At 50.1% G+C, this 141,090-nt stretch overlaps 1 protein-coding gene and 1 long non-coding RNA gene across 5 annotated transcripts; one reads left to right on the top strand and one right to left on the bottom strand.

Moving 5' to 3' along the window:
* The first annotated feature begins 25,336 nt into the window (after window positions 1-25,336).
* On the top strand, window positions 25,337-76,022 carry TBX5 (T-box transcription factor 5). Of its 4 annotated transcripts, none has more exons than XM_058851744.1 (9): window positions 25,337-25,361; window positions 38,853-39,028; window positions 40,702-40,796; window positions 43,460-43,579; window positions 44,312-44,459; window positions 46,477-46,629; window positions 54,931-55,022; window positions 65,274-65,500; window positions 73,998-76,022. In XM_058851744.1, the coding sequence occupies exons 2-9, from the start codon at window positions 38,882-38,884 to the stop codon at window positions 74,573-74,575; spliced, it is 1,560 nt and encodes a 519-aa protein (XP_058707727.1). In that variant the 5' UTR covers window positions 25,337-25,361; window positions 38,853-38,881; the 3' UTR covers window positions 74,576-76,022. The 4 variants fall into 4 exon arrangements, with proteins under 4 accessions (XP_058707727.1, XP_058707726.1, XP_058707724.1 ...); XM_058851743.1 differs by lacking the exon at window positions 25,337-25,361 and adding an exon at window positions 31,008-31,355; XM_058851741.1 differs by lacking the exon at window positions 25,337-25,361 and adding an exon at window positions 36,169-36,479.
* Window positions 27,435-34,891, bottom strand: LOC131585506 (uncharacterized). The gene is made up of 3 exons (XR_009278969.1): window positions 34,750-34,891; window positions 32,622-32,712; window positions 27,435-28,257 (listed from the first exon to the last, which is right to left on the bottom strand). It is a non-coding gene; the product is annotated as an uncharacterized LOC131585506 (long non-coding RNA).
* Window positions 76,023-141,090: the final 65,068 nt, after the last annotated feature.

Raw genomic sequence — 141,090 nt, forward strand, 5'->3', positions numbered from 1 at the left:
ATGAAATTCTGCCTTCTCCACGGGCTTTATTTCAGCGAAAGGCAGCAGCTGCTCGGGGTGGAGGTGTCTGGTGGGGGCCACACAGGCACAGGTGCCTGGCTTGGCACAGCCAGGATTCCCGGTTATCCCGTGCCAGTGGGGGCTGAGGGCTCCTGCAGCTCCATGTGGGATGCTGGCAGCGCTGCCCAGGCGGGCTGGAGGATCCCTGGGGTCACGGCAAGGTGAAAGTTGTTTATTCCGTGCTGGAGGATCTAATCGAAGCTGGAGCACAGGGACAACCCCTTGCTGACTGATCTCCCTCTAGGGGCACTTTTCCTTTTCTTGATGTGATACTAAGTGGATTTTGTCTCCTGGCTGATACAAGAGGGGTTTTTCCCGCCCCCCCCCCTCTGTGAACAGTCGTGGTGTTCCTTTTGCAGAAGGGAAAGACGAGGCTCAGAAAAGGGGTTTTAAGAGCCAGCCTGGCCCTGAGGCTGAGCAGTCGATGTCCCTGTGCACCACCTGAGTGTGAAACCAAGGCACAGCTCAGGGATGATGCTCACACTCCTGGTCCTTCCTCCTACCCACATAGGGCTTCCCAGCCATGAGGTTTGGGTGAAATCAAGCAGAGGCGTGCTGTCCTCAAAAATCCAAGGATTTACGAGACCATCCAGCTCCTTCCAGCTGTGGGACCTGACTTAGCCCGACCCAGCAGCTCAATTGTAACTCAGTCACACATCTCTCTCTTCTCTTTCCTGCTCTGGGATTTTACAAGGGGGATTTAGGAGAGACTCTGTGTGTGTGGAAAGAAGGGATGAGGTGCATGCAGGGAGTTTTACAGTGTGGTGGATCTCACCTGGGATCGGCACAGCCACACTGAGCATTTTCAGTGCTGCAGGACAAAAGAATTCCCAGCTGTGCCAGAGGCTGGGCTGCCTGTGCCATGGGAAAAGGGAGGAGAAGGAGCTGGTGAAGAATCTCCCTGGGCTTGCCTTGCTGCTGGCATGCAGGGACAGTTCCTTGACTGTGAGGCTGCCAAGGCACCTGCTGGGTTGTGTGCCAGCCCTCTGCAGTGACCTGAAGTTTCTGCACCTTCTTCCCACTCTTGGCCATCAGTCCAAGAGCATTCCCTGCCCCACTGGTGAGATCTCAGCTCCCAGTGCCCCCGTGGCTCTGTGGTGCTGTGTAAATGTTATTATTCCCTGTTCCTGGAGAACAGCTTTGCCCTGTGGTCCCTCCTGGCTGCTCTCAGCACGGGCAGGGGTGGAGCAGCCTTTCCACAGAGTGAGCCCCCTCTCCTTTTCAACCTCCTCTGCCACAGCACGCCTTAAAGGGATGTTTGGAAAGGACAAAGGAGTGGCGAAACTGAAGAAATTTGGCTGTAAAATTCACACTTGAGAAGGATTTTCTGGTGTCTAGTCCGGAGTTTGTTGCTGTGTGTGCAGCTTTTCTGATGATGCTCAGTGTCTCAGTGAGGGCACTGACTTCTTCTCAGTCCATGTGGCACAGGAACTTTTGTTTCTAGGAGTGACAGCAGGCTGCTAAACATGATGGAAATGGGACCAGACACCCCAGAACTGAGAATGGAGATGAGAGATAAATCAGTTGCTGGAGGCAGGTCCAGGCATGCAGGAATAATCCCCTTCCCTTAGGGAAACAGGCTGAGCACCAAGTTGGCACCTTTGGGAATAAGCCCAAATTTATGATCTCCACCCTGTAACACTGAGCACATCCCAAAAACAGAGTGATTTTCACCTACCAAATAGATTCAAGAAGGGTTTATTTAGTTCCTTATTCCCCAAGTTTGCTCCAGGGTGGACCCCTTCACCACAGCTTTGGGCAGTTTTTTTTTGGGCAGAGCACTGCCCAAACCATGTTGCAGCTGTTTCTGCTGGCTTGAGTCGCTGTTGGGGTCTCTGGAGGATATCACTGGGGCTCTGGGCAATTTCTGGACCCAGATTTTAGGGATCTTATGGATATTCTTCTGGCAGCTCCCCAGACTGGACTCTTTCACCCCGCTGTCTCCAGGCTCTCCTTCCCTTCTCTCCACTGGCTCCAGGCTCTCGCTGCTCTCCCCTTTGACAGCACTGGGACAAGTTAATGAATAATTCCAGGGATTCCCTGGGGTGGACTTGCTGCCACCCAGGGTGACCCTCCCTGCTGCTGACTGGCAGGTGACCCCCCCAGAACACAGGAACCATGTCTGGGAGAGCTTGTCCCCCACCTGGGAGCCAGGTGCAGGACCCTGGTGACAAGGGCACTGCTTACAGGAGAGGGCAAACTTCGGGGTTTTCACACTGGGATTTGGGAATGTTTCTCCCACCCTGTTCCTCCTGAGTAGTTGGTCAGAAGTGTTTATCAAGGGCTAGAAAGGAAACCTGTGTGTATAATACCCCAGACCAGAAAAATCTCCCTGAAACCACAGGGTCAGCCTGGCAGATTTGCAGCATTAATTTATTGCTGGCTTAAACAAATAGAGGCTGATTTGCACTCCTGCCTCCTCCTCTGCCACCCCACACTCCAGAGAGCAGCCAGGACAGGAGCCAGCTCTGCTCTCGGACTCCCAGGGCTCTGCCCAGGTTTCCCTGGCTGGTCCTTCATGTGGGTGCTGCTGTGGATCAATGATTCCAGCTGGAATCCCCCTCCCTTTGAGGGGAAAGGAGGCTGAGGAGTCTCCTCATCAAACTGCTGAGTTAATTGTCCCCATCCACGCTCTGAGCCTGCGGTGGATGCGGGGAAATGCCGCTTACCTCTGACCCCGCTTCCTTTCTGGTGATGTTAATTCGCCTGACCCTGTGCCTGCTGCTCTCCTGCTCCCTTGCAGCTGACAGGGAGTGAGGGAGGCGGGCAGGAGGCTCGGGAAACTCCCTGATCCCACTGTCTTGCGGCTTGCTGAGCCCATGGGAAATCAGTGCTGCGCTCTGGAGCCGGAGCAGCAACCCAGGGATCCATGCTGAGGGATATGTTATTCAAAATTTCATTTCAAAATGAGGAATTCTGATCCTGGATCCTGTGTGGAGATGCTGTGACTCCTGGGAATTCACATTTGAGCCTCACCTCTGGGTCTGACAGGGGCAGAGGCATCCTGCTGCTGTTGTATAGGCGGGAGCAGCTTAATATTTAACTCAAATTTATATGAATGCTCCTAAAATCTTCCTCACTGAGAGCCATTCTGCCGCTTCAGGATCATAGAACGTGGTCCTTCATGTTTCCTTGGGCCTCACTTCTATATCTACTCTCTCCAATTGTGTGGTCCAAAGACGGGTATGAGAAGAGGCTCAGATATTTAAATGTATGATGAGAGGGGGTGAAGGGTTCGGATCAGGGGCCAGCTCTGGGCTGTGGCAGGAAGGGTCTGTGGTGGTCAGAACTTCAGATCCATGTTTTGGGTCTGCCTTTAGGGAGGGATGCTGTGGCTCTGTCAAGTCTGTCACTCAAATTAGGATGTTTAGGATATTTTCCTTTGGAAAGGCAGCGTTTGTGGGCACAGCTCCGTGGGAGCGGATGTGTGTTACACACCGTGGGATGCTCTGGAAATGGTTCCTGAGGAGCAGGAGCAGAGAGCAGCATTTCCACTGCTTCCAAAGGCAAGAGTTGACAGCCTGGGATATCTTGGGAAGCTCCTCTGTGTGTGTCAGCACTGGCCTCTGCGAGAAGCTGACTTTGGTGTGTGGGTGCCTCCTCCAGGTTATTTGTCTTTGCAGGAATTACAGGTCTGGCCCAGTTTGCCCCCCCCCCCCCAGAAATGGAGTTTTGGCCCAAGGAGGAAAATCTGGGCTTTAGAGCAGAAAAGAGGAGCATTTTTTGTTCTCCTTTTGTCTTTAAATCCTTTTCTCATCTCTTTAAGTACAGCCCTTCCCTCCCTGGAAGGTGCTGTCACTAGCCTCACTTTTCCAATTCCAAATCCCAACACTGGGATAAACCTCAGTCGAGTTTTCCAAAGGGCTGGAGGTGGTGTCAGGGCCATCTGCTCTCCAGGCCATTAGAAGAATTTGCAGGGTAAAGCTTTGCCATGTGTTCCCTGCAGATTACACACACCTTTGGCTGTGCTCTTGTTGTTAGCTGCTCATTATTGGGGGGTTTGAAAAGCTTTCCTTATAAATGCCCTGGGTCCCAACCACACGTGTTGTATCAGTGGTTTTATAATGACCCATTTGGAATTATTTAGCCAGGGGACCTTGGAGTTTTTTCCTTTCAATGTGTCCTTGTAAGATGCCCAACTTCTACAGTTAGTCTATGAATGTACCCACACTATTAGATCCACTTGTTTATAATAGCAACCAAATGTCTTCAAATATTCAAGCCTCCTTTTATTTTTTACAGCACTGGCAATAAGCCTTTACATGTTAACTCTTGGCCTCTCTGGGTAACCTCTTATTTAAAAGCAACTTAATTGACTTTACCAGGCCTGGGCTATTTTTCATTTCTTCCTAGAGGACTCATTACTGGAGATGGATGTTTATAAACTGGATCTGGATCCTTCTCTCTCTCTCCCTCTCTCTCTTTCTCTCTCTCTCACACACACAAAACCAACCTATTTTACCCCTTCCTGCCTGTTTACATTAGCAGGCCATAATCATATTCATGGCTTCACATAATTTGGCCAAGATTCTTGTAGTGGTGACCCAGTGGAAAGCAAAAAAAGCAAATAGGTGAACAGCAAGTGCTGAAAGAAAAGAGAAAATGCTGGAATACTCAGGATTTTAGGGATTCATGTCTAAATGAAATGGGCAGGAGTAGAATAGAGGTTTGATTCTTCGGAGCAGGTAGGTTTGTGATGTCAAACAGGTGTAATGCAGTGGTAAACTGGTGCCAGTGCTGGGGGTTTCATTCCTTCTTTCTCTTTGGGAGTAGTGGTATCATAATTATTTAGGGAAAAGGGTGACAATTCAGGTCAAGCTACAATCCTTAGCATGACAGATCCTTCAAAATTCTGCCCAATAACCTGCAAAAGCTTTAGGCATGAGAATTTTATCTGTGTAAAACTGCTAAGGACACACGCTCAGATCCACAGCCTTGGACTATTTAATGCATCAAACCCTCAGCCCAGCCTGTGTTGTAAGAATTTTCCTGGTGCCATTGGATCCACTCTGATTTCCATCAGTGGAACATCTGGTGCTTTGTGGTCATGTCCCTGGCTCAGTTTAAATCCCCAGGCCTGTTCTGGCAGAGGGGCTCCCAAACCCTCTGTGTTTGTTCAGTGTCTGAGCTGCTCCACTGGAAAGGCCACACTGCTCTTCTGTACCTCCTGAAATTCCTATGGGCTGTGAGGGAGGTAGAAACACCTATTCTTCATCCTCTTTTTCCCCTATTTCCACTTTACACCTGATCAGTTAGGGGATTTTTCTGAATCTCTGGTCAGCAGAGAATTGCAGCACCTTCCACCCTTCTCAGGCCAGCAGAATTCCTGGGGAGGATTTTCCTGCTTATTGTTTAATTTGCCCACATTTTGTTGTGTCTTGTCCTCTGTCCTGGGCCAGGTCCCTGTTCACCCAGCAGGTCCCCACGAGCTGCCACTGCTCTGGAGAAGGACCCAGGGGATTCAGCTGTGGGATCCCAGATTTCTGATGAGGTGCTTTTCCTCTGCCTGCAGCCCCCCACAGACCCCACATGGCTGATGTTATTTTCAGAGCTCCACAAGATGCCCCTGGAAGAGCTGAGGGAGAAGAGTGGGCCATCAGGTTCCAAGATTATCAGATTTATCTTATTTACTGTGATCTGAAGTTTCCTGCATCACTCTCCCAAACTTTAACTGATTCAGGTTGATTTGATGACACCTGCCAGAAGCACAGGGAACCCCAAAACATGTGGGGGCTTCCCTGCACTGGCTGTTGAACCCTACCTTCAAAATTAAAGGTTTCTCCTACCCTTTTCAGAACCAGCAGTTCTTTTTGTTGTTTTCCAGTCTTCCTCTGGGTTTTTTCTGGCACTGCTCAGCAGGAGGGTGCACGTCCCTATATCCCACCTCTGTGTGTGAGCAGTGCTCCCACTGTGGTCCCTGCCCTCCTGCCACCCCTCCCCACAAGCTCCAGCCTCACCTTCTGCCCCATCTCTCTCTGGGACTAACAATTTATTTTTACTGGATTGTGGATAAAACCACAATTAAAGAATCTGGATTTTGAATAATCCTCCAGCCACCTTTCCCTGAATTTCATCGTCACAAACAAGTTTGGGCTCTTTCTCTGTGCTTTCTTCCTGCTTTTCTTTGCCATTTTCCCTTCCTTTTTTAATCTTCTCTTGCCTTTCATGAGCTCCCTTAACTGGGTAGCATCTGCCAATTTTATTAATGGGCTGTGTAATCCATTTACTGGGTCATTAATGAAAATATTAAATAAGGCCAGACCTAACAAAAGATCCTTGGAGTACTCTGCAAGATACCTCCCACAAGTGTAACACTTGGCTTGGTGCCTTTCTGGCAGGTCTGAATCCACAAGGCAACGTTCTTATTATTGTTATTATTATTGTTATTATTACTGGCACGAGGTGACAACCAGAAACCCCAGCCAAAGGCTGGGCTTTTGTGGCCATAGGCATGGAGCACACATGCTCTGGTTATTTATTACAAAACAGCAGAGTGGCTCTGGGAGGGAGGGGCTGGCTCGGTCCAAGAGCTGCATGAAGAAGAGGCAGTCCCAGGGTGGCTACAGCATGAAAAAAGGGACCTAAATGAAGGATGGGAAAGGTGACAACAGGATCAAGGACACTGCCAAAGGTCTGCCCTCTGACAGTGGCCCTCAGGCAGAAATCACTTGTCTCCATCTGCTTGATTTTAGCTTTTCAAAGTGTGTCAGCACTGGGTGCTTCATTACCAGTCCCAAAGTTACCCTTTTTGTAAAGCAGTAAACCCCAGGATCTTAAGGGGCATGGAAAACAAGGAAATATAAACACCATTCTGTGTCTGCTGCTGCTGCTCACTGGACAAGCCCAGTGCCTGGAAGGAGACACGAGCAGAGGGGATCAGGCTGATTTGTAAGAATCCCGAGTAGATCCCAATGCTGATGAGGTGAGCTCAGAGCTCAGCAGGTGGTGGCACAAAGCCACAGCAACCTGGACAGGGAGCCGAGGGGGAATAGAGTAAAATGCCCAGTAAAAGAAATTCTGATGGGTGCTTTTTGGTGGAAAATGTGAATTTCCAGAGCTGCTGGAGCACTGGAATACTCATCTCCCAGTCGAAGTCCCACTGTTCAGGCTTTTAAGATCTCAAGTTAATTAAGATCAATGCCTGGATATGTAAATTTTGTGCATCAGGTGTTTAAAGAAATATTTGTATGCACACACACAGATGTTTTCTGACAATTATTTTCATATCAGCACATTTATCAAATCTTCTAGATGCTGCAGGTTTAAGGCCTTCAGTTGCATTTTGGGAAACCTGTTCCAGTGCACGTGGATAAAATATTTTTATATATTCTCTTTTCCAGGTTCATTTTCCACAATCTCTGTGTGTATACCAGGACCCCTCCGTGGCTATATGGGGCAAACAAAGTCTTTTTTGTAACTTTGCAGCTCAATTTGAGCAGCTTTCAGGACTTCCCAGAGCTCTTTGCAGACCCTGAAGTCCAGGCAAAAAAACAAACAGGAAGGGTTAGGGCTTGGGGTGAGGGGGAGAAGGAGAGGTTTCTTCGGAAAAGAAGAAATTTCTGACCACGTTCATTTTATTGGCCTGGAGGAACCCTCGAGATTAACAACCACCAACTCCCCCCTTCCCTGCCAGCCACCCCCCTGCAACCCCGAGACCTTAAACAATCCGGTAGAAGGTGTGACTTCAAACTCGGTGGTAGGGATAAAGAGAAAGGAAGCCGGAATGTAAGCACTTGTGTGATGTGATTATTCCCAGAAATGCCTCGACATCTCCCCGCTGGCCCAGGCTGGCCGGGGAGCTCGCAGTGAGGTGCTGCCCGCGGCTCTGTGATATCTTATCGGGCCGGGCAGTGTCCCCTCGCTCCGAGCGGAAACAGGGCCGGGAGCCAGCCCAGCCCTCTGCCAGGGCTCTGGGCATCCATGAGAGCTCTGCAGAGCCCCCGCCAAGGTAAAGCGGCTCCCCTGCTCCCCCCGGCCCGCCCTGCCTGCCGACACTGCCGCCTCACCCCGGGGCTGGCAGCCGCGACAGCTGAGAGGGGACAGTGGGGTGGCAGTGAGGGGACAGTGAGGGGACAGTGGGGTGGGCAGTGAGGGGACAGTGGGGTGGGCAGTGAGGGGACAGTGAGGGGACAGTGGGGTGGGCAGTGAGGGGACAGTGGGGTGGGCAGTGAGGGGACAGTGGGGTGGCAGTGAGGGGACAGTGAGGGGACAGTGGGGTGGCAGAGAGGGGACAGTGAGGGGACAGTGGGGTGGCAGTGAGGGGACAGTGAGGGGACAGTGGGGTGGCAGTGAGGGGACAGTGAGGGGACAGTGGGGTGGCAGTGAGGGGACAGTGGGGGGACAGTGGGGTGGCAGAGAGGGGACAGTGGGGGGAGCAGTGAGGGGACAGTGGGGTGGCAGTGAGGGGACAGTGGGGGGACAGTGGGGTGGACAGTGAGGGGACAGTGGGGGGACAGTGGGGTGGCAGTGAGGGGACAGTGGGGGGACAGTGGGGTGGGCAGTGAGGGGACAGTGGGGGGACAGTGGGGTGGCAGTGAGGGGACAGTGGGGGGACAGTGGGGTGGGCAGTGAGGGGACAGTGGGGGGACAGTGAGGGGTACCCAGGGTGGGCAGTGAGGGGACAGTGAGGGGACAGTGGGGTGGGCAGTAGGGGGTACTGTGGGCACAGCCTGACATCCCACAGCAGGGGGGTGCTGGGGCCCACCCGTGGGTGCAGGGAGGTTTTAGGGCCCCACCTGTGGCTGCAGGAAAATGAGGGAGCACGGACTGGGAGTGTTTGACCGCTGCTTCTGGGCTTGCTGTCCATCCCCACCAGAGGAGCCTGGGGGGGAGATTTTGGGGTAGGTTTGGGTGTCAAGTTTTGGGTGCGAATGTGCCTAAAGATGCTCTGGTAGAAATCACCATGTTGCTTTTTCAAGGCTTGATTATTAATGCATTCATCTGAAGTGATACCCGGTTTGCCAGCTCTGATCCCGTATGTCAGGAGAGAAAAACACTATGCCTATTCTCTCTCATATATATGTTTTCATTATTTAAATAATTTCATTTACAGGGGAGGTGGAAGCAAGAGAGGGCTAATGTAGAACAGGTGTTTTGTTTTCACATTCCTCTTTGAAAAGCAAATTTTGCCATTTGGAGCTCTTATTCACCCTTGGTTGCTGAAAAAATTAATAATAGGGATTGTTTAGGAATTCATCAAAGAAAACCCCATCCCCTTTCTCCGCCTCCCCTTGGCTGAGCTGAGTGGGATCCAGCAGCCCCTCATTGGAGATGGCACAAAGCTTTGGTGTTTGATTTTTTTTTTTTTTGCCAATTATTATTTATTTATTATTTTTGGGGGTTGGTTTTGTTTTCCAATGCTCTGTTTGGTGCTGTGAGTTAGGAACTTGGCACGGAATAAGAGGGGCTGGCTCTTCCCCAGCCGTGGGCTGTGAGGGATGGGGGGAGCAGGGAGATCCAGCCCGGGTGTGGAGGGGCGGCGGCTTTCCTGATCCATCCCCGCTCCATTCCCGCTCCAATCCCCGCTCCAATCCCCGCTCCAATCCCGCTCCAATCCCGCTCCAATCCCGCTCCAATCCCGCTCCAATCCCGCTCCAATCCCCGCTCCATCCCAGCTCCATCTCCGCTCCAATCCCGCTCCAATCCCGCTCCAATCCCCGCTCCATCCCTGTTCTATCCCCGCTCCATCCCCGCTCCATCCCCGCTCCATCCCCGCTCCATCCCCGCTCCAACCTCGTTCCATCCCCGCTCCATCCCTGTTCTATCCCCGCTCCATCCCCGCTCCAATCCCCGCTCCATCCCCGCTCCATCCCCGCTCCAATCCCGCTCCATCCCCGCTCCATCCCTGTTCTATCCCAGCTCCAATCCCGCTCCATCCCCGCTCACATCCCCGCTCCAATCCCCACTCCATCCCCGCTCTATCCCCGCTCTATCCCCGCTCCATCCCTGTTCTATCCCCGCTCCATTCCCGCTCCAATCCCGCTCCAATCCCGCTCCAATCCCGCTCCAATCCCGCTCCATTCCCGCTCCAATCCCGCTCCAATCCCGCTCCAATCCCGCTCCAATCCCCGCTCCATCCCCGTTCTATCCCCGCTCCATCCCCGTTCCATTCCCTCTCCATCCCCGTTCCATCCCCGCTCCATCCCCTCTGGAAACCGGGATGGGAACACACGTGGCTTGGGAGAGCTGCCCCCGAACCCCGTCCGGCCCTTCCGGGGATCTGCCCCGCATCGCCACCGCTGCTCGTGCCCAAGAAGTAGCTCAGTATAAATATATTTTTATATAAATGTTTAAATAAATATAAATATATATATATATATAAATATATAAATATTTCTTAGCTATTTCTGCTTCTCTCCTAGCCCCTGCATAATAAAAACCACAGAACCACACCCGGGGGCTCCGTGTGTCCATTGGGTGACACAAAATCTTGTGAGGGTGCCAGGGGCAGGGGTCCATTCATCCCCAACCCTCAGAAACGATTCGGGGACACGGGGAAGAACGAAATATTTGGGTTCGTTTGGGCAGTTGTTTTCTTTTATTCTTTTTTTTTTTCCCCAATTTGTTAATTATCGTCCATCATTAAAAAAAAAAAAAAAAAAAAAGTATTTTGATGATATTCCCGTTGCCCGAGAGCTTCAAGGTTCCTTCCAGCTCATCTCCCGGGGTTCACAAAATGAAAAGCAGTGGTAGGAACGAGGTAAATTGTTACACCGGGAAAAAAAAAAGGATGTTTGCACTGGTGTGATTTGGAGCAAGACAGGGACTGGAGAATCAACATCGAGTTTGTAAAGTGAGGTTAACATGTGCCACGCCGTTTTGGGGGAGGACTGGTTTTAGGACGGGGTTTTAAATAAACCTAAAACCTGAGTAACTTCTGGCTTATATTCGCCAGTGTGAGGATAAAATGAATTTAGGATCCTGAATGGTGTTTGCGCCTAAACTCAACCAAATTAACCAAATATTTGGCAGTTCAAGAGCCCCGTTTCGCTCTCGATTTCAGGGCTTGGGCTGCTGCTGTGGGAAAGCCACGGGTGAATGCATGTCTCGGAAATTCGTTTTCTCCTGCACGATCCCGCTGTAGGTGCTTGTGCCCAAGCAAATTCCTGCCTGCCGCTGCTGCCTGCCCCGAGAAAATAGATTTTCCTGCAGCCCAGGGCAATTTTCTCCATCCTTGTCTTTGCGAGGCTGCTCCGTCCTGCAGCAATCCCAGCCAATTTCCCCCGTTAATATTCGCCACGAAGCCGGAGGGATGAGCTGGCCCGTTCCTCCCTTGGCTTTACAGGTTGCTTCAAAACTTTGATTTGAGCTCTGGGCGGTTGCAGGGCGCTGCCCGCACCCCCTTTTGAAAAGCCAAGGGGGAAATCAGAAATGAAACATCTCCGGGATGGAGAAAATCGTGTGGAAACTCCAGAATTTCAATCTCAGAGCTCTCCCTGGCTGAAAGCACCGCTGGGTTTGTCCCAGCAAGTGCATGGAGAGAGAAATCCGTGACTTAAATTAGGTAGAGAGAAAAAGAGAAATGTTTTCTGGGTAGAAAACAGGGAATTCGCTTCCTTTTCCAAAGGGGAGGTAAAAAGAAAAGGTTGTGGGTTTGGGTTTTGTTCTCTTGTGATTTCTCTCACGAGCGGCTCTATTTTGGTAGCGATCGCTGGTTTTTAATCCCGAGCCTAACAGGAGCCGGGTTTTGCCCGAGGCCAGGCAGCTCCTTCCTCTCGCAACACTCTTCTTCCAAGATCAGGGATACCTTGCTCAAATTCCCTACAAACCGCTTTATTCCCCCTCAAAAAATCCTGAAACTTTCAACGATTCTCTCCAATATCCCCAAAATATCTCATTAAAACCAACCCAGCCCCACCACTAAACCCGGATTTACGGGGAGTCACTTCGGACGCAGTTTGGGAGAATTTTTATTTTTTTTTTTACCCCATCTTTTCAGAGTAAATCTTTTTCTGTCCCGTTAGAACACTCCCGAATTTCTCTCTCCTCCCGCTTTTGGCTGGGGGGAGCGGTGTAATTTAAATCCTCCCTTCAGCCCGAACAATAGGGGCCGTAAACCCAGACTCTAAGAAAGTTGTCGGCAGGGACGGAGGAACCGCAAACACATTTTTTCCCCCCAACCATACAATGTGGAAACTCTTAAAGGGCGCTATCTGTAGACATCTTGCAATCACTGGTCTTCCTTGTCATCTGAAGGAGAAAGGGGAAAATATATTAAGTGAAGACACACTTTAAAATTACTTATACATTTTAAACATGCTGGCAAAGGGAACTGCCTGATAAACTCTTGCCCAGATTTCCTTTTTTTCGGGTAAATTATTTCAAGTTGTTATACAAATATCTCCCGCCTCTCTCCTTTCCCCCACCCCGCTCCTTCTCCGGATTTAATTCGAACGAAAACAAATTCCTGCAGCCCCAAAACCATCTCGGACGTGGGGCAACGACAGGGCCGGTCCTGCAGCCCCGCGTGGGTGCGAACACCCACCTCGGCTGGGCTTGGAAGAGGGGAAAAAACCGACAACAATCATTTAAATAGCTTAAAACGCTTCGTAACAAGCCGGCACAGCGCCTGGTGTAGCAGCCAGGTGGGAGCTGAGCTATGCTTGCTTTCCCCTGAGCCAAAATTCCCCCAAAAGCAGTCGGGACAGGGAATTATTTCTGTGCTGACGAATTTGCGAGCCCGGCTGGTTGTGCCTGCAGCCCAGCCAAGCGCACGCTGCCGCCTGTAAAGCAGCCAGCTCCAAGGGCGGAGGTTTGGCCCTGGAATAAACTGAATACACTGAATAAACTGAATAAACTGAATAAACTGAGCCACTTTCCCACCGTGCGGCCGCGCTCCTTGGCTTTGCAAACGGGATGGATCCGGACGGGAGAGCGCTGTGAAAAGGAAGCGAGGCTCTGGCAATTTGGGGTTTTTTTCTTCTTTTCTTTCTTTTTATTTTTTTTTTCTCGTTTCTCTGGGGTAACATTGAATTTTTTTTTTTTTTATTTTCTTTCTCGCTTTTTAATAAATATGAGGAAAGTCCCAGAATTCGGTAGGGGATACGCTGCCTGCTCAGGGGTGTCCCGTGGTGAGGAGGGGAAAATGGGGTAGTTGGGGATGGAGGAAGGATCCGGCCCCGATCCGGGGCAGCTGCGGGGGTGGGGGGTGACCCAAAGGAAGGGCTGGGGAACGGAGGGGCTGCGTGGGTGAAGACTCGGGTCTGCTCCGGGTCTAAACCCATGAGGCAGGATCGGGTCCTTCTCCTCCAGCGGGATCTCCAAGCTCCCTCTCTCACCCTCCCGCACTTCCAGCATCTTCAAACAGCGTCCGTCGCAAAACCTGAGGGTAACGGGGCGGGGGGAGGGGGCTTTCTTCTTCTTCTTCTTTTTTTTTTTCCCCGTTAAGTCTCTTTCAAGCTGAATTTATGTTTGTGTGATGAAATGCCCCTCTGTGTTTAACATTCCCAAAGATCATTTGTTTCCTTAGCTCCATTACTCCTTTATGAGAGCGCCTTTCGCCCGGGCATGTTTAATCATAACCGCTTACGCAATATTTTCTTTGGGATAGATTCACTCAGCCTTATTACATATCAATTATTTCCTTACAACTTCGTTCCACACCAGCTGCTTTGTTATCTGGGCCTGCCACCCCTTCACCCCCTCCCTCGGCGTGTGGTGGGAAGGGAGGGAGACGTTTGTTTTTCCTAGGATAAAATACTGCTAATAATAATGCGGATTGAGTGGAAGGAGAAGGGGGAAGCGGGGGGAGAAGCCGGCCCGGGGATGCTCCGCGGGGCTGCGTGTCCCTATCCCCGGCGTCTCCTTTCCCCTTCCCCCCGCAGAGCTTCTCCCAGTTTCTCCACGCTTTTGCTCCTCATTTTGGAGCTGCTCCGCTGTGTTTGCGCCTCCCAGGCTTCGCGCTGGCTCAGAGCGGAGATTTTTGCTTCACAATCCCCGGGGGAGCTTTCCCCACCCAGCCTCCCGCCGGCTCCTCCGGCAGCCACCCATCTGGAAAGGACATTTCCAATCGATTCGAGCTCCTCCCGCCCGGACCCGAGCTCGAAATCATTTCACTGCGAGTTTTATCGGAATTTTACATCGTAAACACGCTGCCAGATCTGGCTCCTCTTTCCGATGCCGGTTTTCCTGGGCCGGCCCGGGATGGGCTCCGCTCCTGCCCGGGCGCTGCCGGCCCCCGCGGTGGGCTGGGGGGAGCTTTTCTCCTCGTCCAGCTGGCAAAGACAGGAGGGAACAATCCCGACAGGAAGGAACCATCCCTCACAGGCAGGGAGAGCCGGGCCCGTGAGATCCCGCCGTGCTCTCTTCTCACCCTCTGCTTTTTACCCTTCCAGCCCCAAGACTCGAGTGACAGAGTTTCATTTCCCGTTTGGGGAGCGCGGCACAGCGAAGATTTCTTTTATTTTTTACCTTTTTCCTTCTTTTTTTTTTTTTTTTTCTTTAATTTTTTTTTCTGCCTGATGCCGACGAACCCGAGATCCTTTGGTTAAGTCGTGTCTTTATAGGGGAAATATATATATCCATTTATGTGGGCTATAAAGCTGCGCTGGGGAAGGGAGAGTGACCTGCTGCAGTCCTGGGTCCTGCTGGGACGGGGACTCTGAACCGGGACACCCAGATCTGGAGGGTGTCAGGAATCCCGAAAAGATACACTTGGGAACTGGGGGGGTTAATGCCGAATTTCCTGGCTCTGGCGAGCTGTTCTCTCCATCATTTTTACGCGCACACACGGATATGTGAACAGATGACTTGGCACCGGCGAAAAACACTTAAAATAATGCCTCTGCCTCTGGCCAGGCCTGTGTAAATATCTCACTCTCCCACATGCCCGCCTGGCTTTTCCTGATGCTGCGTTACTTGATCACAAATACATAATTTGCACGAGTGTGTGTATACACGGAGCCGCTTTGATCTCGGCGCAGAAATGCCCCCCCTTCGCCTTCGCAGGGGCTGCAGCCCCGAGAACAAAAGCGGAGAATAAAAATGCTCAAATAACACATTTTCAAATGGGAAGCGTGTGTCGGCTTCCTTGAGTGGTTCTGGCACTTGGAAAAGGGTGGCGGGGGGGGAAAGGGGACTTTATTGAACATATAAATTTAAACTTAGTTACTGCTAACCGTTGCCTTATAAAAGGGGTCCATATAACCCACATCCATTTTTTTCCTGGAGTCCTCAGGCGCGTTTCCCAGCGCAGCCGATCTCTTGGCAGCGCCAGGCTGCGAGGAGCGGGGCTGGCTGCGGGCGTTCGCAGGGGGAGATGTTTATTTTTCAGTCATTGTTGGCTCCCTCCCCTGGATTATTTTACTGCTGCAGATTTAAGCCCTTCTACTTATTTCTTGATTCTCTGGCAGCGCTCTCTGCAAGCTGCTCCCAGCTCTGCGCTTTCTCCCTTCGCTGCGTCTCGGGGTGGTGAAATTACAGGGTACGAGGGAAATGTGTAAATTATAGGGTTTATTAAAATGTAGGCGAGCGTGGCTCTCTAGGCGAAACAGATGCAGGATGGCTTGAAGTCAGGCAGCCTGACAAACTGCAGAGCAGCGGGGCAGGGGAATCATTAGAGGGACATTTCCCGCAGGGAGAGAGGAAGCGGCCCCGGGGTGCCGGGGGAGGCTCTCCCTCCCTCCAGGAGCCCCCGAAACCAGCACAGATTCCCCCGGGGAACAGCGAGGATGTTGATCCCAGTAAAGTGGATGAAGCCTCTGAGTGTTCAAAATGCCGAATTCCTTCTGTCCCAGTCTCGGGAAGTCAGAGGGGTTTCCCCCCTTTCTCTCCCCACCCAGCCACAGACCGGCCTCGGAGGCGATGATTTATTTAGGCTAAAGCGTAATTCTCAGTTTATAGTTTGGCTTCTCCAATATTAACCTCAACTGCTTTTATGTGAATCTCAGGGATGATGAAGGGACTTTCTGCGGCAGGAGAGAGTTCTCAGAAGGACCTTGAGGTTTGGGCACTGAAACTCCCTTTCCCCTCTTTCCCTCACTACAGGGAAGAGCACAGTGGCAAGAAACGGGGCTGGGATGTCGATGCAGAGTGGGGAGTGAAGAAAAAAGCCCGGGATGAGGTGGGCTTGGTGCTGCCCCGGCCCACAGCCTGCAGCAGGGCTCATCCTGGGAGATGGAGGTGCATAAAGCAGGCTGAGATCACACCAGGAGGGTGAGGGCTCCTGGCAGGAGCCTGTCCAGCTTTCCCTGAGCTCAGCTGGAGGATGGACGTGTTCTCCTGGGCAGGGCAGAGATACATCCTGCATCTCTCAGGAGCTGTTGGCACCAGAGGAAGGACAAATCTCCAGCGGTCCCTTCTGCTGTCACTGTGGGAGCTGCTGGGAAGAGATCCCGTAAAGGGAATCCTGAGGGTGTTCTCTCACCGCTCTTGTTTCGACACCTCGTGGAGCTAATGAAGCCTTTATTTACTCCTGTGGTTTCTGTTTGTTTTGGAGAGTGTCGGAGCAGCGAAAAGTAGAGAGGTTAACAAAGGAAAGCGTTATTTACTAATCCTCTCGCAGCCTCCGTTCCAGCTAACCAAAACACCACCATAAAAGGAGTAATTAGGAGGGTACTGAAGTATTCATTCAACTCTTGTCTTCAAGAAATTGGTTTGGGGATCTCAACCAGCCCGGCTGTTTTACCGCAAAGTGGCCCCATGTCCCCTCCTGCTTCTGGAGCTGTGAAACGGGGAGGAAGGCTGCCCACACCTCCCCCCCTGTAAAACCAGATTTTACAGTGCTGCTTATCAGTCCTGCCTCTCGATTTATGTCCTGCAAACTCATCTGTAAGCTCAGCTGTCATTTTTCCTCCCTCCCTTCCCTTTTTTTAATTTTTTTTTTTGTTTGTTTCTAGCCACTGCATTAATTTAAAAGGAACACATGGGGTAGGAAATGGTCCTTAGGCAGCTTTGGAAGCAGCACTGTGAGGGGAAGCTGAGACAGGTCTGGGTAGGAGAGACTGGAAGAGCAGCTGGATTTTACATAAGGATGTGGGAGAGCTCAGACTGAATAGTGGGAACGGGGAAAGAGGCGATGTCAGCAGGGAACAGGAGGAGAAACCTCAGTGAGCTCCATTCCTCCTCTAGGGAAGTCCTTGCTCTGGACAGATGCAGCGATTGCTGAGGGGTTTCTTCTCTCATTCAGAGAAGTTTTGTAGCCGAAATGCCTTTGAAAGACAAACAGATTTGCAACTAAAGGACTGTCAAAAATCAGCTCTTCAGTTCAGCATTCCATCCTCTTGACACAGGGATGGGAGTCGAAGGAGGCTGGTTGCTGAATGGAAAAGTGCCTGATGTGATGTGGGGAGAGCTTATGCACTCAAGAGTTGTATTCCAGTGCAAAGAGGGGGCTTTGCTTGATGTTTCAGCAAAAGCTGAAGAGGAAATGAAGCAAACCCGTCTGCATTTCCAAAGGGAATTCCGCAGTGTGCAGGCTGGAAATATCTCCCTGTTTTCCCTTGGACTCCGTGGCTATTTTTATGTTACTTTAGATCATGATCCTGGGTTCTTGGACTGCTTCTTCTGGGGTGCTAGTCTTTCTAAAAATAGAAAGGAAACTCTATTCCTAGTAGTATTTTCTTTCTATTTTTGACTGTTGGCTTCTTATTTTTAATGAGGTTTTTTTTAGGGTTTTTTTTTTTTTGAGCCAATGAGGTCACCTTTTCTCCTTTGCTGGGGGGAAGGAGACCTTTGCATAAATGCCTATACTTTGTCTCCATGCTTATCTCAACCACACATAGCTCTCCCAGCGCTCCATGATCTGTGAGCCGCTCATTCCTCGGCGGGGAGGACCAGGTCCACGTGTTTGGAAACACCAGGACAGCCGGGCAGGCAGGAGCTATCAAGTGTGAGGGTGATTAACTGGATGGAGGCCTCCAGGCTGGAGCAGCGCGAGTACAGGGCTGTGAGGATGGAGGAAGACAAGTGTCAAGTGCTGGCTCTCAGCTGTGCACGGAGCTCGTGTTATTCCATGATCTAATGCCCGCTCACCCCCTCGTGCTCGGCTTAGATGTGCCCCAGCTAACGAACTAAACAAAGCCAAGGTGCCAGATGAAGCCTCCAGTTAAAATTGTCCTGCTAGAGCCTCAGCTGGACTCGTGTGGGGAACCTTCCTGACTGATGGGAAGAGTGCAAAAGGCGGGTTGTGTACGGGAGGCAGCAATAAAACAGGATTTATCCAGAGGGAGGGAGCTCCTGCCTTGCTACCGAGCAGCTCTGAGCTGCTGCTGCTGCTGAACTCGAGTGCCTTGGACTGTTGCCTGTGCTCTCTGCTTCCCTGGGCTGCTCCTTGTGCTGCAGATGGACCCATCAGGCTCTGACTATTCCCACTCCTGGCCCATCCACGTCACGGTCCAGAAGAAGAAAAAGGTCCCATAACTCAGGGATGGTTTCTCTCTTCTGTCATCTGCCCTTGAAGTTGCTGCATCGCGATCACAGGGCTCACTTTTGCTGCGATGCTTGGCGGGCTCAGGGGGTCTCAGCCCCAGATGTGTTGTCACAACAGTTTTTTGCTTCCATGGTTCCTGCCTAGTCGAGGTGGGCCTGGAGGAATGTGAGGTTTGCCATCCCAGAGCAAAACCAGTGTGCCCACTGACACAAGCCGAGGGCTGCAAATACAAATTTGTGTACACCAGTATGGGTACTCACCACATATTTCATCCCTAAAAAAGCCTGTTGTAATGATCCTGATCTCTGTGGAAATGAGCAATGCATCTCATTCCTGTCTGCTGCTGTGCCTCCAGTTCCTCTCACAGCCACTTGGGACCCGACGTCCATTCCAGACCCAAAGACAGAAAAGACTGAAAGGTTTTATGGTGTGATACATGAAGGACGGATTGAGAATTCCCAGCCAAGGACTGGCAGAGGTGAAAATGAAGCAAAACCGAAGCAGAGGAGGGATTGATACTGGTGGGATATCAGTGACAGTGGAACTGGCTTTTCCATCTGAAAGGAAGAGCAAGGATGTGGGAAGGGAAGAGGTCTCCGAGTCCACTGTGGGAGAGCAGAGGCTGAAAGGAGGCCCCAGCACGAATTCTTCCCTTCCCACTAAGTTGGAGCATTTTCTCTATTCTGTACAGAACGTGATACTCTCTCAGGAGTGACCCTCCTGACCTCCCGCCTCCTGATAGGATGGCGAGTAAGTGAGTGCAAAATAAATGGCACCAAATAGACCTTTTCAAAGAGAACGAGAGAAATAAATCAGGTTATTCTGGTGCAGCATTGACAGCATGTCAAAACAACTCCCCAAAGCGTGAAACTTGGCTGGGGAATGGTAATTCCACTGCCATGATCCTCACATGCCAGATGTATGGCTTATCATCATGTCTGTCTGTCTGTCTACCTGGCTGCCTACCTGCTGCTCCTGCAGGATCCAGTTTTGGAGCATGAATGAGCTTTTCATGAGCTGGTCTCCCATTCTGGAGCAGAAAATGGGATCTAAATGGGTGAGGATTACTCAGGGAGGAAAGTCTGTTAGAATGTAATAGCTGGGGACTCAGTGTGGCCAAATGATCTGCTGGGCAATGCCATGTCAGATGGGTGGTTACATTTTATTTATATTTTATTTACAGAAGCCCTGTTGTCTTGCTGAGACCCATCGGGCAGGTGGGTGATAGCAAACCCTGATGGGTGCTGCACTCTCAGCCTGGTGAATTGATGCATTATCCAGGCTTCTGTTACCCAGAGCACCTTCCCAGCTTCCCAAAGAGCAGTGACAAACAGATCTAAAGCTCACCCTGCCAAGAGAGTCCCACATTGCATTGTGTTCTGTGGAGACCCAGCCTTCAGGGTGCACACAGAAAATCACTGCTTGCTAATTCCACCAGGAAACTGGGACACGAAATCCGAGCGTGAGGAACCCCTGGCAGGCTCTCAGAGTTGATCTGCGCTGATCAGCAAGAGCTGTGGACCAGGTGGAAACACCAGGCAGAGAGCTCCTCTCCTCTCTGGTTTTCCGGACACACATCCCTGGATTTGCTGTGCAGGGGTCTTGGAGAGGGAAGGCAGTTGTGGATTTCATGCCTGTGAGCTTCACAGTTACCCCAGCAGGAGCAGAATAAAGAAGGCTTAGAAATGCTGCTGAAGTTAGTTAGTATATTGGAACATTCCTTTAGATTTCTGTAAGTCCAGAAAAACTGTAGAAAATTATCCTCCCCAGTAATTTCCAGGGCTAAAGGCTGAGCTCACTTCCAGTAGTGCAGCTGCTGTAAATTTCTACTAATTAGCAGGAGGCTGAGTAATCTGGGGACTAGTTAATGTTTTGGCATTTGTGTGCTTGTTTGTTTTTCTCTTTGGAGGATTAGGGGGAAATGGATCTGTGCTGCACATTGGATCTGGTAGCAGGGGGGTGTTTCTGGTGCCAGTTTGGAGCAGATTTCCTGGCTGTGCAGAGTCTGTTTGAGCAGTAGAGCTCAGGACACAGCCAAGGTCTTCAGCACGCAGCCTTTGATCCCAAGCAGACCCAGCAGCACTCCTGTCCAAAATCCATGGGGAATTTTGTGTTTCTGGAGGTGATCTTGGAGCTGTAGCTTCCCTAGGTGGGGGGGTTGTAGGGATCTGAAGGAGCTTTAAACAAAATTGCTGCGGTTGCTGAGATTTGAATGAAACATGACCACCAGAAGAACACAGATCAGGCAGGTTTGAGCTTTAGAAAGGTGCATCATCCATAAAGTCCTCCTGACCCACAGCTATTGGTTTTGTCTGGCCTGAAATTTAGCAATTTGGGACCGAGCTATGCAGGATTCCCTGTTCCAAAAGCAGATAAAACCCCTTTCTTCTGACTTCAGGTGAGCCTGGAGTAACCAGTGTGGTCTGCTGGAGGAGGAGTGAAGTGTCCTGCAAGACAGGAGCACAGCCCAGGTTCCATAATTTCCCAATCCCAGGACCTCCACCTTGTTTATGACACCAATACCCCCTCTCACCTTGGTTTATAAGCGTCACACCTCAAATGAGAGCAAGGGGAGATGTCCCACCTGACCCTGCTGGGGGTGGAATTCCTGGCAGTCAGATGCCAGAGCCCTGCTGCTGCAAGATCAGGGAGGGCTGACAGAGCCTGGGAAGGGACCACCTGCCTCATGGAGCCCAGGCTCTGGCAATTACAGGTGACCATGGAAGAGCTGCTTAATCCAGAGGGGTCCCCAGCACATCCACCGCATGCTGCAGGCTGTAAAACACTTCCCAACACCCTATAACAAATTTAAGACCTTTAGTACAAAAGACCAAAAGCCACAAAACCTTGAACATTCGGGAGAGATCAAGGGCATTGCCAGTGTCCTGGGTCCCAGCAGTAGCAGGGAAATTGTGAGGTGAAAATGTCCAGACGATCTTAGGAAGTGGACCATGGCCCACCCTACGGAGGAAAAGCAAGAAAACCCCATCAGTCCCTGCCAAATCTGACCCGAGGGGAAATTCTTTCCTGAATACAGGCCAAAACCCAAAGTAATTGCATATGTACTCTTTAAAAATGGATTTTATTTAGGAGAAACACATTGTCATCATCATCCTGTAAACTGCGCCAAATGTGTGCCGAGGTCTTTCCGTAGAAGGAGAAGTGGAAAGGCTGTGGAGCTTTGCAGAGATGCTGGGATGAGCGAGGGACCTCCATCCCACACAGCCTGGCTGGTCCTAGAGGGAGCACCCCTGTAACACCTCAGATTTCTCTGGAAATGAGTTTTGACTTCTCTGGAGCTGCTTTTTTTTTCTTGCAGGAGTCCCCTGCCAGCCATGGTGCTTTGGATTGATGCTTAGAACCAATGTCAGCCTCCTGAAAGTGAGACAAAGCTTTGTGAAAGGTTTCCTCAAGGTCCTGGCCTGAGGAACCTCGCTCAGGGTTGGAGAATCCACCGTGGCTGGTTGAGCACAAAGCAGCCACTCTGTGCCTCTGATGAAATCCTCTCTGATGCACAGGGCTTGTAAAAGTCCCAAGCACCACTTCAACCTGACTAACGAGACTGAAGGACTTGTTCTTAAGGCAAATCTGCTTCTGTTCCCTGCAGTCCCAACCCCATTTCTCTCTTTTCCATCCCTGTTCCCTTTGATTGCACTCTCTGCTCTCAGTTCAGGCAGCAGTGGCAGTCAGAGCTGTCTCAGGCTGCCGTCCCACCGTGTCTGCGGAAGCAGATGGATTTTAGAGCATTTGCCAGAAAGACTTATCCAAATTAGAGCTTCCAGCCTTGCTGAAGAGCCAGTTCTGTGCTCTGGATAGAATTAAGAGGGGCTGAGAGGGAATGAATAGAGGTTGTTTTGCTCTCTTCTCTTCCTTTTGCAGAGCTGTGTGATGCTGAAACTCCATATTTTCATAGGGGATGAGCCCACCTCGAAATCTCAAAGCATTTGTTCCATCCAAATGGTATCACAAAAGATATCAGACTACTCTGTTATTTTACAGATAGGTTCACAATTGTTCAAAAAAGGGATCAAAATCCCACAGTGGTGTTGGAATTTTCTGTTAGAGAGCCTGAAATTTTGCCTTTCCTAGGAAGGGAATCAGGGCTGACATGACTGGATACAGATTTGGGAAACTCTGGAAGTGTGGGATGTGCTGCTGGCCCTGAGGACACTCGTGGAATAAGGACACTCGTGCACTAGGGACTGCACAGACACCACAAATCCACTTGGGAATCTGCTGCCTGGGATGAGCAGCAGCTCTTACACCAGGGCTTCCCAAACTGGATGAAAAGTGGGAATTTGCATCCCACTGAAATCACAGCAGATACCAAATCTCTGTGATCTTTTCTCATGATTGTGTCATGGCACAGGTGACACATACAGAGAACCGATATCTTCAGGTCTGTAGGTGAAGCCACGGGCAAAAATTTGGGGCAGGATGCTCCTGGCTGGAGACTTCCCTAGGGCGAGGTGTTGGGCCTGCAGCAGTGGTGTTTGTCATGGGGAGATCTGTCCTTCCTGCTTCATCCCAGCGACCTTGGGATCTGTTCTGGCTGAGCTGAGGAGCCCCTCTGGCCACAGGAGGTGTCTCACGGGCAGCTGGGGCAGTGGCTGAGCTCTGGAATCCAATCCCCACTGAAACCTGGGGGCAGGAAAGCTTTGGCAGAGGCAGGGCTGTGACCAGCACGGTGTTTCCAGCATCCCTGGCTGTCCAGCAGTGATATCCAAGGCAGGAAAACTGGCTCAAGCAGCTGCAGCTTCATGGTCCTGCCTGGCCCCAAACTAATCTGGGTGGACATCCCCACCCCTGAATTCCCTCTCAGGCTGATTTCTGAGCATGCTGAGCTCTCAGACAGCTTGGCTTTGATGGGAGCCTCACTGCAGGCTCCCTTCTTGTGCCTGGAGGGAGGCAGGAGGAACATCAGCAGATCCAGCAGAGCCAGCTCTCCCTGGGGATTCCCAAAGGAGCCCTCTCACCCAGTAGCTGCAGAAAATACAGCGACAAGATTTAATGCCAGCTCACCTGGTAAAGCTGGAGAGCCAAGTGTTGTGGAGGGAGTGCTGGGTGTTGTGGGGCGTGTTGGCATCTATTTCTTAATAGGAGGATTTCATTTCTATGTATTTGAAAGAGCAGGTTAAAAGTACAAGTCAGAGTTAAGTTAGAGCGTGCATACAAGAAATAAAAATAGCCCGTGTTGGGTTTGGTGGGGAGAAGGGGAGCTTGCACCATTTCCATTAAAAATGACATTTAAATGGAAGGTGAACTTGAAACTTTGACAGGACCACGTCCACCCCCTTTGGAGCCTGCTCTTGCTGAGCCAGAGTAGAACAGCTTTCCCTGCTGATGATCCCTTTGCTGATTTTTTTGTCTCTTTTGAGTGTGGGGAAGGTTCACTGAAAAGCAAAATAACCGGATTTTTTTCCTGAAGTACCCCTATCAAAATCAGCTCCTACAGACAAACCACTCTCCTGCTGGAGATCTCGTTTAGGAATAATTGACGTGCTCCTCTTTCCTCCTTTTTGTGGTGGGGAAAGGGTATAAAGGGTGTGCTCAGGTGCCATCCTGTGACTGAAGGTGACATGGGGTGTTTGGACTTTAATAAAGCTCTGTTCCTGCATTATTCAGCACCTGCTGAGCCTCAAAGCTGGGTCTGGAGACATTGTCTGGGATGTGGCAAGTCCCAGGGTGGGACCGAGATTTGGCCTTTTCCCATAGGGCTGGGCTGTGCCAAGCTGTTCCTTCTGAACCTGCTCAAGGGAAAACAGACCCAAAAAGTCATGGAAAGGAAAAAGGTGTGTGAGAATTAAAACAAAGAAACAAAAAAACCCTAAAAATCACTGACAAGCCCTCTAAGCCCACAGCTCCCTGCCCCTTCTCCATGGTTTGGAGTGGCTGGTTCCAGGGGGAGATCTGTTTTCACTCAGGAGTGAAAACTCCATCCTGCCATGGTGGGGCAGAGCTGGGTCCATCCCCACGGGCCCTGCACCCTGCTGGGCTGGGGTGGCTGCACCCCAACCCCAAGCCCAGGGGCTGGGCTGGGCAGAGCCCTGGGCAGGCACCAATAACCCTGGGCAAGGTTCACGCTGCTCTGGCCAGAACCGGCCTCGCCGAGCTCCGAGCCCGAGCCTGTTGTAGGGGTCAAGCTAATGCTGACACTGGGGCCTTTGATTGTGTTTGATTCATGTCCCGACACCACTGGTAGGTCAGATGGGCCGTTAATCCCAGAGCCCCTTCCCCCTTCCACAGAGGAAAGAAAAAAAGGAAAATGAGAAATAAGTTTAGTGAGAAACTTCCCAGCTCGCTTCGAGGCTGGTGGTGCCAACTGGCTGCGAGCTCTGGGTGCTCAGAAACGCATTTCCTCCTCCTCATTTCGTTTTTTGGGGGGGCATTTTGTCATTTGGGTTTTTTGTTGGTTTGTTGTTGTTTTTTTTTCAGTAGCCTGGTGACTAAAATGCATTGGAAGGAAAAAAAACTTCAGCTGATGCGTGGAGCAGAGTCTGGTGTGAGGTAGTGGCAGCCTGCTTCTTGGGGACCTGGGCTGCCTGGGGAGCTGTGCCAGAAAGGGGCTCTCTCTGCTTTGCCGTTTGTGTTTAATCCCAGGGATTCCATTTCCATCTAATCTTGGCAGCTGGAGGTTGGAGGAGGAAGGTTTGGTGCAGAACCGAGCATCACCACCCGTTTTCTATCTGTGCAGCGCTTTTGTCTGCTTGAATGTGCCTTTGCATGCGATAGGGGTTATTTTTCCCAGCTGATAAAACGTATTTGGTGTCTCTAAAAGGCCGAATAATCAGATTGTGGGAGTGCTCAGCCAAGACACAGAGGGTGGTCAGTGGGACGAGCCGCCCTCGGCGGGCAATCCCTGGGGAATGATGCTGCGTGTGAGGCTGCGCTTCTTTGGGATGCGGGATTTCCTCGGCTTCCCCAGCGCCTGCGGGTGAGTGGGAGTGAGGAGAAGCTACCGCCGTGGATTTGGGAAGGGAAGGGGCCGGGAAGCAGCAGCCGAGGGGCTCCCGGAGGCGCGACACCCCCGTTGGAGGCTGAAAATAGCGTCAGCCGGGCCCTGGGCTGGGGCAGGCTGCTGTGGGCAAATGACCAATTAGGGAATCTTTGTCAGATTCGGGAAAGCCGAGATAAGTCCCTTTTATCAGCCTATAAAAATACCACTTTCACTTATCTGGAGCTACCTACGCCGCCCAGCTGCGGGAGCCGGGAGGGGGAAGCGGAGCCGCTCCGCAGACAGAGGAGGAGTTTCGGATGGGCTTGACAGCCAGGGGGGTTTGGAAAACCTTTTTCTGCTGGAGAACGAGCCCTGTCCCCTCACCTCGCTTCCCCACGGAGCCCACCAGCTCTCCTAGCCGCAGTCTGCCTGGGTGGGGAATCCAAATCTTCCCTTTTCCTCTCATTTTCACCCCTTTTTTCCCGGTGTGATGCCGCGGGTGGGGCTCGGCCAGGTGGCAGACACCGAGTGGGGAACGGGCACCCACGGGCACGGAGGGAGCCGCGGGCTGCTGGGTGGGTGGGAACTGCTCCACTCCCCCCGGGACACCGATATTCCCGAATTTACATGGAAACACTCAGATCCACGGGGATCCATCCTCCCCCCGAGGCCGTGGGCAGACAGGTGCGTGGGGCTGGGTGTTTTCTGGACGCCCCAAAATCTCTTCCTGCATCTGTGCCTGTGCATCTGAAGGCATCTCCGCCCGGATCCCCACACGCAAACAGAGGATCAAGACGTGGAGAGAGTGCTAACATGAATTCCTACTGTGGGAAAACATGCTGCACTTTGATTATTTTTTCTGTGGTTTCCAGGCTGTTTGGGCTGTAGGAAAACGAGCAGATAGAGCGTGGAGGGGGAAAAGAAACCCATCAGGCAACCCAAGTCACAGCGCTGCTTTCTAGGTTTTTGAGAGGCTGTTGGGGAAGAGAGAAAAGTGGGGAAAATATGGTTTTCGTTAAAAAAAAACAACAAAAAAAACCCAAAAAAACCCCTCGCCAAACAGTTTTGCTGGGTTGGAAAGAGGGCAGAGAGGCAGCTGTTCCCCCCTCGCCCTTCATCCCCCCAGACCCAGGCCCACAGGACTCCCTCCTGCTCTTATTGTTTTTAAGGGCAGAACAAGCAAATCTGGCTGGCACAAAGTGAGAGCTTTGCCTGGCATGGGGTGAAGTCGCCTCTCTTGGGGCTTGGGCAGGCAAAACTTTGAGCTGGGGTTTTTGTGGAGCCGTTTCTCTTTCGAGGAATAACCACGCGCATGGAGAGGAGCAGGACGCTGCCAGCAGCGGTGCCACGGGGCGTGGGGCGACCCTTGCGGGGCTCGGGGAAGAGGCCCGGTACCTTTCGCACAGATTTGCTGGAAGGGCTTCTAAATTCTTTTCCAAATATAGCCCCGGGGCCGCCCGGCTCGCAGCTCCTCCGTGTGCCCTTCACGCAGCCCAGGGGGACAAGCGCGACCCCGGCAGCCGGGAGGGAACGGGCACGGGGTGACTCCCATGGAAACACGCGTGGAAGCTGCCGGGCCGATCCCCATCGCTCTCCGTTTACCCTGGACTCCGAGCAGCCTTATCTTCTTGCGAGCGAATGGGTTTTTTTGGTCCCTTCTGTCCTGCTGTCACCTCCGGTCGTTCCCCGAGGGTGGCACCGTCCCCTCTGCGCTGTCCCGGGCCAGCAAGGAGGGACAAGGGTTCCTTTTCCTGCCCTAACCCAAACTTGGCCATTCCCAGCCCAAAACTCCCTGGCAGGGTGTGCTCAGACCCCGCCGGGGGTGACACCCAGCTTTGGGGACAGACACCCCAGAATTCCCCTCAGAATTCCCGTCCTGGAGTGAAACCTGGGCTGGGGGAAGGAGGCAGAGGCTGGGGGGCATCTGGGGTGAGGGGACCCCTCCCCGCCAGGCCCGGGAGCCTTCAGAGATCATTTCCCCAGCGCTGGATGTGATTTCCACCCGCAGCCCCCGTCCCACACCCCCGGTTCCATTACAAAAGGCTCCGCTTGGGATATTTCTCCCCCAGCACGTTTTTATAGCGAGATCAAGGACAAACTTGTTGCGGGTCTTTGGGATCTCTTTTTCCTGTAGATTTTTTTTTTTTTAATTTTTTTCCCCCCCAAATTCTTTTCGCGGTAAAGTTCGGAGAAATTTGCGGTTCTCCCGCCGCAATTAAGAGGGAGAGGGAGCACGATCTTGATTGCTCCCGCTCGTTCTGCTCGCTTCGGAGGTGGGGAAGGGGAGGGGGAGACGGGACGACGGGAGGGAATTGATTTTAGATTTCTCTTTTATGTCGGGTCTGGTTTCTGGTGATTAAATTTCTCTCTTCTGTGGACTGAACCTCGGGATAACTGATTAATAACATGCCACTTGGCGCCAACACGGGGTCTCGAGGCCTTTAATCGGCAAGATGCACAAGAGAACAGAGAGAAACACAGAGCAGGACAAAACTCCACCGACTATTTCAGCCTGCTGCTCTCTGCCTCGGCGGATTTTTTTTTCCCTCCCCCTCATCTTTTCAGTATTTCCTGCTAAACTCGTAAACTTTATTTGATTTACAGCTATTTCATGAACCTGCTTAAACTAACATGTGTTCCGTCTTGTCCGACTGAATCATAAAAACAATCTTGGATCCAAACGAGATTTTTTTTTTTTTTTTTAAAGGAAGAAACGAGTTATTAATGACAGAAAATAGACATTGTCTTGAACGGTGGCTCCTCGGGCACCCGCAGTGGGGAGGTTGGTGGCTCCTGTGCCCGCAGCCTGCGGGGGGACCCGGGCTCGGCTCCGCAGGTCCCACCCGGGCTCCGGGAGAGCTTTTTCCTGCAGAGATTCGAGCCCTTCTTCCCCCTGAAAATAATTTTTCGTTGGAAATGAACGATTTTCAGCCCAAAATGAGCTGGCAAAGGCATTAACCCACGGCCCCTGTGGTGGCAGCCTGGCAGACACACACGGGGCAGGTAAACACGCCTGGCTGCCCCCCAAAAATCCCAGGCAGGAACAAAACGAGCTCCTGGAATTTTCTCCGTAGGGTGAAACTGGGATTTTTTTGTGCCCAAAACCACAGGACAGAGAAGCACTTTGCTGTTGATACCCGTGGAACAGGTATAAATCTCTAGGATTGTATGGATGGAAGCACACGTGGGCTTATAAAAAAATGGGGTTTCCTGCACCGAGTACCGACACCACCCAATTATTCAGCTCCCATTCCCACCTCTGTTTGTGTGGAACAACTCTCCAGGGAAGGTACCTGCTGCCCTCAGAATTAACTCCCTGACACTTCGGGAAGCAGGAAAGGGCATCCCACTGCTCCCAAATATCGCTGATAACCCGCGGGGCTCTGCCCCTCCAAAACCGATTTCTGTTCTGCTCTCGGGTAGCTCAGGGCCCTGAAGTTACAATTTGGGACCTCACCCAGCCCTGGAACAACAAGGGAAATGCTCTTTTTTCCCCCCTTTCTTTTCTTTTCTATTCCTCCTGTGATAATTTTTAGGTATTTAACGTTTTCTGAAGACACAAAAGAAAGAAATCTCGGTAACTCTTTGGGTTATCGATGTCATCTGTACTTTTCCCGCACAGATAAAAGTGGATTTGATAAAAATGGATTTTAGGATGTCCACGACACCACTCCAAAGCCGGTTTAATGCGGTTCCCGTGCTGGGAGCCCACAGCCATCCCCCCGCCTCCCTGGGAGCGTCTCCCTCTTCCAAAATTCACCGATAGCCGGGAATACAAAGGATAATCTGAATAAAACAGAGCGGCCGGGCTGCGCTGTCGCTCGGCGTTATTTAGGGCAGTGGAAGAAAAGGGACCGGGGGCGAGAGAAGGGGGGAGAAACGGAAAATGGGGAAGAAAAGAGGCGAGAGGGCTTGGAAAGGAGAAAAGAGGCAAAGAAAAATGAGTTGGAGAGAAAGGGAGGGAGAAAGTCGGCCGGGATGAGGGAACAGTGGGGATGCCCGGGGTGCTCCTCGCCCGGGGAGAGCCGGGGCTGAGCGGGAGGGCGAGGGAAGAGAAGAACATTCACAGGTGCTGCTTTGAGGCCTTTTTGCAGTGCCTGGCTCAAACTCTTCGGGATCGGGCTCCTTTTGGCAGCCCCGCTTCCCCCTCAAGGTCATGGCGAGATCTCTCCCAGGGGGAGCGCGGGGCGCTGAGGATTTCCCCCTCTTGCCCCTGTTTAGTTTTTTCCCAGGGAGCGAAGGGAGCGAAGGCCTTTTCTGCTGTGATTTTCTCCCCGGGGCCGAGATAAGGCTCTGACTGATGCCCCTGAAGAGCAGATGAGCCCGGCCGTGCGCCCCTCTCCAATGGGGGCTCCGGGATCCATCGGGAATGGAGCGGGGATCCCATGGGCACCCCGTGCCAAAAAATCACCCGCTGATAACGGCAAAGCGAAATGCAGCCCAGTTCCCTCTGTTCCTGGGCAGCACTGCGGGAAAGCTGGGGAGGGGATGGACTCCTGTCTCCCTGAGAGCCGCCTTTTGGAGGGAACAGGGAAAAGAGAATGGATCTCTTTTGCTCCAGGGGTGCTCCGAGATTAATTTGGGGATCCTCACGCTCTGCTTGGCGTGCAGGAGGAAAAGGGATCTTCACCCCCACGCCAAGCCCTGCCTCTGCCCGGCTCCTTCTGTCTCATTTTCGTCACTATTTTAAAGCCTGCAGCTCGCCTGGGAAATTAATGGGCTGCAGGGAGGGGAAAAGGGTTTTAATTGCAAACTTTTTTTTTTTTTTTTTTTTTTCCCTTAAGGTAGCCAGAAGGGCGGGAAGAAAAAAAACAACCAAACAACAAACCAACAAAAAAACAAATCCAAAACACCCGAAACCACAAAGTTTAAAAGAAAAACGCTATTCACCTGTAATTAAAAAAACAAAACAAAAAAAAAAGCTCGGTGCAGGTATCTACCCCCAAAGGCTCTTCTAAAGCAATTCTCCAGCGCTAAATGCAGGATTTTGTAATGGAAATAATGACATGACAGTACTGTATTGGCAGGAGTTTTATACAAATATTTTGTTGATATCATCTCTCAGGTCAATGCAGTCAGTCCCTGCCCCCATGACTGAGGGGGAAAAAAATATTGAGAAAAAATTTTGAGGAAACAATTGGGAGAAAAAAAACCCACCAACGCACATTAAAAACAAAACAAAACAAAACAAAACAAAAAAAACAATAAGTGAATGGACAAAAATGCTTCAAGAGAGGAGGATTATTTTAAACACTTGTTTGCTCCCAGGTGTGTATTTCACCAAAGCGAAAAGCGGCCAACAAAAGAGAAATAAAAGCAAAGAGGGAACTGGTCCGAGAGGGGAAGTAAATTATCTAAAAATGGAAAGGAAAAATAATAATCCCTGCTAGGAGGGAGATGATTTTCTCTGCAAATACGGGAAGGAGGAAAAAAAAAAGAGCGTTGGGAAGCCACAAGTGCTGATGTATCTGTATTTTACCAGCCGGGCGGCCGCGCTGCCCCGTCCTTGGGCAGGGTGGCTGCCGAGGAGCCGCGAGAGAAGAGCAAAAGCCTTTTCGATTTGGTTAAGCCGACCCAAAAAGTGATTTTAGAGGGGTGTGGAGGGCGGGCGGGGGGGAGCGAGTTCACACTCGGCACTATTTCTTACTGCTGACACCTCGACCCCACTGCGAGCCGGCACCCCGGCCATCCCCGCCCTGCGGCTCTCCGGGGAAATCCCGCAAGGAGAAACCTCCAGGGCCGGGACACCCTGCAAAGGCAGCGGGAGGGCGGAGGGGCCGTGCGGGGCTCCGGCCATGCGGGGACACAGCGCCGGGGCTCCCCGCGGCCCGAGGCTCCGGGACCGGCCGCTGCTGCCGGGGCTGCTCGGGCCGGGTCCTGCGCTCCCGGAGCCGCCGGAGAGGAGCTGAAAAACCGGGATCGAGCCTGGCAGGGCTGCACAGAGCTCGGGGAGGGAGGGGGGGCAGCCACGCACCCGCCACCCCCACGGAGGTAAGTGCTCCACGGAGATTGGGGCCGTGGCTGCTGGAGAATGCGTGTGTGGGGGGGGTTATATTTATGTAGAATATATAAATATATATATATATATATAGGAGAGAGTGTGGTGCATAGGCGGTGCATCCACGCTGATCACTCGCCCGCCTTCTGCCGATGTGCGCAGATTTGCGCCCACTCCCACTGAGCTGTGAGGAGGGTGGGGGCAGATGAAGGCTTGCGTGCACCCAAAACTCCGTCTCTAAACCCCGGGTAAAACGTAAATATCCATATAAAACCTATAGCGGATGGGGCAGGGGTGGCTTGAGCTGGCAGAACCACAGTTTGGACAAGTGTTTGTGGAGATCTCATCACCTGCACATCCACGCACACGCGGTTTTTGTGCTGTGCCCGTGGATATCTCCGTGAGCAAACAGCCACGTTTATTCACTGGATCTCTTGGATCTCAGCGCTCCTGCGGTTACACTGCACGTTTAGTCTAAAGATATCAAACAAATAATATATGGAATACATGGGGTATAAAAACCGCCAGGATTTTTTTACCCAGGGTTAAAGGTTTGAGGCACCGTGTGTGGGGGCGTGTTTGCAAACAGGGTGTCCGCACTCATACATGCACATCTGTACCTAAATAGATGAATTTCCGTGTATCTTTATCTGCATTCCCCCTTGCGCTGCTTCTCTGACCCCTCATCCCTCCCCGCTGCCGGCTGTTCCCGCATTCCCGGCAGGATCCGGGCTGTTCCAGGCTCGGAGGCCGAGAGCGAGCGGTGTCCGGGCGGGCAGGGGGAAGCGATTCCCATCCCTGGGCTGCAGCGGCCTCAGAGGCTGCGGGGGGACCTCAGGGGACAGCAGGAGATGCTGCCGTGTGCGGGGCACAATGTTTTAGTTCTCACTTTGGGTGAGGCCCTATCCTGCTCTGGCAGCGCCAGGACTTTGGGCGGTCGGTGCCAGCCGGAGAATCATCCACGCTGGGTTTTTTCCCTTCTCTGGGGATATTTTCCCTCCATCCCGGATATCTGGGACGATTCCGAGCTGACGGCCAGATCCAGCAAATGGGGCGCATCAGGGTTAAGGGGGGCTTTTCCTCCCTTCCTTTTTATTTCTTTCCGCCATCCTTGCTGGTGTTTTCGTGCGGGCCCGGTTCCCCAGGAGCCTGCAGAGCTCAGCCTGGGGAGGCCAGGGCAGCTCGGGCAGGGCTTGCTGAGGCTGCTGCCCCGGCCCCTGGGCCCCAGCAGGGCTGGGCTGCCCGCTGGGAACACTCACCTTGGCAGCCTCCACTCCTGCACCGTCTCCTCGCTCTTCTTTAGCTGCTGCTCTTTATTTCCTCGCTCCCTATTTCTCCTCCTCTCTTTTTCTGTTGGAGGAAAAAACGCTTTAGCATCTTTTTCTCTGTGAGTGTATATTTGTTCTCCTTTTTCTTTTCTTTTTTTTTTCCTTTTTTTAAATTTCTTTTTTTATTTTTTATAAATTGGGTGAAATCTTCCTGCTGTCACCGCATGTGCATCCCAAAATTCCTCCAGATTAAGGGAGAGCTGGGACACGGGGCAGTGCCGGCGGCATCTCTGCTGCCACTGGCTGCACTTGGAGGGATCTGGAGGTTTTTGATTTTTTTTTTTTTTTCCCTTGTCAATCTCATTTGGCAAATAATCGCCTGGACTTACTACTCCTTTTTTTTCTTTCCTTTCCCCCCCCCCCCTTTTTTTTTTTTTTTATTTAATCAGAGCAAATAATTGGTTCCCGAAGCCCACTCGAATCCGTGCAAATAACCAGGTTATCATTTACTATATATAGCCCAGCGTGCTTGCTTCCAGAGGCGCCTGAGCGTTCATCGCACAAGTTTCCTGTTCACCCTGGCAGAATTATTTGTTTAGAAAAAGAAATTCAGCCGAATAATGCCAATCCCGTTGGATTATTAAACTTGTGGTGAAGCGGGAGTTTTTCTTCTGCTTTCCCCCTTTTCTGCTCCGAGGCTGAGTGGGTTTTCCTGAAGTTTCCAGCGGCTCCGTGCCTGCTCATATACGATATAAACCACTCCCAACACCCGCGTGTAAAAGTCTGCCTTGTGAATATCTATATTTCTATGTATACACCATATAGAGGTCACGTACACCCAGCCACGGTGCATTTTACATTTCACGGAATGGATTTCTTTTGGGGGGAAAAAGAAAAAAAAAAAAGCAAAAAAAAAAAAAAAAAGCAGGAATCTCCCTGATAGAGCTTTAAAAAAAGGAGAATAATACAAATTAACCTTCCATTACTGCTGCAGTCAACCATGACAGAATAGGCCAGTTGCGTGGTTGGTGACGTCTCCGTGTCCTATAGGAGCAAAGCTCGTGAGATAGCAGCTATCGCCTTGAACTCTCTTTATTTTATCGGAGTATGGCTGGTAATAAACAGTAATATTTAATTTGTCTGAGACCACAAACCGGCTTCGAGCTGGAAGGCTCCTCGCCTTGCCCTTCCAGTCCTGGGGGAGCCTGAATTTGCCGTCCTTTTTTTTCCCAAACTGCTTTATTTTTTTATTATTATTTTTTTTTTCTTTCCCTCCTTGTCCACTCCTCCCCCCCCAACCTGCAGACGGAAATAAATTCGATTTATTTGCATCGTTTTCAACTTGTCTTCAAGGTGTTTGAGAGCTAGTTTGGCACTGGAGAGGTGAGTGCTTTTCTAGGCAGCGGCCGCGTTCGGGTTCGCTCTTCCGAACTTCAGGGATTTTCACTTCTCCCCTTTCTTTCCGCCGAGGGGAGGGAAGCTCGAGCTCTCTCTCTCTCGCAGTTGAGACAAACCTTTCTCCTCGTTGCTTTTGCTTCTTTTTCAAGGCAAACCCCCCCTGTGCTTTCGGGGATGCTCGGAGCACACGTGCGGAGCGGGGCCGGCCGCGCTCCCCGCGAGCTTCCGCGGCTTCCCCGCACCGCCGCGCCCGCCTGCTCCATCTCCTTCCCCACTTTCCCCTCGGATTTACACCTTTCGGAGCAGAGCCCAGGCCAGGGGAAGGGCTGCTCGGAGCCGCCGCTGCCCTCCCGCCCCAGGCCGGGGCTGGGGCCGCTCCTGCGGCCGCCGCCTTCCCCGCGGGGGAACGAGCGCCCGCTTTGCTGCCTCGTTTATTTGTGTTTGGAAGGGCTCCGCTGCTCCTTTCCCCTCGAAAAATAATGAAATATGGGACAAGCTTCGCTCTGTTTGTTTAAGTAGCATTCTCTGGCTTATTCTCTGCGGCTACAAGTGCAGTTATTTTATTATTCTTATTTGCAAGCGTTTACTGTTGGCTGTTTCTTCTCAAGTAGCTGTTGGGACTGGCGTGCACATGGGAAGGGTTTGGGAGATGCCAAACTACACCCGCAGATTCACCCCCCTCCCCAAGAGCCGCTCGCCCCCAGACTTTCCCCTTCCTCACCTCAAACTTTCAGAGGGCTCCGGTGTTATCGCACCCTGCGAGAGCTGGGAGCGAGGGTGGATTTGCTGAAAACTTCCTCGAAACGGCAAAAAAAAAAAAAAAAAATTGTCTGAGAGGCAGAATAGAGTGAGGGATATTTTCTTTTTTTTTTTTTTTTTTGATGGGTGGGGGGACGGGACAGAGCGGCGAGCAGAGGGTGGGGGCAGCAGCAGCAGCAGGAGGAGGAGGAGGGTGGGCAGAGCAGATCTGAACCATGCCATTTATTCCGAGTCTTATCAAAAATCCGCCTCGCCAATCTGGTTCTCTTCAGCCTGCAGAATGCGACAGGGAGGCTGTTTACCCTGCGCTGACCTATTCAACTTTACCCTCCCAATAATACATTAAAAAAAAAAAAAAAAAAAAAGGGGAGAGCGAAGGAAGATGCAGATAAACCCCCAGCCCCGCTCCTCGCTGACGGCTTGATTATTTGAGCTCCGGGGGGCTGCGGCCCTGGGCCGTGGCTGCGCGGTGAGGGGTGAGGAAGAGGATGGGAAAGGGCAGGGGAAGGAGTCTGGATGCGGCCACAAGCGGGGACAAGGCCACAGCCCCGCGCACACACCCCGCGGCTTTCGGTCCCGCTCCGCAGCGTTTTTTTGGGGGGTTGTACTCATTAGGAAAAGCTATTTTAGGGGAACATCCCCCACCCCCCAATAAAAGGCCTCTGTGAGCAGCAGCAAGTTTAGAGCTGGGTTTAAATCCACACCTCTGGGCTGCCTTTGAGGGCGGGAGGGGGGAACTGGGGGTGGTGCGAGGTTAGCGGAGCCAGCGATTTATTTTAGCTGGGAGGGGGGGGGGCAGGATATTCCCAGACGCTGAATTTTCTCTTTGGTTGGGAGAGATGGATGGAGGAGGGAGGGAGGGAAGGAGGGAGGGAGCGGGGAAGGAGGTAAAGGAGAGGGGGAGGGTTGCTGGGGAGTTTGATGATTGTCTTTGTGCCTTGTTCTTGTTTGCCGGCCAGAAAAATAGGCTGGAAAAGGAGGTTTGGGGGGGAGGGGGCGGGAGGGAGGGCTGTGGGAGAGGGAGTCTCTCCGGAGCAGGATCCCAGCTGGTTGGGCACTGGGTCCCGGCACTTGGCGAACGGAGCTGGACGAGCCCACGTCACCTCCGCGCTCCTCTCGGCTCCTCCGCGCTCCGCGCCGGCTCCGCGCACAGCGGCAGCGCCGCGAACCTGCCCGGAGGAGCGGGGCTTACCAGCCGGCAGAAACTTTTTTTTCTCTTCCTAATTTTTTTTTTTTTTCCCAAGAGGGTGCTGTTTTCTTTTTCCGCTCTTTCGCCCTCTCGCTCTTTTTTTTTTTTTTTTTTTTTTTTTAATTACTATTTTTAATTTTTAAGTTATTTTTAGGTGGGCAGCAGCAAGAGTGGGCTGGGGAGAGCTGCATCAGATCAGGCTGAGAAAAGGGTGGGGGTGGGGGCTTTATCTTGGTCTCAGGATCCTTTCTAGTGCGTCTGACAACCTGGAAGTGTTTGGAGAGAGCAGGAGAGAGAGAGAGAGAGAGAAGCAGGCTTGCATTGGATAGACTTTTTTCTTCCAGGCTGGGTTTTCACATGCTGATCCGCAAATATAAATAAATAAAAGGAAATATGCACACGAGAAGCCTGATCCCATTGTAATTTCCATTGCAAACGGGGGAAATAGAGCCACACATTATATATGTGGAGATGCATTGATTGCATGGAATTCAACGAGCAAGGTAACGGCTCTTCCATTGCCATGTCTGTCCGTCGGGGTCTGTCCTTCCTGTGTGCGGGTGCGGGAGCGAGGCAGAGCGAGAGGCGCTGCCCGGGGGCACCGCGGAGCTGCGAGGCCTCGGGAGCCCCGGGGAGCGGGGGCTGCTCTGCCCGGCGCTCCCCCGGGCTGGGGGTGGGGGCCGGGGCGAAGCCGGAACAAAAGCAGAGGGTGGTGATTTTCATTTTTATATTTTTTTTTTTTCTTAAATTTCCCCCCTTGTGTTTTTTTTTTTTATCTCCCGCAAACCCACTCGGCGCTACTTTAGCAAAGCGAGATGCATTTTTCATCCAGCCACCGCGGCCTGGTTCTGTCAAGCTCCATTTCTTCTCAGACGCTCTTTTAAGGGGAAAAAAAAAAAAAAAAAGGAAATTAGAAGCCACGGACCGCCAAATGCTCTTAGTTGTGGGGTTATTTTTTGTCGTCACACCCTCTGTTTTTAAAATTATGATTATTTTATATCTGCTTAATTATGTCTGGGCGCGGGGAGCATCGAGGAGGCTTCGCTGGGCTGGGCTGCCGTGGCTGGGTCCCTCTTTGTTTTAATAAACATGCTTTAAGGGTTTTTATTATTATTTTCCCTCGCTCTACCCCCTAACATTGCCAGCTCGGGGGGAATCATAGCTCCAAGCTGGAGACAAATCGATTAAAAAATGCATAAGCGGTACTTCCCAAGGAAAAAAAAAAAAAACCCAAACAAACAAGACACCACAACAGTCCAGGGAGGAAAAAAAAAAAAAGGAGGAGGAGGAGGAGGGGAAGAGAAAAGCCTTAAATGGTCCCTGGAGCTGCGGCTCTGCCCCCACGGGCTGGGCCCGGGCCCGGCTCCCGCAGCCCCCGCGCACTTTCCGCGCTCTCGCTTCGCCCTTGGCTCTGCGCGCTGGGAAAAATCCCTTTGGGAAGGGAGGGAAGCAGGGAGGGATCGGGCACGGGCCGTGTCTGCACGAGCTGCAGCTCCAGAGGTGCGGACCTGCAGTCTCCTCGCTTTTTGTACTTTTAAATTATATATCCGTCCGTGTCTGTGTTTCCCACCACTAGCGGGGAAGATCATTTTCTCCCCCCTCCTTTCCACTCCCAATTTTCCTTCGCTTTTAAAGGAGAATTGCCTTTTCTTTTCGCTCTCTCTGCTTGATTCTTAACAGCTTTCAAATATCGTTGCAGGGCGAAGAACTCATTTAAAAACATTCTCATGTATTTAAACCCAATATTGCCTCCATATGGTTGGCCTTTCAAAACTGAATCCCCTTCTTTGAAACATGCAAGAAATATTTTTTTAAAGCAGTTAAAACTCTGAACTCCTTAAGAACAATAAAAAACTAACAGATAATTCAATTGCTTTTATCTTTTTTGGGTTTGTTTTTTTTTTTTTAATGTTGCTATGAAACTTTTACCATTCCTGATAGAGCCTTTAAAGCTAAGTCAAAATACAGCTTTTAAAACTCACTGCGGTTACTCGCATCAAATATAAACCATGTAATTTTTAAGCTCGTTTTCTCTGCTGGTGCAGTTTTATCCTAAATGTTATGGCTTAGTTCGCTCCAATCCCAATTCCAGCCCCCGTTCACCAGCCCGAGTCCTCGTTACCTCGCACAGCGTTTGTCCGATTGATTTATTTGCACTTTTAGATTTTAATTTTCTCGTCCATCCTTTGTTTTTCTTGTAACTGCCTGGAGTAAGAGAAGAACTGGCTTTTAAATTTTTTTCATTTGTTATAAGAGTTATGAGTTGAATTTTCCTTGGGAATTGGGTGCTAGAAGCGGCCTCGTGTGTCAGTGATGTTTTCCTGCTCGAAACTGGAGCGGGGTGAGAGCTTCCACTTCCCTGGGAGGAAAGTTGGGACTTTAAACCCCCTGGGCCTTGGCGAGCCCGGAGGAATTGGAGGTGGCCAAGCCTCGGGGGAGGCTCTGGAGCCCTCACCTCGAATCCCCCGAGCTCCAGAGTCATTTGTGCGATGAGCTGCGTGTTCCAGAGCCCCTCGGGTGCCTCGCTCCCCGCGTGCTGGAGGCAGCCCTAAAACGCTGTTTACCTTTCGCAAAAGATGCATTCAATAATACCGCCTCCCCCTTCCCCTCCCTCTCCACCCCCCCGAGCCCCCCCCAAATCCTATCATCCCTTGCGGGCTGCGATAATAAATAAAAGTCTTTATTTCTCCCTCTCCCGAAGTTAAAGGGCCTCGCTCCCTTCCCTGGGCAGCTGAAGTGAGTGTTGGGATGGTCGGGGCAGCCCCGGCCGCCGCTCGCTCGGAGCCACCCCGCTGCATAAATATCTATATTTTATTAAACGTCAGCATTGACTTGAGCGTCTCTTATCTCTGCTCTCTCCCGATGTGTGCCTGCAGTGGGGGATTCGGCCAAGGAAGCTCGTAACATGGCGGATAGCGAGGAAGGCTTCGGGCTGCCCAGCACGCCGGCCGATCCCGAGGCCAAGGAGCTCCAGGCTGAGGCCAAGCAGGACACGCAGCTGGGGGCCACCAGCAAATCGCCCACCTCACCGCAAGCAGCCTTCACCCAGCAGGTAAGCACCCACGCTCCTCTCCTTCCACCCCGTCACTCTTTCCTTTGGTTCTTTCCCCCTTTTCTCCACGTTTTGCCCCTGTCTCGGCTGGCTGGCTGGCTGATTTTAGGCCCCACGCGAGGGCGAAGCCTCACCTGGCCGTGGGCTCCGTCCTGCTTTAGTGTTATTTAAGGTCGTGCTCGAGCGCTAAAGCTGCAGGGATGCGCCCGTGAGAGTTTTGGGAAGAGCAGGCAGGGAACAGGACCCGAAAAAGCAGCGAGGGGAACCCCCCTTGCAGCGGCACCCCCACACCCACGAGTGTCCGCGCCCGGGTGGGCAAATGCACGGGCGAACACCCACGGAGTGGAGATACCTTTATATACATATATAAATGTATATATTTTGTACATACCCACATCCGTGTGCGCCCCTCGCACGCCCAGGCGGCCACGGCTACACCCCACACCCGCAGCGGGCACTCGGGGCTGTCACGCGTGGGCACCCCCAGGGCCGTACGGGGAGTTTGGGGTGTCCCCCATCCCCTCCCGCAGCCCTCGTCCCCCTGGCGCTGCCTGTGCCGGGACACGCGTGGGCTCCGAGCGCTCCGAGCCGTTCCCCGGCTTCTCCCGGCCGGCTCGGGCAGCCCTGCCAGCCGAGGGGGACAAATGTGGGGGGGACAGGGGATTTTTCCACCGCGATCCCGACTGTGGGGTCCCCCCGCAGAGCCCCGCTTGTCCCCCGGCAGGTACCCCCCGATGAAGCCCGCTGCCCACGGGGTGAGGAGAAGGCTCGGCAGGGCCAGGGTGGGCACTGGGACCGGCACGGGGGGCTCGGTGCTACCGAAGGTGTTCGGAAAGTGCCCCCCGAAGTCTGAAGGGGCGCTTCGGCTGCGTTTTAGAGAGGGAGAGAGGTGCTTGGTTTGGCTGGGGGTGTCCCCTGTGCCTCCCAGCCAGGGTGGAGGGATGTGCTGTCCCCACGGTGGCATCTGCCCCAGCCCAGGGCTCGCAGCTCTTGGGTGAGAAAGAGAAAATCAGGGGGCGAGGGGTGAAGGGTGACACCCCACTCCGCTCCAGCCTGCAGAGCGCAGCCGGGGGGGTGTAAATCACTCGTGGGAGGGTGTAAATCTCCTCCGGTTGGCTCTGGGAGCAGCAGGGCCGGAGCACCGGGGGATTTCTCTGGGAGGATGCAGTTGGAGCCGGCTCCGGGGGCTCCCTCCCATCGCCTCCGCGCCCCACCGGACCCCGCTGCAGGCCTGCCCTAAGCAGCATCCCTCGTTCAGGCCTGGAACCTCGCTCTGGCCGGCTTTGGGACAGGGTTTTCCCGGGAATGCCCCGAGCTCCGGCCCGCAGAGAGCGGCCTTTCCCCTGCGGGGCCGAGAGGGGCCCGGCCGGGCTGTCCCCGCTCCCCCCGGGGCTGTCCCCACTCCTCCCGGGGCTGTCCCCGCTCCCCTCGGGGCTGTCCCCGCTCCCCTCGGGGCTGTCCCCGCTCCCCCCGGGTCTGTCCCCGCTCCCCCCGGGTCTGTCCCCGCTCCTCCCGGGTCTGTCCCCGCTCCTCCCGGGTCTGTCCCCGCTCCTCCCGGGGCTGTCCCTGCTCCCCCCAGGGCTGTCCCCGCTCCTCCCGGGGCTGTCCCCGCTCCCCCCAGGGCTGTCCCCGCTCCTCCGGGGGCTGACGCTCTGTGCCACCCCGCTCCGCAGGGCATGGAGGGCATCAAGGTGTTTTTGCACGAACGCGAGCTGTGGCTGAAGTTCCACGAGGTGGGCACGGAGATGATCATAACAAAGGCCGGGAGGTAAGAGCAGGGGGGGTCCGCGGTGCCCTCCGTGTTTGCGGGGACAGGAGGGACACACCCGCCCGGATGGGGGGCAGGGGGCACCTCCCTGGCACGGGCACAGCTCTGCTGTCCGAATCTCCCCGTGTGCTTGTGACTGTGTGTGAGTGTGAGTGTGTGAGTGTGTGTGTGTGTGTGAGTGTGTGTGTGAGTGTGTGTGAGTGTGTGTGAGTGTGTGTGAGTGTGTGTGAGTGTGTGTGTGTGCCACTGCCCGGCCATGGAGAGCCCGCCCTGCCTGCACAGACGCGGCACGAAGTGTTTCTTCTGGCTTCTTTCTAAACCAGAACAGTTGGATCATTAATTCCGACTTCAGGCCTTTGGAAACTTTCCAGGCGAACGCGAGTTGCAACCACTTGGCCAAAAAGCAAACTTTGTTTAGAGCAGCTCGGTGGGCCACTATTATTATTATTATTATTATTATTATTATTATTATTATTATTATTATTATTATTATTATTATTATTATTATTATTATTACTACAGTTTGGCTCTTCTGCTCCCCCCCTCCCAAGTTTTATGCCGTTTTACAGAGTTTTAAATTTATTTTTGCTGACTCTGGGGCGAATATTCCCAGCCCAGCCACTTCACCCCTTTTAAAAATCTATGCGGTCTTAAGCTACTGTTTATAGAGAGATAACAAAGCTGTTTAGATGCAGAGATAGATGCGTCCGCAAATCAATATCATGTGGGTGTATTTCTATGCGGGTGTTTATCTGCGTGGGTGTGCGGAAAAATATGCAGCCTTGCAAATCCAACTTTATTGGGGTTCTAATCTATTCCATGACCGGCTGTGTAAACCTGATCCGCAGATATTTATATGTGGACGCGGGTATTTTTGAGGGGATTTAACATTATCCTGGATATTAATGTGGTGGAGGGTTGTTCAATTGAAGAGTGGCCAGCGAGACGCAGTAAAAGAGTCTCTCCAGTCCTATCAACAAATTGGGGGCAGCCCGAGGGAGGATTTTCGTTGTGATTTTCAATTAGAATCCTTGGCGAAAAGGAGAAAAAGCTTCCACGTGTAGGAACAGTTTTAGATTGTAGGGACACAGTCAACAAGGCAGAGGCAAACTTTCATTTTGCCTCTGTCATCTGGCATTTGTTGTGGTCTTCCAAAATTTGCCTGAAGAGGGAGGGGGAAAATAAATACCGAGCTGGTTGGATAAAGTTTTAGCGAATAGATCTCGCCTTCCCCTTGAACCTCGCTGCTCAAAAACGGATTTCCAAGGGGTTTGTGGCCAAGGGGACGTGGGATGAAGTAGGGGGGATGAAGTCAGTGTTGGGATCTCCCGAAAAAAAAAAAACCAACCCGGTTCACAGGGGAAAAAAAAAAATAAAAAATAAAAAATCCAACCCTCGAAGGGAGACAGAAACCACCTTGCAGAAATTCCAAACAAAAATCGCTGTGGACAGAGATCTCATCTGGAGAGCAATAAAAGAGACATTTACAGGGCAGGGGCTCGAGGGGAGATGCGGGCTCGGTTTCCTCATTTCTATCATTGCCCGTGTTTATTGTTCAAGTCCCTGGTTCTGCTGCTCAGGTGTTTTCGATGGAGTTACAGATTAATCTCCAGGTGGAATTTGGTTTCTTCTCCCTTAAAATCTTAAAGTTCAGGGCTCGCTTCCTTCGCTGGGCGCTTTTCACCCCCCTTCAACTTTTTACAACCGAATTAAAGCCCAGCCCAGGTGCCCCACGGCAGAGATAAGATCCCGAGCCTCAGAGAAGAACGCGATATTTTTAGAGGTGTGGGGTTTTTATTTTTGGGGATTTTTTTTTCTTGTTTATGCCTGTTTTAAATCCGGGGCTCCATTTTCATCTGCTTTATTTTTAAATATTTGGAAAGCTCGAACTAAAATAACAGCAGTGGTTTAAGTGCCTGCCTTGCAGTAATGGAAAATATTTCGAAAAGCCCCTGCCTTGTGTGTATCCCAGGGTTTCCAAGGATTTGTCAGGTGTGTTTGCTGCTTTGTCAGGGTGATCACGGATTTTCTCTTACACCTGAGTGCGTGCAGGGTTTTTTCCCTCCGTATCTGTCCCCAGAACCTCAAGGTGTTCATATAAATGTATTTTAAACTGTTTATATTTCTATATATGTAATATATGAGAAAGTATTTCTATAAACATATACATTTATAGAAAGACATATTTTTTATAGAAGTATCTATATTATAACTTTTATTTTAAAACTTTTTTTTTTTGGCAAATTTCCTCTCCTGTTCCAGCAGTTTATGGAGGGAGGGAAGTAACTTGCTTCCAGAAGTTCTCACGCTCAGATTTGTTCAAAAAAACGGAGATTCAAACCCTCGGTGAAAGAAATAGTTAGTAAAAATAGGAATAGACGAGCAGACACACGAGGAGGTGAATAAACAAACCCACCAGCCTCGAAATTCCGATTTTGCTTTGATAAATCACCCGGTTCTCCTCGGATGGGACCCAGCACCCCCCAAACTTGTCCCCCGTGCCAAGGGGAGGGTTTCGGGAGGATCCACCTGGGAATGTGGCGCTGCCCTTTCGTTAAATGTCCCCCCCCTCCCCTGAGTCTCCTCCCCGCACGCGAAACCACCTTGGCAAACTTTCTCTGCTTTTATACTTCTATTTATTTACTTATTTATTCATTCAACAGGCGAATGTTCCCCAGTTACAAAGTGAAGGTCACTGGACTCAATCCAAAAACCAAGTACATCCTGTTGATGGATATTGTACCGGCGGATGACCACAGATACAAATTCGCGGATAATAAATGGTAGGCACGCGTGGGGGAGAGCCAGAGAGGGGAGGGACCAGAGCCCTGGGCTGCCCGGGCTGGGGAGAAACCCTTCAGTCAGCGGCTCGTCCTTCTTTTTCCACGCGAAATGTTGGGAGCCTCACCTGAGCGTAGTGGGATGTTCCCACAGCCCCTGTGGGAGAAATGCATCCAAAAATAAAAATGGGAAAAAGCGCAGAAATTCTGTCGCAACTAACGAATCCCGTTCGACGATGAGATTATTTGCTGTTGTGGAGCTGATGGCTTAATTATATTAAGGAAGGGAATAGCTCCGGGCAGGAGGATATTTAAGGATTGGTTTAAGGTTCCTTTCTCCTGGCTCGAGGGCCATTTATCGGGGAAGGATGGGGTTAAAGGCAAGGGGAGAGAGCCATCTCCGACGGGAAAGGTGCCAAGGAGCTCAGTAATTCCGCGAGCCAGCGGCGTTGGAAATGCCTTTTCTCCCCGGGCACGGGGTACCTGAGTGGGAGAGAGCCCCCGGGAGGGGATGGAGGGGAGCGGGGAGCCCCCGGGAGGGGCTGGAGGGGAGCGGGGAGCCCCCGGGAAGGGATGGAGGGGAGCGGGGAGCCCCCGGGAAGGGATGGACGAGACCGGGGAGCCCCCGGGAGGGGATGGATGAGACCGGGGAGCCCCCGGGAGGGGATGGATGAGACCGGGGAGCCCCCGGGCAGTCCCCAGGTGTCCGGAGCTGAGCCCCGTGTCCCCACGCAGGTCGGTGACAGGCAAGGCAGAGCCGGCCATGCCCGGCAGGCTGTACGTGCACCCCGATTCCCCGGCTACCGGTGCCCACTGGATGAGGCAGCTGGTTTCCTTCCAGAAGCTCAAACTCACCAACAACCACCTGGATCCCTTCGGACATGTAAGTACCGGGGCTGGGACGAGGGCACGGTGCGTGTCCAGCAGCCACGCGGGGTGTCACCCCCACCGAGTGTCACCCACCGAGTGTCACCCACCCTCAAACCCAGGGGTGGTGGGGTGGGGTTTTCACCCCTGAGAGAGCGGGATGAGCCCCACCGAGCATCCCCCAAAAACAGAATCATAACCCTTGAACCCGGGTTGTTTGGTGGGAATTGATTACGGACCCCCGGGGCCTGGAGTTCGCGAGTGGGTGAAACTCTCCTGGTTTACTTGGATATTTGGTACCTGATTTTAATTGCACGGGGAGTCCCGGATCGTTAAAATCCGCCCGCTGCCTCCGGGAATTTGCTTAACAGGTAAAATCAATCAGGCATAATTAGCGGAGGAAATAGGACCTAAAACGATGTGGATTCCTCGATCAGGGAAAGGAAAAAAAAAAAAGAAAAAAAAAGTAACAATAACTAAAGACAATTAGAAAAATTGAAGTCCCGCTCAAACTTCTTGGTCATTAAAAAGGTCTTTGCGAGGCTCGTGGGGCCGGGAAAATTTGTGTGAGTTCTGCAGCCAGGAACAGTTTTCCTTCAAAGGTCTCCAAAGATGCGAGTTCCTCTGAGCAAATATATATGTGCATGTATGAGTAATATATACATATATGTAATTGAACGAATATGTGACTCCAGATCCCACCAGCCCTTTTCAAGAGCGGATTTTTTCTCCAGTCTCGTTTCAACACTTCAGTTTCATTTTTTCCAAGTTTTTTTGTTTGTTTTTCTTCGCTATTTAATGATAAATTTTGTGCCATGAAATCCTCGCCCACGTGGTAGCCAAGAAGTGAGAGGGGTTTAGGGGAGAGGAGCCGGCAGAGTCCCCAGCCCACCCCAGTGCTGAGCATCCTTTTACAGCCTCCCCTTTGCACCTCCATTTGCGGGGGTTGATTTCCTTTTTCGTTTTATATTTTATATTTCGTTTTATAATTCGAATTTTAGTTTAATTCTACCTCGAGCTGGTGGCAAAGGGATTTGCAAGGGCCGCTTCCCAGGGATCAGGACCTTTCCTGGCCGGAAGAGGGAGGGGAGCAGCGCAGCCGGGGGAACCCATCCCACCCCCGGGGTGCTTTTGGGGAGAAGGGGGGGATCCGGCCCGGGGGGAAGGGGCCAGGCATCCCCGCTGGGAACAGGCGGCTCTGGGGAAAAAGTCCCTCTAAACAAACCGAAGACGCTGAGGGGACAATAAGGGACTTCAGAGGAGGAGCTGCGCCAGGAGCCTCTCAATTAGAGTCGCTGTAATGAAATTAAAAACCATTAGATCGTTCACCGTTGATGTCTACGACTTTCCTGGATGTCAAAGCAATTTGCTTAAACCCCCGGGACGGGGGAGGCGGCGGCGGGACGCGCTGCGTCTCTCTGTCGCCAGGGTCCGGCAGTCATTATCGGGCCCGAGCGGCCCCCCGCCGCCGCCACCGCCCCCCATCTTCCCCCGAGATTAACCCGGTACCGAGCAGGGCCCGCTTTTTATCGGGAACACCGCGCTCCAGCCCCTCCCGGCTCCGCCACCGTCCTCTCCTTCCCGTCCTCTGCTGGCGCATGGCCCTAAATCCCCAAATCCCTCCGGCTCTCTTCTCTCGCCCTTTCTTCTCTCTTTACCACCCTGGGATGGATGGGGGTGTTGAGATGCCCAGGGCCCCCTTTGCCCCCAGCAGGTGTTGGGGGAGCAGCTGAACCCTCGGGGGATTGTGCGGGCAGGGCTGGGGAGGGGGGAGCAGGTGAGGAAACGCCTTTCCCAGCACCTCCCGGCCCTGCTGGGCTCCTGGTGAGGGTTCTGGAAAGATCCCCGCCCCTTCCCCAGCACCTCAACCTGCCCTCTGAAGGGAGCCCTGAAAAGGGTGAAGGCTTTGGGAAGGTGCTGCGGGTTCCTGCTGGTGTCTGTCCTTCCTTCTCCTCCCCTGGGAAGGGATGGGATGCGCCGTGCTGTGCCCCCTCCATTCCCACGGGATGTCCTCTCCTTCTCCCCTTGCCCAGATCATCCTGAACTCCATGCACAAGTACCAGCCCCGGCTTCACATCGTGAAAGCGGACGAGAACAACGGCTTCGGCTCCAAGAACACCGCCTTCTGCACCCACGTCTTCCCAGAGACCGCCTTCATCGCCGTCACCTCCTACCAAAACCACAAGGTGAGGGGCTGGGCCGGCCCCCGCCCCGGCAAACCGCATCCCGCTCCTTCCCTCTTCCCGCTGCTCCTCCTGAGGGGCTCGGCCCCTCTTCCCTCCCTACTCCTTTCACTCCTTCTTTTTCTTTTCCCCTTTTCTTTCCTTCCTTACTTCTCCTTTTCCCTTTCTTTTTCCTCTCCTTTCCCCCCTCCTCTTCCTTGTCCCCGTCCTTTTCTTCTCCTTGTCCTCTTGCCCTTTCTTCTTCTCGCCTCCCCCCCAATCCTTTTCCTTTCCTTCCTTCTCCTTTCTCTTCCCCTTTCTTTCTTTCTTTTCTTTGTCCCCTTCTTTCTCCTATCCTTGTCCTCTTTTCCTTTCCCTTCCCTTGCCCTTTTTCTTCCTCTCTTCTCCCTTCCCCTTTCCTCTCCTCACATCCCCATCCCATCCCCTCTGTTATTCCTGGCCACACAAAGCATCCACAGCCAGGCTCGGGGCGAGCCGGGGAAGGGGGAATGAGCTCACCAGGATGCTCTGCTCACACGGAGACGACCAACCGAGGAAGTTTGCTTTATCTTCCCCCCTCCCCACGGGTCAAAGGCTCCTAATCTGGAGGAGGGAGCCGGGCGCTCCCCTCGGCGGCCGGGCGCTGATAACCCGGCTGCGCACGGGGGGCTGCGGGCTCGGCAGCCGGGAGGCCCGGCCAGGAAAGGGAGCCTCAGCTCCCGAGTTCAGGCAAACAAAGCACGAAAATAACGGGATGGCTTTGTCTTCTGCTGGAATAGAAAAGGGTTGGGTGGATTAAGGGTTTTCTTGGCGTGCTGTCGCTGCCCCTCTGTGAGGAGCCCACTCCTCCCGCTCCTTCCCGGCTTGGTTTTGGGCTTCCCCAGCCAGCAGGGGAGGAGGAGGAAGGCTGAAGGTTTAGGGCAGGGTGGTTCTCCTCAGATCATTCAGGGATGTCTTTCAGCAACTGTCCCTTGCCACTGCCCACAGACCCTCTCTGGCGCACAGCCCCATGAAAACTAAATTTCTTTCAGCAAAAAAACTTATTCTTCTCTTAATCACATAAAAAGCACTTCCTATAAACTTGTACTTGCAGGCAGGTAGGGTGGCTCCTCTGTACCCGGTATAATAATTGTTTCTCAAACAGAGAAAAGTCATTTAGCACCCCAAAGAAATCCTGGATGCTTTCCTGGAAATGCAGGTTCCTGAACCTGTGTGAAACAATTGCATTTCCTCCATCCACCAGCTGACCAGCAAGATGTAGAGAGCAGAGCTGGGCTGGAGAAGAAAGAGTGTTCCACCATAACTAGGGAGAAAGGAAAATACTTCCCTGCCCTTTAAAATAGGAGCTGCTGGCACAGCTGGGACAAGCAAACCGAATCCAAATTGAGTCCTTGCCAAATTATGCCTTAAATTATAACTCCACTGTGGATGCTATAAAATCAAGTTTAACTTCTGCTTGATGGATTTGGAGAAAGAATATAATATTAATAGAAGTGGGAGTTAATAAAACAGGACACACTGCCTGCTTTAAAGGCATTTGCCAAGGAGAAAACAGACGTGAATGGAACTGTTCTCCTTTGAAGAAAAATGGGGCTGTTTTATAGGAAATGATCATGCAAATAAAACGAAAGCAAAGCAGGAACATGTAAGTACAGTAGTTTGGGAAAACTGCCATGCTAGGAGGAGCAGGAATATTTGATTGTAAATCAGCAACATCTGTGTGATAAGAAATGACATGTGTGCATCTGACACAGGCAGGAATCCCCACAGCCACACACACTCCCAGCCCAGCAGACACTCGCACCCACCAGGACACATTTTACACACCCCTGACACGTTTTACAGGCTCTGACATCCCTCTGCCCCCTGACACACACATTCCCCCTGTGCTGCTTGGAATCGAGGGGAAATGGAGGAAAAGTGGCTGTAGCCCCAAGATAAAATCCCAATTGGGAAAGATGGAGTCATAAAAATAAACCAGGGGATGATCTTCCCTAAATGGCATCTCCCTGCAGGGGAGGGAAGAAAATTTGTAGCTCGCCCCAGTGCAGATGGGGAATGATTTTGGGGTTGATGCAAATGCTGAGGAGAAACATCCTCCAGCTGAGGTGGGTGAAACTGAGTTGGAGCCTTTTCCACCAACAGAAACCTGAGCTCAGCTTTCACAGCTGAGGAGTTGCTTGGAAAGCCAGATTTTCCTCTTGCAAATCAGGCTGCACTTCCCCCTGCCATAAAGGATGGCAGCCCCCTGATGTGTGGGGCATCCCCAGCTCTTGTGTCAGTGCATTGCTGATTTTCCCCATTTTTCTCCCTCACCTTCATCCCTCACCTGTAGCTCATCCCTCATGCAATCCTCCCCATCCACCCCACCCAGCCTCTGGCATATTTTACACGAAGTTTTATACACCTATGTATTTTACACACACAAATTCATCCCTGCATGGGGTTTAGGTTTCAAGAGCTCTGTTATGGCTGAATTCTATTGCAGAATTAATTGTGTGACTCACCCCAAAACGTATTTGAGTCCATGCTTACACAGCTTATAGAAATACCTGCCTGCTTCCAGATAGGTCAATTTATTTCAAGAGCACAGCTGCAATCCCAGTGCAGGGCTTGTGCTTATTTCCCCTGATATTTTAGACAGCCTGAAAAGATATTTAAGCACCCTGGGATCTCCCTCTTCTCAGCCCTACTCCCCAAAAAGAGGCTTAAGCTATGAAGAGAGTTTTGGTGAAGTTTTCAGGGCGGTTGTCAGCAGCTCCATTGGTCACCTCCCCCCTCTCTGCTACCCTTAAAAACACCCCAGAAATATCGAGGTGTTAAAAAAGGTCACATGCACATTTAATTTCCTTGCCATTTACACAATGGGTGCTTGCAATCAGGTTGATTCCCAAATATTAACTTCTCCTGCAGTTAAGCACCGTTTTGCTGTAGCTTAAATCATTGGCTTGTATTTATTAGGTACGAGCTCCCTGCTTAGGACCAGGAAATGAACCTAATAGACAGAAATAATTAAGGTTCTGCCCTCACGAGGGTTCTTTCAAAAACAAGAATTCACAACAATTATTCTCATTAATTTTTACAACCTACCTTCCCCCTTAGCTGGACTTGGGCTTTATATTGATTCCCCCCCTCAGGATATCTGGTTTTATGCTGATTTTTTTTTTTTACTCCACCCTAAGTCATTTAACATTCTTGGTAGCCAAAATTCTTTTGAGGAAATGTTAGCCCTAGGTGGGATGCTACAGACACCCAGAAATGCTGCGTGCAGCAGGGCAAAGCAGAGGAGCAGGGCATGGCTGAAGACTGGATTCACTCCCAGACACCTGGTGGGGTTCCTGGATAGAGAGGTTCATCCTCCCCCTAAAAAGACCCGGGGCTAAAATCATGCTGCTGGGTGAGCTGGTGCTCCATTCTGGGGAGTTCTGGAGAGCTGCCTGTCCCTTCTGAGATGTGGCTTCTTGTTCTGTGTTTGAGGGCTGGAGCTGGGCAGGTCCTTGGGTGTGAGGTGTCTTCTCCTCAGGGCTCCGTTTTCCTTGTCTTAGGTTGCAGGTGGCCACCAGTGTGGTGTCCTGGCTGGCATCTCCTGGGATTCCTCTGTGCAGTCCCCCAGCTCTCCCTGCCCTGCCTGGGGCCATCATCCCTGTGTTTCTCCATCTCATTGGCAAGAGGGGACAGCCTCTCTCCTCACCCAGGGCAGACTCCTCTCCAAAGAGGGGTGCCCCGGGTGCTGAGGGAGACAGAGCTCCCTGGGCTTAGGCAAGGTGAGACCAAGTAGCTCCTCTTCACCACCAGATCTGGTGGCTCCTGTGCAGCCCTTGGGCACCTGAGGATGGCAGTGAGCTGTCCCTGACCCTCTGTGGGTGCCTCACATCTCTGCTCTCAGATCCTCAGTGCTGTTCCAGGCCTTGGTGGGACAGTGCTTCCTTCCAGAGGTCTCATGCCCTTCACAGCTGTGGCTGGGCCAGCCTTGTTTCCTCCTGTCCCCAGTCTTGTCCCTGCCCCCTGCCAGCCCTGAGCCCCTGGACCCTTTTGGTCCCCAAAGCAGCCCCTCTCCTCAAGCTTGGCAAGGACAGCCTCTGGATCCAGCATCCTTCCCACCTGCAGACTCATCTCCTTCCCCCAAAACACTGTGCCAAGGCTCTCCTCCCATCCTTCATCCCTGTGTCCCAGTTCAGCCAGCAGCCTCCTCAATGAGCCCCTCTGTCTCACCCCAGAACCTCCAACCAGCCTCCCAGTCCCTCCCATTTCCTTCACTGCCTTTGGGTCCGGCACCTTCTCCCTTCTGCCAACAACTCCCCCCTCTCCTCCCTTCTGCTGGCCTTTACCTCAGGCTCCGAGTCCCAGCTCCCATCCAGCTCCTCTGCTTGGCCCAGATGTTCATGGGCTCAGCAGGCACCTTGTCTTCATCTATTTCTCTTCTTCCCACTCCTCTGGGAAGTGGATTCTTCCCCTCCTCCTCCATCCTGCCTTGGTTTCCACCTGGGCTACACAAGAGCAGGAAAGACAAAGTCTCTGTGCCCTCCAGCCCCAGGGCCAGCCTGCTGTGGCTCCATCACTGCCAGCTCCAGCGCTGGCACGGCTGGTCCTGGCCCCTCTGCCACCCTGAGCAGGACCACAGCCACCTGCAGGCCTGGGAGAACACGGATCCCCACGGAGAGGGGAGGTCCATGAGTGCTCTGCACCTCTCACAGGTGATCACCTGCATCTCTTCATCACTAAATGGTGATTTTTCTTTTCCCCCATCAGTTTTAAATTGTCCAAGTGGCATAGATCTGAGAGAGAACTCAGAAATTAAGGATCCACATTCCTTGCAGAACATGAAGTCCTTTTCCAAAATGCCCAACCTTTCTTAGTTTCAGAAGAGCCCAAAGAGATCAGGCTGTAGTGTTTTCCCTTAGCTGAAGTACTTAAAAACAGTTGATTGCAAAATAAGTAAATAAAATAGAGCCCAGAGCACCAGGTGCACATCACCCCTAACAATGTTTTAACTTTGTTCCAACTTCTAAAGTGAGAAGCAACTGAGAAAAATCTTATAATGACAAGTTCTTGATAGAAAATAATACAAAATGGTAGTTTTGATTTTGGCCATGATGATATTCATGAGCCCTTAGGCACAAATCCTATTTCCACATGTCTGTGGAAAAGGAAAAAGAAGCAAAGCATCTTTCCTCAACCTAACTCAATGCAAAGCTAAATTTTGTCATGCTGGAGCTGGAGACACTGTTGGGAAGGTCTCAGCAGAAGAACTTCATGGTCAATTAGCCAAGGGAAGGGAGTGCAGGGAGCAGCCCAGGGATTCCTTTGGGATTCCCAATTCCATTGGGAACTGTCACTTCCCATTAAAGTGAAGATGAACCCATAGGTCAGACAAGCCCTGAAAAGTGGAAATCTGGGAGGCTTCACCCTGCAAAGCTCTGGTCTCCAAGGGTCGTGGCAGCTTCAGGAACCAGTGAAGCTTCGCCGTCGGTTTCCGTCAGTAACAAATACGCAAACAAAGCCCTTCAGTTTTATTGAAGCTCTGCTGTATAATTCAGCCCTGGGCACTCTGTCTTAATGACCTCGCAGGACGTTGTATTTTGTTTTATTTTTCATGAGGTAATTGTCATTTGACTTTCTGACAGCTTTTCTTCCCCCCTGTCCCCCCATGAGTTATAGCCAATTAAACTCAGTTTTGCTGTAGCCAAGCTGATCCAGAAGAAGGTTATTTCCACCCCGTGTTTGCTTTTCCACCTCTGAAATAGTTTGGAAGTCAGGCAAAGAAGTGGCCAAGCGAAATATCTTCCACAGGTTGTTTTCTCAAGCAGGGATTCACCAGTTTTTTCTCTATTTTCTAGTTTGTTGTGTACAGTTCTGTTAAATCTGGCTTGGGCTCTCCTGGCTTTGTGGTGGCTGATGCCATGAGTTGTCACCTAGGGGAACTTTGCTCTGGAAGCTCCAATCCATCTGAGGTACATCAAAGGTCTGAGAATTAATTCTAAACCTGTAGTCCTTGGTTTTTAGATGCCTTCAATCCAGAAGATCCTGAATTTTAAGGAGGCTGAGGTTGGCGTGATTCTCTTGGGGCTTTTGGCCACCAGCATCAATGTCTTTGCTTGGAAGCGTGTTTGTCTTGTGGGTTAGGGGTCTTCTCTACTCCTAAATCAACAGACTTGCAATATTGGGGTCCTATTTTGATATTTTGGCTGCTATTTCATGGGTGACTAAAAGCTTGAAGAATTAAATGGGGCATTCAACTGAGGCGCTTAAACGAGGGGCTGGAGCACTGCTGGCTCCTCCTCCTGTGAGCAGAGTGCACTGGGGAGCTGTGAAGGCACTGCCACCCACCCCTGAGCCCTCTGGCAGTCCCCATCTCCCTGCCTGGACTGGAGCAGGGAGCCGAGGCTCCCAGTGCCGGCGCCTCGGTTAAAATGCCTTCGGTCAGCTTGGGATGAATCCGGCCCTTTGTGCCTTTGTGCGCTGGTGCCAATCCTGTAAATCCTCACTCACTGAAGGACTTCACTTATGCGAGCAAATATTGCCATTGGGGTCGGTGAGGGAGGACAACTCCTACATTTACAGGGCTTCAGGAACATTCAGAATGTTGAATAATGCCTATTAGTCTAGAAGAGTCACCACCTTCAAACCGATAGGCAGTGGCTTTGCAAAATACAGAGCCGGTTGTGTAATAATTTGGGGCTTTTAATTACAAAACATGCCTCTGTTTTATTGCTAGAGAATGGCTCAGCTGGCAAATTGACCCCAAAAGATTGTTTGTTTACCCTTCTCCTTGAAATCTGAAATGAGGGACCAAAAAAAAAAAGTGCCGAGGGCTTGTTTATGTGCTGAAGTACCGTCCTGATTTAATGGGGTTGCCTGTGGAGACAAGTGTAAGTGTGGTGGGGGGCTCTGTGAGAAATTTGGGGCTGAACGAGGCAAAAATGGCAAATAAACAAATGGCCCTTGGAAAAAAATATGCAAAAAATACAAGAAAAGAGCAAAATAATCTGGTTGTGCATACACCTGGCGAGGCTTGCTATTGACACTGGGCGAGCCAGATTTTCCTCTTTGGATTTTGGCAGGAAGGTGGGCCCAGTTGTTTGTGCTTGACTTGGTGAACATGAACTTGTCTCTGTTCTCCCTCCGTTAATCCTGAGCTCTTCCCTTCCCCTTGGGCAGCTTTTGATAGGAAGGAAGGGACGGGGTTTCCATAAGACGTGGTGAGAGCGTGAAGTGGCAAACACAGAGTTTTGTCTTTCCTCCTGGGCAAGTGTCTCTCCTGATTCCTTGCTGAGAGCTCAGACTGCCAGGCAGTGATGGAGAAAAGAGAAAAAAAGGGAACTTTTCCCTCTTCTGCCCAAATTTTGGGGCTTTGCAGCACTATCACACCTGATCCAGGCTCAGTCCTGTGCTGCCAAGGTACCAAAGCATTTGCATCAGATTTGGCAAGGCAGAGTGAGTTTTTACAAAATCCACAGGGCAGCGGAGGATTTTGCTGGTCCACAATTAATATTGGCTTAAATGACAAACCCTGCTCACCAAAACCCTCAGGAAAAGAAGTGCAGGAAGGGATTGAACCTCTTGGAGCAGCACAGTCCCTTTGGGTAAGGGCATGGTCTGTCCAGCAGCTGCTTTAAATGTTAAATATAGATGTTTTTAGAGGCCCAAAGTTGAGTCTGAGTGGGTTCATCTGGCTAAAATTTAGATTCAAAAGGTGGGCAAACCAGAATGAATGGGGAGACAAAAAATCCTCCAGGGTTTGATGGTCACAGGTGAAGTTGCCCTCAAAGTCATTTATGTCATTAGTCCATTCAGTGCTGCCAGATGTGGGGCAGGTGGCAGAGGCAGAGGACCTGGAGCACATTTGGCTGGTGTGAAATACCCAAAGGGTGAGATTCACCCTGCTGGGAGAGAGGGTGCAGGGTCTGAGGTTCTGGTCTTGCCTGTGCATCGATGAGGAAAATATTGTTGGGATTTGTTCAGACCCAGTTTCCATCCCTGGTCCTCTGAACAGTGGGGCCCTTTCTGTCCCAACAGCAAAATGCAAGTAAGAACTCTCAGAAAGCAGATTTTCTCCAGAGAAAAATGTGTGTGAGCAGTCCCACATGTTAGTTATGGGACAAGCCTGGGAGAAGCGAGAGGCTGTTGACAGGAGATATTTTTCTGGTGGAGCATTCTAGGGAAAGGCCCATCTGGAGTGGTCAGTGAGCTGAGGGATGGCTGGAGCTCCTGCAAGCTGCATTTTCCCTCTCATCCCACCTGCCTTGGGTTTAATAACCACTCTCCCCTCTCTCCCAGGCCATGCCTTGGACTGGTGATGACCCCGTTGCGTTTCCTCCCTTTCAGATCACCCAGCTGAAGATTGAGAACAACCCCTTTGCCAAAGGCTTCCGTGGCAGTGATGACATGGAGCTCCACAGGATGTCCAGGATGCAGAGGTAACGCGTGTCACCCTCATGGGGACCCTGCCAGGGTCACCAGAGACACCTGGGCTTTGCTTGCCAGGCTTGGCCTGGGCCAGGACATGGTGCCACTCCCTGCCTTGGCACCTGCATGGGTGTTCTCCATCAGGTTGTTGGAATATTCCCAGGATGTGGGGCCAAAATCCTGGGCCTCCTGCTCCTTCTGCTCTTAATTGCTGGGTGGCAGAGCAGGACCTCAGCTGTGGGACTTTGCATTTCTTTCAGACAGGTTCCCATCCTTTAGCTTTGTACTAAACTCTCACCTCTGAGGCTGCACGTGGACCCATTAAAAACTTGGAGTAGCTGGGAGGAGCTCTGGCCACCAGGCCACTGTGGAAGAGTTCCTGAGTGTTCTTTCCTCTCCAGTGACAGTGCTTTAAAGACAAAGCTCCCAGCCTTGTTTTGGGAGCAGGTTTTTTAAGCCTGCTCCGCTTGTCTCTGGAGATGGTGGTGGAGAGTCCTGTGCTCTGTTGTTACTGGTTTTGGCAGGAGGAGAGTGTTTGCCTGCTCGGTTCTGGATGTGCAGAGGTGTGGTGGTTTCAGGTTGAAGAAGGAAAGGTTAGAAAATGTTGGGACCTCCAGGGCCAGGTGGCTGAGGAGACCTTTTTGAATCTCGGGTTTGGCTGCAAGTACTTAAGCTGAAAACTAAGCCTAAATCTTGTTTGAAAATCCTGTTTAATGTCCCTTTTTAAATGTCAGGTCCTGCTGGTAATTAACTTTGTGCTTTTCCCTTCACTTGGAACTTTCTCCATGTGTCAAGCTGCTTCCTGGCGCAAATGTTTTGCAGGAATGGTGCCATACCCATAATTCTAACTAAGACAGGCAGAGATTCTCAACAGAGCATTTTCCAGGAGGGGAGGAGCCTCTCGGATCCTTTATTCTCTGGTTCCTGCTGGAGGGACCTGTTTTGGGATCTTCTGCTGGGAGGGTTTTTCCCACTGCCCACCCAGGAGCCAGCCATAGGTGGTCACTTCTGGTTGTTGTAGCTGATGACCTGAGCGTGGCTCTCCATAGCCAGGAAAATTGTGCTGTCAGGCACCAAATAATTCCTACAATCCTGCAAACACGCCCAGAACCCACCTCAAACTGGGCAAATGTCCTCCTGTGTACAAACATGCTCAGGCTCAGCCCCAGGAAAGCCAAGATAGATGTATAAAAAAGGTACATGTAACACTTAATCTGCTCCATCCAAATCATCTCCGTGGTCTCCTGAATGTGCCCTGTGTTCCCTGCCTGCCCTTTCCAACAGATCCCGGCAGGATCTGTCAATATTTATTTATTTATGGTGGCACTACCTGTTGAAATAACTCCCTCCAGCCCGTGCCAGTCTCCTAACTTCTGCTGGAACTTGAGTGATGATGTGTCCCCCCCAGTCTTACTCTGCTGCCAAACCAGCCTTTCACTACAGGCACTGGAAAGATTTGAAGGTTTGGATTCATGGGGGGTTTTTTTTTTTGGAGCAGGAGGGAGGAGGTGGAACAGGGAGGATTCTTAGGAAGGGCTCGGTGCCATGTGAAGAGCATGGCTTCAAGCCACGCTGAGCCCCTGCTAGAAATTGATTGGCATTTTTATGCAGGGGTTGTGGTCGATGATCCAGGGAACAGAAACACTTGGAATATATCAATCCACCCACTCAGGCCTGGCAGGGCTGGAAGGGTTAAAATCGTTGCCTTTACTGGATAATTTCTGATGTTCATTTTTATAACTTTGCAGAGGAATGGCTGTGTGCCTTTACAAAGGTGGCATTTTTTTAAGGGAGGGCAGGATAAGATGATTATAGTAAAATAAAGAGCCATTCAAGCTTGCAAATATGTGCCCACCTTTGTGGGTTTTTTATGTAGATATATGAATATATCCAAAATTATATATGAAAATATATAAACCCATATATAAAATCAGTCATATATGTAAATAAATTGTAGCTATAAAAAATAGGTTGTGTCTATGAGATAAAGAGCCATTCAGGATTGAGAATGTTGCAGAACTATGCCCTGCCTTTTGTGGGTTTATATAGATTTAATATATAAATATGTATTAAAATGTAATTAAATGTATATAGTATATATTTTAATATATAAATGTATGTTTATGACATCATTTCCCAGTGATGGACCAGACAGTCTGTCCTGGTTTTAGGGGAATGATGTCCATTTAAGCCCTTGGAGGATGTGATGGGATGCATTTTTAGTGTTATTCCTTCATTATGAAAAACAGCAGCTGGAAAACCCCCACATTTCTGTGACAGTGCACAGCCTTTTGTACCTGACATTCACCATGGCTTTGAGTCCATCTCTCTCCATGCCTTTCTCCTTTCCAGGGCCTCACATATTGGTTTTTTCCTCTAATTTCCCAGAAAAAAAGTTACTAAGTCTGTCCAGATAGAACTTGATTCAGGAGTGATGTGAAGGCTTTTGGCAGCAGAGGATTTCATTGAAATAGAGAAGTCACAAGCTCCAGAGCAATCCATATTCCAAAAAATGTTCATTTTCCTCCCACTACCTTTCTTTCCTGAAGCAAAAGAGGTGCCTTCAACAGCTTTTTTGGTAGGATGGACCCTCTGGAAAGAACAGGTTTTTCAAAGTTTTCAAGTTTCTGACCATGAGATTGAGCTTTTTTTATTTTATTGATTAATGAGAAAAAAAAAACCCAAAAACTTTAAAAAAGAAAGGAAAATGCATAGAGGGATGTGAGTTTTAGCGCATGACCCCATGGTAATGATGCAGTTTAAAAACACAAATCAGGTAAAAATGATGCTGTTGTGATGATGGGAATTTTAGATGCAATGTTCATTTTGGATCTCCTACCCCTCTGTGCTGTAAGGACAATTTTGTCTCCACTGAGAGCTTCTGCCTGTGCCAAGAGGAATTTGGTGTGCAGTGCAGGAGCAAAACATGTGGCAGGGACCCACAGAGGGTGAAGTTCATGCAGAGACAACACCTGCATTGTGGGGCTTCAAATCCCCCACTCATGAGTCAAAATGGGGCTGTGCTGATAAACCCTGGGGTGATTTGGGGGTTGCATGCAAGTCACGGCTTTTATTATATTCATTTTTGTCATCTTTGACTGCCAAAGGACAGCAGGGAGAAGAGTTTGTGGGTCTGGAGCACTGAGAGGGAGCAATTCTGCTCAACCCTGTGACCAATTCTTGCTGCTCATCTGCAGCTCCCATTGTCTCTGGTGGTTCTTATGGGGGCTTCTGGAAGTCTGGAAGCCCCTCGTTGTTTTGTGTTCAGATTAATGCAGTTCAGCCCTTGAAGCTTCTTATTGGGAAGGCTTTTGAGGGGGATGATGATGCTGTGAAATGGTGGCTCTTGGCTCCCTCGCTGGGTCCTCTGAGCCCTTGAAAAGTGACCAAAAAATCCAGAATGATCCATGTGACAGGGAAGAGTGACAGTGCAGTCTGACGTTGTGGCTGTGTTTTCTCCGTCAAGGATCACGAGCCAGTTTGCTGCCGTTGGCATTAATCCACAGCAATCTTCTTGGCTCCAAAGGAATTATTCCAAAGATTTTCATGTGTCATTGAGAACAGAAACAGGGCCAGCCACAGAGGACACAAAACCAGTTCTGTGAGTCAGAGCCAGCATGACAGAGATGAGAGTGCATTTTGGGGCAGGAATGGATGAGCCTCTGCATTCCAGCATCCTGTTGGACTGACAGGCACCCGGCTGACTCGTGCCTGTTGGTCTTGGTCTGCTGCAAATGACCTCGTTCTTCTTGTGTCTCTCACTGCTTCTTGAATCCACCTCCATTTCCTAGCTCTGTCACTGAAATCTGCCAGGAGTCACCCTCTGTCTGAAACGTTTTCAGTGTGAGACTTGGCGTTATCACATCTGCTGGGGAGAGGATGTTTCCTTCCAGCACGCATCCCCCAGGAAATCTTCCTGGTCCCGGTTGAAACTGCAGGCTTTGAAATGTGTTCTGTAGAATCTGACAAAATTGAAATGAAATTTAAAAAGAAGCTGGGCAGACCTCACTTATTCACAGCTTTTTTGAAGTGAGAAAACCACTCAAGAAACACAGGGTAGCTGCAGTTTCTGTCATTGACCCTCCTTTGGGGGATCTGAGCAGCAGGATTTGATCAGCAGAAGCTCAGCCCAGCAAGAAGGGATGAAGTGCTGCCTCTGGCTCATATCCATTCTCCAGCTCCTCTTGTGTTCCTCTTACTCCGACATATTTTTCTTGAGAAATTTATTTTTTTATTTGCCTGCTAATGAGAGCTCTTGGTCTCTGCCTGGTTCTTTTCACTGCTGATTCTCGGTTGCAGTGCTGGCTTTGGGCTGCACTGCTCAGAGGAGTTTCTAACAGACCACAGGATCATGGAATGGTTTGGGTTGAAGAGACCTTAAAGATCATCTCATTCCACCCCCTGCCATGGGCAGGACACCTTCTGCTATCCCAGGTGGCTCCAAGCCCTGTCCAGCCTGGCCTTGGACACTTCCAGGGATCCAGGGGCAGCCACAGCTTCTCTGGACACCCTGTGCCAGGGCCTGCCCACCCTCACAGGGGTGGATTTTTCCCTAGTACCTGATCTAAACCTATTCTGTCAGTGTGAATCCATTTCCCCTTTTCCTGTCACTCCAGGCCCTTGTAACAGTTGCTCTTCAACCTTCATATAGTCACCCTGAAACCTTCTCCTTTCCAGAGACAAATTCCAATCCCAGTTCCTTTCCTCCCATCAGAGCTGCTCCATCCCTCTGGTGCCTCCTCTGGATCTGTTCCAGCAGCTCCAGGTCCCTCCTGTGCTGGGCCCCAGGGCTGGGGTGGCTCTGCAGGTGGGGTCTCACCTGGGCAGGGCAGAGGGGCAGAATTCCCCTTCCTCCTGCCCATGATGCTGGGGAGGCAGCCCAGAACATGGGAGGTTTAATGGGTGCTGGGGTATGTCCAGCTCTCCCCCACCAGCATCCCCAACCCTTCTCCCCAGGGCTGCTCCTTCATTTCATCCCCAGCCTGGATTGATCCAGAGATTGCCCCAGAGCAGCACCAGCAGCACTTGGCCATGTTCAGCTGCCTGAGATTGCCTTGCATACACCAAGTCCAGGGGTCTCGGGCCCTCTGGGGTCCTGGCAGGAAGATCAGGACATTTGCTATGTTGGAGGAGAGTGGGGCAGTGAACAGACTCCCATGTTCCTCAGTGGGTGTTTTCATTTGTGCTGCTGCACATCCAGTCTTGGGAATTATTCTCTGTGGGGCCGCTCTGCAGTCCCCATGTGGAGAGGGGTCATGTTTAATCAGAGGCTGAGACTGCAGGAAGTACTCGATAATTCCTCTCCTACCACCTCCCTTCCTGCTGTAGTTTATCCATTTCCAGACAGCCTCTTGAGAGTGGCTCAATTTTATTTCAATATGCTGGAAATCAGCTGAAATGAATGCACACTGACAAGTTTTGGTTTGGTTTGATTTTTATTTTTTTTTCCTGGGAGATGATCTGTTTATTCCAGGCAGTATTATTTTCCCCTTCTTCCTTTTGCTGTGTCTGTTATGTCTGACTTCCACTTCTTCCCTGCTCTTGAGCCTCAGCAGGAAGGACAACAATTGATGGTCTGGGAACTATAAACCCCAAAGCCACTGAGTTGTGTTTGCACATCTGGAACTGGGGGTTGATTCTGTGCTGGGTAGAGGGGACAGCACTGATAGGGTGACAAATATTTCTCCTTTCATTGGGACTGCCCAAGGAGGAGTTAAAATCTCCTGGAAATTTGGGAAGAGTTGGGGGGATTCCCTGTGTTCAGCCTCAGGTCAGGTTTTAGACCAAGGTTTGATATTGTGAACAAGATTTAGACAGTTCAGGATACAAAACATTGGATAGCTCAAGGCTTTCCAGAGCTGCTGTAAGAACATGGAAAAGAAATATTTTCCCATGTCATGCTTCACTTTGACCTCCAACAGATCCTTGGGATCTGATATTTAATGAGTCTTTTGAAGCCTTGTTGCCATGAGCTACAGCAGCTCTGGAAAGCCTTGAGGTATCCAATGTTTTGTTGCAGAAATATCAGGAACATCTTCTAAAATAACTTGTTTAGGGCCAGTAGGGTTTGTGTGCTTCAATGCAGGAGCTTCCTGATTCTAAACTGTGTATTTTGAAGAGGTTTTTAACTGGATTTTTGTCTGGCAGCTGCATTTACTATGCCTTGGCTGGTACATCAGGAAACTTCAGCTTTGCACATGAAAATATATGGAAAATTATTATTCTCTTAGACTGTAGTAATAAGCAAGAAAGTGAACTGGATGTTGCTCTGTGCAGGTCTGTATTTATAATTTTTCCAGTTATTATTAATTTGCTGCGGCCAACAAGGTTTTGGTTCTGAGATTGCAAAACCATCTTGAATTTGCTCCTTTGAATTCTTTGCTGGCCACGAGTTTGTGGCAGAAGTGATCTTACAAAACTCTTGAGTCTGTCATAGTGAGAGCATCACTTGTCCAAGGAAAGGGGAAATTGTCATGAGAGAAAACGAGCCTGAGTTTCCAATTCCACCTGGCAGAGGTGGGGTTTGGAATTGCAGGAGGGATTCACTTGTCAGGCCTGATCTCTAGGGTGGGAGTTGTATGATGGATTTTGAAGTGGAATGTGGGTGCTATTGGGAAAGTTCTGCAGAGCTGCTGTCCAATCCTGTGAATCTGGGAAACTTCTGGCCAGGTGGGAGGCAAGAACAGAGTCCAGACTCAACACTGATGATCTTGGGCCTCATCCATGACTTCTTTCCCCAAGTTTTAACAAAAATCAAAATATTACACAACACCTTATGCCACTCCTCCCTGCCCCCCTCTGCTATTTTAGAATAGTAACTAAATACTCATTATTAGCATCTGGCAGACTTTAAATAGACCTGGAACAGGTTTTTACTTGTAAATTCTTTTCCCAATCAACTTTTTAAAAAACCTTATTTTAGTTTTGCAATTTTTAATGCAAAAATGAAGGTAAACTATAAACACCCCAGGTAAAACTAACGTTCTGGCCCAGGAGCATCAACAACCTCATCCTTGCTACATGGACAACTTCCTACATTGCTTAAATCAAATTTAATACTTTTTTCCCCCCTTCTTACTTTGCTGCAGGTTTTTTTTTTTGGACAGCAAAATTTCTGGATATGACAGAAAGCTTTCATTCTGTTAAACTACAACTCAGGATTACAACCTCTACTTTGGGAATAGAGACTTTTAGAAATAAAAAAAGAATTTGATCATTTTAGTTTGTCCTTCAGTCCTTAAAAATGAGAGATGTGCACTCTACATATTGAGTGGGCTTAGGAAAAAATAGAAATATTTTGAGATGATTGTTGTTTTAGAAGATACCAAAGATTTATTTCAGGTCAACTCCTATAAGGAGGAATATGTAGAATTAAAGAGATAACAGCCTTTTTGAATTGAAAAACATCAAAGCGAAAGAAAGAGAATATTTTTGATATTTAGTGAGAAAATAGTTTCTTTCGTCTCCCTCCTCCAATAGCTGATTTTTTGGCAAAAATAGCACCCAACATGTTTTGACTGAAATGGAAATATTTCAGTCTGGAAAGAAGTTATTGCGATACCTCTCGGGAATTGCTGGTTGGAAACTTGGTGGCTCCAACCTGTTCCCTCTCCTGTGTGACTCCCAGTTCCTGCTGTCCCAGTCCTCCCTTTTGGCCATGGAGATTGTCCTGTTCCCTGGGAAATGCAGTCTGGAAGGAATCTGGAACCCAACACCCCTGTGCTCTGGTGCTTGGGGTAAAAATCTTGCCCTTGCAGACAAACAGCTCCTTCTTGGCAAGAAAGGAGCTGAGCTTCACTTTGGCCATCAAGAGGAATTCCTTCTCTGGGAGGGTGGTCAGGCATTGGAGTGGGCTGCCCACAGAGGTGGAGATGTCTCCATCCCTGGAGGTGTCCAAGGAATGGCTGGACGTGGCACTCAGTGCTCTGGTTTAGTTGACAGTGTGTTGATCAAAGGTTGGATTTGACCTTGGAGGTCTCTTCTGATCTTCATGATTCTAGGGGAAATGGTTTTTCATCAAGAAATAAAATCCCTAATCAGGTTAGTAATATTTTCTTGCTCTCAGCTCTCCGTTGAAGGAGAGAAAAGTGTTGGTTTGGGTGAGGAGTATCTGGGGTGGGGATGGCTCCTCAGTGTTTGTGTGGGGCTTGGCACAGTGGGGCTGTGACCTTTATGGGGTCCCACTGAGAATTTATGGGAAGAAACCCCCACAGAGATCACGTTCCAAAGAATCATCCTTTGAAAAGGGTCATAGAATCAGTGAGGTTGGAAAACACCTCTAGGACTTCATCCAAGATTTACCCACTATGGCCAAATCTACCAGGAAAAGACGTGCCACGTGGCCTGGCATCGTGCCTTGAGGTGTCCTTTCTCCTCCTCCAAAGCTCCCACTGGGAAACAAAACAAGGCTCTGTCATTTTTTGGGAATTGGATGTTGGTTGTGTGGGGCTAAGAGAGATAAACCCAGGCAGTCCGTGCAGCCTCTCCTCAGGAAGGAGAGCTAAGGACACATCCAGGAGTCACCTCCTCGCAGATGGTCTCCTTGGAAGGGAAACAAGGTGGGGATGCAGCTGGGGCTGTCATGTTGGTACCATTTTCATTGTGGATCACAGTGAAGGTGGAACAGGCAGCTCAAAACTATGACCTGGGAGGGCTGGGAGATCCCTTAGAACCCAGAAGATTTGAGGGATTCCTGAGGTCTGACCTTCCCCAGAAGTCACCAAAATTGCCCTTCAGCTAAATCTCCTGGTGGAATTAAGAACTGGGTGTCCACAGGCAGGTCCTCTGAATCCCACCACATATCCTGGTACCCAGTGCTGCCCTGAATATCTGAGGGATAAATCTCTTCTTCCTCCTGGTCCATCTCTCTTTTGTTCCTCATGCACAGCCTGGATTTTAGTTCTGAGCAAATGCTGCTTCCAGGGGATGAAACCCCACCTTTGGGATAGGCTTTCCTTGGCAAGCCCCCAATTCCCGGAGTTGGAAAAGCTTTTGTGGCCCAACCAGAGCTACATTTTTTGGGTTTGAGCTCCTGGATGAATTTCCCTTCTGTTCCAGCTCGGTTGCTGATGTTTCTGGCAGCCACCACAGCAGTGGCTTGGATGAAAGCTCCCTGCTGGGGTAGGTTTATATGATTGCTATTGTTAAATTTTGTAAATAAGTTTTGAGTTCCATGGTGATAGGTCCTCCCTGAGGGGTGCCACTGGAGGTTCAGGGTTCCTCCCCTGCATGGAAGTGGCCAGGTGAGCCTGTGGATGGTGTTTAAGCAGCTGTCCTTGCTCCAGCACGATGATTTTGGACAAGTGAGGGGGGTTCATCAAAGCCAGCTTGATCCAATTGTTACAGACTCAGAGGGGAAAAATTGCGTTGGAATCAGCACTTGGTGGCTGCTCTGAGCCTGGTGACACTTTGGGGTGCTGTGCTACCTGATCTTTATGCATTTTAGCAAGTGTTTGGGTTCAGGAGGAGACTTTTACCCCACCTGAACTGCCTGAGACCCCCTTTTCAGCTTCAGCTCTCCCTGCAGATCAGGAATCATCTTTGGGGTTGCCACATTGCCAATGTGCTTGGAGAAACATCTCCAATAAACACCGAAGGGTCTTTGAGGAGAGGGGATTTCCAGCTTTGTTGGCAAAGCATCCCAACTTCAAACCAGACCTGGGGACAAGGGAACAATCCAGTCTTTTCCTCCCATTCTGGCTCTGCTGAGGCTCTGGTGCACATCAAATCTCAGTGATTTATTTATTTCCCTTTTTTGATCTTGGTCTGTGGTGCAGGGATCCCCCATCCAGGACAACCAGGCTGACAGACTCCAGACAAAAGGAATGGGGACAACTACTATAAGGGGGAAAAAAGTAGACCTAAATATTTAATTAATTTCCAAGTCAGCTTGGCAGAAGTTATATTTTTATTTACATGCATATGCATGTTTCAAATACATTACAAACCGTATACAGCTTATAAATGCTACAAAATGTAAATAGAAATCTTGTTTATTTTGCTAAAACTGCATTTATCTGTTTTATGTGTGGATATAAAATAGTGGTGGTGGAAAAGGCATGAATTTAAGGGGACTAAAAGGATATGGAATAATGGATAAAGTGTGACAGGGCTGCAGCCTCCTGGGATGGATATCTCCATTTCCCTGAAAGCCTAAACAAACTCCATGACACTAATGTGCTGCCTTCATTTATTAATCCTCTGATCTATTTATTAATTAATTGCTTTGCTGACTTGTCTCTCTTTTGTTTCTTCACTTGTAGTAAAGAGTACCCAGTTGTTCCCAGGAGCACAGTGAGACAAAAAGTGTCCTCCAACCACAGCCCCTTCAGCGGCGAGACCAGGGTCCTTTCAGCCTCCTCCAACCTGGGCTCCCAGTACCAGTGTGAGAACGGGGTGTCCAGCACCTCCCAGGACCTGCTGCCTCCTGCCAACCCCTACCCCATCTCCCAGGAGCACGGCCAGATCTACCACTGCACCAAGAGAAAAGGTCAGAGCTTGGCTGCTCCCTGCTTTGTGTTTTCCCCCTCCTAACATGACTGTCAGCATTGCTTCCTGATGTTTCCCCCTTGGACAGCTCCAAGGATAACGGCCTTTGTGGATAGAAAAACATTAAAGTGAAAGAAAGAAAATGTTTTAGATATTCAGTGAGAAAATACTTTCATTTTCTCCCTCCTCCAATAGTTGATTTTTTGGCAAAAATAGCACACAATAAGTGATGCTGGAGGATGAGCGGGGCATGAGGATTGTGGGCAGCTCCCCCAGGTTGGGCTGGGAAACTCTAAAATCCCATTTCTGCCAGGTTGGGAATGAGCTGTTTGGGGGCCTGGCAGTGCCTTTCACACACTGTGAATCCACATTTGGAAAGATAGCTGGTGCTGAAGATAAAGATGACTTATCTGCAGCCCCTCAGACAGGGCTAATCTCCAAGTGGAGATACCTTGACAGTTTGCATTTTGCCCAGTTTTCAGCTTGGGGCTGTCTCACAGTTGGGAGACAGTTTTCTGTCTGCAGAAATGCTCAGGCTAATGAAGGGTGCCTGGGATTGAAGCCCATGATATCCATGTTCCTTCCCTTCTGCTGCCACTGAGCTGCTTTGACAGAGGTTTAGGGATCAAACTGAGGGCTTTCCACTGACTGTTCGGCTCATCCTGGCGTGAAGAGCCCTCTGATAGCAATGGGATAATTGTTCTGGGCAGGAGTGAGAGGTTTGTGGTCTCTGTCCTCCTCTTCCAAAACAAAGGGAATGCTTCAATGCAGCACCACTTGTAGGACTAAGATAGCAAAAGCTTTAGATCAGTTTTACTTGGAAAAAGAAGAGGGGATTTCCAGGGCTGGATACACAAACTGGTGGGCAAGAGCTGGTCTCTGCCAATCCCGTTGCCTTTCTCAGGATTTACTCCATGGAAAAGCTACCAGAAGGCAGCAAGCACCATGGCATTGAGTGCACCAGGAATTTCTCCCCACAGCAGATCCCTTCCCACTTCCCTGCACGGCCCTATCAGTCAGACACATGTCATTATTTTTAGCAACATAACCCTTGGAGCACTGGGATGTGCAGACACACAGTCTAAGGTAGGGAAGGCTGGGAAGTGCTGGCAGAGGAGGCAGGGCAGCACTGGAAATCTCTTCCACATCCTTGGTGAATCCCCAGGATATTGTAGGAGCATGTGGGCTGTGTACAGGTATGCAAAGTAAAAAAAACCTGAGAAATCCTAATATTTTCCCGAGATTGAGGCAAACAAGGAAAAACAGGTGGCATTTTCTGTCCTTTCCAGCTGACCAGGTGATTGTGCTCCCACAGAATGTGTCAGAGCAGGGATTGGAAGTGGGGATGCTGGCCTTGAGCTGGCTGTGGGGCAGGGAATGAGGAGGTGCAGTGTGTGCCCGAAGTGTCCCCAGCTCAGAGGTGTGTGGTGTGTTTTACCCTGCACTGCCATGGGTGTGAGGTGCTGGGCTGCAGCAAAATCCCGCTGCTGGTGACAGAGGGTCCCAGCCTGTGCTGCCTCCTCAGCACCGGAAGCTACAGCTCCTGCGAGTCCTTTCTCAGCTCCTCTGTCCTGGGAGCTGAGCTCTCACCTCTCCTCTTTCCCCTTTATCCAAAACTAACCAAAACAAGCTGGCCCAAATGGCAACGGGCCCTCGGGACAATCCCTGACTGCTGCGCGTCCCAGCCCCACGAGGCAATTCATCATTCGCCTCAGCATTGTAACGTGATAAGGAATCAACAGAGGTTTCCTTCCAGTTTTGGGATTCCCGCTAAGTGGTGTCTCCATGGGTGGTTTCCCTCAATCCCCCAATTATCTCACTTCCTCTTATTGTCACGAAAGCCACGGCTATCTGCCCTGGAATAAAGCTCCCCGGCCCCTCTCGGCCTGCGTGGCCCTCGCCACAGCGCAGGGACAGGCCCGGGGAGGCCTTGTCTGCAGGCCCGATGGCCTCTCCTTATCTCTGCCACGGCCTGAGTGGCACAAGCAGTTAAGGGCCTTTTATCAAAGCCGCCAAATGCTTTAATCAAAGAGGAGCAGTGTCCTGCCCGATACCACCGGCTTCTTCCGCGGGGCTGGCTGTCCCGGGAGCCCGAGCCTCTGCCTTCCTCCCTGCGCCTTTTTCTCTCCCCTCCCCGTGCCTTTGGTAAATCGAAAACAGCCACCAGGGCTTAGGGGAAAGAAACACAAAGTTAATGGGAACCAGAGAGCCAGCCTGAGCTGCCAAGCAGCTCTTTGCAAAGTGAAATTAATTAAAATTAAAAAAAAAATAATTCACTAGAGATGAGCAATTCGGGTCGGATAAATCAGAGTGTGATCCAAGGTTTCATGTCACTGAGCACGGAACTTCCTTCCAGCACCAGCAACGATCTTTGTTGGACATGGGAAAATAATCCTATGTATGATATTCCTCTTTTTTTTTTGCTGCTCCAGCCTCTCATTTCTGAGTTTGCCCTCATAGTTCTCCTGCTTTCTTACATTTCTGCTTTACAATTATCAAGTCTCACCACCTCAGAAAACTCAAAAGCAAGAGTTTGTTTGTTTCTACTGTCCTTCTGTCCATTTTGTGGGCTGGAAGTCTTATTGATTGCATTGGATTATCCACTCCCCAGGCATTGACTCCTCCTCAGGCAGTTTAGGCTTTATCTCAAGCAGATTATTTCCTTTCCCAAGGCTGTGGTTATGGATAAGTGCTCTTGGGGGCAGAGGGCAGTTCAGCTGGGTCTGAGACCAGCTGCTGTCTGCATCTTCTGGGTGAATCCGACCACTGTTTTCCTTTCCAAGCCAGTCTCCTTCCAGCTTTGACATCTCCTGATGTTTCTCTGCATCCTCTTCAATCAGAGCCAAGCCTTGGGTTAGGCTCAGTTAGAGACAGGTCTGTGGTCACCCAGCTCAAAGGAACCTTGCTCAACTTCTGCTTTCCTGGTGACCTAAAACAAGGATTATTCTCTGAGGTTGGCAGTGTTGTTCTTAGCTGTCAAGGCAAGATGGATTCACTGTGGAGATCTGATATGGAATTGCATTAGGGGAGAGCAGCAGGGCTGCCAGGGGATGTTATCTCTGGAGGCTCCCCTGCTTCAGGGAGGTGATGCTCTCCTGGCTGAGGAAGGACGGACACATCCCAGAGCTCCTAATCTGGTAATTCCTGGTGTGCAGGTGGGAGGGCAGGGTCACAGCATTGGGAATGACCCCAGTGTGCTGCAACAGGGTCACTCTTCCAGGAATGGGGAATGGCAAGGATCATCCTGCCTTGTATGCAAGCTCCACACTGGGATTGCTGATGGCATGTGACAGTCACTGGTCTTGAGAGGATGGACTACCTCCAACCCTGGATCTCATCAAGGAGTGATCTCAGCTCTTGATGTGGATTTTTAGGCTGACACAAAGAGCAGTTGGAGTTTTGTCTTTCTTCTGGTTGCTCTCCACTTCTCCCTCTCCCATTGTTGTGCTTGGAGAAACCCAAAAGGCCTCACCAGCAGGCAGCTTGCCTTGTGTCTTTCATTTAGCCCCACATCCCAGTTAGGATACTGGGCCTTGTTTTCCCTTGTATTATCTTCTCTCTCAGATATCCTGTGGACTAAATAGTCATCCCTCTAAACCTCTGCTCCCTCCCAGCCTTACACAATCCCAACCACTTGGCAGATTTCTGGGATGCTTGTGATCCTGAACAGGAGGCAACTGGAACAGCCTCTCCCTGGGGAGGTTATAAAAGTTGTCAAGTTGGCACTCTGAGGGAGAAGAGGGATGTGGCAGAATCCACTGGCTCCAACCAGCGAGGACCGTGTCCTTCAGCCCCCTAACTTGGACATAATCCTGGGGACAGATTTATCTTTCATCTCCTTCCTGCTCTGATGAGGTCAGTGCTGACACAGCAATGCCTTTCCACCTTCTCCTCAAGAACAGGCACTGTCAGGTTGGGCAGACCTCTTTATTGACTGAACCAACTTCTCCCACATCTCACCCAGCTTTGTTTTTTCACTTGAAGAATCTGCAGGACAAAATTCAGGCATGGGATGTCTCCCTGGAGGACACACTGCTCATGCTGCTGATGTTTGAGATGAGATGGGTTGGCCAAGGCTCAGGCTGTGCTGCAGCTGGAGAGATGCAGTGGAGCCCAGAGCAGGGTGGCTGTGGGACACTGAGGGTGAGGAAGGGACTCCCTGTGTGGGCAGGAGGTGTTCAGGGAGCTCTTGCTGTGCAGCCACACCCTTGTGGCACTGTAGTTTCATACCCCTAATGAGGAGAGGCTGAGGGAGCTGGGTGAGTCCTGGCTAAGAGGGGACCCCATCAGTGTCTGTCAGTGTCTGCAGGGAGGTGCCAGGGGATGGACCAGGCTCTGCTCCATGGTGTCCAGCAACAGGACAACAGGCAGGAAATGCCTGGGAAATCCCACCTGAACATGAGGAAGGACTTCTTTGGTGGCCAAGCACCAGTGTGACTGCCCAGGAGGGTGTGGAGTCTCCTCACTGGAGATATTCCAGAATTTTCTGGACACAATCCTGTGCCATGTGCTGTGGGCTGACCCTGCTGGAGCAGGGAAGTTGGAGAGATAACCCACTGTGGTCCCTTCCAACCACACCCATTCTCTGCTCCCCCTCTCCTGTCAGAGGTGCCTTTTGTGCCTCTGCAGGGAGTGCAGGCAATTTGCTGCCTGTGGAAAATATTCCAGCTTTTGGGGATTTTTTTTTTGGATTGTCCCTATCCCACAGCCCTGTTGTGTTCAATACAACACAGCCATATCACAAACAGTGCAATAGCTGGAATGGCTGGTGTGTCTTAGGTTCCATGTCCTAGGATTTAGGGTTTATTTGTCCTTTAGAGATGTTCATCTTGATGGAATCTGCCTTGTTCTTTTCTTCTTGGACAACCTCTGTCACTCTTGCACCCTGGTAGTGGCTCTTCAGGCTCGTGCCTGATTCATGCTGGAATCCATGCTGGATAAAACAACAGACTTAGTGATAATCACCCATTGTGTCTCCCTCACAAAGTCAGGCTGAACCTCCTGTAATGCCTTGGAAGTGAGGGTGAGCTCTGAAAACCAAACAAGTCGTGTTCCAGTCTTCATTGTCTTCCATCCTGGGGAGCTGAGTGTCATGTGTGGGAAAGGAGCTCTCCTGATTTACACCAGGGGGGAGAGGGAGGCCCTGTGCACCCTGAAGTCCAGAGGCTTTCCATGTTTGCATTTCTTTCTACATGGCCTGGATCTTGGAATTGGGAAAATTCCATTTTAAAAGTCATTTGCGTGGTATTTACAACCCAGCTGGAAGTAGTAAATACCGGAAATCTTGGAAGCGCTCATGCTCTCGCTCAAGCTCCTTCATTAGATAGATCATCAAATTCCTTGTGAGGGAGCCAGTTTCCACCCCATTCTTCAGGCTCCGTTTTCCTTGGATTCACGTTGGAGCAGCTTCTCCCTGCTGCTGGCAGCTCCCCCTGCTTGGCAACACCTCCTGCTTTTTGAGGCTTGTGCATCATCGAGGGGCTGCTCCCTAGAGCTGGTCACCACCCTTGGCCTCCAAGAATAGCACCAGCAGTGGGGGATGGTCGGGATATCTCCCAGGATAGCCAACAACTCCCCTGAGGGCTCAGTGGCACCTGGAAAAGGACAAGGAGCTGTGATCAGGGAATCAGCACAGGAATCAAACCCTGAGCAGGCAGTTACATACCTCCTATGTCCTGCTTACATTGCTAGGAGGAGGTAAGAGGTCCTTCAGGGACAGGATTATGGCCTTGAGCTGCACTGTCCAGGCTCCAGAGCCCGTGAGGATGAATTGAAACCGCAGCCTTTGGCGTTGCATGAGAGACCTGTCTGTCTTGTGCTCCTTTTGTCATTGAAGATGTCCCCTGTCCACCCTAAAGCTGCTCCAGACACCCTGGGGATGCCCTCCAGCTGCTCTGTGCTGGCTCTGATCTCCTCTGGGAGGAGTGGTGGGACAAGACCAGAGACCCTGGACCGCTGTAAATCCCTCAGGCAGCACCAGCTGAGGCTCTCTGGTCTGCACCATCCCACCTCAGGGTGCACATGGACCCTTCTCTTCCCGCTCTAGCAGTTTGAGGCTCCACAGATAGGACAGTCACTGGGAAGAGGGGCAGGAGGGGAGGCAGAAGCTGTTGGGGCAGGCTGGAATCCTTTGTTTGTGCCCAGGTCCTGTTTGGAGATGGAAAGAAGGTCCTTAGACACCTTAAAATCCCTTTCCACATAAAACATCAGCGAACCTGGCTGTAGAGGGACCAGCAGAGTGATCCTGAGAGATTACAGAAGGATAGAGGGCACTTCTGGGGTTTCCACTGAAACCATGGTTGACTTTGTTTTTATCTCTTCACCTGTGATGGATTCTGGAAGTGGTTCTGTGACACTGCAGCTCTGCCCAGCTGGGCTGTGGAGGGCAGTGAAATGTCTCAGCTAAATGGAAAAATCAGCAAGCTCAGGTTGTAAGTCAGGCAGTTTTACACCACGGAAAAACAGAGTTTGACTGGTTTGTGTTGTATATTTAAAAAAATCAAAATAAAATAAACAGTCAAACCCCAAGCCAATGATTTCTGGTGCCAGCAGAGTGATGCGGTTTAATGCTGAAAACTTTATTAGCAGAACAATGCTGCATTTTACAAGACATTGTTTTTCCACCCCAGTGTTCTTATTACTCAGCGGTGGGTCAGGAATCCAAACTTTTTACACTGTCCATAAAAGCTCAGGCTGTTCTTCCAGATGTACCGCCTGTCATGGAGCTGAGATCAGGAGAGAGGTTAGACCTGTGCCTACAGCTTTTGGCTTTCAAGGGACTCCATCCTTTCCCCTGCTCCTACGTACACTGGACCTGAGCTGGATTATGGAGGGTGACACATTCCTGCATCTCCCTGCTCATTGTTTCAGCTGGTTTTAAAAATGGGATGGAATTGCTCATTTATCTCATCCTGCTTCCCACCCCAATTTGCAGGGAAGGCAGAGGAGAAACTTGGTTATCAGGGCTCTGCATTGCTGAGGTGAAGGAGCCAGGCTTTGATGTTGTCAGGAAGAAAGAAATGGGCCTGTGGCTTTGCAGCTGAATTTATGCTATTACAGAGCCAAAGGCCATGGTGAGCAATGTCCCCATGGCATCATCCCTCAGTACCTGCTCTTTGTGGGATTGTTGGACCAAGATGCACAGCAGCAGTTGTTCCAGCTGGACTTGGAAGACCCCTGGGTGGGAATAACAGGTTATTTTCCATGCAGAGAGAGGGTGCAGCTTCCAGGAGTGCCTTCATGGCTGTTTACAGCAATAAGAGTTATGTGCATGTTTGTGTGTTTAGAAGAAACAAAAGATGCCTGCCCTGCCCACCTGCCCCTCCTGAAGATGTGACACGAGCATTCCCCTGGCAGCAACACCTCTGTGCCTCTTGTGGGGCAGATACTCAGATACTCCTCCTTTCTGTGCAACTCTTTGGGGTTTGTTTCCCCACTGTATTTTGGGGGCTCAAAACATGCTGGTTGAGAAAAATAGTAAAGGGCAACTTGTTCCAAATTTCTTTCAAACCTGACCCCTGTTCAAAGGGTGCAGCCAGGAGAGTTCTAACCAAGTGGGATGTTTTCCTGCCTGCACCAGAAATCTTGTTTTTGAGGCAGCAGCAAAATTAATCCATGTCAGAGCAGCTCCCCTTCCCTTGCCACGCTGTCCTTAAAATCTCTTGGTGAAGTGCTCATCCCTGGGAATTTTGCCATCCATTCCAGCAGAGCTGGATTTCATTTGATGACCCTGTGAATGAATAAATAAATGCACATTCATTTATTCATTTGGCCTCACCCTGGAGAATTCACCTAAATTGTTTATCTCCTTCCCTCTGCTGGCCTGGGATGCTGCAGGAAACAAAGGGCTCTGCAAGATGTGCCTTGTTGTTACTAGCTGTGAAATTTACTTTTCTCCTTTGTTCCCCTTGGCTCCAGCACACGGCCCTGTGTGGATTTATGTGCCCACAGCCCTGTGTGGATTTATGTGCTCAGCTGCCTTGGCACAGCTGAAGGCTGGGGCTGTCAAACTCCAAATCTGATTGTCCCAACCGTGCCATCCCTGGTGCTCTCTTGGGAGGATTTTTATTGTGATCTCCTTTTTTTGTCTCTTTTTATCATGGAAATGTTTTGTAGTAAAGGATTTGAGTTGACAGCATCAGCTCTGAGCCTCCTGGGGGGAAATGGGGAACCTGGTAGGTGCAGAGGTCACAGGTAGATGTTTTTCTTCAGGTAAAAGTGGCAGCAGGAAGGAGATGGGGAGCATATGGGGGGATCACCAAGCAAGATAAACCTCAGGATCCCCCCAGCATCTCAATTTTCCTCCCAGAGCTCCTGGCTAATCCCTTCCCCACTCCAGCAGAGAGGGCCAAGCGCAAGGCTTGGTTTCCATGGGATAGACTGAGATCATTTCCAGGGAAGTGTCAGATTGTCCTTGGTAACACCAGGACTGCAGAGAGGGAGGCTCAGCTGCGGCCTCACTCTCCTTGGTGGCTACCGGCACTTTTCTCTCCCCACAGATGAGGAATGTTCCACCACCGAGCATCCCTACAAGAAGCCCTACATGGAAACCTCTCCAGCAGACGAGGACCCTTTCTACAGGTCCAGTTACCCTCAGCAGCAGGGACTGAACACGTCGTACAGGACTGAGTCGGCGCAGCGCCAGGCCTGCATGTACGCCAGCTCTGCGCCGCCCACGGAGCCCGTGCCCAGCCTGGAGGACATCAGCTGTAACACGTGGCCCAGCGTGCCCTCGTACAGCAGTTGCACAGTGTCTGCCATGCAGCCCATGGACAGGTTACCCTACCAGCATTTCTCTGCCCACTTCACCTCGGGGCCGCTCATGCCTCGCCTGGGCAGCGTGGCCAACCACACGTCGCCCCAAATCGCAGACACCCACAGCATGTTCCAGCACCAAAGCTCCCACCAGCCCATCGTGAGGCAGTGTGGACCTCAAACGGGCATCCAGTCCCCTCCCAGCAGCCTCCAGCCCGCGGAATTCCTGTATTCCCACGGCGTGCCTCGAACCCTGTCGCCCCACCAGTACCACTCTGTGCACGGCGTGGGGATGGTGCCAGAGTGGAGCGAGAACAGCTAACCAGGGGAGCAGGGAAGCGCCAGAGCCACGGGGAAATCCGGGAAAACGGGAGAAGGAAAAGGAAAAGAATCCCCCTGTTGATAACAAAGCGTTTTGCAAGACTCCTTGAAGTGAATGTTCACCGCTAGCACTCGAGAGGGACGGACACTGACTGAAAGCACGGCTGGAAGTCATCGGCCTCGGTGTGACTTGCCCTGACCCCCCTTTCGTTTTCTTTTGTTTCAAAAGAAAAGCCAACAGCCCAGCACACTTCTGTCCCTCCACGGTCCCACCCAGTTTGTGTTGCTGCCACCACCCTCATCTTCATCCCCCCCCCCCCGCCCTTCTGCTCTTTTTGTTCTCCAAGGGACACCGAACTCCTGCTGCCTTTCTCACCACAGTCAGAATGCTTGAACGAGAACAATTAGGATGTTACTTTTTTTTTTTTGTGGTGTTGATGTTGACAATGTTATATAATAAATAATAATATATATTTTTTTCTTTCCATTTTCTCAGAAAAAAAAAAAAAGGACACCGGCCCTTTTTTACCAAGGGTGGATTTTGGAGTGGTGTTTGTTTTTTTTTTTTTTAATTAGCATTATCTTTACTTTTCAACAGAAAGAGGTACTGAGAACCCCCAAATGAATAAATCCAGTACCTTCCTTACCTAGCATTGTACCAAGAGTGAAATTACTCCCACAGGGAGCTATGTTTCCTTACAAATACCCAAAAATTCTCTCCAGTAACCATTCCATAAACCATCCCCTCTTCTCCTTTTGCACTTGTAATTCTCTCACTCCTCTTCCCTTCCCATCTCTTGGTCTTTCCTGGTTCTTCAGCCGTCTCTGACGGAAGCGTGGGGTTATTTCCAAGCTTGAAAACATCTCCAGCTTGAGTCCTGCTGGATTTTTAGCAGCATGTGGAAAGCCAGGCTCTGAGCCAGCAGCCACGGGGGGAGAGGACGCAGACACTGAGAGGAAAAAGTTTGCTCACCAAAATGATGATGACGCTTGTTTGCAATCCCAGGCTTTCATTTTCTCCCGTGTTCCTTTGCTCCCTCTCCAAAAGAAAAAGAAAAAAAATAAAAAAGGGATATCAGTCTGGGCATCTAAAGTGAGATATTAAATCAATGTGTTTAAAAGGGGCAGAAAGTGATCATGAGAAGCTGGGAGTGGTGGAGTCAAAAAGAGAAGGAAAAGCAAATATGTGCAAGGAAAAATGTCTATTGAAGAATATTTCAGGTGTAAAATTTCCTGGTCCTATTTATTTATATGTGGGAGTTCCAATAACTCCAAGGATGTCACAAAAGCAGCTGATTCCAAGAGGTTAAAATTTTTATTGAAATGGAAGTTTGCTTTCTTTTCTTCTTTTTTTTTTTTTCCTCTCCAAGCTGTGCACACTCTATATAATTTACATATATTTTTAATTAAAAGTAATTCTAATTACGAGGTATACCTGCGTGTCAGCCATTGGGAAGGTGGGTGGGAATGTGTGGGAATTCTGATGTGGGAGGGAATATAAAGAAGTATCCTGAGCCATGGAGCAAAGGAGAAAAAAACAAGCCCTACCCAGCTCTGATTTCCCATTTTTGTGTGCCAATTTATGGCTAATAAATACCACACACTCTCAATGGGAGTGCCCACCTATTTTTAATGTATTTTTGGGACTGGGCTGGTTTTACTTGATTTTTTTGCTTCAAAACCTTTCATGATTGTTGGCTTAGACACAGCCAAAATGTGATGCTGGAGCTAACTCTGGGTATCAACATTTGTGGGCAGAAAGAGACATGGGCAGCACATGTGGGGCATGGCTGGGACCTCAATTCTTGCAAAGCCTTTTGTCTGCATGGAGCTACCCCCAGAGAATCACCCAAACGTTGCATTAAATCACACAGAGCATGCAGTGCTCCAGGACTGCTGGGTAAATTGCATTTTGAGTTAAGGAACACAACAATTACGCTGTATTTAGCTGTCATCTACACTGTGCTTTCCCAGCTTCGTTATCCCACTGCTGATCATGTAATCATCTAATCCCCATGGGGTGATTCCCATGTCATTAGATGGGCAGTGGTTACCCTGTAAATAAAGAGGTCTCCCCAGAAATGCCTGCCAGGCATCTCAAAGAGGATTAAGGAAAACTAAATCCCTTGGAAAATTACTTCTTAAGCATTGGGAGGAAAGCCTCAAGCTTCCAACTCCCCTCATTTCCTCAGAGCTCCTCAGGTTTGGTTTTCGGCTCTTTGGGGTTATGCTGAGATTCTGTGATGGGTTTTGGGGCTGGAAAAGGCAGCAGATCCCTGAGGATACAGCCTTGTGGAGCCACACTGGTGTGAGGAGCAGGGAGGCCAGCAGTGGCAGAATCATCACTTGCCACAGCAGTAAAATCTGGGATGAATGCAAAGAAAAGGTGGTGGGAGGACTCAATCCAACCTTTTCCTCCTCTTTTGGAGGAGTTTATCAATGTGGCATTTCCATATGGCAATTCCATTTCCATGGGTAGGACTGGGAGGAATCAGGATGTGAAAGGAAAAGGTGATCCCAGCCTGAATGTGGATGTGACTGTTCTGAGCTTCTACTTTTCCCCAAGTGGTCCAAAACAACACCAGGAGCTGTCAAGAAGAAGCTGTCCTCTCCCTCTGTTTGTGATTTTATGTTTCAAAGAGTCTGATGTGATTTCTTTGATTTATTTTCTTATTAATTTATTTCTTAGCCAAGAATAATAATGCTGACAATAACAACAAACAGAAAAATTAGGGGGAAAATTACATTTGTCAGTGGAGGAATTGGACAAAAGAGGTGCAAAATTCACCTTATTCACAGCTCAACTGGCAACTGTTCCCTGTGAGGGTGGTGAGGGCCTGGAACAGGGTGCCCAGAGAAGCTGCAGCTGTCCCTGGATCCCTGGAAGTGTCCAAGGTTGGATGGGGCTTGGAGCAGCCTGGGATGGTGGAAAGTGTCCCTGGCCATGGCAGGGGCTGGAAAAAAATGATCTTGAAGTTCCCTTCCAGTCTAAACCATTCCATGATTCTTTAATAAGAAGCATTGGAGCCTGAGGAGGTCCATTCCAAAACATCCTCTGGTGCTTTTCCATAAACCTCACTGGGGGTGGTGGGGGTGGGCTGGGCCTGGGCTGCTCCTGCCCCAGGGCTGGGGACAGCAATGATGGAACAAGAGTCCAGGAGAGTCCAGAGAAGGCGATGGAGGCCCATCCTCCCCACAAACAGGGAATCTGGTGAGGAAAGGAGCCACAGAACATCACCAGGCAGAAGGCAAACAGGCCTTTAGGGATGAAGCAGAATAAACAAGAGCAGGCTGAGCAATTCCTCAGAGCCCAGGGAAACCCAGCCTGTGCTGAGAACACCTCTGAAAGAGCGAGCAGCAATTCCCAGGCTGTGGTCACAATGCTGTTTTTCCAGCTGCCTCCCTGGGCTGAAACACTCCCTGCACTCCGTGCCTGCTACCTGGGGAGGGTTTTGATGCCCTGAGAGGCACAGAGAGCTCTTTGTCTGCCCCTGTCAATCGCTCCACATTTCAAGTTTCACCAGCCACGATGCTGGGTGGGTTTGGGAGATTATTTTTCCCCTCCAGCAGCCCCCAAACCTGCTCTGGTGAAGCTTTTCCTACAGGCAGGGATGCTTGGAAGGGGCAAAGTCACCCCCTCTGCTGCTCAGGCTGCTCCCACGGCAGAGCCAACCTCCCAAAAACTGCACTCGAGGGCTGAGAGGAAAAAATATCCCAAAGCCTCAGGATTCTTGCCCATAAATCCAGCCCACAATATCATAGATTTCACAGTGCTGCCAACTCTGACAATTTTATGATGGGTCTCATGTGATTTGCAAAAGTGTGGTTTAGTTTTTTCTCTTAAAATTTCCAGCTCCTGGAGACCAGTGAATATATGAGGCTCTCAAAGGATTCTGAGCCTTTCCCCCACTGCCCTGGTTTTGATTTTTTTTTGTTTGATTTTAGAACATACTGTAAAGTTGGAAATTTTACTGGAGAGAAAAGTGAGGCAAAGAAAACATGACCTGGGGAGGTGGGGCTAGAACTCATCATGGGTCAAAAAATATTTAATTTTGGGTTTTTTAAAAATTTGTTTGTTTTCTTTTTAAAATTATTTTTCCCTGTTAAAGTCAATGCCTTTGCTGCATAATTTTTGAGTAATAAAAATGACAAAGTTTGAAGTGAATGGCAAATGTTCAGAGAGTGGTTTGATACTTCATTCACATGTAGATTTTACTCCTTCAAAATTTCTAAGGAAATTTTTCAGCCTGAGGTCATTTCAGAGGGACGTGTTTCACTTGAACCCATCACACCCAGGGGTTCCAATATCTCCTACCTCCTTGTTTTGGTTGAAGAAAGTCCTTCAGACTCAGTGCCTGGTTCTGGCTGTAGGGTTTGGAGATTTTGCCCTGCACCTGTAAGGACTCAACTACAGAGGAGTGGATTTAAAAGTGTTCCTGAGACAAATAAAGGCAAGAAATAAAGGTTCAACAGTTCCCACAGTCAATCAGAAGGGTTGGTTTGTACATCCTGGCTCAAACTTCTCCTGGGAACACCTGGGAAAAGCCCCTCACTGCCTTGGAGACAGTCCCAAGGTTTCCCACCAGCACCACTTGCACCTGGATGAGCCCTCCCACCACAGGGATTAAGGGCAGAGGAAGGTGGGGTTTGAGGAGGTGTTGTCTCAACTTCTTGTAGTGATTCTGCTGGGAGCACATTGGAGCACAAGAGAGTAAAAGGAAAAAAAGGGACTTGGTGAGAAAATGGGAATTGGTCACTGTGGATGTCACCTGTGCACTGCTCTCAGAGCTGTTTGCTTCTACTAGAGACTGAAGAAATGAGTTGTGATCTGCTTCAGGGTAAAAAAAAATGTTTCTTGAGTTATGGACAGAAAGTACAGCCCTAAACTGGGAGGGGGGAAGATGAAAACACCTGCAGCAGTGCACAGTGAACCCTTTAACAGCAAGGGACTGAGGGCTTGGGGGTACCTGTATCCATAAATGTGGTTTTGTCATGTAAGATCAAACCAGATTATTATTAATTATCATTGTTGTTGTTGTAATAATCTGCTGCTGCTCCTCTGCTTTGTGGGAGGTGCCATGTGGAGAATGCCTCGTGTCCCATGGAGCTGTGTGCTGCAGTGATATCCCTGTCACCAACTCCTAAATGCATCAGCATTTCACTTCAGCTGCTCCTCAGACCTGCAGCACTAGGAATCAGGAATTTGTTTGCTGCTCCTGGGTCTTCCCATTCTCCTGAAAAAGCAATGAGATGGAATCCCAGTTCCTCTTTTCCTGCTCTTGGTGTGAGGAATTTAAATGCCTCCTTTAAAATCCCATTCCTGGCTGGGATTGTGTTCCTCCAGCTCAGGATCTCTGCTCCACATTTGGCTTCTGCTCCACTTGTTCTCCAGGGCCCCCAGATCCCCCAGGAGCTTCTCTCCAGCCCCAGCCTGAGCTGGTTTATGGGATTGGCCATGCCAGAGGTAGGGCTTTGCCTCTGAGCTTTGGGGAGTTCTCCAGTTTTTTGGGATCCATCTGAGCAGCAGCTCTGCCTTCCAGTCTGAACTGGGGATCCTGTCCCATCATCCCAGTGTGTAATAAATGAAGTTATTCCAAACCATTGGTGCCAATACTGATGGTTGGGGGATGCTGCTTGGAGCCAACCACCACCTGGAATTCTGGCTGCTACAGATCCCCCTTGGCACCTGCTGGCCCAGCCAACTTTCTGTTGTCTCTTTACCCAGTCCCTACCTCGTCAGTTTGGACTTGGAGATCACCATTAAAGGCAGTTTCAGGTCCTGATGTTCATCAGAAATTCAGACTGGGGAGTGCCCCAGCATTTCCCATCTCTGGATCACTGCAAACCTGAGATGTCTGGGTGCAACTTCTTCATCAGAGCTTTTAATTAGGGAAAAAGTGGCCCAAAACCACCCAGGATGGCTTCTGTGGGGCACAACCTGGAGAAAGCAAGCCCAGCTGAAGGCTGGTTGCAGAGATGAGTAGGATGATGAATTTGGGGCTGTTCCAGTAGTGTTGGAGGTGCTGCCTGGGCAGGAAAGAAGAGGTAAATCTGGACTTGGAGAGCTTTTCATTGAAGGCAGGGGATCCTGGGGATGTGGATCTGTGGTGCTGGGACACTCTGGAGCTGCTCAGGGAGACAGAGGGGGGCTCTGCACAGACACTTCACAGCCTGAGTGAGCAACAGGCACCAGTATTGATATTGGGGTGGTGATGACAAACCCAGGCTGGCACTGACTGCAGCCCTTGCCTATGTGGGGAGCAAATAATAAAACTCTGCTCTGGGGCATTTCCAAGTGTCCTGTGCTGGGGTTGTGGAGCAAAGCAGGGAGGCAGCACCACCTCGTAGTTCCAGGTTGAGGCAACCTTGCACTGCTGGGTGACCTTCAAAGCCTCCAAAAACTCTTGCAAAGGAGAGTAAATACCACTGTTGGACCCATGTGGGTATCTGAGCTTTTTTGGGTGGGTAACCAGCACTAAAATACTGCTTTTAGGCTTGCATGACATAATTTCTTCACTTACAAGGGGCCAATTATAATTTTCCCTCCATTTTTAAGCCAAACACCTGAAACAATAAATTGATTTTTATGTGAAGCATCTCCTAGAAGAGGAAGCATCAGAGCTGCTTAGTTTTTGGCATAAAATATTGCTGCAACCCCAGCATCCCAACTTTTGCTCAGCTGTAAAGAGTATTCAAATAAGGAATAAAACATGGGGAAGTCAGGAACCAAAAAGGGTCAACTCATTTTTAGCTGTGTTATAATATGAAATAATAATAAAAAAGAAATCTTGTGTATTTCCCCACTTTCTTCCAGACACTGGGGTTCAGGCTATGCCATTACTTGAAGATTTTTACCCATAAGGAAGGGAGCTCTGGGTCTGAGCAGGGTTATCACCATCCCAGGGCATCCCTGAGCCTCATTTGGGATTATTTTAAAGTTGCTTTGCTTGAATTTTTGTTCAGTTAACAAAGCTGTTAATAAAGTACAGGAAACTGAGATGTCCTTTCTCACCTGTTTGTGGCAGCTTTTAGGGTTTATAAACAACTTGATCAGTTATTGATGGATGGGGGCAGAAACCCCTTGGATCATTAGCTGAATCCTGCTCTTCCCAGGAGGACAAAATTCCAGCAGAATTTCAGGACAGGTAACTTTGCCTGAGAAGTGCAGCAGGCTGAGATGGGACAGTAGCTAAATATAACCTAAATTAGGGTTTCATCTAGAGCCAAAGCTGGAGAGTTTGGGAGCCAGGAAAAGTTGACCAGGCACTATTTAAAGAATGAATTGGCTGGAGAAGCTCTCCAAGCTCAATGGCATTTCACTGAGGACCCTCAGCATTCAACCTGAAATTCTTCTGGGATTTTTGTTGAAGGTGGTTGAATTTTTCTCATGAAAGTCCCAAAAGACAGCTGCAGTGGCCCATTTCTTTTGGAAATGAAGCTACTCCTAACTCTCTGCACCAACTATTCATTAACCAGAAGGTTTTAGCCTTGTCCACAGCAGGGCTGCTACTGGGAATTCCAACAGGAATATTCTTTTACACAGGTTATAGATGGGTCCATGCAGAGTTAGATTGGAGAAAAAAAGTCATGTGAGGTTTTTTTAATTTATTTTTTTTGCTTAATCCATCCTGAGCGAGTTCAGTGTAGCAGAAATGTATTAATTGAATGCTGTAGGGATCTGTTGTCCTTCAGGACAGAAGTGTGGGACAGCAGGGGAATAAGTGATTTGTACATAAGGGATAATAGAAAGCTCAACCATTGTCCAGACCTGGCTTGTGCAACTCACTTGGGATTCCCATCAAGGACATGATCCGTGCCTGGAGGAGAGGGATTAAACAGTAGGATGGAAGGAATAAAATGGCAAAGCCAGGAAAAGCCCCCCCAGACTCCAGTAAGAGACAAGCAAAGGCTGCTCTCTCCTCACACTTCGGAGTGACCCCGGCAGGGAGATGCTCCCTTGAATCCCAACCTTTCCAAAGCACTCGTGGCAAGGAGCAGCTCTGTGGTGCCACGACCCTGAGCTGTCCCCTGCTCCCATGGCTCTGCTGGTGCTGAAGGGGCTCTTTCTCAGTGTCACTGATGGCCGTGACCTTTATGTTCAGTCTGTGCCGGAGTTCACCGAGCTCCCCCTCTCTGGGGAGGAATCAGCCTGGGAGACCTGGCACTGCTTCCTCCCCATCCGCCTCCTGGCTTTCCATGGGATGGAAAAACCCTCAAGCTACCTGCCTCCCTTCCCTGGAGCCGAGGGGATGAGGGGAAATGGCAGAAAATCCCTTACATGGCTGTGATTTTTGGAGACATAAAAGCTTCTCTCAGAGAGCAAATACTTTTTTTTTATTTTTCACCCCCCTTCTCCTTCTCATGGCATTAGGGCTCAAGAAATTCCTTGGAAAATAATTTGTCAAGGCCCTGCCTGATCAAAGACATATATAAAAGGACCCTTTTTTTTCAAGGGGAAAAACTCCCCCTCCGAGCTCAGAATGAATTGGCAATTCATTTACCAACTGTCAGATAAAGTAGCTCAATCCCTATCACGTCTTTAGCTGGAGCTGTGGCCAGAAGGAAGCAATTCCCGGCCCACTGTGCGTCCATGTTTGGGGTATGTTAGTGATTAGAGTATTCCTGCCTGGGGGATGCAGAAAGATATGACTCAGATTCACAAAAGAACCATAAATCTCCCTCCTTTTATTCAAAATGTGTGTTTTATAGCCATTTCCTGGCCAATTTCTGCCTCAGATAAATATGTAACATATCTGTGTGTGTATAGTTTTTAGGGCTGAGTGTTGGGCTTCCTCTCAAGAGCCAACTGTCTGCTCAGAACAGAGCAGAGCCACACTCCAACTTTTCATTCCCAGAAAATTCCTTGTTGAGCCTCAATTACCTGCTCCAATGGCACCTGCTCCTGTTCTCCTTGAGCTGTGGTCCCTGGAAAAGGACTGGGTGGGAGATAGGATCTGGAGGACCCCAAAAAGGTCATCCAGGCCCCAAGACAGGATCAACCAGATTGGAAGGACAATGTAGAGCTGAAGGAAAAGGCAGGAGGAGATGGACAGCAGGGCAGGAAAAGTCAAGGCAGGGATATTCCTCTGGTGTTCAGCCCCCATCCCAGGCTGCACAAGCAGAAATGCCCAATATCTTTAATTGTGTCATCATTTGGCACCGATGGGCTGCAACCCTTCACTGGAATCAGCTGAAGTAGCTGAGAAATGCTTCCCAAGACCCATTTGCTCTTCATGTTTAGCCAGAGGATGAGTTCCAGGAAGAAGGAAGAACACTGGAGAGCAACAGCACTCAGCTTTCCATCGGTGTCCTGCTCTTCCAAGTCATGCAGAAAGCTGATTCCCCTTGCTAAAACAACAGGAAAACCCATCCTCTTTGCAGGAAAGCAGTAAATTTGGGGGTCTGGCATTGCTGGTACTTTATTTTTAGCTCTTCCTTCTAATCCTTTAAGCCTGTAGTTCCTTTCTGTTTCCTTTTCCCCTAAACCAGGAGCTGCAATCACTTGGCCCTGGTTCAAAGTCTCAAAGCCAAGGGCAAAGCTCCCAGATCCCAGAGCAGTCTGCAAGGGGCCTAAGGTTTATCTCCTGGAGGGTTTGGTCTGAAAGCTTCTGGAGTTGGTGGGAATCTCACCCCCAACCCCCAGGAACATTTTTTTTTCCGTGCCCTCAAACATACCCAGCCTATCTGGCAGTACCCTGGGTGCACGTGGTGTTTAAAAATAACACGTGTGGCTGCAAGGAACAGCCTCAAAATGTTTCCTAAACTTTGGCCCGAGGCGAGGATTGATCTCAGATACCCAGTGTGATGCTTTGAGTGAAAGATAAAGCAAGAAAAACATGGATTGATGGCTGGGGATGATAGGAATTTCTCCTAAAGGTGGGTGGCAGAGGAAAGTATCACTCCCTGGAGTGAGATTTGTGTTATAGTTCTGCTTTGGGTGCTCTTCAGGGGGGAGGCCCTGCCAGGCTGCTCTTTTTCTGCTCTTTGCTGCTTTTCAGTGATTTCTGGGGGCTTCACATTGCAGCTTTGCCTCTTCCATGAGCCATTCCCACCAGGTGAATAATCCCATGGCTCTCAGTGTCAGGAGATTCTTTTGAATTACCTCCCTCTGCATCAGGCACTGCTGGTCCTGGGGTCATTTATCAGCAGGGGAAAGAACTTCTGGAGATCCCCCAAATGCTGGGTTTTTGTAATTCTTTACCTCATGTGACACTTTGATTTCAAACAAGGAACCAGCAGATCTGAAACCTTCCACACAAGTGCCTTTCAGCTCTGCCCACAGCTTTCAGCTGAATTTATTTTTTTTCTCCTCGTGGTATCTCCATTTCAGGCCCCCTCATGTAAACATTTGGAAGCACATGCTGGTTTTAACAATGATTCATCCTATTAAAGTCCAAGTGGCTCCTCACAGGATGCTTTCCAGAACTAGGCAATAGATATAAAAAGGGCAGGGACCACGACTTCCCTGGGCTATCTCAAGTGCCTGATACTTCAGACACAACAGGCTCAGTTGCACAGGGGCTGGGCTCTCTATTAAAGCTGCTTAGAAATAGGATTTATTGGGTTTTTTTTTTTCCCCCCTAGGAAATCCTCTTTGTTCAAACATCCTAAACAAATGGTTGGGGTTTCAGGCAGCTCCAGTGATGGTTCAGAGCAGGGGTCTCATGACAGAAGGGGAGTGGGATGGGACTTTGTGCACAGCGGGGTTTTCTTATCAGCCAAAAAACAAAATAGTCGAGTTGAAAAACAGCAATTTTCCAACTTTTGACCCAAACATTTGGTGTTCAATAGGTCCAACACAGAGAAGGGCTTTCCCCCCCCAATCTGTGCCATTTACTGTGCTTTACACGGCTGGGCAGGGACGTGGCTGATCCCAGCTCAGCGCAGGAATTTGGGAAGTGCCTGGCTCTGCCTGGGGACCTCGTGCAGCCCTGGAGAAGGTCCCTGGCTGTGTTCAAATGTCACTGGGAAGTGGCCTCTGTGCCCAGAGGGCTCTGTGACCCTGGCTGGGACAGCTCAGGTGCTGCCACAGGGATGTCCCAGCACATCCCAGCACTGAGAGCGCTCTTCAGGAGCCTCTGGAGACTGGGAAAAGCCAAGGAGGATGGACAAGGAGCGTTCTTGGATTATATCTTGACTTGTTTTTGTGAAAGACTATCAAACCTCTCTCAGGAATGGGGTTTTTTTTTGCTATCACCTTGTGCATTTGGGCAGAGAAGCTCAGGGAATTTTGGGGGATGTCTCTGGGAAGTTTTCCAAGTGTCCACGACCTTCACTGCTCCTCAGCTGGCTGGACCTCAGCCAGCCCTGCATGGCTTTGTCAGGCTGCTGCTAAGCCTCAGCTCTTCCCAAAAATAGACATTAAAAATGCTTTTATTGATATTTTTTAAAATGATTTTTTTACAAGCTGAAATGGAGCAGGCATTTTACAAACAGTGTGTTTTTCATGAGACATTTAAAAGCCGCCCCCCCCCAAAAAAAAATTGTCCAGAAATGAAGCTATGACAAAATTAATCTTTTTCATTACAAGATGATTCAATGCAGAGAAGTGTTTTACTTCTTTAGTGATTTATCAACTGTCTTCAAATAGACCAGGTAATTTAAGTTAAAAAATTATCATTCTGTTGAAAAATCACTTTCTTTTCCTGAGGAAAAAAAAAACTGTTTCAAGAAAAGCTTTCTCTGGGTACCAGGGAAGTGCTCCTGGAGATGTTGTGGAGACAGGGGAAAGAAATGAAGTGAGATGACTTTATATATTTATAGAAAGTATTTTGAGGGACCTATAAAATATTTTTTTTAATCTGCTTGATTGGTGGGCAACCAAACACAGAGGTAGAGATACCAACATGATATTTTTGAGGGGAGTTTCTAACTCATCAGACATTTGTAGAAGGTATCTATGGACCCTTGAGACTTCTGCAAAAACCAAACTGATAGCAGGACATTACCAGGGAGAAAAGAGAAAAATCCAAAAACTCTGAGCATGGCCAGGCAGTTGCTTTAGGGGGAAAAAATAGAATTTCCAGGAAAAGCCTCAAGATGCTCGTGGTGAGGTTGAGTGAGGGAACACCTGGGGAAGATTGATTAAGAGACAGCCAATGTGTGCCTGTGATTTATGAGGAGCGGGGCTGGCTTTAGTAGGAGTTTTTGGGAGATATTGCTGCTATGGTGCAGGACAGAAAGCTCCTGGATGCAATCGAGTTCCCAGACTGTCAAACATCACTTGATAAGGTTCCATGAGGGAGATTATTCACTCAGAGAGGGGGAAACAGAGTAAGAGGTCAAAGAAGCTACGGGGCAGAAACCTGCTCGGAGAATTCTCTCTGTGCATCCAACTCAGTATAAACATGTGTGTAAAAATAGAAATATATATATCTATCTCCATCTGTCTGTCCATCTAATTATTTACCTAAAACAGTCACTCCTGCTCCTCCTTCCTGGCAGCAGGGAGCAATTCCCTGTGCTTGAATCCTGCCTGCTTCAGCCAGGAGAGGATTATTTTAAGGGTTCACTCCCAGGAGGCCCCTTTGAACTTCAGTTTTGGGATTTTTTTTCATTCCCCTGTGTATTGGATGGTGGAGCTGGGATCAGAGATGCAGAGATGCATCCCTGCTCTTTTAAATGCTTCCACTGTGGCTAAGGCACTGAATTCCCCGTTTTAAGATGTGATGAATAACCTGACCGTGCCTGAAGGATGGTTAAATGAGCACACAGTGTTTTCCAGCTGGATAAAGACAGGGAGCAGATAAGAGAAGCTGATAACTTTGGCTTTTGGGAGTGATCAATGGCCTCAAGATATGCCTTATAAATGTTGGCAAAATGAAGGATTTTGAGCATCCCTGAAGCTTGCAATGCCTGAGAGTGTGGAATGTGCAGCCCTATATCCACTGCCTTTCAAATGGATCAGTGGAGTTTTCTGTAATGTAATCTCTGGCTTTATTTGTTTTTGTGCCATTTGGAATTCTCTGGGGAATCAGGATGGCTGGGCTGCCTTCCCTGTCCTTTGATAAGGTTGTATCTTTTGGAATTTCATTTTTGGAGGTGGAGGTTTGAGAGATGTGTCCAGAAGGGAGTGAGGCAGAGACCAGCAGCTTTAGGAACTCTGTTTCTGCTCTTACTCCACACCAGGTACCTGCTGCTTCTTTCTGCTCTGCTCCCCAGAGCCTGAACAATGACAGCTCCTTGATTCCTGATCAATAATCACTCTTTTTGGCACAAAAAAGGGCACTTCTGAAGCCATCCAGTGAGACATCAGAATGGTTTTTGGGTCATATTGAAAAGCCAGGCTATTAGGACAAAAGAGAAAGGAGGAAGGCTTAAAGCTGCCTCATAAATCCCCAAAATGTTTTGATGCCTTCTGCTCTAAAGCTACAATAGGATAAAAACCACAGCTAGCAGGAGAATATGAGACATTGCTTCCCTGGAGCAAGGAATCAGCCGGGAACTTAGGCCAGATACAGTAATGGCATCACCTTGGCACGCCAAAAAAAGCCCAAACCTGCCTTGGTTTGTGGTTGAACTGGGGCAAGTCCACTTCCAAAGTGTTCTCTTTGATGGGGGTACCTAAACCCCTTTTTTCCATTTAGGAAGAGACTCCAGATGGTCAATGGCCCATACTCATATTGGGGATGCACAGAGTGGGTCCATGAGAAAAGAAAAGGAATTCCAGACAAAACTGTTCCCTGGCAGCACAGTCAGATGGTGGAGGCAGTTGCCAAGAAGGCCACGAAGGTCTCATGTGCTTTTAGGATGCAGTTAGACATTGTTATAGGAGAACTGCATTCCCTGTGGGAATCTCACAGGGAAAGGAGGGGATGTGATGCAGTAAGTGGGATGTGTTTGGGGGCTCACAGAGCTTTTTGAGAGCTGTCACCTGTGATCTGTGTCCTGACCTTCTTCATTCCAACCCAAAAGGGGCTTTTCCAGCAAATTCCCACTCTGGCTTGGTTCATAGGAAGCTGCCTTGAATAAGTTCCTGAGGAGAGCAGGCCCAAATGGAGCAGAGGTTTTCCTGGGGGAATGTCCCCAGGAGCTGCATCCTCTGCTTGCATCCAGCTCCTGCATTTTCCTACAAGCACCATAATCATCAACCTGCAGGAAGAGATTCTGAGCCCTCAAAATACACCTGGGAGCCTTTACCTTGTGTGTCCCAGGATTTGCAGTGCTCTCCCAGGGCAGAACAGGATGGCTGCAGTGTGACCTCATCCCCACAGATGCTTTCCTTGAAAACTAACTTTATCTGAGCCAAAAACAGCCCAGGGAGGGAGCTCTGCCTCTGAGAGAGATCTGGGGTTCTTGCACTCAGGGCTGTGGGAATCCTTGGCATCTAATTTTGACAATTTAAAATTTAGGCCTAAAATTTAAACTACTCATCCAGGCTTTTATTTTTTTTTAATAAACATTTGTCCTTCAGCTCCTAGAGGCTCCACAGGTCAGCAGAAAATACAGAGGGAGCATGTGGTGCTTGTAGGGATGCCCCAGCAGTGCAAAACAATGCTCTGGCTCTGGGTGAGGACAGGGAGCTGGCACAGACTCAGATTTCTGCTCGGAGCCTCTCGTAGGCCGAGACACAAAGATAAACAGAAATGGGAAACAGTGACTGGAGCGACACAAATGCAGCTTCTCCTCTGATATTTGCTCTTGGGGGTGGTTGCATTCCATCAAAGCAAAGAGCAAGTCAACAACAAGACAACAATAATCACAGCAACAATAAAAAACGTGTCCACTCGGCCTGTTTCCTAAATCCTGCTCTGGCAGGGGCTGTGTGCTGCCTGCTCCTGGTGCTGCAGCCCTGCTGGGAAGCGATAAGGAGACACAACCTCCTGCACTTGAAAGTGCACTGGAAATAGAAAGAGAGATAGAAAGAGTTCCACAAGAGGAACCCCAGTGGCCTCAGGCTTCCCCTGGGCCTGCCTGGGGGCTCCAACACCCAGGAGCCCCTTGGAGCAAACTGAGAGCAAATTCTCTGTTGTCTTTAATGAACAGAGGGTCAAGGTGCTCCTCCAAGCTGGACCAGCTCTGCTTTCACCAAACTCTCTGGGACGGAGGCCTCAGGGAGGTGAACAGCTCAGGGACCACTGGCATGGCCTGGCTCTGGAGCCCTTTGGGCCTGACCTGCCCTTCATTTTGGGTGTAAGGAAGCTCTGGACTTTGCAGTGTTAGAAAAAGATGGATATTATACAGGATATAGAGAAGGAATTGTTCCCTGTGAGGGTGGAGAGGCCCTAGCACAGAATGCCTGGAGAAGCTGTGGCTGCCCCTGGATCCCTAGAAGTGTCCAAGGCCAGGCTGGCCAGGGCTTGGAGCAGCCTGGGACAGTGGAAGGTGTCCTGCCCATGACAGGAGGTGGAATGAGTTTAAGGTCCTTGCCAACCCAAATCATTGTATGGATTCTTTAGCAGAAAGTTCCATGGGTCACCCGGCTGCTGATAAAGACAAACTCCTCAGTGTGTTTGGAAAGCAGGAGCTTCGGGTGGCTTTTGGGTCACCACGTGTGGCCGTTCTCAGGCTCTGTTGCTTTTTCTTACTGCTCATTTCAGATGACAAAGCCCTTCCAAAGCAGCCCCTAGAGAGATTGACTAGCCAGCTGCATGATGGAGCAGGGAACTTTTCCAGCAGACGTGGCTTTCCAGACTCTTTGCTCTCCCTGTGCTTGGTGAGGTACTCAGGAGAAGGGAAGGCCTCTGTGAAGCCAAAACCTTTGCCCACGGACCAGCAAAAATCCATAATACTGAACATCAAACATTCATTGTGACCTCAAGGGAATATCCACACCTTGGCCATGAGACAGGATGATACCATGGTGTTTGTCTGCCACAAATTTCAAACCATCTCTGCTGTTGGGCATGTGCTGAGCATCAAATTTAGCTCGATGTTCTGAGAGATGCCCTCCCCAGAACTGCTCCTGTGCTGGGTGTAGCTCATTTTCCCTGTGCTTTTTCATTTTGCAGCAGTGAATTGAGTTCTGCACCTGCTCAGCTGTTTTCCAGAGGTGAATCCAGGAGCTCAGTAGCTACATGAGGATATCTAATTCCCTTTTTCCACCCTGCTCCCACGTGTGCTCCTGCCCTCCAAAGCAAACAGCAGCAGGCAACACGAGCACTGCTTTCCATTAATTGTTCTGCTCTGTTTTCGAAGAAGAGACCTGGGAAAATGTGTGGAAACTTTCTCGCTGGCCTGAGTGAGTTGAGAGAAAGAAAAACATTGATCCGGAGTCAAAACTGAAATGGTTTTGGTTTTTCTTGTGTTCAAAGATGAACAGGAAAGGCAATTCATGAGGGAAAATGGAATGGCTGCTGTAGAAACCACAAAAAAGCTTTCTAGGACCTGGCTCCAGTCCTGCTGTGCTTGGATGAGATGCTGGTTCACAACCTGGATGTCACCAAGAGTCAGGCACGATCAGCTACTCTGCAAAATAGAAAATTGTGGGATGTGGAAGGGATTCTATAGGTAAAATTCCCTGTTGGATGGGGCAGCAGAGGCAGCTGCTGTTTGATTAGAATTGCTGCAGTCTGGAGCTGAGCTTCCTAAATCTCTGCTACAATCCAAGCCTTGTTCTTCCTCTTGCACCCTGCCCAGGATCAAAAGCGAATAAAATAAAAGGAAGTGGTTGAAATGGTCTTGAAAGAGGAAATTCTTGTCTAATGCCAGGTCATGGCAGAGGCTGTGTGTTCTGCTTGGGGAGACTCTCTCGTCTCCCAGGCCTGGAAAAGCCATTGGCAGATTTGAATCTGGATCTAAAGGCTTCCTCTCCTCTGGCCCCAGAGAGGGAGAAAAAAGAGGAGTATTTTTGTGCATGGAAAGGGTGGCTGGTTCCATGGGAGGAATCCTGTCCTGGCTGTTTGGGAGGCAGGATGTCAGCCTCAGAAGGCCAAGAATTTATTTTGGAAAAGCAAGTTTCAAGTTTCTCATCTGCAGTACATGGATGTGCTTTGCCTCCTGCTCCTCCTCCAGCCTTCTCCTCTTTTGTGCCTTTCCTGCCAGGGTGCTCCCAGCCCTCCTGGTGGCCCTGTCCCCAACCCTGGGGCACGATGTCACCGTGTCCCTGTTGGTCACAAAGCTCCTGGCACAGAAGGGGGAATCTAGAGGCTGCTTTCCTCTTCCCAACCTCATTGTGGATCTCCCCTGCTGGAAAACTTTGGCTTCTCCAGTTTCCCACACTTCAGCTCATCCACTCCTTCCCTGAGTTTCCAAAGTGCTTTGTGGGAAGCCAAAACACCTGCTCTGTGAACTCAGACCCTGGAGGAAAGTTGGCAGAGATGTCCTTCCTGGACTGGAATGATGATTTTGTTTTTCAATTGCAGGTAGGTAGGATTCCTTCTGTCTCTCCTGAGGCACCTGGTGCTCTGTTTCAGGAATTATCTCGGCTGTGCCAGCTTGTGCCCTCTGTCCTGGCTCCCTGAACCTGCCATCCCCCAGCCAGCATCCCCATCTTGCTTCCAGGAGGTGCCAATGTCACTCCCAGAGCTCTGCTCTTCCTGCTGGATGAAGAACGGCATCACTTGGTTCTGCCAGCTCCTATTCCTGCCTCATCCAGCTGTGTGAAGTCAGGCCAGGAGTCTGATCTGGAATTAGGCAATGACAGCGAGGATTTAATCTGGAGTACAATTAGTGGTCAAGACTCCGCTCCTGAGACACAAGGGAAGAGAGGCAGCTCCTGCTATTTTCCCTTTCAGCAACAGCCCAATAATTCCCTAAATCCAAACTTTGGATCGCTCTGCTATCCTTTTGGAAAGGGGAAGAAAAATAACATCACTAAGCCCGCTGCAGCCCCTTGAAGTGGACTCAAATGGAAATAAAAGCCCTTTGTGGAATGAGCTTTGGATGGATTTTTCGCTGAGCATCCAAAAATTCCTTGGAAAGACCACGTCGGCCAAAGGCCAGGGCCTGGGCTGCGTACCTGTGCTGTGTCCAGATGGAGGAGAAATAGAACAGATGCACCAAGATGAAGAGAAGGTTTCAGAGTGTTTTCAGAGCCTCCTGTTTGCTGAAAGGGCTGGAAAGTGATTTAGAAAATGAATCCTTTGAACATGAGGAAGAAATTGTCTTGGACAGTGCTACCAGTGCCCTTCCAGGCTTCCAGCGGTGGGGAAATGTCATTGGCCTGCAAGGAGCTCAACCATCCCTTGGGTCAGCTGCCTCTGTGTGAGGAGGGGGAGGAGACAAACACATGGGAAGTGGAATGAGGCTCTGAAAATATTTGGCCTTCCTCTGATGGAGGTTAAAGTTGGCAATGCTTTGGTGGGATTTTTCCTGTGACTTTGCCCAAATGTCCAAGAAGATCTGGGATTGCACTGCTCTCCCAGATTCAGGTGTGAGAGGCAAAAGGAAGGAAAATTCTTCAGCAAATATAGGATATTTGATAGGATATAGGATATCCTGTATTAGATAGGATATAGGATAAAGGAAAACTCTGCACTTCCTGTCCCATCTTACACAAGGCAAGGAAAGCAGCACCTCTCAGCACCACTGTGGCTTCAGCTCCCGAAAAGCGCCTGCTGTGGGCTCTGGATGTGAAAATCAGACTCCATCCCTCTGCTCAGTTTTGTAGACATGCACGGAAAAGAGAGAAATTAAAAAAAAAAAAGCAGGGATTCACATAGGTTTTCTTTCTACTCCATTGACTGTGGGCACAGGAAAAGGAAAACCAGACATGCAGACAAGTATCAGCAATGATTTCTATGGAAACCTGGGGTTTTTAATGACTCTGGAGACTGATGGTGATGTATGTTCACTAAAGGTGATGTTCTGGCAGCTGGAGCTGATGCTGAAACCACTGGACTGAACATGGAAATCAACGTGGGACTAATGTTGAGCCTGATGGAAAAATGTGCGGCTCACAGTGAAATACTCACAGGCCAGACAAGCAAATCAGGTAAAATAATAATAATAATAATAATAATAATAATAATAATAATAATAATAATAATAATAATAATAATAATAAAGAAACTTGACCAAGAATAACCAGTCTCAGATCTATGGACACCAGAGCCTGTTTTCTGTTTATAATATTGTATAATATTGCTTTACAACCTCCTGGCAGCATTCCTGAGCCTAAAAGTGGTGTTCAATTCCCTTCCTGCTGAAGGCCTGTGTATTGCACCACTGTGGGGTGGTTTGGGTTAGCAGAGAACTGGGCTGGACGTGGCCAGGAACCACACAGGATGAGAAAAGCAGAACTGACAGGGGTAAAAATCTGGATTTGCAGATTCCAGTGATGTATTTCAGCAAGTTGTCAAATGCAACAAGGACTGAATTGATCCAGCCCCAGGCCTTTGTTATGGACGATGTGGAAGTTCCTCACTTCCATGAAGGAGATCCTGAGGTTCAAGATTTTGCATCATATTTAGGCTCTCATTTTTGCTGTGATTCTTCTCTGTGGATTTAGGGACTTCATCCTTCACTTCCAGCTCACTTTAAACGTGTAAATTGGTGTACAGCTGAACCTGTAAAGAAGTGCACACAGCTACTCAGCACTGATATTACCCAAGGGTTTCTAGGCTTAGATGTCTGATGAGGAAAGATCTGAGCTTGGCTGTGGAGCTGGAAGCAACAGTTAAACAGAAAAAGGAGCTGCTGCCATGGAGAGAGGGCACAGGCAAGAGCAGGAGAGATCTTGCTTCTGTTCACTGGGGCAGAGCTGTGGATTTGTAAATCAGGACTTGGTGCAGCCATTCCTGGTCTCTGTCCTGGGGCTGGGTTTGCCTGCAGCATCTCCTGAAGTGTCTTGGAACATCATCCTGGCAGTGGAAGGACATTGCCTTCTGATACTGTTACTGGTTTGTGGATGTGACCACAAACAAGTCCACAAGGACTGGAGCTGTAACTCAACCCTGTCTCACCTTCTCCTGGGCTTTCCAGGCCAGCAGTGAACTGAGCACTGCACTTCTATCCCCGTGGATCCAGAGAGCCTGGCTTGGATGGGCTCACCCCTCACTTACCCCAGCTGGGCTGACTGGTGGCCTGTGCTAAGGAAAAAGGCTGGAACAAACCCTGAGTGTGATGTGACTTCACAGGGAACAGAGAGAAAATGCCTCAGTAGCTGCAGAGCAGTGGGAGATTCATGCATGGAAGTTTTGTGCCTGAAAAATTGTCTGTCTTCAGCTGTCATCCACTTTAATAAAGGCAGGATGGAGAGGGAATAGCTTTCCTTACCTTCACAGACCATCGCTGCTGCAACAGCACTACAGAAAAACTGGCTCAGTGTGTAGAGAGGGAAAGTTGTCTCTTCAGAGCTGACAGACAGACAGACAGCGAGCCAGCTTCTCCTCTGTTCTGTGCACAGAACTCCAGAACTATTAAAGGAGCTCTTTGTAACCAGGAACAGGATCAAACCACTGGCAGAGCTCCCCGTAAAAGATTCCCAGTTCAACCTCGGCTGGTATTTTAACAGGAACTGCTCCTCATCAGCAACATCAGGGTTAAACACTCCCAGCATGTGTGCAATTGCAGAAATGCCCCGAGAAGAACCAAGGAAATATTTCCATCTTAAACTCCGATAAGGAGTGAAAATGTGCAACTCGTTCCATATGGTGGCTGCAAGGCCCGAGCCAAGCGGAAAAGCCGTGGAGTCTGCCAATCCCTAAGAACTTGCAAGCCTGATAAATGAGTGCCTTGCTTTGGGAAAGCCAGAGACAAAGTCACACTAGAAAGGAGAAAACAGAAGAAAAGTGAGGAGTCTTTTAAAAAAAAATAAAAAATAAAGCCAAGTCTTTCCCATTCGTCTTGTCGGCTGGCAGCAAGAATTTCTGGAAATGTTTTACATGTCAAAGATTTAACCAAGCTGGGATGTTTGTGGACAAGCCCTTATAGGCAATGAATAAATAAATCAGGAAAAGAGTCTATCTCCTGCTTTACAAAAATGATCCTGGCCTGAGACAGCTGCATTCTTCTGGGATACGCTGCACAAGCCGGGATGGAAGCGCTCAAAGCCGGAGCGTTCTCGGGTTTCTCCAGCACCCACATGGAAGGCAGCGCTGTGCTTGGTCATGCAGCAAGGAGGGAAAACTGGAGGGACAGCTCTGGCCACAGAAGCACCTGGGCACCTCCAGCAGCAGGAGACAGATTCCCAGAGGCTCCCCAGGACCGTGAGCACCCCCAGCAGCAGGAATGGGTGCTCAGGAGAACAGCAGTGGCAGCGTCTGGCACGGGGGTCAGGGATCAGCGAGAGCCCGGCCGAGCTGGGAGGGAGCAGAGGGTCAGGGCAGATCGGCCTCTCCTGCTCAGGGGCTGAGATTTGACAGGGCTGCATTCCTGGCTGAAGGGATCTGGCTGTGCCATGGATTTCTGGAGAGGAGTGGGCAGATCCACAGCTTGGCTGCCTGGAGGGAAGGCTGTGCCTTTGGAAAAGTCTTTTGGCCTCCTCCAGCCAAGCACACTCCCATGGTAAATCAGAAATAGAGGAGGAAATCAAGCATACAAATAAAACCCCCTCCCATTTCTTCTCCAAATAGGGATTTTTTTTAATCCAGGAGCTGCTTTGAAGCTGAGTCTGTAGAAGCTCTGAGGTCCCCTGCCATAGGAAATCTTAGCTGGCTCATTTGCCTAGGCATATTTGTTGTAATGAGGTTTTTCTGTTACATCAAGACTTCAGCAGTGTCACCTATGCCAGCTCTGACTTCTCCCAAGCCAAGAGTGTTTTGTTGGGCTAAAAAGAGCAAACCCTGCAGGTTATAAATTGCTGGGTAAGGTGATAAATGCTACATGAAATAGCCACTATAATCTGTCTGGAAAGTTGAAAGGAATCCCACCTTCTTGGGAGCCTAAAATACTTTTTTTACTAGAATACCTTATTTTCCAGCTGTGTGCCACGTTAGTCACTTGCCAAAATATTTGTTCTCTGCTCTGTGCTTCTGTTTTGCAGCTGCTGACAAAACTGGATGCTCAGAATTTCCCTGGCAAAAGGGAAATAAGAATTTCCTGTGTTTCGTGTGTGGTTCTAGGGCAGTGGGTTGTTATGGTGGTGCCGGGGGACATCCAGGTTACACCTGGATTTATAAATAAGGGGGATTTATTTGCTTCAGATAGAAGGAGGTACCTGAGCACTGGCAAGATGCTTCACCTTGGCTGTTGCCCACCCTCCAGGCCAGTCTCTCCTGTCCCCCTGCTGTGGCTTTTCCAGGACTGCCAGCTCCCCTTGTGCTGCCCGGCGTGCTGTTCGCTGTCCCAGGCTTATGGCAGGGAGGTGCTGTGCAATGCCACCCCTCTGTGCCCTCCAGACTGCCATTTATTATTTGCTGAGGATTTCTTGAGCCAGCCCAGGACACTGGAGGGAAATCCTCTCTAGACCTGGGCTGGCCAAAAATTCAGTGGGTGGGGAAACTTCAGAGATGAAATGCTGAGAATTCTCAGATGATGGGCCCCTTTGATTTCCATTTAAAAACAAGTTAAAGAGCGAGCTTTGGTTATGACATCTCTGTCCTTGCAAAACACCCTCCCACTAAAAGGTCTGTGCATGAATTATAGGGACAGATTTTCCTTTGTTTTTTATTTTTTGCCATTATTTACAGCTGGGAAAAATTCCTGTAAATATGCTCAGCTTTACACCCTGTTTTCCCACAGAGTCTCTGTGTGGAGGAACAGATTCTGTCAAAGATTTCATAAACATAAATAATAAACCCAGTTTGCTTCCCTTCAGCCCATTTTTATTACGTAAGAGAGAATCTGGAGCATCTGAAGAAGACCCTGAGCTGAGGTCTGGGAAATTCCAAGTATGTTCTCCACTTGAATGTTCACCACTTTTTGGGTTTGTGCCATGCCAAGGAGCCAGCAAGAAAACTCATCTGCAGGGGAAGATGTTCATGTTTTCCCTGGATATATATATATTTTTTTTTAAAGCATTGCCAACTTGGGCAATTATAAATCTGTACCAAACATTGCAACATTTGTTTATCAAGGTTTTCTTCCATAGAAAATTCCTTTAATGAAAACACGCTTTTGAAGGACTTCTTGAGGCTGAAGAGTGGAAGATATCCCAAACTCCTGACCTGAGGTTCTGGCTCCATCTCCCAGATGGAGAAGATACAGCTTTTGAGACAAGTCTGTATCTCGCAGCCCTAAACCACAATCTTTTGGAAAGAGTAAATCTGTTAAAGGTCATGTTTTGGAGACTTTGGAGTGGCTCAGATCAAAGACACATCCCTCCCCAAATCCTGTCTCTAATGGTGCCAGAAGCAATTGTTCAGGGTAAAACCATGGCAAGTCACTCGGGATTCTTCCTGAGGTCCTTCCAACTCCTGGCAATTTGCAGCTGAAGGACTTCCTGAGCCAGGGGTCATATCCACATCCTTGTGTGGAATTAATTGCCCAGGTTGGATCTTTCAATGTTTTTAATTGTTATTTGAACCCATTTATGCTCTTGGCTTCCATGACCTCCTCTGACAACAAGTTCTACCACTGAATTAAGTCAGTCTCAAAAACAGCACCATAAATCAGAGTAGCCCTCAATTATAATAAAAGCTTTGAATTTGGATGAGATTGCCAGCATGGATAAAGTTCCTTAATCACAGCTATGTATTTTATCCATGGCAGTGGGAGCCTCACCCTGAAGCAGGGGGAATACATAACATGGGTTTATGGCAAGACCTTGGAAATCCTGGTAATTCAGGAGCCTCCAGCTCCCAGCTGCCTCATGGCCTGTGCCTTGCCAGGGTCTGCTCAGCCTGGAAGGGTTTCCTTGGGAAAACTTCAGGCTGATTAATCATGGCTGTGCAGGAAAGCCTGGCTCTGCTGGGAAATTAATTCCTGGATAAGTCCTCAGTGGAAGGGAAGGGAAGAGAGAGCTGCACCTGCTTGGAGGACCAGCCTCACTCCCCATCCATTTGTGTCCGTGCAGACCTGCACTAACAAGGGCTGACAGAAGGGGAAAGCCTGGGGGAGCTGGGATGATCCCAGATTTATTCAGCTGAGGCATGGCAGATTGAGATGTTCCTCTGCTTTCTCACCCTTTAGATGGCTCCCAGAAGGTTTTCCCATCTATCAGACCAAAGCTTGACTTTCATTTGGAAGCGGAACATGTCCTTAAAACAGCTCTGAGAGCTAGATCTGATCTTCCTGACATTTTTACCTTCTTTTCCCCAAGACTGATTTTTTGGGAGGGTGAGAGTGGCAAAACCCACATAATTCTGCAATGTTTTCTGTTTGGGAAAACCCTGACCTTCTGTTTTTCCTCAGTGCTGGTCACCTTGACACCACCAGCTCCTCAGAATTTCTCATTTCAGAGCATGAATTTGAACACTCACAAGTTTACAGCTTGGGGTGCATCAGGAAAGCATCTGAAAGTGTGGGGGGTTTGGTTCTTCTTGCTGATGTTTTGTAGGTTTACGTTGTTCCAGCCTCCCCAAACAGTGCTATGGGAACCATTTCCCATTCTTGGTATTTGTTTTTTATTTGAAGATGGGTTGTGCTGTAATTACATAACTCCAGGAGCTGGGGCTTGGGGAAAAGCAAAATAAAGTGTTATCACCAGGTTCAGGAAAGGCACAGGGGCTTTTTCTAGGCTGTGCCTGGCTCTGAAGGAGCCTTTCTTCCTTTTCTTCAAAATGCTGTTGAATTTTGCCATCCTTGAGGGCCACTTCCCTCACCTGGAGACTGGCTGGGAGGATAAACCATGGAAGGCATCATTCCTCTTTAGCCAAGGTGGAAAACACCTATCTCCAGAGCAAGGGGAGTGACCCAGGAGCAGCTCCACACCTTTCCAAGGTGATCAATGACCCAGACATGGATTGCATCCTTAAAGATGAATAATCCTAAAAGACCCAGGAAATGCTCCAGCTGGGCAGGGCAGAGAAGTTCCTCCTCCTTCCTCTCCAAAACTCAGTGACCTTCTGCTCCCTTGCTCCTGCTGCTTTTTGATGCATGGAGGGGAAGGATTCGATCCCTCCTTCCCTCCACGGGGGGCCCAGCGCTCTGAATCCATCCCTGCCTGCTCCGAAAAAGACTTGCAGCAAAATGAAGTGACAGGAGAGCAGTGTCACACAACAGCTCCTGCCTGGGCATTGGGATTCGGGGATGAACAGCCAGGTTTCTGTCTTGGGAAGGGTGGGACAGCAGTGAGCTGAGCTAAAGATAGGCTTGGTTTTATATCTTTTGTATATATATCATGCAGATAAAAACACCTACGTCTATGCAAAGTCACTCTGCATCATCATGGCACTAATAATGTTGTATCTCTCTGTATACTGCCAAAATTTGAAGGTTTTGCATAAAAATAATAATTCTGAGGGGTGTCTTGCCTTGCTCAGAGCTCAGTGGGTCCCCAGCCATTCCACCTTGGCTGTTTCCCACTCAGCCTCTCCTTACAGCTCATCCTTGTTGCCGCTCCTGGGTGCCATGAGGATCTTGGCTTTGTGCTCTGCTCCCTGAGAAAGCCCTGCCCTGAGTCCTTCTTGGGTCTCAGCTCCTTAAATCCACTTTGCAAATCTTATAAAATTTCATCTGTAAAAAAGACAGGAGGAGTTTTGCCTGAACAGAGCTGGATTTAACATGTTGCTGCCTTCACCTGCTGCTCTGGGATGAAAATCAGGTTGAGACAGAGTCAGGTGCTTGGCAAATATTCCTTTCTCTCCATATTCCGGCTCTAACATCGATGGATTTCTCTGTTGCTTCAGCCTGTATCTGCCGTGTGAAAGTTTTCATGCTGCTATTAATTGCAGAGCAAATGAACCTTCTTCAGGCCATATGCTGCTGCTATAATTTATGCAAATATGTTGTTGGTGACTATAAAAAAATAAATATAAACCATAGCTGGACCGGTGTTATTGCCAAGAGATTAAATGCCAATGTTTAAAAACTTGGCAGCATTTCCTCAACGGGACTTTTGTCATCTAATGCTGTATCTGCTGGGATTATCCTTTTTAAAAATTGGCAGTGGCCTCAGAAAGCACAACCACTAGCTTACTTCTTTTTCTTTTATCTCTATTTTTTTGGCAGCTCTTGAAGAAATCCCTTTGCCATTTCCATCCCTTCTGCTTTCACCCAGCAAAACCCCAGCTCTGCAAGCACTGGCTTCCTCCACTCAGCATCTTTGGGACACCCATCGATCAGTGACAGGGAATTGGAGTGAGAGGAGGAAAAGAAACTCTTCAGATCCAGGAAACATCTGCTGCTGGCCCATCTCCACTGGTTTTGGTGGAGTTGTGCCAGGGTGGAGCTTGGCCCCGGCGTTTTTTAGGTTATTACTCTTTCATTGATTATTTGCTGGAGTGTATTAAAAACCTGACTTTTCCATCTGCTTCCTCATGGATTTTCTTACCTTCTGTGATGAACACACTTTGGTTTTGTGTTTGGCTTTCACTCTGCAAACGCTGGGTTAATGCTAAATAAGTTTTTTTTGGGAATCTTGGGCCATGTGCACATATCCATATTGTTATTCCAGAAGCAAGCCAGCAACAAGGTATTTTTATGTATCTGGAAAAAAAAGTCAAAGGCAGAAAAATTAGTTCTGAAGGCAAAGCATGTTTGAAATACTGAACTTTTTTCCCTCCAGTTTATTGAAGTTTTAAGAAATAGTCCCATATTTAAAAGCAGAAATCTGTTGCAAAGACAGGGACATTTTAAGCACAGCCTAACCTGCCTGTAGTTTAGATGACAATTTAGATAATGACCACTTAAATAGAAACAATCAATGTTAATTAGAACAATTAAGTTAATTATGAAAGGTGATTGTAAACAAGTCGATTGTTTAGATAATAATTCATTATCTCGCTGCCCTCCCTAAGGCCCTGTTTCCTAACACATTCAGCCTCGATGACCTGAGCAGGGCTCCCTCTGCCAAGTTCATCCTTTCCAAGGGAGGATGTGGGACTGGGAGAGCTCAGCAATGGTTTTTAAACCCGGAGATCAAGGAGAGCTGCTGAAAGGTAAGTAATTAAAAAGCCTATAAAACTGCATGTTAAAAAAATATAAAAATAAATGCTTATCAACATTTCAAATCCTAACATCGTAGCTGAGTATTCGGTTGCTGCCAGTTTAGCAAAAGCAGAAGGTGGATTTGGGATATAAAATGTTCCTTGCTCAGGTGAAATCCCAGAGAAGCCCCAAATCAAGGGGCTCCATTGATATTTGGGTTCCAGCCATCTTTAGTTTTTAGGACGTGTGAAGAAGAATCCACCCAAGCTCTTGCAACAGGAGGAGACTCCGGAAAATTCTGCAGCAGAAAATGGATCTGGAGTGCAGCAAGAGAGATTTGGTTGTGGGATTCCTCAGGATGGAGTTGAAGAGAGGGGACGAAACCTGTTCTGTCAGCACCTTCTCAAAGATGCAGATTCCCAGCTGATCTAGGTTTTGTCAAGGTGCTTTCCAAGGGATGGCCGCTGGAAAAGCAGCATCCCAGTGCCTTGCTGGGAAAGCTCCTCCCACGGGGAGACCTTGGTGGGCAGCAACAAAGGGGCTCCAAAGCCCCCTGACCCTCTGATAACAAGTGTGGCTTGTAAGCACGGCTAGGGAGGGCTTATCCCTCCTTTGCACCACCACAGTGCCTTGGGCTGTAAATTTCTTCCAGCTGGAAAGTCCGGGAAAACACCGATAAGCCCAGGCTGTCCCCCCAGCTGGGAATGATGGATTTTCCAGAGGTAACTCCATGTACCCAGCTCCCTTCTCCTCCACAGTGGGAGCATATGGAATATATTGTGGTCTGAGGGAAATGCATCCTAAGAATTCCTCCTGTGTCTCTTCGGGAGCGTTCCAGGGTGGATTCCAGCAGGTGTCATGGAATCGCCCACTCAGTGTGGGTTAAGTGATGAGCACCCAAAACCTCAGCAGAGCTTTGCAGCCAAAAGTTTTGCTGCTCCTTGGTTTTTGGGGAGACTCGCAATGGAAGCTCTGAAAAGACTTTCCAAGGAGAAGGGACAACAAGGAAATATCCAAGATCTGCCTGGAAAAAAGCTGCTCCTGCCAAGGGTCTGATAAGCAGTGCCCATAATGTGATTTTTATTCTCTGCTGCCTGAGAAATCCAATCAAACACCTTTGATATTCCTCTGCAGGGGTTGCCTGGGAAATGTCCATGGATTACTGGGATATTTCAGTTCTCAAGGTGTCCGCAACTGAAATTTTTCTTTGAAATAAATAGAAATTTAAGTTTTATCGGTGGTTATTTTTTCAACCAAAAGCAATCAGCCAAATCCTGAGGTCTTCCAGCACCAGGGAGGACAGAGTCATTCCCACAGGATAAATCCAACCTGGTTTTTTTCATTTGTGGGTACAATTTACTCTGGGTAAAACATGGGATCAAGCTGAAACCCCAGCACAGGCACATCCATTACAGGCAGTCAGGGCTGACAGGAGCTCAGAGCCGAGGTAAAAATCTGCATTGACCCACGAGGTTGAGTTATCTCCTATAGGGAAAACCACTGCCAGAGTCCTCTTCCAGGAAAAGGCATGGCAGGCTGGAAATACAGAGAGTTTGGGGAGAGAACTGGGAAAGTCAGAGTGTTTCTCCCACTGGAGGGACCGGGTCCTGCTGTGGCCTTGCTGTGGCTCTTTCCAAAGTGCTTTTGAGTGTGGATGAGTTTTCCCTGATGAAATTTTCCCCACAGCACTGAGTGGGCTGTGATTTAGTGTCCTTGGAGCATCCAGGACACTGGAATTGTGTTTGGTTTGGTGTCAACCCTGGGTATAAACACAGGCCTTAACTTAGGCCGGACCTGTGGCAGCCAGGCCTTTCTGCTGCCTCAGTCTCTCCCTGCTGATCTGCAGAATTTCTGTATTTTTGCCCCAATCCAGGAACATTCCTTGCTGCTCCTGCTCCAGGGAGTGTAGGAAGCTGGGCATTGGGAATGTCAGTGGGCTTTTCCCCATAATCCTTCCTTTTGTTTCTCCTGTGTTTTGCCAACAACCTTCTTGCCCAGTATCCTGAAGCCCAGAGCACCTGGGTAAGACATGAGAAAACAGCTCTGAAAAAGTGTCTGGGCAAATCAGTCCCTGTTTTTCCCTGGAAAGGACCTTCCTGTGAGGAAAGGCAGTTCCATGAGCCTGTTGTGTGTCCCAAGAAATCCTGGGAGTGTGTTTGGAGCCCACCATTGAGGGACGTGAGGTGGAGGAGAGGGATTCTCCTCATGGAACTCTCCACTTCTCCAAACCACATTTCCAGTCATGCAGACTCCACAGTCCATGGAAGGTGATGAGCATCTCAAGAGAGCATTTTTCAAACCAGCTGCTGTTTTTTAGGGGGAAGGAAAGAGCTTTGAGGTGTCAGCTCCTTCCTGTATTCCAGAAATGACTTTTGGGGGCTAATTTGGGTAAATGACTCCCAACCAGCATCACCCCAGGGAGGTCACACCACAGACTGGGAGGAGTTCCTACAAACTGGGTTATCAACAAATTCCTCTCACTTGGAGGTTTATGGGAATTTGCTGCAAAGCTAAGGAAATTTAAAAGCTGAGGAGGTGTCCAACACCTCCAGGCACTGGAGATGCCCGAGGATGTAACAAAGTGCCACTGGAATATGTGACACCTTGCCAGTGAGCCGTGTTTAATGGGTCAGGCAGCAGAGGTGTCACAAAATCAATAATGTTGGAGTAGAAATCTTTGCAGGACCAACAGCTTTAGGTTTGTTTTGGGTTCATTTTTTGTGGGTCATTGTTGCTGCGGGGATTTTTTCCCCTTCCATCAAAGTTTTCAGTCTCTTTGTGAGTTTTTCAGGTTTAACCCTCAGCCAGACCAACATTTGAAGGGTGGCTGCCAGAGAATTGAGGTCTATTAGGACACACAGAGCACTTGGCAAGGATTTGTGCTGAGAAATATCTGGGAGAGCAGAAAATAGGAGCCGTGTCCAATCCCCTGGGGAAGGAGCTGAGTTTTGCAGACAGAACTCCAGGCTCCAGCCTCAACCCCAGCCTGACAATTGAGACAGACAAATCCAGTGGCTGCTGGATTACAGCACCAACGAGGAACGTGTGTTCTGTGCTGATCAAAAGTCCCAAGCCCAGCCTGCTCTGCCTCTGATCTGCAAATACATCACTGGTTTTTATCACTCATTTTTGCTTTATCGCAGCGGGGCTGGTCTCAAGCGCTACAACCTGATTATCTGGCAGGAGGCTGCCAAAAGCATGTCAGGGATGGTTAAAGGGAATAATAAAGGAAGCAGGAGGAATCAAGTGGTTTGAGGAGGAAATCAGAGGGAATTCCTGGCTGAGGTTGCCAGGCTGGGACTTGCAGCACTGAAAGAGGAGGGGACAGCTCAGCATTCTGAAGCCTCCTCAAATTAGTGATGTGTTCAATGGAAATGCTGGGCTGGATTCCCTAAGCCTCACTGAAAAATATCCACACACATGCCTGAGATCTAGAGGAAAAACAGCATTCAAGGCTGGATTTCAAAACCCCCTCTCAAAAATACTTTAGTTTAGCCTGTGGCTTTGAGTTTGTTAAAGCTCTGAAAGAAATGGTGTCAGTTCAGTTTGTAGGAGAATGAACAGCAGCACAGCTACATTTCATTTTGATAAATTACATAACAAGCAACAATATTCTTGTGCCAAAAACCCCACGTCCAGTCAATTTGAAAAGAACATCATTTTCTATTCAGAAAAACTTGAGGATTGCTTTTGAAGTAAACAGATATTTTTAGTTTGAAGTGGTCTGTAATTAAATACTTTGCTTTAAAATAATCAAACAAAGTGTTGCAGTTTCCTCCCTGTTTGAGCTTTGCCAAATTATTTGTGTTTAAAAAATGTATTACAAAGTGGTTTGATTGGATTTTTACTTATTTGGCCTCAAAATCCAACAAAAAGTCCTTTAGCTCTAATCAAGATCCAGTTAATCCAACCTCATTTGCTACTACACAACCTTGGGTTTGTAGCTACCACACGAGCAAAGGGGATCTTCTCCAGTCCGAGAAAGGGGCTTTGATGTGAATTCAAGGTCTTGTAACGAGATCTTTTTATTGATCTTTAACAATGTTCAAAGGAATAGGATAAAACCAGAATAAAACCAAATCTGGGCAAGAACAGATATTGAAACCAAACTGTCTTTAAGTAGGTAGTTATTCAAAGCTTTTCACTCTTCAGTGTTGTTGAAGTGTATTTTGTACCTACACCCTTCCCTAGAGCTGGATAGAAATCCTCTTTGTTTTTTAGTGTCTCTGTTTTAGCAACAGTGTTGGTATTTTTCTCACAATCCAAATTCTCTGCTTTCTGAAAGGCTTTTCCTGGTATTTTAATTTTGTTTTTAAGTTGATCCATGAGGCTCTGGGCTTATGGAGCTTTGTTTCCCGTGGCTCCATATCTCAGGTCTGGAATAGCAGGTGAGGGACCCTCTCCAAAGCAGAAGATTCCACCTTGCTCGAGCCAGGTTTGTTCCAGGAAGAAGAGTGAGCTTCCAACATTTTTAGCTTCTGTTCAGCTCTTATATTTGTTTCTCCAGCTCAGGGGAGGCAGAGGAGGGAAAAGGCTGGATTGTTTGCTTATTTACATGCACTGGTTTTGTTGCACAGTCCAGAATTACTGAGTTTTAACCCCTTCAGTTTATGGGATAACTAAGAGGGAAAGAATTATTAATATTGGCAGCTTAACCAGTCTGAAAATCCCAGAGCAGATTTGTCTGTGAGGTTTTTTTTGCAGATATAGGTGAGGATGCAGGTTTTAATTAGGTGATTCCAACCCACAGCCTTGGGAAAAGTGATCCCAAAGCAAGAGAAATGCGAGTCTGAACACTTCACCCTGACCCCATCCATGAAGGGACATTTGGAGCAGGCTGGGGATCATCCTGGGGGGACCAGCAAACCCAACCTGAGGGATGTCCCATCCCTGGAAGTGCTCAAGGCCAGGCTGGACAGGACTTGGAGCAACCTGGTGTAGTGAAAGATGTCCCTGCCCATGGCAGGGGGGTGGAACAAGATGAGCTTTAAGCTCCCTTCCAACCCAAACCTTTCCATGACTCTGATCGTGCAGTTGCAGCCTCATTAGGAAACCCTGCCTCACATGTTGCAGTTGGGTTGTCAAGCCCACAAACCCAATAAAATCCTTCCTAGGATTGAGGAGGAGCTCAAGTTTGCATATGTCACCTCCAGGCTGGGATAAATAATAATAATGAGGACAATGAGTGATTGAGAGGATTTTCCCAGCATAATTAATGCTGATTTATGGTGCAGAGGAGCAGAGAGAGACAGGCTGAGATAGAATGAGTGGGTGAAGTTTCTGAATGAGAGAGGGAAGGGGATGACAGTGGGGAGTGAAAAATGAAATGTGCTTTGCTAAAAAAAGCAAGTGGAGCTGGCTGGAGCCCCGTGTGGAGCAAAGCAGGTGACATAAATAATGCCAGAGGATCTGTCATTCCCATAGCTGGGATGGCTGTAATTAGATGGAATTCTTGGTGTCTTCAGTGCTGTGAGACAGAACAGGAGTTCTTCATCCTGTGGAGCCAATTAATTGGCAGTGAGGGAGAAAATGAGTTTAGTCTGGGTAAAAAAGTGACTGACTTATGTGACTTTGAGGGTGGCCCTCATAGGATTCGAGTGAAATCACCCAAGCTCTGCTTGGACAGCTTGTTCCTCCAATCTTCCCCAGCCACGGGGAGCTGCTGGAATCCCCAAGACTCTCTGGGCTCCTCTCTGGTGTCCCAAGGGAGCCAGAGCCCCGTGGCTGCTGCTCACACCTCGTCCTGAGCCCAACACCCTCCTCTCCAGCCAGACCGAGCATGAAAACAGCACAAAGAGAGGGTTGGGATTCTCCAGGCTCATCCAGCCCTGGTGTAGCCATGGGATGCTGGCCATGGGCTGCACCATTATCTGCAATTAATTAGCTGTGCCCTCAGCAGCACCAATCAGCACCGTGAGCAGCAGAGGAGAAGCAGAGCTGTGCCCCCGCTCCCTGGGCAAAGGGAAAAGGGAATCCTTCCTCTGCCATGGTGCCAGGACCTGCTCCTCAGGAGCTGCAGCACCTCTGAAAGCAACTTCTTTTTTTTTAATATGTATTAAATGTGAATTTCATCTGGCAACAGCCCCATTGTGGTTGGATCAATGCAGGATCCATCCCGAACTCCCTCTGCTGGGAAGAAGGGCAGAGGGGAATCAGTGGGGAGCTGACTGGCCTGTGCAGCTGGAATAATCTCTGGGATGGGCTGTCCCCATTTCCCTGAGATGGATTGCAGCATGAATTTGGGGAGCTGGATGCTCAGGGATGCTCTGCTGCTCTCCCAGGACATCCCACCCTCCAGATCCAGGGGCTTTTCCCTGCCTCCCCTCCCAGTGCTGCCACCCAAACAAGAGCTCCAGAGGCTTCCTGCTGCCAGCTGTGCATCCCCTGGGATTCCTGGGCAGATGCTGCAATGAGACAGGGGCTGGTTTTTCCTCCAGACACAGCCCAGCTCTAGGGATGACATTCCTCTGGATGCTTCCTACAGCATGGGAAGGACCGAGGTGTTTCTCTGACTCTCAGGGACTCACTTTGAAAAATTAATTGAACTAAAATGCTCCGAGCCCAGAGACACAGGCAGGACAAAGCTGCCAGGGAGGTGGCAGCCTGGAAGGACATCAGGTACAAGAAAAACAACAAACCAACTTTGGGACTGCTGAAATATTGATTTGATTCTTCCAGCAGCACTGAACATGTCCCTGCTCCCACTGGGCTGAGTTTGAGGGCTTGATCCTCCCTCGACCCTTTTCTGCTGGCACTAGGCAGGAAAAGGAACAAGAAGGACCAGTTATTTCCAAGACTTTGCCCAGGAAAAGAGGGATTTTACCTCTCTGCAGGGCTCACAGCTGCTGGTTCAAAATGAATCCCTCCACTGTGCCTCCAAATCCAGGGACTCCCCCTCCTCACCTCCCTTCTCCCCCCGAGTGCCACTTTTGTGTCCCTCCTGCAGCCCAGTGTCATAAAGTTCCTTTACTTTTAAGAAAGTTAAAGTTGCTGGGGTCTCCTGGGAGTCTTTTCTCTTGACCAATTATCGGTCATTGCTGAGAATTGACAGCAGTTTTAGCCATTGAAAAGTAGAATCAACTCGTGAACCCCACCTTAAAGTGTACACCCAGAAGTCTGTGGTGCTCCTTTGTTTTTCCTGACTGTAAAGCGTGGCGGAGCTCCGGCTGGCCTCCGGTTCCCTGCCCAAGCCATGTGGCCGGGCAGGGGCCGGGCCGGGGCCGAGCCGGGCCCGCCGCGTCTCTCGTCTCCCGGCCGGGAGATGAGGCTTGCCCCGAGCTAGGTCGGGCTGGGCCGGGCTCGGCCCGATTTCTGGTTCAGCTGGAGGTTTTGCTGTAACTACATTCACTAGAAAACTGCTGAGTGAAAGAGGAAAGAAACTCTGAGCCTGCAGCAAGCAAAGACAGAGACCACGCTCTCTGAAAGCAGCTATGAAGAACTTTCCAGCGCAGACGGCTCTAGCTCCTGTTCAGCAGAGATCACCGAACCATCTACAAAAAGCTTGGGCAAGATTTTAACTCTTTCTTATCCAGATGAGACTTGCGGATTAATCTTTTCATCCAGAGAGAAAAAAGGAAAGTAATCAACATGAAAAGAGACTTTATAAACTACTAGTGGCAAGAAAGAAAAGAGACTTCAAGAAAGGTAGAGAATTAAGGAGATGCTTTAATTAAGCTGAAATATCTTTCTGTTAAAACTATGGAAATGGACAATGAAGTCTTGAGAAAAACCCCTTTAATTCATAATAGAGTATGGAGAGGAATAAGGTGTTCAAAGTGTAAATTTAAGTAATAAGTGAAGTAATTGTGGTATAGTGAAGTGCTGAGAAATTTGAAGCTTTGAGAGGCAATGAGAAAAACTGTTTCTTAGTGAAGCTCACAGAAGCAGATGAAGAATACTTTTTTGCCTTTGACTAACTTATCCTTAAAAATGCTATCTTCAAACTCATGACCCATAACACATTTCAGAGTGATGTGGAATGGGAGGGGTGGGCTTTAATAACAGTAGCTCTGAGCAGCTGATATCAGAAAAACGAGAAACTATAACAAAAATAGTTTTCTTGTGACAAACTCCATAAATTAACAGAAAGGAACTTCTGTTTCTCTACAGAAATTAAGGAAAAGACTATGAAAAGAATTAGAACTGTTTAAACCATCAAAATTATACAGTTTTTGTCTCTGTTGTCATGTAAACAAAGGAATAGTGAGCAGTGAGAAATGAAAAGGTTTTTTCTAAAAGTTTATTCTGGTGTTCTTATTCTTGTAGTTTGTCAATAAACTCCTCTTTATTCCTTTTAAGTTTTATACCTGGTTTGCTCTTATTTTAATCCATATCTCACAGCAGAAAAATAATAATTCTTCTTTCCCCCTTGTTTGTTAATTACTGGTTCAAAACCACGACACCCAGGCAGGTGGCTGAAGGCAGGCTGGGCTCTCCAGCCCTGCTCCCAGCCACTCCAGCATCCATGGATTCTGTCAGAGCCGTGCTGGGGAGGTGGCCAGTGGGCCTCCAGCCACACGAGCCGTGCTGGTCTCCTTCCCCCACACACGAGTCCAAAAGGACACCGTGACTCACTCCTTTTCCACTGGCAGCACTGCCAGCTCTCGAAATACTCTGCGTTTTTCTTAGAGTCTTGGCTCCTGAAGCCCTATAATTACTTGAACTTTCATTTTCTTTAAATAAAGCCAATTTCTGTCTCTCGCAGAGAATCGCCGGAAAATGTGACCTCCTACAAGCTCAGGAGCCACAGAGTGAAAACCCCACCTTTAGTCCTTCAGTTTTTTGGATTTTTTTTCATTCCTGACACATTTTTTACAAATTTTCTTGCAGATTTGGGTTATTGGCAGTTGTCTTTCTCTGCCTTGAATCTTGCAACATTGCAAATGATCTGGACTTTGTGTCTTGGTGGTGTTGACATCTCAGGTCCATTGGCTTCAAGCATTTGGCTTTGAATGTAAAAGTCATGAATAATTCTCTTCAACACGTCCTGGGCTCTGTGCAGATCTGGACAGAACAAATTTGGCTCTGGATTTTGTGATCCCAGAGTGTGGTGTATTTAAATTGCTGTTTCAAGCTTAGAGGAGAAAGAGAACTGCATTCCTTGGGGGATTCATTCCATCCCTGCCTCAGGTGGGATGGATGAACAACATGGGACAAGAGCTGGTGTTTTCCCCCTTTATTTTGAGGATGCTTGGACAGGTTTGGTGTGTATCCTTCAGCTCCGATGTTCAGCACCAGGTGAGATGGAAAAGCTCATTTTCTGCTGGGATAACCTCTGGAGGAATGGTGTTAGCTGGGGGTGATCATCAGGAGACTGTGCAGGATGGAGAGGCCACAAAATGATCCCATGCCAGGCTGCTCTCCACTGGGACATCAGAGCCTGGAGAGAGGCAAAAACCAGGCAAAGGAACGAGCTGTGTTTTCTTTGTTCTGCTCATGAGCCCTGAAAGTTTGTCTTGTGTCCTCAAGCAGCACAAAAAGGCAGCCAATGTGCACAGACAGGGAATTGCCTTGGAGGTTGATTTTAACAACAAACCCCAGTGATCTCCAGAAGCTCCCCACGAAAAGTAATCCAGAGACATTCCAAAACACATTTTTTCCAGAGGAGTAGGAGGGGGAAGTGTGCATTTTTAGCAGCATCAATCAGCGCACTGGCCCAAGTCACACGTTCAAATCGAGGCCTAGAAAATATGGAAAAGTTGAAATAATCCTTGGAAGCAATCCAGGGACTGGTCATTGAGTCTGCAGGACCTTTTATGAATAACTCTGTAACACAAACCTAATGGAAGCACCAAGAGCCAGCCCATTGGTTTTCCAGTCCCAGTTTCCCATTCCAAGATGAATGGCCTGGATTTTTGGGAGGGAAAGGAGCAGGACTGGTTTGTCTCCTGGCTGGGAGAGTTTGGCTTTGAAGAGCTCAGCTTGCAGGAACAGGCAGCGCTGTGAACTTCCTCACCTCGGGGTTTCTCTTGGCCTGGATCACCTTTTTATTCCCTTTTATTTCCACTCCTGTTACATGGTCAGGAAGTTGCCTCCATTCCACACCAGAACATGCTCTGCTCTCTCCACTGAGTGCTGTGGAGAAGCCAAAGCCTTGGCGATCCTGGAGACCTGCAGGTCTCTGTCTCTCACCTTGTTTTTCTCTCTCTCATCTCAGACATCTGAAGTTTTTCATTCTTGAGGCTGTGGGACAGAGGATGAGGAATAATTTGAAATTACTGACAGGCCTGAAGGGTCACCAGATGATCTCCTCTCATCACAGGGGTCTTTTCTGTAGCTCTGTGACCTCACTTTCCCAAAAGCAGCTGGCAGTGGATAGCAGAAGGGAGAAGGACTCACCATAGTGAGAGCTGCTCCTTTGTTCTTAATTAAAGCTGACTTAATTCAGATTTTCACAGGAAAAACCTCCAGTTTTCCCTATTCCCCAGCACCAATCCTAAGCAGAATCCCCTTGCTAAAAGGGGATGAAGAAATAGATGTGGAGGCTGTGTTTCCCAAGCAGCTCATGAGTCAAAATCTCTGGAAAGGACAGGAGAGGGTGGGTGGAGTGGAGGGCACAGGGAGTGGGTTATTCCTGGGTTGGGAATACAGGGCAGCCTTTGGCCCTGCAGAGCATCTCTGGGTCATTAAGGCTGGAAAAGCCTACAAAGATCATCGAGTCCTTTTTGCATCAAAGCATCTCCAAACGCATCTGGCGGCTGCTCTGGGGCGTCCCTTGCTAATTCCAGACATGGTCTGTGGGCACATCTTCCACCCAGCATCCAGCCACACCCACAGCACATTTCTGCATCTTCTCTCCTGATGTTAGGGATGAAAAAAGTCATTTGAATCCAGAGATTCCTCTGCTGACCTTGTGATTTGTGCTGAAGCAGTCAAGCACCTTCTCCTCGGTTCTGTGGTTTTAAGTGTTTTTTAGAAGTATCTGTTTATTACAGCTCTATAAAGTTTTATTTTGCGAAAAACCGTGATTGATTTCCTCTGCTTGAAACAACAAGCAGGCACCCTCCTCAGCCAGCACCTCCTCCTCCATTCATAAAAACGTGTTAACAATTCGTTTAAAATTCATAGACAAGCCAAGCACAGTTTATTCCTGAAGTTACACAAATTAATACAAAGCAGCACACGGCCTAGGCCTGGCATCAAGTCAAAGCCTGCTCCAAAGGCCTCCCTCTGCTGTACAATACATCGATGTGCTCCTGGAAACTCCAGGAATCAGCAGATAATGCTTGGAGTTCCCTCCTCCCCTGCCTGCTTCCCTCTGCTCTCCTGGTGGATATGAAATGATCTTTAAGGTCCCAAAGCATTCTCTGATTTGCAATTTCCTGAACATGACACGGAGCATTGATTCAATCCAAGGCTATACAGATCCGTGCCCCCTCAAAGTCTGGTTGTGCTCCAAAAGTTGTGTTTGAGAGTTACCCTAAATTTTGGCTTATCCTGAATTTTTCTCCCTTCTGTTGTGTAGGTGCCCAGAGCTGAGAGTTGTGAGCTTGGGAACAGAGGTGGTTTGGTGACAGGAGAGTTACCCAGCTTTGAGAGAGTGTGGGTTGGGAAGGAGAGCTCCAAGGGAAGACTCTCATTTGGGAAAAGTGCAGGGGGAGCATCGTACACAATGTCCATGTCCGTGTGGGATGCTCAGCAATGCCTTTTCACTGTGCTGCTGCACTCCTGCCCCACCCCAGCGCTCAGCAAACCACCACAGCAGGTCCCTGTGGGCACTGAGGGGAGCTCAGCTCCCTGCTGCCCCTGAACATCATTCCCCAGGTGGATTTTCCCCCAGGAGACTCTCCCCTGTCACAGCATTCACCACAGCAGGTGCAAGGTGTTAATTGGTGTTAATTACCTGATGAGCCTCACCTGGGCTCCATTTAAGGCGCTAAAGGGTTTAGTGGTGGCTTGGCACATCCTGCTGTCCTGGGTGGGTGTGCTGCAGGTAATTCATCCCCTGGATTTTCTGCTGTGGCCAGTTTGTGCCCAGCCTCTCTCCTGCATGATCTTCAGCCCTGTGAGCCGCTTGTCTCGTGTCCTGGAGGGACAGAATTGCCCATTTCTCTCCTTGTCCTGTCCCCAAACCTGTGCAGAGGGTTTCCTGCACCACAGCCTTTCCTCGGGCATGTTCAGCATGGGCAGCACCATGTCCAGCAATCAGCTCTCCCTTCACAAGGACTGCCATTATGCACTTCTAACATCCCAACAGTGATGGTTTTTTGGGGAACAAATGACACATTTAAATATTCTGACGGGTGTTTAGTGCTGGCTTCTCCATTAGCTCCAGCACTGCCCTGCTGGGCTACAGTTTAGAGGGAACTAGAGCAATAATTTGATCTACTGAAGGTGTTTGTTTGTTTAATTACCTATTCAACTCCACCTAGCTTCTTTTTGTTGTTTTTTATTGAAGGAAGGCAGTACTGAAGGGCTCCTCTGAGCAGGAAGCCTGGGCTTTCTCCCCCTCCCTGCCCTGTCAGCACAGCCCCTGCTCTTGACCCTGAGCAAAGCTCTGAAGTTCTCATTTGTCAGCACAGCAAGGGAGAGCTGGGACACATCGATTGTCCTTGCTGAAAGCACCTGGAAGGGGCAGGAAGGGAAGTGTGAGGCCAGGTGGGACTTTGGGAAGCATCCTTTGCTCCCCCACCTGCGTCACACGGAGCAGGCAGCGCTCAGGCGATGGCTGACGTTATCAATAAATTGTCAGCCAGGATTTCTCTCTGTGAGGGTCACTGGCTGTGGGGCACCTTCCCCTGGGAGGGCCCTGATGTGCAGCAGGGCCAGCTGAGCCGAGAGCACGGCTGTCCTGCCTGCAGGGGCAGTGCTGTGATGCTCCTGCTCTCTCAATTCCAGCCTTTTCCACAGGGACCGGTGATTGACAGCATCAAATATCCCCCAGCCTTGCTCCTTTTTTCCCCTCTGCTGACCTCTTATCTAAAGTGCTTTCTCCTGCCCTCAGCAGCTGAGTTTCATCACACCAGGGAGGTCCAGCAGCCTGGTAAATCCTACCGCTCCCAGGTGGCCACAAAATGTCACTTTTTGGCTCTAAGCTCTGAATTCTCTCCCCCAAACCCTGGTGTGGAGATGTTATTTTGAGGTGTAATTCCCCCAGGGCTACCAAGATGGGAGGGAACACTCCTGGGTCTTGCCCGTGGTGAGTACAGTTGGAGTTTGGCCCTAGTCTGGAATCAGCTGCAAAGCCAAGGGAAATCCTTGGCACCAGCTTCAAAACCTCCTGAGCTTCTGGGCAAGGCAGGACCTGAGCACGGCTCGGCTTTGTGTGCTGGAGAGCAGACCTGCCCTGGAAGGTCCCTGTGGGAATATTTGGGTAGTTTCTAGCAAGATAAATTTAGTGCACGTGGGAGGGATGTGGGGATGAGGAGGCAGACGTTTCATCAGCTTTGGCTGGGTAAAAAAAAAATCAAGGTTTAGCCTTGGCTGTTCTCAAAGTTTGTCTGAGTTGCTGATTCCCCCTGGAATTTCTTGGGAGACTTGCTCATAGATTTTGAAGCTTCTGATTATGGACTTGGTTTCCCTGGTTATCTCTCATGAATCCTCCATGGTTCTGGGAGTGTTTGAGTGGACTGAGAGTTTGGCTGGGCAGGGTGGCACAGGAAAGGCCACAGCTCTGCCTGTGCCACGACGCCCTGGGACTGCTGGCAGGGGTCTAAAAAAGCTGAGCCTGGGGAACTGCTCATTCCAGGCTCATTCCAGAATTTATTTGCAACACCAACACTCAGTAACTGGGATTGTATTCGCTGAGGTCACACAGGAGTGGATTTGAGACCTTTTCATTACAGCAAAGAGGCTGGGAAATATTGCAGTGCTGGAGTCCCAGCTCCCTGTTTTGCAGGGCTGGTGCGAGTCCAAAACTGCACTCCAAGGAAAGAAATGATGTGCCATGTGTCTCAGCAAGCTGCAGCTCTCCAAGACAGATATCCAAGTGCCCTTTCCAGCCCCTGGAGCGATGTGGTGGGGATCAATCCCCACAGATCCACCTCCTGTTGGCAGCGGGACACGGCCACACAGTCGGCGTGGAGGAGACACTTCCCTGCAGATGGTTAAGCTTAAGCAAAATGCAGCTATATTACAGTCTCCTGAATTAAATTCCCAACTGCTTTGGGAACCTATTTTAGGGAGGAAAAAGTAGATCATGTTTCACCAGACAATGCCGGAGCTGAACAACTGGAGCTGGTTTTATAGAAGGCACAGTTGATTTTTCTCCCAACATTTTATTTATTTTATATTTTTTTTGGAGGAAAGGGAGAGAGAAATCCTGGTAGATGAATCCTTTCTGGAGAAAGGGGGTGTGGGTGGAGGCAGGATGGTCACTTATGACTGGCACTGAGAATTCCTGCTGCCCTGGCTGGGCCCTGGGAGAAATCTGGGAATACAGAGATAAGCCGTGATCTCCAAGCTCAGCATTTCCCATCCGCTGGATTCCAGCTGCATGTGTGGTACCCAAGTTGCTTTGGGTTTGTTTTGGGCTTTTTCTGAGGGGTCTGATGTTAACTCAGGGCTGGGAGAAGAAAACCTGGAATAAAGATAATGCTAGAGCTGAAAACGCAGGGGACGGTCGCTCCAGGGTGAGCGAGGAAGGAAATTCGGGTGTGAAGATGGCAGGGGCCTGGCTGGGAGGAAGAATGAATCTTTAACTCAAAAGAAAAAAAAGAAAGGTTGTTTTATTCATTTCCTGAATTGGGAAAAGCCAATATCCCAGGCTGGATGGGGGCTGGAGCAACCAGGTCTAGTGGAAGGTGTCCCTGCCCATGGCAGGGAGTGGGAATGAGATGATCTGTAAGGTCCCTTGCAGCCAAAACCATTCACTGAAATTCTGCATATTCAATTCCAAAAGGAAAAGGCCTCTTAGAGTAGTCAACAAATTCCATTTTGGTAGCAAGGCTGATTTGTTTTGAGCTGAATGTAGAAAATGAATGTCAAGGAAAAGTCATTTCCAAGCAAGAAAGCCCATCCTTTGCGTTGGGGAAAATGTCAAAAGGGCACGCTGACATTTACATTTTTTTCTCTCTCCACTTTGTTCCTGAACAAAAATTTGCCAAAGCCAACAGGGTGTCACTTTGTGATGGAAATCTGTTTTGACAAAAAATTTTCCAACCAGCTTTACTTGCTACACACAAACATTTCCGCTCTCGATTCCAATCCGGATTTGGCAGGGAGCAGGGTAAGGATGAAGAGGGGCTATTCCTTTCAGGCCCTGTCAGTGATGTATCACCCTGTCAAGGGCCCCAAGATTGCTGAAAGCATCCTGATTCCAGGGAGATCTCAGCCCAAAGTTCCCTCTCTCTGCCTGCCTGGCTGAGCTGGGCAGGGATTAAAACATTCCCTTGCTAGGAAATGCTCACCTGGGAGCTGAATTTGGGCTGGAGAGCTGCTGATCCACAGTCAGGGCCTGCTTAGGCCTCACATGGGCTGTTCTGCTGAGTTACAGATCCTTCTTACTGATTTTTGAGGGTTTTTTCTTATTTATGATGCAGTTCTGGGTCACAGTTTGGACAGATGTGTTTACAATGAGTGACAGCACAAGGGGGAATGGCTTTAAAGTGCCAGGGTTGGCTTAGATGGGATATTGGGAAGGAATTGTTCCCTGGGAGGGAGGGAGGGGAGGCTGTGGACCCCTGGAAGTGGCCAGGGCCAGGTTGCCCAGGGCTTGGAGCAGCCTGGGACGGTGGAAGGTGCCCCATGGCAGGGTTGGAATGAGACCATCTTTAAGGTCCTTTCCAACCCAAATCATTCTCTGACTTTATGATATGGAATGAAGGCAGGAGTCAAGCCACCTGCCTATTTTTTGGTATTTAGAGACCAAAATATCTACATTTTCAGTGCAATTTATCTGTAGAACGTTGAAATGCAGTGCATGGGATGGAAGAGGTTTGAAAGTCTCTCATTTCCTTGTTGGGATCGTATCAGAGGGAACATCCCGATGAGGATGAGGGCCCAAGCCATGCTGGCTCTCTCCTGGGAGGAGGACAGACCAATTTGTACTCCAGCTCTGAACACGAGGGGCTTGCCAAAAAAAGAAAAAAAAATATATATTAAAAAAAAAAATATCTGAGCACAAGTGCTTGGATGTTACTGGCAGGGAAAAAAAAAAAGAGCCACAGCGGCAATAAAATTAATTTCCTTCTCTAATATATACAAGACTTTCTCCAAGAGAATTATGAGGCAAGCTGATCAAAGTCTGTAAGTGGTACTTATGCTATCAGTTTCACCCCCTTAATGCCCTGCTGTCAAAACAAAATCCCCTCGAAAGGCTTTGAGGAAAATCACATGAGCATAATGGCTTTGAGAAAAATGGCCCTAAGTACTCAGTAACATATACAGAGAGGACTATTAGATGGGCTGGTGTAATTGGACTTATTTTCAAATGTAAACATTCTTCTAGGAGCAAGTTACTGCTTAGCCACGGAGCAGAGCAGGGCTGGGTTATCGAGGGAGAGGGGAGCACTGGGAACTTTGCCCTGAGACACGATGGGGACTTCAGGCAGAATTAGATAAAAGGAGGAGGGGAAAAAGCAGGAGAAGGATGGAGTTTATTAAAGATTCACTTTCAGACGTGTAAAGGATGAAATTCCAGCGGGGAGCGATGGTGCTGCCCTCAGGTGAGGGTGAACTCTCAGAGCCTTTATCTGCTGTGTTTGCCTGAAGGTGTTCCTGGTGGGGTTAGGGCTGCCCTGACAGCTCTGGGAACTCCAGTCCTTGCAGGATTCCCAGCTCCAGAGCTGTGGTTGGGCCAGGCTGTGATACCCAGCCCTGCTGGGGACACTGAAGGTGACACCCCAAAGGCCCAGTCTGCAGCTCTGGGAGGGAGCACAGCCAGCTCTGATTAAGGGATGATTAATCCTGATTAATCTGATTAATCCTGTGGAGGATTTGTTGGTGCACCTGTAGGGAAACACCTATTTCCCCATTTTGGTCCATGACTCTCCCTCAGGGTATTCCATCACCTCTGGAGCAGTGACAGCAGCTCCCACTCCTGCTGCCAGCTCTGCCCTTTTCCAGCACTTTCTGGGGAGGTCCCAGCCCCTCAGGCCTCCTTTGCTGCAGCAGCAATGCCCCAGGGATGTGCAGGGAGGGGAGGGACAGATCAGTGGCTGGGTTTGGAGAGATCCTGGGGTAAAAGCAGGAAAACTGAGCATCCCTCGTGGTTTGGATGCTGCTGGGTAGAAAAGCTGCTGCTGAGGGTTAATATCAGGGTTCATATAATTCCCCCTGTGCAAACAGTGTCCAGTGCACACTCCAGGGCCTGTTTCTTCAGTCCTTGCTTCCCCTCCTCCCTCTTGCCCCACAGCCCTCTCTGTCTGAGGCCAAAAGGTCCTTGGAGTCTCTTTCCCAGACCACTGAACCTCTTTGCCACATGACTTTTCTCTCTGGGAATACCAGTCCACCAAAAAGCAGGGTCAGGGATGTTTTGACAAAATCCTGAAATATTCCAAAAGCTTAAAAAAAAAAAAAATCCAACCAACCCCACAAAACCATAGAAATAAACCCACACACTTTCTACTGCCTGCTCTTTTTGGCTGGGGAGTGTCAAACAAGTCTTCCCTGAGCATCCTTTTGGGTTGGGGCACAGACAGAGTCTGCTGGAGTCAATGAAAAGATATTTCTAGGCCAGGCTCATGCAGATTCCTGACATCTCATAGAGCTATTTCCCTATCTGTCCCTCCTTCCTGGCCTTACTGTCTTGCTCTCCCTTTGGAGGAAATTCCTTTCCTGGTGATAACCATGTCTGTAGCTCATATTTCCTCTTTCTTGTTGACAGTTTTAAACCAATAGATTTATGAACTTTGAAGTAATAGAAATATTTCAGGCATACCTACCCTTGCCCTTATCTAGACCAGGCAGGGATTTTTCTTTTTCTGGACACTGCACTTGTAACAGGAGACATTTCCCTTTCAGCCCATCCTTTGGAAAGCCAAGCCTGGTTTGCTTAATGAGGGCTTTGGTAACCTCTGATTATTCATGTGTGAGTCCCACAGCTGTTCTGCCGGTTTTTACCTCAGCTGGGACCAAAGAGGTGAATCTGCCTTTGAGGTGCTGGCTGTGTGAGACTGGGGGGTGATGGATGGGTGCTCAATGAAGGAATTTGCAATTATTTCCCATCAGGGCTGGCTGGGACACCAGGGTGAGTGAACTGCTCCATGCCCTGCTCCCTTTTTGCAGTCCCTGGCCCAAATGTCCTGCTCCATCTGAGAATCCCACGTCACTTCTCAGGCTTTGGCTCCTCTGCAGTTTCACCCCTCAAAATGGGAATAATGCAGCTCAGAGTGCTGCAGGCAGGCTCAGAGCCAGCCACAGCAGTGACAGGGGACATCAGCTGCCCCTGCCTGCAGCACTCAGAACCAGGGAGGGATTTTACACCTTCCAGCCCATCCTGGGGTGTCTGTCCTGGGGGGACACAGCTGGGGCTGGGCTGAGCACCCTAGAGCATTGCTGAGCCTAAATTCCTCCTCCAGGCACTTCACAGGCAGAAATTCTTCACTTTTTAACTCTGCAAGATCCTAAATTAATAAACAAGGGTGGAGGGAGTAGATACTTCCCCTAGGAAGTGTTTCTGTGTCAGAGATGACAGCACAGCCCACGGGTGACACGAGTCAGAGAGAATTCCAGAGGCAGCACCTTCCCACCCGACTGTGAGCACTGAGCCCTGGGGGTGTAAAACGATGGGTGTTAATCGCTGACACCTCCCCAAACTCCCCAGGGGCAGAGGAGAAATGCTGTAGGTGGGGAAATCTGGTGTTAATCGAGATTTTGCATGGCTGTGACCTCCAATGAGGTAAAATTGGAGAAATCCCATTGCAAAAGCATCTCTAGATAGGGCTGGATTTTAGGGGAGGCCTTAGTTCCAATGGTTCCAGACCCCAAAATGATGCTGTGGATGAAGAAATAACAGCCCTGAGAGGTGCTGCTGTCAGGTGGGAGGGTGACACCACCAAACCTCCTCCTCGGCAGAGCTGGAGCCAGGATTTCCTGGTGGGATGGGGAGGCTGCAAGGTCATGGGAGGGGAGAGACAGATCCAGCCCAAGCCAGCACTTTGCCCAGGAAAAAAAGGATCAAAGGAAAAATCCTGAGAGACCTGGGACAGCTTTGAGAGGCAGAAAGTGGCTGCTGGTTGTGTGCTGAGGATGTGCTTTTGGGATAAGAGGCTGCTTGTGTTCATCCTGGAACAGGAAGGATTGGCAGGGTCTGTGCCCAAATGAATTCCAGAATCGTGGAATGGTTTGGGTGGGAAGGACCTTAAAGCTCATCCAGCCCCACCCCTGCCATGGGCAGGGACACCTTCTCCATCCCAGGTGGCTCCAAGCCCTGTCCAAGCTGGCCTGGGGCAGTTGCAGGGCCGTGTGTTGGGCACAGATCAGCACACACAGTATTCAGCACCACCGTGAGCAGCAGGTTTTGTGCCTTTTTTTGTTTGTTTGTTTTGTTTTTTCTGCTTCCTTCCGGGGTTCTGGTGGCTCTGCTGCAGCGCTCAAGGGAGCAGCAGTGCAGGGAGATCCCACACTGGTATTTCCCCAGCTCTATCAGCTGTGGGCTTAACAAAATAAATCATTTTCCAGGGCTATAAATCCCGGGCCTTTCAGCAGCTCCTACAGTAACTCCCATGTGCAGAACAACAGCAGGCTGTTTATCCAAACTCACCAAAGCATCTGTAGCCCAGTTAATGATTTCCCAGCCACTCACACCCCGGCTGTGGGCTGGGAGCTGCTGCCCTGAGCATGGGAGAGGAAAGCAGAGGTTTCAGGGTAGGAGAAACTGCATTTCCCCTCCCAAACCCCAAACTGGGATGTTTGTGAGAAGTATTTTCTTCCTGCTCTACCCCATGCTGGGATTTCTTTCCAGAGGCACAGAAATTGGTACTGTAAGGGTTAAGCTGATGTGCTGGGATGTTCCTCTCTCCTCTTGATCCCCAGGTCCTGTCTCTGTTAAACATCTCTCCCTCTCTTTTACGTTCAGCTCCTCTTTTACAAGGCTGGGCTCGGGAATTTCAGCGCAGCCAAGAGCCATCTCCCCATCCATTAAGGCCCTGTGACAGCAGGTAACGGGATCACTTCAAAAGGACCACGATCCCCATCTCCCCCTCCCCAAACCCAGCCCTGACAGCAGCACTCGAGCACAGCCGAGGAAGGAGCAGCTGCCCCATCTCTTTGCGAGGCTCATCCTCTCCCCAGCGGGTCCATTTTGGGGCTCCAGGACGGGGCTGAGCGCAGGATCCGCTGGTGTTTGGGGGGAATGATGAGGCTGTTTGTCCAGAGACCTGTGCTGAGCGCAGGATCCGCTGGTGTTTGGGGGGGAATGCTGAGGCTGTTTGCCCAGAGACCTCTGCTGAGCTCAGGATGCGCTGGTGTTTGGGGGGGAATGCTGAGGCTGTTTGCCCAGAGACCTCTGCTGAGCGCAGGATGCGCTGGTGTTTGGGGGGAACGCTGAGGCTGTTTGTCCAGAGACCTCTGCAGGGCGCAGGATGCGCTCGTGTTTGGGGGGAATGCTGAGGCTGTTTGTCCAGAGACCTCTGCAGAGCGCAGGATGCGCTGGTGTTTGGGGGGAATGCTGAGGCTGTTTGTCCAGAGACCTCTGCAGGGCGCTCCGAGCCCCAGGAGGGGCTGGGGATGCTGTGTTTTATCAGCCTGCTGCTGACCTCTGCACCGTGTCTCGGCTAATCGCAGAGCCCCGAGGGCTGCAGCCACCCTGCCCTGCAGGAGCTCACTTTCTCAGCCGGCATTCCCTTTTTTTGGGTTGTTTTTTCCTTCTTTCTGCGTTTTCCCTCCCCTGCTCCCCGCTCAGTCTCACGTTTCTCACAGCGCTCCCGGCTGTCCCCAGGCCGGGGACATCTCGGGATGGATGCAGCTCGCTCCTGTGTGCTCCTCACCTGGGACAGCAGCGGGGCACGGAGGGGACACCCAGCTGGAACTGGGATGTGGGCTTGCATGATGCTGAGAGCCTGGGTGGGGAAAGAGGTGATTCCGTTCCTTCCAAAAAACCCATTCATTCTGCCAAAAAAAAAAAAAAACAACAACAAAAAAAACCAAACAAAAAAAAACCAAACCAAAAAACAAACAAACAAACAAACACTCAAACCAAAAAACAAAAAACAAAAAAACCCAAACAAAAAACCAAAAAAAAACCCAAACAAAAACCAAAATAAAACAAAAAAAAACACACAAAAAACCCCCAAAACAAAACCCCAAAAACAACAACAAAACAAACAAACAAAAACAACAACAACAAAAAAAAACCCAGACAAATTATTTATTCATTTATTAGGTTATTTAACCTTGCTATTTTTTAAGTTACTGAGAAGTAGCTAGAAAGAAATCTGGAAGTGTGAAGGTATGAATATCCAGAAGATCCCAGGCTCTGCCTGCAATTTCTTTTAATTATTAGGTTTTCCTGCAAATAATAATGTAAAACCCTCATCTTCCTCAGAATCCTCTTGCCAAACCCATTTCCTCACAGAACTGGCTTCAGCTGCTGCAAAGCCCCAACACAAACCCATCACCTGGGTTCAACTTCAGCTCATTTGGTAAATTACCCCTTGATTTCCAGTGAAATCCTGTCCCAGGCGATGATGAGGAGCTGCAGAGCCTCGTGCCTGCCCAGGAATGCTCAGAGAGCCTTGCAGGGATGAGGGGCTCAGGTTTAATTTGCATTAATGAGTTACAGAGTGATTGGGGCCGCAGAGTGCCAGCTCACCGTGGGGCACTGAGGCGCCCAGGGCTGTGCCACTGCTCCCTCTTCAATTCCAGAGCTCGGCTTTATGGCTTGGCCTTGGAAATCAGCACAAAAGCAGCCCCAAATGTCCAGGGAAACATTCCTGAAGGGCAGGAAAGGCCGGGCTGAGGTGTGGAGAGGCACCTGTGGTTGTGTTCTCATCCCAGCTCCCCTCCAGCTGCACCTGCTGGGGACATCTCGTGGCTTCTGCTCCGTCACCCTGGGCCCTGCTGGAGTCCCTCTGTCCTGGAGGACCCGACTGCTGGGAATTTCTCCTCCAGGAATAGCTCCTGTGGAATTGCTCTGGCAGGATGGCTCTTAATGTGGGAATAATTACAGCTTTTCAAAGGCAGAAATAGATTTGGACCTGTGCAAGCCCCTGGGGAGCTCTTCCAATCTCCCCCTAGGTCTGCTGGTATCTTTTTTTCTGTGCTTTTAAGGGGAATTATCCAAAGGAGGCCACTCTCAATTTATGGGATCAGCATTTAAATAAGGCTTGACTGATAATTCAATTAATTGATTCAGTTTGTGGCTGGTTTGAAAATGGCTCTTTCGGGGCTCTCCCCAAAGCTGTGGCTTCTCCTCTGCACTGCCCCAGCACTGATGGCTCTGAGCACCCCAAAACACAGGACCCTACAGCACCCAGGCTTGTGTGGGGTGACAGGGGGAAAGCTGAGCAGTGCTCCCTGCTCCAAATCCCTCCCCCAGCACCTGCTGGATCTTTTTCACCCTGCTGATCCCCAAACACACCCCGTGGGATGTCAGTGGCAGCATCCTCCCTCTCCCCAAATCTTATTTTCAGGTGGGGAAACTGAGGCACTTGAGAATGCAATAAGCCTCTTTAACCACACCCAGGGCATTGCAGGCAAAGGCAAGATTTAGCCATTAAAATAACTCTGATTTCCAGTTTTTGGGATTTTGAAGACACAGATCCCTCCACAAAAATGAAATAACATTTCCAAGGAGTTCCTTGGCAACATTCTTGCCAGCTAAACAGCAAGAAATCCCAATTTTGGCAATTAACCCCTCCAAAAACTGAATGTTAAGGAGACAAAAAGGCAAAACTGAGGCTTAGATCTCATAGTGCTGAGGCTACATTTTGCTGAGCGGGGGCTGCTGCCACAGCAGCCATCCCAGAGAGCCCCTGTCCATCTCCATCTGCCCAGGAGTGACAGAGATGGATGATGGTGCTGCCCAGAACGTGCTCTCAGGCTGGGGCTGTCCTCCCAGGAGAAAGCTGGAGGCTTTAGGAGCCCCTGATGAAGATGTAAGAGCCGTGTTTGACACGCCAGCTCTTTTGTTGGGGCGCTGGTGGCTCGTGCCATGCAGCAGCCACCACGCTCCTGCCCAAAAGGGTCAGCGGGACTCGTGGCCCTTTTTTCTGCCTACAAAAAAAGCTGGGGCAGTAGGAAATCTGCCCAGAGAAAAGCTTCAAGAAGCATTTTTTGAGGGGACATGGGATAAAAAGACCAGAAAACAAGCTAGGATGCGGAACAGCAGGGAAAGATGAAGGGAGAAACGTTTGCTCGTCCCACCAAAGCGGGGAAGGATGAGCGAGGAGCAGATAAACCCCAGATGGGCAGAGCTGCTGCCCCCGAAGGAGTTAATTCCCCAAGGAGTGCACTAAGTGGTCAGCAGCCCAATAAATTATGGCCTGGAAAGACAAACCCCAATCATCATTAGTCACGGCTCATTGGCCTGTTAAGGCTCCTCAGCCGCGTTTATCTCTTCCCTCCTGTCCAGCCGCAGCCATATTTCATGCTCCGAAAACAGCTGACCCCGGGGGTCAGCAGAATGAAAGCCCCATTCAACAGGTCCTCCCAGGCCTGGCCACGGAAAAAAACGGCCGAGGTCAAAATAACAGGGAGCTGCAGGCAGCCCTCGGGCCGCTGCGCACCCGGGACAGACGCACACCACACGCTCAAGTGCCCAGGACATGTTAATCCGCTGCGGGATCACGCGGGGTCAGGCCGGGGCTGGGAGGAACAGTGGCATAATTAGGTGAGGGTGACCTCCATAAAACAGTAATGGGCTTCCAGGGGCCGGCACGGAGCGGCCCGCGGCGCTCTGCGCCCACGGCCCGGCTCCTCGCGAGCCGCCATGGAGGGCGTCACAAAGGTAGGCCTCGCTCCTGCCATCGCGGCCCAGGGTTTCACCAGCCAGGGCAAGCTCGGTGGGAAGCATTTTAAAAGAAAGGAGTGAAGGGGAATGTCTTCATTTCCATTAGTTTCCATTTTAAACTAAAAACCAACAGGAAAATAAATGGAGCGCGTGCAGTCGGAAGCTGCAACAGGTGGTGTGGGAAGGCCCTGGCTGCAGACAGCAGCAGGAAAAGGGTGTGCTGAGGAATAACGGGGGGGTTGGAGATGGTTTTGTAGGATGTTATTTTCCCAAAACCCTGTAAGTTCATGCATAGAGGCATGGGAAACTAGCTTGGAAGAGCTGGACAACTTGGAGTGGGATGGAGGGAACTCCAGGCCAGCTTCCTCCACAGGATGGTTATAAAAGTTGGTACTTGAGGGCACGAGGTGGCTCAGGGTGAGCTCCTGGTTTTCATTCTGAAGCCATATGGACAACTGAAAACTCCAAAAATGCTCTTAAAATAAAATGGAATGCTATGAAATGAAAATCCTGAAGATTAACATCAAGTGAGAATACTCACTCTTCACCAGCACAGCAGGGCAGGGTTTTAATTCTAGACAAGAGCTTCTCTCTGGTGGGAAGAGTAAGAAAGATGGTGAGGAAAACATCTCAGTTTTTTACATTTTGGATATATTGGTTTTCAGCCAGAATGGTGTTCAGTTTTTGGCTACAAAAGGGCTTCTGACATTACAACACAAAGCTGTAAATATTTCAGAAATAACCCTCATTTAAATTGGTTGATGAAGACTCAATGATTTGACTGAGGAACAACAGAGATCAAACCAAACTCGTGTTTTACCAATCCCTTGGAAGTCAAACTCTTGTTTTAACAACCCTTTGGAAGTCAAATTCCTGCTTTGCAGCCGTTTGGCTGACAAAGCAAGATTGCTTTTAGGAATTTGAGGCTGTGTCCGTATCTCAGAGCAGGGAAAGCTCATGGAGGCAGCCCAGGTGTTTGTTTCTGGGCATTGCAGCTTTTCCTGCTGCAGCAGGAGGTGCTGGTGCTGGAATCCTCTTTATCCCACTTCCTGAGCAACCTGTGCACCTCCAGGTGCTAACAGGTATTTAGGCTCTGGGAGAAGATGTTGTACCTTGGAATTTCATTTTCCTGGAGCTGGAGGTCAAATGTGGGGCTGAGCCCACTTTGCCACCCGTGTCTCTATTCAGGGAGGGTTTCAAACAGCTCCCCTATCGCTGTGATCTCTGTCACTGAGCACCATAAATCAGGAGGTGCTGGCTCAGGGCTTTTCCTTTTCTTCCAGGGAAGCAGAGGGAGGGGTGAGTATCAGGGAGAGCTCTGCTGAGATAATTCCTGCCCAAAGCAGCTTGTGGGGATCACATTTTAACCCAGCTATTTGTCTGTCTATTTATTGCAGCGTGTCATGGGATGTTTTAGCACAAAGCAATAGAGATGATGTGATTTGGGACATCCAATCTCCCTGCTCCCTCCCTAATTACAGGGAGGATAATGATGGGAGGATGCCAGAGGCACGTGTGGAGCATCCCGGCCCTGGAGCTCTGCCACGGCCGCAGGAGAGCTCGGATGGGGAAAAGGGAGCTGGAAAGGGGAGAGGAGGAGGAGGAAGGCTGTGTTTCCTCCTCTTCCTGGGCTGGAGATGGGGCAGCTCCTGGCTCTGAGCAGCGTTTGCAGCCAGGGCTGTGCAGGATTTGGGTTACCCCAGGCAGGAGTCTGAGCTCTGCAGCCAGCACTGGATGGTGAGCAGGGAGGGGAGGGAGAGGTGTCCCCCTGCTCTGTCCTGGCTCCTCTGGTCCCAGGGGTGCAGGATGGGGTCCCTGGGAGAGGGGGCAGCCTGGGAAGCTGTGCCTGGGATTTCACAGGGGGCTGAGGGAGGTGTTGGGGAGCTGGGGAAGGAGCACTTGTGGAAGGAGCTCTGGAGTCTCTGTCTCTCCCCCCTTTTATCCATCCAGGGTCCCCCAGCCCTGAACTCCTCTGCTGTGTGACTGGGGTGACTGAGCTGGGCAGTGTCACCCCCTTCCCTGGGTGGGTCCACCAGGAAAACTTCAAACAACCAAAAAAAAAATCTGTTCTGGATAAAAAACGATGGGGCCTTCCACAAGATTTTTTTTTTTTTTTTCCCTTTACTCGGAGATTAAAATCTTTGCTGCAACGACTCATTTTGGGGGAGTTTGCTGCAAAACCTGCATCCCACCCAGAGCTGCAGCCCCTATTCCCAACAGAGGAGCCTCTTTGTCCCATCCTGGATGCTGAGATGGCACTGAGCCTCCAGCCATGGAGCTGGGCTGTCTCCCCAGGGATGCCATCCCCATCCTAGAGCAGCTCCCCACCTGCAGCAGGAGTTTGTAGGAGCCCAGGGAACTGAGCTGGGATATCCCAAACCCTGAGCACTCCAGAGCTCCCTCCCCGCTGACCACCAGCAACTTCTGAGCACAAGGTGTGACCTGGGATGGGTTTGTGAGGTGGAAAGGGACAGCAAAGGAAGAGCTTGGAGCAGCAGGTAAGGCTTGGAATTCACATCCCTGAGTTCAAAAACTGGTGGAAAAACAGCCCTGGGAGCGAGACAGAAGCTGGGACAGTGTGTGACACGTCTGGCTCTTTATTCCCTGCTATAGAATGCAGCCATTTGTTAAGTTGAAATAATCAGCTGTCCGTGGTGGTGTTTCCCATGCTGTTCCAAGCCAGGGGGGAGAGCTGCCAGGCTCTTCCCTCCTCTCTCTGCATCAAACATCCCTCCCTCCCTCCCTTTCTCTCGGGCAAAAGCAAAGACTATCCTATTTTCCCTGCCTTTCCCTTCACCTCGCCCTTGCCAGACTATCTGTGGGATTAAAGCTCATGAAATCAGCTCCTTTGGAGCGCCGGGCTCAGCAAGGCGCGGTGACAGCACGGTCCCAGCGCTGGGAGCAGGCAGAGCAGGGGAGGGATGCAGGAGAAATGCCTGAGCAGGACGTCGGGCTCGGGGCTGGGGGAAAATTTACAGCCTCGGGCTCGGGCTCTGGGCCCCCTTTTTATTACATTTGACACCAAGCAAGCGAGATTGATTTACCCCCGCATTTCCATCTGCTCCAGCAGGGCTTTTTCAGCTCCAAAGACCACGGGGTTGGGAAGAGGAGCCGCGGAGATGCCGGCTCTGGCCGGCAGCAAATCCAGCAGATCCAGGCATGAAGAGCAGGCGATATTTCATAAGCTTAGGATGGGATTTAGCTGTCCTGCAGAGCCCGGGAGAAAGGAGCACAGCCAGCATTTCCCCAGGACTGGGGGAGTTAGCTGGATCTCCACTTCTCTCCTGTCCCCAGGTAATAGAGGCATTTTTAAGCTGTGTTTGCTGGCTCCTCCAACATCCTGCCTCTACCAGCTTTGCCAGTATGGAATTATGGAATATCCTAAACAGGCAGGGACCCACGAGGATCTCCGAAATCCAGCTCCTGGCTCTGCACAGGACAGCCCAACAATCCCACCGTGTCCCTGGGGCTGTGGCCATTCCCTGGGCAGCCTGGACAGGGAGACTTGAGCAGCCGGCTTCCAGAACCACTCTGGAGCTTGGAAAGAGGATTAATCCGGGCTCAGGACTTGCTGTGGTGATGGAGAAATGGAGGTGCAGAAGAGAGGAGATATCCCTCCGAGCTCCTTGCAGGAGGATTTGCTCCTCCTAAGGCTCTCTGGGAGGATGAAATGGGGATGTTGGAAGCTGGCAGGACAAGCTGCCAGGTGCTGGACTGGAGATCTCCAGAGGTCCCTCCCAGCCTACGTGCTTCCCCAGACCCTGGAATTAAATGTCCTGTGAGATGCAGCTGCCTGCAGTCACCAAGGCTGGTGTTGGGATGTTTCCTTTTGCTTGAATGATTTCACACCTGGCACTTTACCCCTGCCCTCTCTCCTGCTCTGCCCCCAACCCAGCCACTCCTCTCCCAGAGCACAACTGTGGGAAGTTTTGTTGCTCCCAGGCTGCCTTCCCACCCCTTATCCTCTCTCCTAGGAAAAGCTTCCTCTTGTGTCTCATCCCCTCTCCCCTCCCCACACTCGGGCTGTCACTCACTGTCCCATTTCAGTGCCACTATTCCCTTCCTGAGCACGCTCAGATTGGATATTAGGAAATATTTCTTCCCTGAAAGGGTGGTCAGGCACTGGCCAGGCTGCCCAGGGTAGTGATGGATTTAAAAGGAAGGGAAGGATTTAAAAGCTGCGTGGATGTGGCACTTGAGGACAAGGATTAGTGGTGGCCTTAGTGCTGGGGGATGCTTGGATGTGATGATGTCCGAGGACTTTGGGATTCTGTGGGCCACGTGCAATGGTCCTTAGACCCTTTAGAAGCAGGATGGAGTTTACAACCCTCAGCTGGGCTCAGTGCTGTCCCCAGGCCCACCCTGGCAGTGCTGACAGTGAGAAGTGCCTGGAGCACCCCTTCCCAACCTTCCCAAAGGTGGCAGCTCCACAGCCCCACCGTGATGCCCACCCTGCCCAACCAGGGAGCTTCTCCTGGGTCTTGCCTACTCCAGCTGGACTCTGCTGATGAAACCCTGTGATCTCCATCCTGCCAATGGAGGATCCAGGACATCCCCTCCCCAAGTCCTGTATTTAATCCCCAGCTCTCAGCTTTGAGTGGTAATATTTGCTTGGGCTCTGAGCCATCTGCTCTGCCCTCTCCACCGTGGGGCACGTGGAGGTGGCAGCTGGTTTAGCAGAGCTGCTGGGGCCCTTTCCTGCCCTGCATCCCGTAATTGGTCAAGTTTAATGTGGCTCCTCCACTTGCAATTTGTCAGGCCTTTATCTGAACATCTGCATCCAGGCCTCTTATTAAGCCCTTAGAAAAATAGAAGTGTCTGATGCCTGAATAGCTTTAAATTTGGAATCAGAGTGGGAGTAGATGGGAGAAAATGCATTGCCCTTGATGTACTCATCAGAGGAGGACAGTTCTGAACAATGACCAGATCGTCCTCGCCCCGACGATGACAGCAATTTCTGACTTATCACCCCCCAGCACTATATTAAGGCACTGAGATTACAGTGTTATTCATTAGCACCACATCTGCTGGAAATCAGCGTGGGGAAGGCTGCTGAGGGTGCTAAAAAGCTTCAGGATGGCACAGAGAATACTCCCCCAAAAGGGAGAATAATGTCCTTGCCCTGCTGGGCGTTGCTGATGAGCCATAAACACGTGGGGCAGCCTTGGACTGAGCTGCTGAGGACAGGGGCCACCAGAACTGCCCACCCATGGGGGCTTCCCTGAGACTCTTCCTTTTTTCCTGCCTGTTCCAAGTGCTCTCCTCCCTTCCTGGCACAGCTCCTTGCATGGCACATCAGATTTAAGCCGTGTCACCACTTCCACGCCATGGGAGGAAGATCCCGTTTCCTGCATTTTGAGGTTCTCAAAGATCCTCGGTCTCAATGCAGTCATACAAAAAAAACTTTGATTCATAACAAACCCAGAGTGATAAAGGAACTTTCTGCCATTTGTCCTGCCCTGCCCTAGCTGCCCCAAAAAAGCCCTCACCTTTCTCATATTCCCCTGACAGGTGAACTAAACTCATGGATAACTTCAGGAGTGACTTCCTGATTTTGTTTCCTGCCTGGCCTGCTGAGTAGCCAAACTCCACAGCCCTCCTGTTTTCTAGGTTGGAGCAGAATTTGGTGATCCTGAGGTTCAGCAGCTGCAGAAAGATTTAAACCATTCTTTAGGACCGCTCCTTGACTTTTCCAAGCAATTTCAGTCACCCAGAGAACAAGGGATCAGGAACATTAGGGCTCCAAATGTACTTCATGGCCTTGCGGGTAAAAATGCAGAACAGGCTCTGAGGATCTCCTGAGGACCTGCCACGGTGGATTTTCTTCTATCCAAAGTCTGAAGGTGGTTTCTGAGCCCCCCAGGCACTGCAATCCATGGCAGCCACACCTTGATTTCCCAAGGATGATGTGGAGGATGAGGAGCATTGCTGGCAGGCATTGTGCTGATGTGTGCCTCTGCACGAGGGTTCAGAAATCCCATCCAGCCTTCCTGGAGCTGCCCTGCTTCCCTCAGGAGCCAGGGCCGCTGATCTGCAGAACCTCAGCTCGAGGAGCTTTCAAAGGACCGTTTCAGCAGCTGGTGTGAACCATCCATCAGCGCTCCTGTCTTCGCTCTAACCCGCTCCATTCTGGGCTGCCTTAATTCAGTTATGATGAAATTTCGAGCAACTGCTCCTGACAAATGAGACTTCCTCTAGTGGGTTGCTTCTTTAAACTGTTAACACATGCTTAAATATTGTCAGAGCTCAGAAGGAGAACATTTAAGTTCCCAAAGATCCTTCATTATCAAAGGCAGCTGCTGGCGTGCAGTGGATCCCTGCTGCCCAACTGCGCATCCGTGGGAGAGGATCCTGGCAGGGATCCTTTGGTTATAGGAACAGAGGTTCCTGCCCTGGAAAAGGAGCTGGAGGTTATAACAGCAGGGGTGGGGAATTGTTCACAGGCAGAAGAGGAAAGTGGTGGAAATTCAGAGTGGACAATGCTGACTTCCAGGACTCGAAGGGAGCCTACAAAGGAAAGATGGGGAGGGACTTTTTACAAGAGCCTGGAGTGACAGGACAAGAGGGAATGGCTTCCCACTGCCAGAGGGCAGGGATAGATGGGATACTGGGAAGGTGTGAGGGTGGGCAGGGATAGATGGGATACTGGGAAGGTGTGAGGGTGGGCAGGCCCTGGAACAGGGTGTCAGAGAAGCTGTGGCTGCCCCTGGATCCCTGGAAGTGTCCAAGGCCAGGCTGGACAGGGCTGGGATCCACCTGGGATAGCGGAAGGTGTCCCTGCCATGGCAGGGGGTGGGATGAGATGAGATGAGATGAGATGAGATGAGATGATCACTAAGATCCCTCCCCTCCCAAAACACTCTGGGTTTGTGTGACTTAGGACTCCTCCCCATTCCACACGGACCTCAAGGAGCTTCAGTTTCCAAGGTCCTGCAATGAGAACAAAGGTTTTGTGGAGCCCCTCTCCCAGCTCAGCTGCCCGACAGCCACGGCTGCTCAGCCTGTCCTGCAGAGAAAGGAGCCCCCAGGAGATTTCCCTTCTGCTCCTCCCAGCATTCCCCATCCCGGTTTCCACTGGTGAAATGTGACAAGTCTCTCTGGAGGGCACCAGGAGCTCTGCTGGCAAATCCTCATTAATTGATTCAGCAGGACCAAGGAGGAGTCCAATCCAATTAGAGATAAATAATTGATGTTGTCGAAGGCCGAGATTGGGGCGTTATTGATCAAGGGCATGAGCAGGGCCGACAGCTGTTCCTGGTGTCAGCGCCACGGAACCCGAACTGAGACAATGACCCCTCAGCAGCCCCTGGGAGTGCCAGGGGCCACCAGCCCGACAGGAACCACCTGAGGTCTCCACAGCACAGAGGAAACCACTTCAGTTCTTTAATCCTTGGCCTCTGACCACACCGAGGGCCTGGAAACCCATAGAGCTCCTGAAGATTTCAAAGGATGGAACTTTTAGCCCTGGGACCCCAACTGTAGTTTTTAAACAGCGGTTGGTCATCCCACTCAACCCATATCCTGGGGAGAAGTGAAATGTCCCCTCCAGAAGCACCAGGGAGGAACTTGGCTGGACAAGTAGGACGGGATAAGAAATAATTCTGCTGCAGCTTTGTGGTTTGGTGGCTCCAGACAACGTGGAATGGAGTGAGAGGGAAAATCCCGATGAGAATGTGGCCCTAAAGGTACCCTGCCATGGGAGGAAGAGGAGGAAGAGGTTGGGGTGTGCAGGGTGAGGATTGTTTCCCTGGGAATTGCTCCTCTGTGTCTTCCTAATGGAGGTGTATTTCAGGAACTGGGTCTGGAATGTGGGCAAGGACTTTTCTGAGGAGGATCAGAAAATTTGGGCTCTGCCCACCCCATCCTTTTCAGCATTTTAATGGCTGAAGAATTGTTGAAAACTCATGAACCAGATGGAGATTTACCCCCAACTTTGGTGGAATTTGGATTAGGCCCAGCAGGTCCTTACAGAGCTCAGGGGGAAGAGGGGGAAGCTGTAAGTGGTCCAGAGAAGCGAGGATTGCCCACTGATATCCCCTTGCAATGAGCACATGGGGATTGCAGGCAAAGGGAATCTGCTATTTCCACTCTAGGACATTTATCTGGGTCAGGGTAGGGAAATTTGATTTACTTGCCAAGGTCCCACCAGGCTGGTAAAATTATAACTCCCACACATTGTTCTGTGTGTATCCTGACTGTTTATTACAATTGGCCACTCAGGGAGTTTTCTCTCTGTCCCCTCCCCTAAATTCACTGGAGTGAGTTTGCCCTGCGTGCTGCCAGGACCTGTAAAACCACAGAGAGGGGCTGGAGCCAGAGGGATCCCCAGCTCCTTGCAGAGCTTCTCTGAGCACTGCCTGTGGAGGGGAAACACCTGAAGTTCTGTCCTCTCCTCAGGGACTCACTTCACACCTCACCTGGGCTGGGAACTGTTCACAGCATCCCAGAATCGTTTGGGAGGGACCTTAAGGCCCATCCAGTGCCACCCCCTGCCATGGCAGGGACACCTTCCCCTGGCCCAGGTGGCTCCAAGCCCCATCCAGCCTGGCCTTGGTCACTCCCAGGGATCCAGGGGCAGCCACATCTTCTCCAGGCACTCTGTGCCAGGGCCTCCACCCTCACAGGGAACAATTCCTTCCCAGTATCCCACCTAAACCTATTCTCCATCAGTTTGAAGGCATTCCCCCTTGTCCTGTCACTCCAGCTCCAGATGAACAGTTCCCCTCTGGCTTCCTTGCAGCCCCTTCAGATCCTGAAGGCTGTTCTGAGGTCTCCACTCAACCTTCTCTTCTCCAGCCCCAGCTATCAGCCTCTCACCATCCTCAGGGCCGTATCTCTGATGGAAGCAGGACATGGATTTCCCCTGGGCAGGGCTGAGTTTGCCTGTGATGCTCCAGAAAGGTGGAGGGCAAAGAGGACGAGCATTATGAAGATGCCTTTCATTGGCAGGAGGACAAATTCAGATTTCTCAGGCTGGGTGAGAACAGAGCCAGTGGACTGGAGCATGTCACCCAGGCACTGATCTCTGCTCTCTGGTGACCACAAATACACAAAGGAACGGCTGCAGCGCTGTCAGGGCAGCTTTAGCTTGGATATCAGGAAAGGTTCTTCCCCCAGAGGGTGCTGGCACTGCCCAGGGAATGGGCACAGCCCCGAGGCTGCCAGAGCTCCAGGAGTGTTTGGACAGTGCTCCCAGGGACAGGGTGGGATTGCTGGGGTGTCTGTGCAGGAGACAGGGTCAGGATCAATGATCCTTGTGGGTCCCTTCCAACTCAGGATATTCTATAACCCTAATGGTGCTTTCCAGCCCTACATTCCCAACTCTGGAGCACAGCCCTTCACCGTTGGCTTCCCAAGCCCAGAACTGCCTTGTAAGTTATTAATTTGAACCTGTGCCACCCCCTGCTCTCAATTACCACTGACTGAGGGCCCGTGGGTGTGTCAGCACCAGGGTGCTGAAGTTCAAGGCTCCTGCCTTAAACTGGCTGAACTCTGCTGCCTCTGCATGTTAGGATTGGCCTGGATGGTTTTGTTTTTCCAGGCTGGAAAAAGGTTGTTCTGCTGCCCTGGGACCATCACTAACAACCCCCAAGAGTGCTGCTGGGTTAAAGCACCCGCACGAGCGCCTCTGAACACAGCAGCTCCTAAGAAAGGAGAGAGTTTTCCTTTGTGTTTATTCCCCAAAGTGGCCTGAAGCAGCAGCCTGCTCCCTGTGCATTCTGCCAGCACAGCAGCCCCATGGCCAGCGATCCAAGGGGAAAGAGGTGCCGGGATCCAAATGAAAATCCCAGCTCCCAGCATCCATCGCCGGCCGGTGGCTGCGTGCGAGCTCTGGGAGCCAAAAGCAGGTCCAAAGGCACTCCCTGCCCTGCCCGTGCTGGAGATGCTGCATTAACTCACGTTCAGGGCGCTCTGCAAAGCGCTGAAAGGGATAAAAGCAGAGGGAAATCATCTCCCAGCCTGACCTGGGGCTCGCAGGACCCTGTGGACCTGCTCCCTTTTCTGCTGCAGCGGAGGCTGGCGTGCACACTTCCAGGTTACAGCTTCTTCCAAGAAAAGCCGGCACCTTTCAGAGGAGCAGGTGCTGTGCAAAGACAGCAGCAGAGCCCACAAATGGAAAACTCCCTCGCAGGCAGATGGGAAACGGGTCCTGCTCCAAGGGAAAAGACCTGGGGGAGGTTTGGTCCCACCGAGGAGGTGCTGGCTGCAGAGATTTGCATGTTTAGTGACTTCATGCACATCCACTCACCCACTTCCTTCCCCAGCCTCGCAGGGATTGCTCGTTATTTGTTTTCACAGCTAATTAAAGCCTCCCCGAGCTCAGCCCCCTGATGAGGGAGAGAAGGCTGAGCCCACAAGCAGCCACAGTGGAGGATGCCCCAGCCCACAGGCTGACCCCAGGCCACTCTGCAGACCCCACGCTGCAGTTGGGACATTATTTACCCTCATATTGCAGCGTTCTCTTAAAATATATTGAAGGAGAGATTGGGAAAATGAAGTGTATAAGATTTATCCTGCACTAGAGGATTTCAGCATCCAAGAAAGACAGAGAGTCCAGTCCCTCAGACTTAATAGAAACCTCCTGCTTTATTAATGTTGCCTGATTTTTTTTTCCCCCTTGTCCACAGGTCCTGGGCAGAAAGTCAAAGCTGTATTTGAGGAGCTTTCCTGGAGGTTTTCATTAATAACAGAGCCAGGGAATCCACTGCAAATGTAAAAATAATAGATTTGAGAGTCCTAAAAGGATGGAGATTTACTCACTGTGGAAATATTAGGGAGAAAGTGGGAGTGGGAGGTTCCCAGGCTCGGCATTGCCTGGCTGTGAGCTCTGGAAGCTGCTGGGAATGGCAGAGGAGGGAAGGTTGCCTCCGAGCGGCTCGGGAAGGCAGCGGTGACTGCTCTGCCCAGCTCCCAGAGCTGAGGATATTCCTGAAAAATGGAGAATTTCCTTCTCAGGGTGATGGGAAAAGGAGGATGGAGAGCTTTCATCAGCCAAGGTGCTCACCCTTGGAGCTGGAGGTGCAGGGTGATGCTGAGCAGGCCAGGAGGGACACACAGCACTGAGGGTAGGAGAGAGGGATTGCTGCTTCCTGCTGTGCCTGGTTCTGGTGGGAATGCTGGAACCACGTCCCCTCCTTGCGAGGGACTGCCCCTGCACCCCACACACATCACCAGGATCACCACCCCAAGGAGCCCCATCAGCATCTCCAAACCTGAGTCCTCACACCTTCAGGTGGTGGCAGGTCCCATCCTGAGCCCATGCACAGGAGCTCTCACAAGAAAAGAGCCCCTTTGGCTGGAGGACAAGCGGCTTGAAGGGTTTGCCCTCCTCACTCCAAATTAGAGGAAGTAATCTTCCAAAGCTTCTTGGGATGGGTTGGTTTTACTGGAGGAAAATGGGTTTAAAATGGGTTTAAAACGGGTTTAAAACGGGTCTGGGTTACTCTGGAAGGAAGAACACAGCCTTTACCTCTGTGCCATCCTCCAGGTAGATGTGAAAACCCCCAGTCAGAATTTCCAGCCAGCCAAGACCTCCGGGTACCAGAAGCCCGGGAGATGGAGGGAGGGAGAAGTGAGTTTTCCTTCCATCTGGGAAAAAAACGCAGCAAAGCCCGTGGATGCAGATGGCACTGACTGCGAGGTGGGACACCAAACCAGCCCTCCTAGAAATCCTGGGGAGCCCCTGCCAAGCCCTGCTTGCCTGGGAGGCAGCATCCAGCCTGCTCTGAAACACTTCAGCTCCTCCACAGCTTTTCAGCAGCCCCCCAGCCCCAGGCGGCTGCGCTGGTGGCCCGGGGGGCTGGAGGCATTTTCCCAGCGCTCTAATCTAACAGCACCAGTGGGAATGTTTACAGCACGCTGCCACTTGAGGGCTTATCAGCCTCGCTGCCTATCTCCCACCGCCCCAGCCTGATAAAGGGAGGGGCTGCTGGCACCCGGGGGAAGCGCCCGGAGCAGGGATGGGGCTGGGGACCGGCCAAGCAAAGCCAGCAGGGCTGCGGGACTGTTCCAGAGAGCCCCTCTGTGTCACCGAGGATGTGCTGGAGAGAAGGAGCAGAGCAGATCCTTTCCCAAAGGATCCCTCCGAGCAATTTGGGAGCAGCAGCGCCCAGGCCTGGGGCAGAGGGAGCGTCCCTTGGAGGGGTGAGGGGGCACGGAAATGCATCCCTAGGAAAATTCGGGGCATGCCATGGAACCACACATAATTTCTGTGGGATCATCAAGTTATCCCAGCACTGCCGAGGCCGCCACGAACCCGTGTCCGAAGTGCCACATCCACACGGCTTTAAAACCCCTCTGGGGACTCCACCACCACTGCCTGGGATGGACAACCCCCGGTGAAGCAATTTCCCCTTTTATCCGATCTAAACCTCCCCATGTGCAGCCTGAGGATGCTCCCTCTTGTCCTGTTACTTGGGGGAAGGCTGACCTGACCATAGCCGGCGATCAAGGACACCAGCACTGACACCTGCCTGCCTTAGGAACAGGTTTTCCATAAATGAGCTTCATCAGCTGCGGCTACAACGCAGCGCGGCTGGGGCTGCACCCTCTGCTTTGTGTCGGGGCTGAGCTGCAGCAGCTCGTACCTGCACGAATCCTACAGATCCGTTTATCCACCTGCAGCGCTTCGAGCGAGCACAATTAGAAAATACTTGTTTTATTTAAGTTTAGGACTGACAGGTGTCCTGCCGTGTCCCTGTGGCCCCGGACAGCCCTTGTAGCCCCGCCGCGCATCCCTCGCTCCGGGCGTGGGACACTCCACGATTGCCCTCTAGTGGCCCCCGGCCCGGGGGCTGCGGGGTCCCGCTGCCGACCCCCCCACGTCCCCCCAGCCGGGACCCCCGCCCGGGCCGGCAGTGCCCGGTCCCTGTCCCCTGTGTGTCCCCTGGGCTGTACCAGGGACACACACCCGCTCCCTGTGCCCTCTGTGTCCCCTGGGCTGTGCCAGGGACACACACCCGCTCCCTGTGCCCTCTGTGTCCCCTGGGCTGTGCCAGGGACACACACCCGCTCCCTGTCCCCTGGGCTGTGCCAGGGACACACACCCGCTCCCTGTGCCCTCTGTGTCCCCTGGGCTGTGCCAGGGACACACACCCGCTCCCTGTCCCCTCTGTGTCCCCTGGGCTGTGCCAGGGACACACACCCGCTCCCTGTGCCCTCTGTGTCCCCTGGGCTCTGCCAGGGGCACACACCCGCTCCCTGTCTGTCCCCTGGGCTGTGCCAGGGGCACACACCTGGTCCCTGTCCCCTGGGCTGTGCCAGGGGCACACACCCGCTCCCTGTCCCCTGGGCTGTGCCAGGAGCACACACCCGCTCCCTGTCCCCTGTGTGTCCCCTGGGCTGTACCAGGGACACACACCCGCTCCCTGTGCCCTCTGTGTCCCCTGGGCTGTGCCAGGGACACACACCCGCTCCCTGTCCCCTGGGCTGTGCCAGGGACACACACCCGCTCCCTGTGCCCTCTGTGTCCCCTGGGCTGTGCCAGGGACACACACCCGCTCCCTGTGCCCTCTGTGTCCCCTGGGCTCTGCCAGGGGCACACACCCGCTCCCTGTCTGTCCCCTGGGCTGTGCCAGGGGCACACACCTGGTCCCTGTCCCCTGGGCTGTGCCAGGGGCACACACCCGCTCCCTGTCCCCTGGGCTGTGCCAGGAGCACACACCCGCTCCCTGTCCCCTCTGTGTCCCCTGGGCTGTGCCAGGGGCACACACCCGCTCCCTGTCCCCTCTGTGTCCCCCTGGGCTCTGCCAGGGGCACACACCTGGTCCCTGTCCCCTGGGCTCTGCCAGGGGCACACACCCGCTCCCTGTCCCCTCTGTGTCCCCTGGGCTGTGCCAGGGGCACACACCCGCTCCCTGTCCCCTCTGTGTCCCCTGGGCTGTGCCAGGGGCACACACCCGCTCCCTGTCCCCTCTGTGTCCCCTGGGCTGTGGCAGGAGCAGCCTCTCTCGGGATCTGGCTTTTCCCAGGATTTGGTGTGCAGCACACCTGGCTGCAGCCCCAGCACGGCTGTTGTGCCGCTATCCCACCCTTTGGGATGTTTCCCAGCCAGGGTGGTTCCCACAAGCAGGGAATCTCAGAGTTGAGGCTTTGGAGGGTGCTTGGAACGGGGGATTCAGTTTGGAGTCCTCCCCAGCTGTATTTTAAATGTATTTTGTAGAATCACAGAATAGTTTAGGCTGGGAAAACCCTTTAGGATCGTTGAGCCCAACCATTCCCCCAGCACTGCCCAGGTCACCCCGACCCTCCAGCCATGGTGACTCCACAGCTTCCCTGGCCAGTGCTTGATAATCCTTCTGGTGAAGAAATTTCCCTTAATATCCAGCCTGAACCTCCCCTGGCACAACCTGAGGCTGTTTCCTCTCCTCCTGATGGCTGTGAGAAGGGAGCAATATTTTAATTCATTTAAGAGAAGAAAGCAGCTGCTCCTCCTGACAGCGTGGCCAAGAGGGATCCCCAGTTCCCAGATGGGATCCAACAGAGTCTCCCAGCACCAGAAAGAGAGGAAATGAACAGGTAAACTCAGGGAAGTTTGCAAAGGGAATGGACTCTGTGTAACTCCTGGGATTGATGGAGGGTCCTGTGAGTGCAGGGAGAGAGAGGCTGGAGAATCACCATGGATTTTCCAGAGGGCTGGAAGAGCCATGCACAGCACACTTTGCCCATATTCACCCTCCCCCTTTATCTTAATACATAAGGACCATTTGGAGAGCAAAAATATCCTGCTCTTCCCAGAGTTCTGTTCCCAAAGTGTTGTTCTGAACTAATCCATCCTCTAGTGGAGCTGGATGTTGCTATTCTGGTCCCTGCAGTAACAGGAACAGTTTGCGTGACTTGTCAGGACCTGCTTCACCCCAGACATGAGATCACAGCCTCTTTTCTCATTTATAAATAAATACGGTCCTGGCAGGGCTGGAGACATGAGGGAAGCCTAAAGGAACGTTTCCTCCCTGGTGTGATCTCCACCAAGGTGGCCCCAAAGGGCTGGGCAGGGGGAGAAGGTGCTGCAGGGGAGGGTGAAATGTGGTGTCATCCCATCCTCTGCAGATGTTTCTGGAGAGGTTTGAGGTTTGGGGCTCTTCCTCCAGCCCTGGTTTGTGTAGGACAGGGATGGGCAGCACTGGGATCATGATCCTGGTGTGTCCCACTGCCTGACATGGAGAAGGGAAAGGGCATTACATGAGACTTAGAAGTGTGTGGAATTTGTCCATGTGAAGGTGCCACCAAGGAAAATCATAGATAATGTTGTTTTTTTCTCCAAAACACAAGAGCAGAGAAGATATGGGAGCACATCACCAATGCATGCAAACCACAGCCTAGACTGGGACACTGTGCACAAACTGCAGCCACAGGTGAGGGACAAATCAAATGTGAGCTGTGGATTGCAGAGAAAAACACAAGGGCAGGGGGTAAAAAACAAAAGGAGAGACTGAGAAAGTGATGTAGAAAGTCAGAAGACCATGTGAGGAAAAAAACCAACCCCAGAGCAATAATGGGGGAGAGGAAATAGTCGGGAGAAAGCAAAAGTTCAGCCATTGCAGAGGGTTTATTGTTCTCACCTGGTGTATTTTATGTTTTCCATTACCTGAATCTCTCCCTGGGTGACTGTAGGGTTCCATTAACTCACTGTGTGACCCCCTCAAGAGTTTAAGGCTCAGGACAGGCCCCAGTGGCCATCACCATTCAGAGCCCACAGATGTCCCCAAGCCACACCAGCACAGGGCCCATCGTGTCTCTCCAGGCTGCAGGGCCAGAGCTGGGAGTGTTCAGGTGTTGTTGCAGGGTCCTGGGTGGTGTTTCCATTCCTCCCCTGGAAGCTGCTGCCCCTTCAGAGC

The sequence above is a fragment of the Poecile atricapillus genome, chromosome 16 (genome assembly GCF_030490865.1).
Source record: "Poecile atricapillus isolate bPoeAtr1 chromosome 16, bPoeAtr1.hap1, whole genome shotgun sequence".
NCBI lineage: Eukaryota > Metazoa > Chordata > Aves > Passeriformes > Paridae > Poecile > Poecile atricapillus.

Coding starts and splice junctions, on each gene's coding strand:
- TBX5 (XM_058851741.1), top strand. CDS start 36,440: ATGTGGAGATGCATTGATTGCATGGAATTCAACGAGCAAG. Junction 36,480..38,852: donor CATGGAATTCAACGAGCAAG/GTAACGGCTCTT, acceptor GTGTGCCTGCAG/TGGGGGATTCGGCCAAGGAA. Junction 39,029..40,701: donor AAGCAGCCTTCACCCAGCAG/GTAAGCACCCAC, acceptor CCCGCTCCGCAG/GGCATGGAGGGCATCAAGGT.